Here is a 144,179-nt window from a genome sequence, read left to right as displayed (position 1 = left end):
AACTCAGATCCGACAGTATATTCTAACACAGAGGCGTTCCCATGGGGATGCTTCAAGTTAGAATATACTAAGAACTGTGTACATGACTGCCCCCTGCTGCCTGGCAGAATCCGATCTCTTACAGGGGGCTGTGATCCGCACAATTAACTCCTCAGGTGCCGCACCTGAGGGGTTAATTGAGCGTATCATAGCCCCCTGTAAGAGATCGGATTCTGCCAGGCAGCAGGGGGAAGACCCCCCTCCCTCCCCAGTTTTAAATTCATTGGTGGCCAGTGCGGCCCCCCCTCCCTCCCTCTACTGTATTAATTTCATTGGTGGCCAGTGCGGCCCCCCCCTCCCTCCCTCTACTGTATTAAATTCATTGGTGCCCAGTGCGGCCCCCCCGGCCACTCCTCCCTCCCTCTACTGTATTAATTTCATTGGTCCCCCCCCCCCCATCATTGGTGGCAGCGGAGAGTTCCGATCGGAGACCCAGTTTAATCGCTGGGGCTCCGATCGGTAACCATGGCAACCAGGGCGCTACTGCAGTCTTGGCTGCCATGGTTACTTAGCAATATTAGAAGCATTATACTTACCTGCTGCGCTGTCTGTGACCGGCCGGGGGCTTCTCCTACTGGTAAGTGAAAGGTCTGTGCGGCGCATTGCTTAAAGCACAGATCTGTCACTTACCAGTAGGAGGAGCGCCCGGCCGGTCACAGACAGCGCTGCAGGTAAGTATAATGTTTCTAATATTGCTAAGGCCGCACTGGCCACCAATGAAATTAATACAGTAGAGGGAGGGAGGGGGGCCGCACTGGCCACCAATGAAATTAATACAGTAGAGGGAGGGAGGGGGGGCCGTACTAGCCACCTATGAAATTAATACAGTAGAGGGAGGGGGGGGCCGCACTGGCCACCGATAAAATTAATACAGTAGAGGGAGGGAGGGAGGGAAGGCCGGGGGGGGGCCGCACTGGCCTCCAATGAAATTAATACAGTAGAGGGAGGGAGGGGGGGGGGGGGCACTGGCCACCACTGAATTTAAAACTGGGGAGGGAGGGGGGTCTGCCCTCTGCTGCCTGGCAGCCCTTGATCTCTTACAGGGGGCTATGATACGCACAATTAACCCCTCAGGTGCGGCACCTGAGGGGTTAATTGTGCGGATCACAGCCCCCTGTAAGAGATCGGGTGCTGCCAGGCAGCAGGGGGCAGTCATGTACACAGTTCGTAGTATATTCTAACTTGAAGCGTCCCCATCACTATGGGAACGCCTCTGTGTTAGAATATACTGTCGGATCTGAGTTTTCACGAAGTGAAAACAGCTCTGAAAAATCTTTTATGCAGACGGATCTTCGGATCCGTCTGTATGAAAGTAGCCTACGGACACGGATCACTGACGTGGATGACAATCTTGTGTGCATTCGTGTTTTTTCATGGACCCATTGACTTGAATGGGTCCGTGAACCGTTGTCCGTCAAAAAAATAGGACAGGTCCTATTTTTTTGACGGACAGGAAACACGGATCACGACGTGGATGAACAACGGTGCATTCTCCGAGTTTTCAACTGACCCATTGAAAGTCAATGGGTCCGCAGAAAATCACGGAAAACGGAACAACGAACACGAATGCACACAACGGTCGTGTGCATGAGGCCTTAAAGGAATATTATCACTTCAGCAAGTAGCATTTATTATGTAGAGAAAGATAATACAAGCCACTTACTAATGTATTGGTATTATCCATATTGTTTCCTTTGTTGGCTGGATTCATTTTTCCATCATATTATGCACTGCCCGTTTGCACGACCACCCTACAATCCATCAGCGGTGGTCGTGCTTGCACAATATAGAAAAAAGCACCAGCCTATGTGTACTCCCACGGTCCTGGCCACCAGAGAAGCCGATGCTTTTTCCCCTAGTGTGCAACCAAGACCACCACTGATGGATTGCAGGGTGACCGTAACCATGGAAACGAGCAGTGTACATTGCGATGGAAAAATGAATCAAACCAGCAAAGGAAACAATATGGACAATCACAATACATTAATAAGTGCCTTGTATTAACTTTCTCAACTTTCTCTACATGATAAATGACACTTGCTGAAGTGACACAACCTCTTTAAGAGCTCTCAATTGGAGTAAATGGGACAAGGGATCAAAAGATCCCAGGTTGTAGCCCCCTAAGGGGACTAAAAGTTAGTGTAAAAAAAGTAAAAAAAAATAAAAAATAGTTAAAAATAAAAAAATTAAAAATATTAAAAGTTTAAATCACCCCTCTTCCTAATTTTACATATATAAAAATATATAAACAATAAAAAAATAAACATATAAGGTATCACTGCCATGAAAAATGTCTGGACTTTTAAAATATTTTAAACATTTTCCTGCGCAGTGAATTCTGTAGCGGAAAAAACAAACAGCCTTCATACAGCTCTGTAGACCGAAATATAAAAAAAGGCACGGCTGTCAGAAAATGGTGATACAAAGAAAATGTAGATTTTTAAGGTAATGAAACTAATGTCAGTGGTGGTGAAGGTGACGATGATGACGTGTCGATGGACGTCACGTGGGTGCCCACAAGATTGGGAGAGGAGGGGAGTAGAGAGGGAGAGACGTAGCAGCAGATAGGGAGGAGAAGCAGGCAAAAAAAAAATCTTTTTTTCAGCAGCATTTTCGGCTGCATAAATACAGGTTTAGGCTAGTATCACACTAGCGGCAGGAAAGTCCGGCAGCAGCACGGCAAGAGGCAACCGGACTAAAAGTACTGCATGTCGTACTTTTTGTCCGGCTGCCTCTCGCTGTGCGATGCCATGCTGCCACCGTAACTCTGGCCCCGCCCCCATTATAGTCAATGGGGACAGAGCGGCAGTCCGGGGGCACACGTGAACTAGTGGCAGGACGGATCCGACAGGCTGTTCACCCGCCGGAACAGCCTGACGGACTCCCCTGCCACTAATGTGAAAGCACCCTAAATACATACGAAAAAGCAAACAAGCATATTTTGTTATGTACTTCAAAGGGAACCTGTCATCAACTTTATGCAGCACGTACTAATGGCAGTATAAAGTAGAGACACGTGAGTTGATTTCAACTTTTTTTTTCACTTTATTTTTTTGTCCCACTTTGGGACTTCAACTTTTGGGGTCTGATCCCCTTTACAATGCATTCCAATACTTCTGTATTGGAATGCATTGGCTGTATGAGTAATACAGTGTGTATTACTCATACAGCTTCCGGCCTGTGAGATCCAGGGGGCTGAATCTCACAGGCTCGTCACCGGAAGGCAGCGCCGATGCCTAAGGAAGGCATCGCGCTGCCTTCCATGCCATCGGGTCCCCCTTACAGCCGCACCGGGACCCGATGGCACCTCCGACCGCCGCCGCAAACTCCAGTAAAAGCCGCAAACCGCAGGTCTGAATTGGGACCCCCCCGCGCATTGACACAAGTTGCCTGCTCAATGATTTGAGCAGGCACCTTGTTCCGATCACCGCCCGCCGGGCGGCCGTGATCGGAAATACACAGGGCGTACCTGTACGCCCTGTGTCCTGAAGAGGTTAAAGGGAATGTGTCGTCAGAAAATTACCTATTGTTTAAAGGGCATCTGTCAGCAGATTTGTACCTATGACACTGGCTGACCTGTTACATGTGCGCTTGGCAGCTAAAGGCATCTGTGTTGGTCCCATGTTCATGTGGCCGCATTGCTGAGAAAAATGTTTGAATATATGCAAATTAGCCTCTAGGAGCAATGGGGGCGTTGCCATTACACCTTGATGCTCTGCCTGACCCTGTCAAAGTGCAGAGGTCACAGCAGTTGCAAAGAGAGCAGAGCCTCTAGGTGTAACTTCAATGCCCTGATGCTCCTTAGCATATATTAAAATATAATTTTATTGTAATGTAGACACATATAAACATGGGACCAACACAAATGCCTCCAGCTGTCAAGTGCCTATCTAAAAGGTATTTTACATTTTCCATATAATATCTATATAAAAAATAAAAATATAAAAAATCATGTAGTTTTCGCACTGGCCACTGAGCCTAATAATAGGCGCCACTTCTGGGTCTGTACAGATAGATCATTTTATTGCAGTTATCTGTTCATCTGTCATTCTAATCCTTCCTGTAATGATATCACCTCTGTGTATAGATAAGACAGGGTCCACCATTCACAATAGGTGATTGTCAAAGTTTATCTATTCTTTCCTTGTACAATGACCTCAGCACAGGTCACAGAGCATGCCTAGAAAACTCTCCCATAGAAGTCAATGAGGCCCCCTCCTGACCATCATGTCTATGCACCATGGGGCTGCCGTAAAACTATTTCCTTAATGCTTTCTGAATGTTGGTATAAACAGCTCAGGCAAGATGGCCGCCCCCATAATCATGTTCAGCAAATAAAATAAATCTGTAATAAAAAAATTAAAAAAAAACAGATTAGAGAAAAAAAGACGTTTGTTGCTAATTTAAATGGCAGATAGAATTTTTGGTGACACAATTTCTGTAAGGCCCTGTGCACCCTAGTGTTATTCCCTCTGTGCTACTCTTGCAGTGAAAATACCAGAACCAAAGTGAAACATCTAGTTTTCTCAGTTAAAAATAAAAGTGATGTTGTATATTAGGACAAAAGACGACCAAGTGGTTCACAGCAAAGCGAATGTTTTCCAACTTCTGGAAAGTGGTTACAGCACCATCTTGATCACTTTGCAGCCATGCAATGGTTTTTTGTAAGTACAGTATTACTTGGACCTAAACTGTAAATTGAGAAAAAAAAAAGTCCATCTTAGGCCTTTGGCACACGACCGTATGACTTTTTCAGTATTTTGCGGTCCGCAAAAAATACAGTTGACGTCCGTGTGCATTACGTTTTTTGTGGAACGGAACAGCTGGCCCCTTAAAGAACAGTCCTATCCTTGTCCGTTATGAGGACAATAATAGGACATGTTCTATCTTTGAACGGAACGGAAAAACAAAAATGGAATGCATACAGAGTACATTCCGTTTTTTTTTTGCGGATCCATAGAAATTAATGTTTCCGTATACGGACTGCAAAAAACGGAACATAAACGGGAAAAAAAACGTTTGTGTGAAAGAGGCCTTAACATGATGGAGTAAAGTCATGTTTTCACTTCCCAGCATATGAACTGGTCCTGAGGGTCAAATAGTTCAACTCCAACCCTTTGTAGGAAAATCCTACTTTACATGAACAAAGGCACAAAACCAGGCAAGGATCAAGAAATCACACACAATGGCTTCAGCTTGTCCCACCAGCACTTCTGCAAGAAAAGGGACTCTCCAAGTTTAGAAGAAAGCTCTTTGTTTGTCTGAACTTTGTAAGGCCTGAAAATAACCACAGAAGTTTAGGTGTGCTTATGGTCATTGGTGACCATGAAAGATAGAGACCCCACAAGTAGCATGCCTGGATGGCAACAAGTCTTTCTTTTTCAGTAGGTCAACTGGAAAGAAATATAAGGGGGTATTGTCAAACACACACACCACAAAGGGAAGTCCTGATTTATGTTCTACCACATGAGTGGTGAGTACACTAAACACCCCTTAAAAGATTAAAGTTGAATACCATCTTGCAAATAAATCATTCAATATTTGGGACTTTTCATTGGAAGATGTTCAAAGATACCACATGCATGGACACTATGAGTTACGGAGACACTTTACATGGCTTTTGTATTACTCTTAATATAGGGTGTATAGGGTGTGTTCTTTACATTTCCTTCACAGTAGAAAATAACACTTTGGGGGAAATATACTAAGACGGGTGTTACAAACACCAGTCTTAGTATAAAGTCAGTCGGCGCAGAATGGGCCAAATTTATTAATAAATGAATTTCTAGGCAGTCTGTGCGCCAGACTTTGGCCTGTTTCACACTTGCATTGTTGATTCTGGTATTGAGATCAGGACAGACCTGTTTTGATTTTACACATGAGGAGGCAGTTGTGTAAAATTGGAACAAACCAGAACAGTCACTAAATACATTAAAAGTCAGTGCGTGAGGGATCCGGGTGTTTTAGGATCTTAAAAAAAGGGATCCATCACTATTGACTTACATTGTTTTTAGTGGAGGATTCCAGTTTGTTCCATTTCTATGACTGGACACAAAACCGCAGATGGCAGTGGCCTTGTGTCTGGTCACAAAACAGAATGCTGACAGAACACATCCTGAACGGACTTCTTTCCATCCAGAATGCATTAGGACTCAATACTGGAAAATAGGGGTGGGCGGTATAGGCGATATAGGCGATATGCGATATGAATTTGGGCCACGATATGGATTTTCGCCATATCGCCTATATCGCCGGACCGCGATATGATCGCGCGCACCATGTTCTGAGCCGGCCGGCACAGCGGAGGGAGGAGGAGGGAGGAGGAGGGAGTCTCTCCCTCCCCACTGTGCGCGGCTGCCGCTGAACACCAATGAGGACAGAGTAGGAGGAGGAGGGGAGGGACTGTGGCCACTGCACTACCAATGAATGTGCCGGCCATATCCCTCAGGGTCCCCCTCCTTCCCCCCCATCATTGGTGGCAGTTTGCAGTTCCGATCGGAGCCCCAGCAGTGTAATGCTGGGGCTCCGATCGGTTACCATGGCAGCCAGGAGTCACGCTGCTGTAGTCCTAGCTGCCATGGTATGTTAGTGAGCAGAGAGCAGCGCATTATACTCACGTGCGCTGTGGCCGGCGGTCGCTCCTTCTTCTGTCTGTGCGGCGGATAGCTAATGCTTACAGCATTAGCAATGCGCCGCACAGACCTATGAGAAGAAGGAGCGACCGGCGGCCACAGCGCACGTGAGTATAATGCGCTGCTCTCTGCTCACTAACATACCATGGCAGCCTGGACTTCAGCAGCGTGACTCCTGGCTGCCATGGTAACCGATCGGTGCCCCAGCATTACACTGCTGGGGCTCCGATCGGAACTGCAAACTGCCACCAATGATGGGGGGGAGGAGGGGGACCCTGTGGCCACTGCCACCAATGATTAATACTGGGGAGGGGGGGTTTGCGTTACCAGAGGGGGCAGATCAGAGGCTGGGGAAGGGAGGCAGATCATAGGCTGGGGAAGGGAGGCAGATCATAGGCTGGGGAAGGGGGGCAGATCAGAGGCTGGGGAAGGGGGGCAGATCAGAGGCTGGGGAAGGGGGGCAGATCAGAGGCTGGGGAAGGGGGGCAGATCAGAGGCTGGGGAAGGGGGGCAGATCAGAGGCTGGGGAAGGGGGGCAGATCAGAGGCTGGGGAAAAGATCAGAGGCTGGGGAAAAGATCAGAGGCTGGGGAAAAGATCAGAGGCTGGGGAAGGGGGGCAGATCAGAGGCTGGGGAGAAGATCAGAGGCTGGGGAGAAGATCAGAGGCTGGGGAGAAGATCAGAGGCTGGGGGACAGATCAGAGGCTGGGGGGCAGATCAGAGGCTGGGGGGCAGATCAGAGGCTGGGGAAGGGGGGCAGATCAGAGGCTGGGGAAGGGGGGCAGATCAGAGGCTGGGGGGGGCAGATCAGAGGCTGGGGGGGGCAGATCAGAGGCTGGGGGGGGGGGCAGATCAGAGGCTGCCGCCATGGTCAGCTCCCTGCTGTTGTGTGCACTATGCACAGGGCAGCAGGGAGAGTGTAAAGTCCTATTCACCCTAATAGAGCTCTATTAGGGTGAATATGACAAGGGTTCTAGCCCTTAAGGAGGCCAATAGTTAATAAATAAAAAGTAAAAAATAAATAAAATTTAAACACCCCCCCCCAATATAGAAAACAATATATCGCAATATATATCGCATATCGCACATGCTTAAAATTATATCGCAATATAGATTTTAGGCCATATCGCCCACCCCTACTGGAAAACAACAATGCAAATGTGAAACAGGCCTTACAAATCAATGTCAGCTGTGGGCTGGTGTAGATTTGAACTATCATTTACGCCAGTTTCTGACATAAATGATAGTAAATCCAGCAGGCAGTAGGAGGCCAGACCTCCTGCTAAGCCCTGCCCACTTTTTATTGTGCATTTATAGTGTGCGCCATAATTTGCGTCTTTTTTAAGCACTTTAGTAAATGTCCGTCCTTAATTTTTATTTGCCCTGTAATCGTGCAGGCCAAGGATAATCTTGCCATAGACCCTACAGGGAAATTTCCTGGTGGGCCGATGCCCAAGGAGCCACCCAAGGTCTCCTCATGGGCGCCAGCCATGTACATAAAGATCTGGTGCTCTCAGCATTAATTAATGTAGGAGCACCAGTGACTTATGCACATTGTATTACCATCCTCAGGACGATGATACAGTTTCATACTGTGGTGCGAGCTGTAGTTTGCTGCGCTGTGGTATTTTGTTCTGCTGGGGTGGTATTTTGTTCTGCACTACAGGATTGAAGGCCCTGCTTAAAATGTGTTAACCCTTACTGTGTTGCCCCACCTTCTGTCAGTTTGGATCCACCTACCACAAGGGGCCACTGTAAGTTCCCAGTCCGCCTCTGGTGCAGGCTATAGTAAAAGTTACTTTCCAGTATAGTGTTCTGTGTGCTGTAACCTCATATTCACCTAGACCAATCTTGATGGTCCATTCTAGCTAATAGACAAGATAAAAATAATGCCTCTTGCACATGACCATATTTTTCTTCAGTGTGCTATTTCTTTACATGCCCCATTCATTTCTACGGGCCATGCAGATATCTGTTTTTTAATGGATCCATGTGCAGTCTACAGCTCCTATTCTTGTCTGTTTTGTGTAGATGAAAATACGGAAGCGTACATGAAGCAATTCATTTCATCATTGATTTTTCTCTTTCTGTGTATATACACTTGCATGGATTACTGCTCTCATCTGGTTCTTTAGGAGCCTACTACTACTCTATTTTGAGCCTACCACATACCCTTCTTTCCAAGGACAACAATTACGGATAACCCTCCAAGTGCTGCTGTTAAGATTAAGAAGACCGGTCAGACTTCGCTTTATTATATTCCTCTCACACCACAAAGACGCATAGAAAAGAACAGCCTATTGTGCTGGAGCTCTTGCCTGCAAAAAAGGACATTGGCCATCCAGGCAAAAGTGGGAGAATGAGAGCACTAATCGCTGATACAGCAGACAAATACGATTACGAGCTCGGAGCCCTGAGTCAGAAAGTCTCATAGACTTTAAGATGTTAATCCTCAGCATAATCCTTCCTTTGGCGTGTAGGAATAGTGGAGCCACAAGAGTTGTTTTGTTATTTATATTGGCGTTTAATAAAACTCAGCCAGTGGTGAATGGACTGCCCACTCACCAATGGTAATTAATTCCCCATTTCAGTGACCCAATTGTGCTGAGATAGAGCAGTGGGCCAGTGGCAGTGCTCCAATCCTTCTTTGTGCTCTTACACTGCTCTCGTGCTCCAACAGCTATGGAAACTCAATCTTTTCATGTCTTTCAGGGAGTTTTCCTTGGGTATCTTCTAAACTTCAAGGATGCCTTTCTTTTCAAGGCATCACAGAAAAGCTGTGCTAGCTTGACCACCTCTGTTGAATTTAATGATTTGGCTGAAAGCCTCTTGGGGGTTTACACTCTGAGTAGAACGGGAGGGAGGGGATTTGTAGGCAGCAATCCAAGTCAGGCTACTCCTTACAAATAAATACACGTTAGTTGTCATTTAAAGACATATCTACAAAGCACTGTACACTCCGCACTAAGGATTTGTGTTACTACTCTTACAGGGGCAAATCTCAGGACATAGACGGCTGAAAACAGGACATTTACAAAGAAGGACAATTTCATTTCACCATCACTATGTGCTAGCTCCGTCAAATGGCAAATTTTGCCCAAAACATTTAATAAAGTTGCACTCACGCAATTTGGTATCATTTTTCAATCTTTTCACCCTTTGTAAGAAAAAATAATAATAATAATGTTAGAGGTATGGCAGCTGCAATCGTAGAATTACAACTGGGGGTCATGATCACATTATAAACTGGTGCCCAGTGCACGATGGAAAAGGGGCATGGTCTTTTTGCAGCTGATTACATGTTCTTCCTCAAAGAGTGATAGTGAACAATGTAAGGGGAGGCCTGGCATTGTTCAGTATGTTGGGCTCTATACCACAAAAGTCATGCATCAGGGAATACAGCAGACATTACACCACTCGGCCACTACTCCACCCGTCATAAATCACCTCCCAATGTGTAAGCTTTGCAACTTTGGCTTTAACGCAGTTACATCCATGCAAAAGTGAAAAAAGAGTAACATGTCCGCCATTTTGTGTTTGTACCGGGGGTCTAAGTACGTTGCCACCCAGTACTGGTCCTTGCCCTTTATGCATTTTTTTTTTCTCATTCAGGTTTTTATTGACATTTTCAAGAAAGTATTTCCTTAACAATGACATACATTGATGTTCAAAGTGACAAACAATCTGAGAGGTTATCTGACAACTTGTAAAGAAGGTTACAATAGAATATGTACCAACATGGGTGCAGCCCCATAATAAACATGAACCTTGTAAGGTATCTACAGTGAATGCAATAAGAAAACAAGGGAAGATGGGGAGGAAAGGTGGGTAAGAGAAGGAGGTAGTTATCAGGTATGCTGATCACAAATGAGCGTTTAGAAACGCATCCAAAGTACGAAATGTTTCCCATGGACCCCAAGTTTTTACAAAGCGGGTGGAGTCTGAGGGAGTCACGCCAATGAGATCTTCCATTCTCTGGTGAAGAGCAATTTCTTCAAACCATTCCTCCAGTGTCAGGGAATGACCGTTTCTGCCGCCTGGACCATGTATTTTAGAAGTGATGTTTTATAGGCTGGGATATTCAAATCGAATACAAACAGTAGGAGGGATTCAGGAGAGTTTGGTGTAGGGATACCCATTAACCTACTGTATGGTTTTATGTCTAAAGTTCCAAAATGGGCGCAGGATAGCACAATGCCACCAAATGTGGATCATCGTACCCTCCTCTGTGTGACATCTCCAGCAGCGATCAGACACTGTGGGTAGCCATTTGTGCAGAAGTGTAGGCACCCTATACCATCTGGAGAGGATTTTATAGCTTGTTTCTTGCGTCTTGGTGGAGATCAGCGCTTTGTGGGAGAGAAGGAAACTCCTGTTCCATTGAGAGGGACTAAGCTGTACGCCCAGGTCTTGTTCCCAAGCTTGACAAAAGGGAGGGGAATGTGGGGAGCCTTGGAGGATAAGTTATTTATAAATGGTTGAGATATCCCTGAGTACCGCTGACGGGGCTATGCACATTTGTTCGAATGTGGTGAGGCGTCTAGTTAGGGTATGAGTCTTGCGTGTAGATAAATAGAAGTGCTGGAGTTGTAGGTATTCAAAGGAATGTCTAGATTAGGAATGCAGAAGTTCTACCAGTTGGGCTAGAGGCTTCAGGGATGATCCCGAAAGAACATTATGAAATCTGAGAGGGCGGATTTTGGTACCTTTAAGAAAGGGGCGAGATATAAAAAAAAAACGTTACAACTGTTCGGAAAATGGGAAAAAGATATACCAGGATTGAAGGAAGATCAATGGGAGAAAGTGCTAGCTGATTTTCCTGATATAGCGGTGAGTGAGGCTCATAGATTTTCACAATTGCTGCTGCCTCACAGGGTGTATAGGACGCCGAAAATGTTATATAGAATAGGATTTCGTACTGATGATACATGTCCAAGATGTGGGGCTTCGTCGGCTGACTTAATACACTTAATGTGGAACTGTCCGCGCTAGGGATTAACTGGTTCCCAGGGAATGCTCTAAACTATTGGGGGGAAGTAACAACCAGGAGTAAGCGAGCCAGCTACATTCCCTGACAAAGAAGAAAGGCGTTAGTGTTATTGCCAACTTCTGAGGGCAGGGCCGAGATGCAGCAAAACAAGTTGCCACTATGGCTGAAGATTAGTATTCCCAAACATGAGCAGCAGTCCACTCTTTAGGTAGTAGACGTGAATGGAGATCCACGTTGGCGGCCAGCAGGTCGTCGCTGTCTCCGTCCAGGAGGAGATGACACGGTTGTTCCAGGCGTTCCGGAGCTGGCGATCTGGGAGGATCGAGGGCGCCCCGGTTGGGTTGAAGCAGGTGTGAGAACAGACGGCCAGGGACCCAGGTTGACTGATGGCAGGTCCAGTAGGTGAAGGAATTCTGGTAGATCCGCAGGCTTGTGAAGAACTGCAACGTATCCCCTGGGGTCCACAATGAGAGCAAATGGGTAGCCCCACCGATAGGGAATTCCCCGATCCCTGAGGAGGTCCAATAGAGGATGTAAAGCAGCTCTCTGTACCAGAGTGTGGCGTGAAAGGTCCTGCAACAACTGGGGACCCTTCATGAGACAGAAGGGAAGATTGCCAAGCCTTATTCAAAATTTTCTCTTAGACGACGTAAAAGTGTATTCTGCAAATGACGTCTCTTGGTTTGAAGCCATCTGGATTAGGGGCTGTGTGGCGACCCAAGATTTTATTGAATATTCCTACAATTGTATGCAGTAGGTCAGGTGTTGTTATTGATTCTGGGAGGCTGCGATTTTCAATGTCATCAAGGTGCTGATGTAAGGTGTTCAGTTGAGCCTCGTGAGACTGGACCTTAACTTGAAGGGCCGAAACCGTAGCAGACAGGGATGTGTGGTAGTGGACGACAGAATCAATTCTGTCAGTTCAGAGCGGACCTGTGAGAATTTCCGCTTGATTCCTGCGGTATGTTGGTAGCAAAATTAGACAGGTCTGCCTTAGAGGGCAGTGAGCGGATAAGGGTGCGCAGGTCTGACATTATTGGTGGTCTGACATCCTCATCAAGTAGATCTGTGGAAGCCGGGAGTTCCCCGGAATGGGGTGAGATATGTTTAGAGGCCGGCGAGCATAGTAAACCGATCACAGCTCCAGGACCAGAAGGGGTCCCTCCCAGCAACTGTTGATGGGATCCGTCCCAAAAAGATCGGGTGGAACAATGTGGTGAGGCGGCTAGAGAGGGTCCAGGAGAGAGGCAAGGAGGGTGAAAGGGGTCTATTGTAGCAGGGGGGGGGGGGGCGCGATCTTGAGGAATATCTCTGTTGGGTGACTGTTGCTGCTGGGCTTGGCATTGTCCCTGGCAGGGGAGACCAGAATAGGTCAGAAGCTGGGCGCTTGTGTGCCCCTGGTGGTGAGTAGGGGCTCCTGGGGTTCCAGACATGGGCCCACTGGCCAAAAGGAGTGGGCCAAGGGCCTCAGAGTGGAGTTCTGTGGGATGGTGGGGCTGCTGACCTCCGGGGTTACATCGTCTGGGATTTGTGGAGAGCCCTTGTGACTGACCTGTGAGGCTGCTGGCAGAGCTGCAGCTGAGGTGAGCATCGGAGGTTCCAGTACGCACGTGAGAGCCAGGCTGGAGGGTGAGGGTGGAGAAAGCAGCTCCGGTGGATCCGGTCCCAACAGTTGTGCCGTTCAGTGCCTGGGGTTGAGGCTGGCAGTGGGGGCACAGATGCAGAGCAGTGCCGGTGAAGCTGTGTGGCAGGGCTCCCAGGGGTGTCAAGATGCGCATCCGTGGACCGCGCGTTCGGCGTGCCAGCTCCATCCTGGAGGCACGTAGAGCGATCCTTCAGAGTGGAGCCCGGGGATGAGGAATGCTGGGCGAAGAGGCAGATCGCCTTGCGATGAGGCCAGGGGAGCCGATGGACGGGCTCTACCCTTTTTTTGTGTTTTGCCCATCAGGAGAGGCTGGATGGAAGGTGATTTCGCCAGGGATGCAGAGGAGCTCTTACTGAGTGCGTCCTCACTCGCTCATGGCTGGCCGCGTCCCCCGCCCTTTATGCTTTTTATACGGGGGTCCCTCTTCAAACACTGGAGCATGAAGGCCCCCATTTGCACTAAATTGAAAGCGGTGGAGCACCCTGGCTCCTGCTCATCGCCCAGGAGAATGTCATCCTCAGTCTCCTCCCCCCAGCCACAGACAACACCAGGGATCCCCGGAAAGTTTAAAGTCTCCCTCAAAGCCTGCTCTTCTTGCTCCTCCTCCTCCCCCAGCCACCATCCTCCTCTTCAGACTCCTGCTGACTTGTCTCAGATGATGTAGCCCCCCTGGGAATTCATTCAGCATTGCGACTTCCAGGGCCGTCTTTACCAAGGGGCAAAAGGGGCAGCTGCCCTGGGCCCAGTTGCTCCTGGGGGGCCCAAGGCAGCTGCCTCTTGAGCCCTGCTAGCTGCTGCCCCGGGTGTCAGGCTGTCGGCTACACAGGCATCATGATCGTACTGTGTTAATGATCTTAATTCTAGGACCTTAATGAGTTTTGCTCTAGGACCTTAATGACATCATTACCATGTGACCAGTAACCTTGCAATTACTGGTCACATGGCTATGAGGTCATCACAGGTCCTACTGAGTGTTGCAGAAGTTAACTGTGGAGCTTTTTTGTGTAAAGATTACATCAGAAAAAGGTGACAGGGGCTGTTATGTTAATATACTGTAAACTACTGTATAGTGGGGTGCTGTATACTGTGTGGTGGGCTGTATACTGTGTGGTGGGCTGTATATTGTGTGGTGGGCTATATATTGTGTAATGGGCTGTATATTGTGGGGGAGGGGGGGTGGCCTGTATACTGTGTGGGGGCCTGTATACTGTGTGGTGGGCTGTATACTGTGGGGGGGCCTGTATAGTGTGGGGGGGCCTGTATAGTGGGGGGAGTGCTATACTGCTGTACTGTATAGTGTGGGGGGCTGTATCGTGTATAGTTTGGGGGTGCTGTATACAGTGAGGTGTTGTATACCGTGAGGTGCTGTATACTGTGGGCTGCTATACTGCTCTACTATATACTGTGGGGTACTGTATAGTGTGGGGTGCTAAACTGCATACTGTGTGGTGCTGTATACTATAGGGTGCTATACTGCATACTGTGGGGTGCTGGGGTGCACTGTAACACTAGGGTGAGCCGAGCCCTGGTCTCCTTCCTGCAGAGCGGTGCCCACTTCCAGCCTGAGCCCAGCTGCCCAGAGCACTGATCCTGAGCCGCAGGAGTCTTCAGAACTGGAAGTATTTACAGTCATTCACTGTACTCTACCAGATGTGTGGATTTTTTGTGTGTGTGTTGTGGTGGAGGGCGTTATTGCATGCTAAGGCGTGGGAAGGCGGGATCCAGGGGGCCCAAGTAAATTTTTGCCCAGGGTCCAATCAATATTAAAGACGGCCCTGGCGACTTCCTCATCTTCCTGCTCCTGCTCCTGCTCCTCGACAGCTTGATCAATGACACGACGCAATGCACGCTCCCGAAAGAAGGCGTAATGTACGATGTTGTATATAATGGCTGGCACTCATTATCTAGTGCTGCATGGGACATATAAAAAAATCATGTATATTAATATTAAAAATATTTATTAGTGCATATAAAACAATATCAGAACAATAATAGATAAAAATAAATAAAAATAATAAAAATCAATAAAACCTAATTATTTGAGATACTACCGTGTTTCGGACCAACACGGTTTAATGGTAGTTGAGTATCTGAAATAAACGTACATAGGAGACTATATATCATCACAGCGTCCTTAAGTGAAATATCAAAATTTTTGTGTCTTAGGCCTCATGCACACGACCGTTGTTGTGTTCCGTTCCGCAAAATGGGGTTCCGTTGTTCCGTGATCAGTTTTTGTTTCCGTGTGTCTTCCTTTATTTTTGGAGGATCACCAGACATGAAGGAAAGTAAAAAAAAGTCTAAGTCAAGTTTGCCATGCAAATGATAGGAAAAAACGGACGCGGATGACAATCTTGTGTGCCTCCGCATTTTTTCACGGACCCATTGACTTGAATGGGTCCGCAAACCGTTTTCCGTGAAAAAAATAGGACAGGTTATATTTTTTGGACGGACTGGAACCACGGATCACGGACGCGGATGACAAACGGTGCATTAGCCGAGTTTTCAACGGACCCATTGAAAGTCAATGGGTCCACAGAAAATCACAAAATACGGAACAACGGACACGGAATGAAACAACGGTCGTGTGCATGAGGCCTTATAGTAATGTTTAGTTCAGTTTTAAACATATATCAGTCATGAGTCACCCTTAATTTGCTTGTTAATGGCAGTTAGTATTTGTTAAGAAGGTATCAGAGTTTTTGCTTCATACCATATGGAACTCCCCACATGGCAGATAAGTATAGTAAGTGAGTCTTTTTCTGTTGATAGAAGGTTAAAGAGGTTGTCCAAGTTATTTTTATTGATGACCTATCCTCAGGATAGGTCATCAATATCAGATCGGCTGGGGTCCGACAACCTTCTCTTCAAACAGCTGATCGGCGGGGGTGCCGGTTGTCGGACCCCAGCCGATCTGATATTGATGACCTATCCTGAGGATAGGCCATCAATAAATATAACTTGGACAACCCCTTTAATATATAGGAGGATCTTGAGAGTGCCCTCTCCTGAGATAACGGGACCCCTCTCTTGCAGTTGTACTCTATATTAAACCACAAGGTCTATGGATCCAATAGAAGTCACTAGCGCAATATATGTGTGAGCGAAACAAACAATCTCATAAATGAAGAATTCAAAAATCAATGGGATAATTTCCTAAAAAGTCAATCTCGAATATTAATTCAGATGATAATAACAAGGCAAGAACAGATTTTAGAGGGAACCATGACTCAGATCACTAAGCTCAAAGAAACAATTGATACCCTTCCACAGGATAAATTATTTTTAGAGTGGCAGGATAAAATATGTAAAGGTCTAAATTCATTAGAAAAGGAAATTATCAATAAAAAAATTAAGATCAAACCAATCAAGCGAACAACAGTCACACACAAAGGGACACAAAAAGAAACAAACACTAGGCGGAACACAAACATTAGGATTTGATCACGAAAATGGACAGCACATCCAATACAACAACCCAACAGCTAATAGATTTGAAGTTTTGGACACACCACATTTTTTAGATCAGACTCCACCACACCACAGGATCACACTAAGACAGACATCTCCTTTGGAGAATAATTATTCACGAGGCACAGTTTCAAGCACACGAATACAACCTCAGACAACGTCACTACAACCAAATAGACAACAGGGAGAGAATAAAACCACAGATCAGCACGTACAATCAATACCAACAAGTAGACAATCACAACAGACGCCCACACAACACGGAAAAAAAAACACGTAGAGGAAAACACAAGAAGAAGCCCAGGATATGACCACAGACCAGAATATAGTTGTAAACCTTAGTCAAACATCACTATGAGAGGCACAAACTGCACTATTAAATAAAAGTTTAAAATTTTCCCTTTACTATCACCCTTGACAACTTTTCAACATATATTGGTATCGAGAAATTTATTAGAAAATTATGCTTGAAAAAATATGACATTAAGAACCCAATTGCATTTGTGGGCCCTGAGCAGGCTACTGGGGGAGCTTTTGGCCGGCATCAACATAATGTAAATCCTGCTGGGATGCTAATATTTTGCCTTCTGGTAACGCTCTATCTACGCCTCCCTTTTTTGAACATCTCTAGCTAAGTATCGCTCCATTTATACTATCGCCCTTGTATTATTTATCACATCTATATCATGGTTGGACTATGTCCAAATTTTTATCTACTTCCTGATGAGCCTGACTTTGTACAGTCGAAACGCATTGAGGTTTGTGTAATAAGATGTGTATACCAGAAAACGTGCGTATTGTTTATTTGAGAGGAGCGATGATTTTCCCAGAATCTGGATCACCTTCCATTATTCTCTTTTTTTGTATCTGTAATAATTGTATTTAATCTTCGGAGAGGGCAGGTGGCGACCCCATCCATTTGAACCACCTTCCACCTCCGGTGTATCTTCCTTTATCGAGAGTTTATATCTGATATTTTTTTAATTATTTTTTCCCAGGTTAGGGTCAATCTAGGGACTTCATAGCCTTAGGTTCGGGGACAGGGTACCCCCACCATCAGGGGGTCACCCTGGGCTGAGCAGTTATTAGGGCCTTTAGGGTAAGCATTGTGTCTGCCCTGTCCTTTCTTCAGACCCTGTCCTTGTTTGGTCTATTCCTCGAACCGTTTAGTCTATAGACAGTGTTGTGTCACTAGTAAATGTTTTGTGTAGTGGCCACTACTCCCCTGTCAAAAGAAATTTATATATAACCCTTTTGAATTGTAGTACACCTTGTCGGTATATACATACCTATACCCGCACTATCATTAATAAAGGTATTTTTAAAAGTCACTAATTCCAAAAGCTATACAGATGACATCTTATTTGTTTGGAAAAATTTAATTATTTTTTGCAGGATATCAATGATAATGAAAAGAACCTGAAGTTTACAACAGCTATAAGTAAGTCATGAGTGGAATTTTTAGACCTCACAATAAAAATAGATAATAATCAATTATCATGTCATACATATTACAAACCAGTAATGAGAAACAGTTTCATTCTGTTCTCCAGCTGCCACCTGCCTAGGTGGCTGTATAATATCCCGACAAGTCAGTTCAGGAGAATAAAACGTAACTGTACAGATAATATGCAATTTGAAATAGAGGCAAATACCCTCAAACAACAGTTTATTGAGAAAGATTACCCAGTAGAAATTGTGGAGGCCTCCCTCAATAAGGTTAAGGCCATGGATAGAAAAGAGATTTTTATGGAAAGAAGAGAGAAGGATTTATTACAGGAAGACATTAGAATCATATTACCATTTCAAGCACAATATAAAAAAAGTAGAAACATATGTTTAGTTTACCGGTAAACGGCTTTCCAGGAGTCCGGATTGACAGCACCCATGGAGGATGTCCTTATTGGCTTCTGTAGGGACAGGAAGAGAGACAGTTTAAAAGGCCCCTCCCCACCCCTTTCTCCAGTGTTTATAACTTACTACACCGGACAGGCTGCTATATCTTTATTTTGAGAACAATGTTAATTCACACTGTATACAGTAGCAGTATAATTCATACAAACCAATTAGTGTACCGGAAGGAACAAAATGGGGGGGGGGGTAGTATTGGGTGCTGTCATTCCGGACTCCTGGAAAGCCGTTTACCGGTAAACTAAACATATGTTTCCAGGACGTCCTCAATGACAGCACCCATGGAGAACTAACAACTTAGAACATAATCTTAGGGGGGGACCACTGCCTGTAGGACCTTACGGCCAAAAGCTAAGTCCTGATTGGCCATTGAGTCCAGTCTGTAGTATCTGACAAAGGTAGTGGAGGAAGACCAGGTTGCTGCCTTACAGATCTGATCGATGGAAGCTCAGGCTTTCTCCGTCCAGGTTGTAGCCATGGCTCTGGTAGAATGAGCCTTCAACGCTATGGGGCAAGACAAATTCTGCAGTCTATAACATTCCCTGATCGTTTCCTTGATCCAGCGGGCTAAAGAGGTTTTAGAGGCTTTGCATCCCTTGTTTCTACCACCGAATTGGATGAAGAGGTTTGTTGACTTTCTCCAAGGTTTCGTCCGCTTGATGTAGGCGAGGACTGCTCTTCTCACATCCAGACAGTTCCTCCTGTGTGTTTTTGGGGGTGGTACAAAATGAAGGGAGAATTATCTCCAGTTCTCTTTGAAACACTGAGACAACCTTGGGGAAAAAAGGAATGATCCAACTTAATCTCGCCTATCCTACGAGCAGTAGTGATGGCTAATAGAAACACCATCTTGAAGGATAGAAGTTTGTCGGATATATCCTCAATAGGTTCGAAGGGAGAATCACATATGCTGTTCAGTACTATATTTAAGTCCCACGTGGGAACCGTTTGTCTTAGGGTGGGTCGCATTCTGGAAACTGCTCTGACAAATCTCTTGACCCACCTGTGTTCTGCTAATGGAAAGCCTAAGCAGCTACTTAAGGCTGAGATCTGTACCTTGAGTGTGCTTGGTTTTAAACCCATATCAAACCCTCTCTGGAGGAAATCTAGTATGTTGCCTATGGACGGATTTCTAGACCCTGGATGATTTTGAACTAGCCAAGATGAGAATTTCTTCCATATTTTAAGATATATGGCCGAAGTCACTGGTTTACGGCCTTGTTGCAGCGTTGATATTACCTGATCAGAGAGACCCTTCTTCCTCAGGGTCTGCCTCTCAGGATCCAAGCAGTCAGTGTCAACTTGTTGAGATTGGGATGTTCCAGAGGCCCTTGCGTTAACAGGTCTTTCCTGTCTGGAAGGGGGTTCAGAGTGGTAGCGCTGGTCCTCATCTTCTTTAAGACTGCCGGGACTAGGGGAAAAGGAGGAAAGGCGTAAGCCAGCTTCATGTCCCAAACTCTGGGCTAAGGCGTCTACTGCCTCTGGGTTTCCACTGGGGTTTAGAGAGTAGAAACAGTCCAGCTGAGAATTTTCCCTGGACGCGAAGAGATCTATCTCTGGTTGGTCCCATAGCTGGCAGATCTGTTTGAAAACCTGTTTGTTCAGATTCCATTCTCCTGCGTCGATCCTGTGACGGCTTAGGAAGTGGGCTCTCAAGTTCTGAGACCCCTTTAAATGGGTCGCTGAAATGGACAGAACTTCCCTCTCTGCCCATGTGAAGATCTGATCTGCTAGATCCTGAAGGAGCGGGCATCTGGTTCCGCCCTGTCTTTTTAGATAACATACCGTTGTTATATTGTCGGATAGGATCCTGACGTGTTGACCTTTGAGAAGATGTTTGGCTGCTCTCAGAGTCTTCAGCACTGCCTTCAGTTCTCGGTAATTTGAGGACTTTATTCTGTCCTGAAGCGCCCAAGAACCCTGGAAGAGATGCTGGTCCACATGCCTCCCCCCAGCCATTCAGACTTGCGTCCGTGGTAACTGTTATGGCTGGAGTCATATTCCACGGAACCCCCTTCTCCAAATTCATTGGTTCTATCCACCAGGACAGGGATTTCAAAACTCTGTCTGATAATTTTATCCTGGAGTTCAGAGAGCGGTGGTCTCTGTTCCAGGCTGTCAATACTGTCTGCTGGAGGGTCCTGGAGTGGAATTGGGCCCAAGGTATAATTGAGATACAGGAGGTCATCAGTCCCAGGATCTGCATGGCTTCTCTGATTGAGTGGGTGCTCTTATTTTTGAACAACTCCATCTTTTCTCTTAAATTGATTTGTTTCCTCTCCGGTAGAAAGGAGTGTTGTATCCTCGTATCCAGGAGAGTGCCCAGGAATTCTTTCCTCGTGTCTGGTACCAGGTCCGATTTTGGATAGTTCACGATGCACCCAAAATCTTTGAATAGGGCTAAAGTCTGATGGATGTCCCCCTCCAGCTTTTGTACTGAATCTGCCATCAGTAAAAAAATCGTCCAGGTAGGGCACGATTGTAATCGAACTCTGGCGAAGGTAGGCCATCATTTCTGATACTATCTTTGTGAAGAGACGGGGGGCAGATGAAATCCCGAACGGCAGACACTGAAATTGGTAGTGAAGGATCTCCTCCTTGTACTTGACCGCAAACCTTAGATACTGTTGATGTTGAAGATGTATGGGGATGTGGTAGTACGCGTCCTTGAGGTTCAGTGTGCAAAGGTGAGCACCTGGTGGGATCAAAGGAGTAGAGGATCTTATTGATTCCATCTTGAACCTGTAGTAGGTCACCCACCTGTTTTAATTGATGATTGTCCTCACCGACCCGTCTGGCTTCTTCACAAAGAATAGTCTTGAATAGTGACCCGTGAACTGCTGGGGAGGAGGGACCTGGGTGATAGCTCCCAGAACCAGAAGCTTTTGTATATGTGACAGCAGTTGTTGCTGGAGGAGAAGAGATTCGAAGTAAGTCACCTGGAAGGTTTGTGGAGGAGGAGTTCTGAAATCTATCCTGAAGCCGTCCCTGATGGAGTCCAGGATCTATTGATTGTGAGTAACTCTCTTCCATCTTTCCCAAAAGTGACAAAGTCTCCCTCCTACCGGTCTGGCGTCATGGTTTCCCTGTGTTGGTATTGGGGTTGAAAAGGAAACCCCTTCCCCTACCCCCTTTGGGGTAGCTCCAACGGCCCGATTTACCTTTGCCTCTATAGGCCTTGGCCTGACTTTGGCTGGAGGGTCTACGAAAGGGCTGGGGCTTTTTAGGTTTCTCCTCAGGGAACCCTTTCTTGTTATCCGCCGCATTCTGGAGGATAGAGTCCAAGACTGGGCCGAACATGAAAGAGCCAGAGAACGGAATGGAGCAGAGTCTGTTCTTAGACGCTACATCCCCAGACAAGGACTTGAGCCAGAGGGCACGTCTAGCAGCGTTAGTCTGAGACTGAGACTTGGCTGCGAATCTAATAGTTTCCGCTGAGGCGTCCGCCAGGAAACTTGAGGCCATCTTTAGCAGAGGGAGAGACTCTAGGATTTCTTCCCTGGATGTCTTAGCCCTGAGGTGACTCTCCAGTTGATTAATCCACAAGACTAAGGCTCTGGAAACTGAAGTGGCTGCAATGTTAGTATTAATTGTAGCCGCCCCGGACTCCCAGGATTTTTTCAACAGACCATCCAACTTCCTATCCATGGGGTCCCTCAGCTGCGAAGAATCCTCAAACGGTATTGAGGTCTTTTTCACGACCTTGGCCACCTGGACATCTACTTTAGGGACTTTGTCCCAGAGATTAGTGTCCTTCGGATCAAATCGCAGTCGATTTTTAAAATCCCTGGGAATTAAGAGCTTCTTTTCTCCATCAGCCCATTCTTCTGTGATGAGATCTTTTAGATTTTTATTTACTGGGAAGACCTTCCTTTTCCTGACTTTAAGACCGCCGAACATCTCGTCTTCGACTGAACGAGTTTGTTCCTCCTCCTCAATAGCCATGGTCTGCCTAATGGCGGTGAGTAGGGGATCTAAATCCTCGGATGAAAAGAAAAATCTCTTTTGAGTCATCATTGTCTGAAGCACATAACCCCTCCTCCTCTGAATCAGAGCCTGACTGGATCCTGGCTCTTTTGGAGGGGGGGGGGAGGGGTGGAACTGGGTCTGGCTTCTGGTTGCCGCCTGCACCTCCTGTCTTACAATATCCCTCAAATCTGACAGTAGGGATGACCGTTCATCTTTCAGAATTTTGGAAATGCATTCTGGGCATAATTGTTTTTTTATACGACTCCAGAAATTTTGTTTGGCAGGTTGCACATTTCTTTCCCTTCTTTTTAGGGTCTCCATGAGGTCTGTGCCCTGACTCCTTAGAAGTCTAAGGGAAAAGGGAATAAGACTAATTAGGGGACTGCTAAAGAATGCCCCTGTTAAAGCACAAAATGCAGCTACTTACAGGGGCCTGGACGGGGGAGTCTGAACAAGTTTCTTGCTTGTTGGACGCCTGGACCTCCATGATGCAACCTCACCAGGCTGCCATCAGACATTTAAATAGGTTTCATTTGCTTACCGGTATGCCCGTCGCCGCCTGGCTCCGCCTCCTCCTGCTCTTCACGGGGGGACTCATTCCAGGGAAGAGTCAACCCCCTAGACATGCGAGACCTCCCGATTCGGAATGTCTCCAGCATGCCGATGCGCGCCGCCATGACACTTTCGGCGATGCGTGTTGGCTTCCGGTCATGTGGACGCACTCGGTGATCCTAGACCGAGCGTGCGCAGGAGCCGCAGCCGAGCCCAGAGCTCCGGAAGGGAGAAGCGACTACGGCGTCCCCGATTCCTGCGGCCAGCCAGAAAAGGGAATCGGGGACCTAACCAGGGGACCACTTCCCAGAGGGGTGCTGGTTCAGGGGCTGCAGGAGTCTGAAGAGGAGAGGTAAGCACCCCCTGACCAGACTCGCCCCATTCCCTACCTAACCTGCTAGGAGGGAGCTGTCTCACTCCTCCTATCCCAGTAGGGACAGGAAGAACACTGGAGAAAGGGGTGTGGAGGGGCCTTTAAACTGTCTCTCTTCCTGTCCCTACAGAAGCCAATAAGGACATCCTCCATGGGTGCTGTCATGGAGGACGTCCTGGAAAAGATAATCAACCCCTTAGTGACCACCCATACGTGTTTTTACTAACGTAAGCAAAGGGGGTTTTAGCTAAACGGCTGGCTTTAATCAATCATTACATGTACTTAAAATTGTGCATTAAAAACTACAGGGAGTGCAGAATTATTAGGCAAATTAGTATTTTGACCACATCATCCTCTTTATGCATGTTGTCTTACTCCAAGCTGTATAGGCTTGAAAGCCTACTACCAATTAAGCATATTAGGTGATGTGCATCTCTGTAATGAGAAGGGGTGTGGTCTAATGACATCAACACCCTATATCAGGTGTGCATAATTATTAGGCAACTTCCTTTCCTTTGGCAAAATGGGTCAAAAGAAGGACTTGACAGGCTCAGAAAAGTCAAAAATAGTGAGATATCTTGCAGAGGGATGCAGCACTCTTAAAATTGCAAAGCTTCTGAAGCGTGATCATTGAACAATCAAGCGTTTCATTCAAAATAGTCAACAGGGTCGCAAGAAGCGTGTGGAAAAACCAAGGCGCAAAATAACTGCCCATGAACTGAGAAAAGTCAAGCGTGCAGCTGCCAAGATGCCACTTGCCACCAGTTTGGTCATATTTCAGAGCTGCAACATCACTGGAGTGCCCAAAAGCACAAGGTGTGCAATACTCAGAGACATGGCCAAGGTAAGAAAGGCTGAAAGACGACCACCACTGAACAAGACACACAAGCTGAAACGTCAAGACTGGGCCAAGAAATATCTCAAGACTGATTTTTTGAAGGTTTTTGGACTGGTGAAATGAGAGTGAGTCTTGATGGGCCAGATGGATGGGCCCGTGGCTGGATTGGTAAAGGGCAGAGAGCTCCAGTCCGACTCAGACGCCAGCAAGGTGGAGGTGGAGTACTGGTTTGGGCTGGTATCATCAAAGATGAGCTTGTGGGGCTTTTTCGGGTTGAGGATGGAGTCAAGCTCAACTCCCAGTCCTACTGCCAGTTTCTGGAAGACACCTTCTTCAAGCAGTGGTACAGGAAGAAGTCTGCATCCTTCAAGAAAAACATGATTTTCATGCAGGACAATGCTCCATCACACGCGTCCAAGTACTCCACAGCGTGGCTGGCAAGAAAGGGTATAAAAGAAGAAAAACTAATGACATGGCCTCCTTGTTCACCTAATCTGAACCCCATTGAGAACCTGTGGTCCATCATCAAATGTGAGATTTACATGGAGGGAAAACAGTACACCTCTCTGAACAGTGTCTGGGAGGCTGTGGTTGCTGCTACACGCAATGTTGATGGTGAACAGATCAAAACACTGACAGAATCCATGGATGGCAGGCTTTTGAGTGTCCTTGCAAAGAAAGGTGGCTATATTGGTCACTGATTTGTTTTTGTTTTGTTTTTGAATGTCAGAAATGTATATTTGTGAATGTTGAGATGTTCTATTGGTTTCACTGGTAAAAATAAATAATTGAAATGGGTATATATTAGTTTTTTGTTAAGTTGCCTAATAATTATGCACAGTAATAGTCACCTGCACACACAGATATCCCCCTAAAATAGCTAAAACTAAAAACAAACTAAAAACTACTTCCAAAAATATTCAGCTTTGATATTAATGAGTTTTTTGGGTTCATTGAGAACATGGTTGTTGTTCAATAATAAAATTAATCCTCAAAAATACAACTTGCCTAATAATTCTGCACTCCCTGTATAACTTGTCCTGCAAAAAATAAGACCTCATACAAGTACATTTATGAAAAAACAAAAAAGTTCTAGCTCTTGGAATGCAATTTTTTAAAAATGTGCTTGGTCACTAAGGGGTTAAGAACCATTGGCATCATCTCTTAAAAGATAAATTAATTGGACCTTTGTTGAATAATAAACCTAAGATTACCTACACCAAAGCCCCAAGTTTAGGCCTAAAAATTGCCCCTACGGTTAAATGCAAGACTACTAAGATTAGGGAAAACTGGTTATCCCTGAAAGCTTTTTTTCGATGCGGCAAATGTATTAATTTTAAGACCACAAAGTTCCCAAGAAGAACTATGGAAATAAAGTCAACCCAAAACTCTCACCATTTTGAAATTAAAGAGCACCTATCACGTGAATCCTCAAGTGTAATATATTTGTTACAGTGTACGTGTGACAAGCAATATATAGGTAGGACCAAACGGGTTCTAAAAAAACGTATAGCAGAACATATTGCGAATATCAAGAAAGAATATGAGCAACATTCTGTATCTAAGTATTTCAGAGATTTTCATGACAGCGACCCAGGTCAATTATCTTTTGTAGCGTTGGAAAAAAATCAGGAGACAATGGCGAGGGGGAAATCATGTGGCTAAAATGTTGAGAGCAGAATCAAAAAGGATATAGGAGTTTGATACACTCATACCTTCAGGCTTGAATGCTGAAACAGAACTATTTGGATTTCTGTTATATGGGGTGGATGCCGGTCTGGGATGGTAACATCCATGTCTGTTTCTCAGAGCGTGGACGTTCCCTCCTTGGCCAGCCTCCACCCCTCCTCTGCATAGAAACACTTAATTTTATATATAAAATATAAATAAATAAAATATAAAGAACAAAACACAAAAAACTTAAATATTTCAAAATAAACAAAAAACGCTATATATAAAAGAACCTAAGAAAAAACTTCCTTATAGAAAACAGCCTCCATATATATATATATATATATATATACATACACTCACCTAAAGAATTATTAGGAACACCATACTAATACAGTGTTGGACCCCCTTTTGCCTTCAGAACTGCCTTAATTCTACGTGGCATTGATTCAACAAGGTGCTGATAGCATTCTTTAGAAATGTTGGCCCATATTGATAGGATAGCATCTTGCAGTTGATGGAGATTTGAGGGATGCACATCCAGGGCACGAAGCTCCCGTTCCACCACATCCCAAAGATGCTCTATTGGGTTCAGATCTGGTGACTGTGGGGGCCATTTTAGTACAGTGAACTCATTGTCATGTTCAAGAAACCAATTTGAAATGATTCGAGCTTTGTGACATGGTGCATTATCCTGCTGGAAGTAGCCATCAGAGGATGGGTACATGGTGGTCATGAAGGGATGGACATGGTCAGAAACAATGCTCAGGTAGCCCGTGGCATTTAAACGATGGCCAATTGGCACTAAGGGGCCTAAAGTGTGCCCAGAAAACATCCCCCACGCCATTACACCACCACCACCAGCCTGCACAGTGGTAACAAGGCATGATGGATACATGTTCTCATTCTGTTTACGCCAAATTCGGACTCTACCATTTGAATGTCTCAACAGAAATTGAGACTTATCAGACCAGGCAACATTTTTCCAGTCTTCAACAGTCCAATTTTGGTGAGCTCGTGCAAATTGTAGCCTCTTTTTCCTATTTGTAGTGGAGATAAGTGGTACCCGGTGGGGTCTTCTGCTGTTGTAGCCCACCTTTCTTTCCCATTCTGACATTCAGTATGGAGTTCAGGAGATTGTCTTGACCAGGACCACAACCCTACATGCATTGAAGCAACTGGCATGTGATTGGTTGACTAGATAATCGCATTAATGAGAAATAGAACAGGTGTTCCTAATAATTCTTTAGGTGAGTGTGTATATATATATATATATATATATATATATATATATATATATAAAAAAAATTCTTCCCAATAATTCCTCCCCTCCTTGTTTAACCCCCCCTCCCTAATGGGATTGGTGACACTTTAGGGGAAAGTATGTTTAAGCAATTGTTGAAGTATACCATATGTATATTGGCTTGATATTTTATACAATATGGGATCACAAAAGTTTTTTAATAGAACTACACATGCGTTTTGGGGATTTAAGCCTATATGTGATGATATATGTTGATACTGGATGTTTATTTATTGTAGTTTATTACTATTTGCATTTTGAAAGAACCGCGTTTTTGGGATGTAAACCTATTTGCGATTATATATGTTGACACTGGGTGTTTATTTATTGTAGTTTATTACTTTTTGGACACAAATATGCATTTTTGTATATATTACTGAAGGAATAATTGATTCATAAATTCCAGACCATGGTTTGAATATACGGTACCTATATAGCATCGGAACTCCTCCCCTCAGGTATCAATCACCCTATAAAAAGCAATTCATGTGCCATTGCTGTTCACCACTGAAAAAGGAGAATGTGTCTCCGAAACGCGTTTGGTGTTCCTATGCAGTAATTTGGCACTTACAAAAAGCTTTGAAATTGGACAATACTGTGGATCCTCAAAAATTGTAACACGTATGTTACTAAGTACTATAACCTCTATACTAACATTGCACAGAGGCCGACACTCTACCTGCTCTAGGATCCAGTGAGAAAATACAGAGAATGCTTTCCGATCACGTGGGACGCTATCTGACTAAGCCGGCAAAAGCAGTGGGGAACGGGTTCCACTACAGAACATACATCAGGAGCGGTAATGTAATCAGAACATTGTTTCGCTCACACATATATTGCGCTAGTGACTTCTTTTGGATCCATAGACCTTGTGGTTTAATATAGAGGACACCTGCAAGAGAGAGGTCCTGTGATATATTCACTTGCCGCTGAACGTGGCCATATAGCTCTGGGATGCCCTTCTGGGAGAAATATTTTCTTCCGGGGACCTTCCATTGTGATGTGCCAATGGCCACAAATTTTCTAAAGGCCTCCGAGTCCACCAGTTGATATGGCAGTAGTTGGCGGGCTAGCAGTTCCGACAAGCCAGCGGTCAGCTGTTGGGCAAAAGGGTTATCCAGCGTCATCAACTTTTTACGCTCGAACATTTGGGCCACGGAAGCCTGCCTTCTGCCAGATGAACGCGACGTCACAGTGGAAGGTGGAGTGGAGGACAAATGGGAAGAGAGGAGGCAGGACGTGGAGCGCCGGGAGTGTGGATTTGTGGGTTCTGAAGGCGTTGCTCCCACTGGGCTCGGTGATAGGAGGCCAGGTGCCTTCTTAAGACGGTCGTCCCTAGGTGAGTGTTAGGCTTCCAAGACTTATGTGTTGACAGCACAGGCTGCAGATGGCAGCACTATTGTCAGCAGCTGACACATTAAAAAAAGCCCACACTTCGGAGCCATGTGACGGCGTCCTGGGAGCGCAAGATGTGACCGTGCATGGTGGATGGCTCGCTCCAGATAAATTAGCAGTCTGCTTTTTGCCTCCTGTGCAATGTGAGTTTTGCCTGCTTCTCCACCCTATCTGCTGCTACGTCTCTCCCTCTCTACTCCCCTCCTCTCCCAATCTTGTGGGCACCCACGTGACGTCCATCGACACGTCATCATCGTCACCTTCACCACCACTGACATTAGAGATCTCGGAGTAGGCAGCAACAGCGGGGACCACCCTCCTTGGGCTGATCTGGGTACTGTCGTCAGACCGCTGGGTGGCGGCTGTTGCTACCTCCTCCTCTTCCTCATCCGATGCCAAGAATGGCTGCGCATCGGTAAGGTTGTGGAAACCGGTGTATCGCATGCCTCAATCCATATTTGGTGGAAGCAGGTATATAGAGCCCCTTAATCAGTATTTTGTAGAAGCAGGTATATCGCAACCCTCAATCAGTATTTTGTGGAAACCGGTATATAGAACCCCTGAATCAATATTTGGTGGAAGCAGGTATATGGCACCCCTCAATCAGTATTTTGTGGAAGCAGGTATAATAAAACCTTCAATCAGTTTTTTGGGGGGGCAACAGGTATATCACGCTCGTTGCAAATAGTTGTTCCAATAACGCTTGTCCCTCTATATACCTGCAGTATCGCAGCAGAACCGCACACAACTGCTGCACAATACAAATGCACTATAATATACTTTCTATGTTAGAAAGTATATTATAAGTATATCACACCCCTCAGTATATCACACCTATCGATAGCACACCTATACCAATCCTTAAAAGGACTTTTGTGGCCCTATTAGCTAGCGTTTTGTGTCCCTAACGGTCTGTCCCTGCTCCACAAAGCAACCTCTCCCTACACTGGCAAAACACAGAATGTAAAACATTTAGCAATTTACCATAGCAACCAACTCGCCTTAGACCCTACAGGGAAATTTCCCCGTGAGCCAAAGCCCACAGGGCCCTCGAGCCTTCACAATGGTCGCCGGCTTGGTACTTAATGGTCTTATGCTCTCAGCATTAATGTAGGCGAATCAGGTACCTATGAACCTCAACCAATGGCCACGGGTGCCTTTCTGAATTCACCTGTATCACCATCTTCAACACTTTCATACAGTTGAACACTGTGGAAACAGTGACAGTATTTTGTGGTGTACTGTGGTATTTGGTTCTTCTGAGGCAGAAGTCTGTGCTGCACTGTGGTATTTGGTTCTCCTGGGGTGGTGTTTTGTGCCTCACTATGGTCTTACTGGCCCACCTACGTATGCAAACCCTATTTGTGTTGACCCCACCTTCTGTCAAGTTAGACCCGCATAAAACATGGGGCCAGTTTTATTTTATTTTTTCCAGCGCCAGTTTAAATTCCCAGTCCACCCCGGAATTAGCAATCAATCCAACCTCTTATAATTATGGTTAACTGCTCCCTTCTAGTAATTTTCCCTTGTACTAATTTTGATCAATCTCCTTGACTATGAAAGTTCCCTACATACAGCTGTAGGCACATTTTTGTAGAAATCTGTGTGAATCTTGAATAGATGCGTTTAATTCTCCCTCAATGAACAACCTGCTAGTGCTAAAGTAACGAAGTAGAAATGCATAACGACATAAATAATAATAAAAAGCACATGCACGTTTGGCTACAGACTTTGTTTAAGGACAAAAAAAGAAGAGGAGGATACTGTGAATCTCTACACACTCCCTAGTCACAGAAAGCTTACTGAATCAGACTAACAAAATACAGAGTGGACCATATGGCCATGGAAGCTCGTACTGCCTGCATTTTCCCCGCAGACAAAGAAGGGATTGAGAGTTGAAGGCAAAGAGAGAAAAAAAACAACTTTCTGGCTGATGAAGCTGTTGTCTGGATGCAATGATCCCACATCTCAAGGCTTTATTCCAGGCTCCGACTGAGACGTGATATGTCATATGATTAGCATCTTTCATATTTACAAGGGTAATAGAAGCTGCTAGGCTTTAGAAAAAGGCGAGAGAAAGAAGGGGCATATGCTAAAATGGATTTAGCATTTGAAAGAGAGAAAAGAGATTGGATAAATACACTTAAACGAGGATTTAGTTTTACTCCTGTTGAGCTCTAATGGATTGTTGATTGAGATTTTAAGAAACTATACGGAGATGTCAGCAGTAATTTAAATTAGATAATTCAATGGCCCTAGATTTCATTTTTATTAATTTTCTAAGCCCGTTGCTTCAAGATAATTGAACAGCGCTAATACATTTAAGGAACTTTTCATGGAAAAATAACATACCCCTCCAATAAATAAAAACACAGGATTTGTGTGTAAAAGCACTGTTCTCAATTAATTTTCTTCCAATAAAAATAACTAAACTTGGAATATATTGTGTTTCACTCATAAATCATGATCTGTATTTCAAATTCTAGTCACAAACTGCTACCGTGTGACGAAGTAAAACATTAGCATTCATATAGTTATACAGACATTGAGGAAAATACACAAAAATAGTCACACAACTATAAGCAAGGAGTACTCTAGTGCCACCTAGTGTTAATGATATCATTTATTGATTACATTTTTCTTTAAGGGTCAAAACACATATAACACAATATACATATAAACAGAATTTAAATAGGATTAAATAAATATCAGAATTTTGAGACAACTCTCAGGCAGATGAGCTAGTTTCTGTGGTTTAAAAGATATCAGTAGATGTTTCTTTGAGGCAAGTGGTTGATATTATGGTGGTGTGAATCTTAAGGTCTTACTAACAATGAAATAGATAAGTATTAACAAAAATGTGCTGATCTCAAGTTTTCAGTTTTTAGCCCAGAACATGGGAAGACTCAGGGAAATTTGTGCAAATATGACAAAGATGAAATAACGCTGGATTATCTTCACTTTCACATAGATCCAGACCAGTAGTAGAAGGTTAAAGAGCCTTCTTCATTTAGATCTGGAAGAGAGATGTAAAAGAAAAAGTCATGCAAAGCACCTCTGAAGATTAGAACACAGAGATAGCTGGATTCTGATTTAAAGGGGTTGACAGACAGTATTATTTTAAATAATTCACAGCGCAACAATGATTTTGCTACTGAGAGAAAAACATGTGATTTATACTAAAATGAGCGCGTTGATTCCAAATATGAATTCGGAATTTGCCTGACACGGCTACATTTTAACCCCTTGGGATTTTCCATTTTTGCGTTTTCGTTTTTCACTCCCCGCCTTCCCATAGTCCTAACTTTTTTATTTCTCCATTCACATAGCCTTATGAGGGCTTTTTTTTTCAGGACAAGTTGTAATTTCTAATGGCACCATTTACAGTGGCATAACATGTAGTAGGAAGCGGGGAAAAAAATTCTAAATGAGGTAGAATTGGTAAAAAACGCAATTCTGAAAAAGGTTTTTATTTTATTTTCTTACACTGTACGCTATGAGGTAAAATTGACCTGTTCTCTTCATTCTCCAGGTCAGTACGGTTACAACGATACCACACTTATATAATTTTTCTTGTGTTTTAATACTGAAGAAAAAATTTAAACCTTTTTTTTTTTTTTATAACCATAGTCTAGAAACATAGAATGTGTCGGCAGATAAGAACCATTTGGCCCATCTAGTCTGCCCAATATACTGAATACTATGGATAGCCCCTGGCCCTATCTTATATGAAGAATGGCCTTATGCCTATCCCATGCATGCTTCAACTCCTTCATTGTATTTGCAGCTACCACTTCTGCAGGAAGGCTATTCCATGCATCCACTACTCTCTCAGTAAAGTAATACTTCCTGATATTACTTTTAAACCTTTGCACCTCTAATTTAAAACTATGTCCTCTTGTAGCAGTTATAGAAACATAGAACTCCTATAATTCTGACTCCTATAAGTTTTTTGTAGTTATGTGTACGGGGCTGTCTAACTTTTTGATCACTTTTTATAAAAATATTATTGGGTAGTTGAAGTGACAAAAAATGGCAAATTGGCTGGTTTTATTTTTTTGCCCGTTATGCCATTAATATTGTTAGATTTTAATAGTATGGGCATTTTTGCCACGGTGATGCCCATGATGTTTCTTTTTTTATTGTTTAAGTATTTTTATTTTAAGGAAAGGGGGGGTTGATTTGAACTTTTTTTTCCCCCTTTTTAAGTCACCTTGGGTGACATTAACTGGCAATCATTATATAGACACCATTGAACACTTCATTTGCACTATACTAATACAATGCTGCCACCTAGTGCCCTGTATTGGTATAGTCATCTAATAGGCACCGAAGCCTGCTTGAGGCTTCAGCCTATTAGATCAATGTAACAGGTTCCTACGATCTCAATCGGGGAACGCTGTTACCGGAGCGTAAGTCGCAACTTCCGCTTCTGGACTGCACAGATGCCGTGGTTACATTTCATCACGGCATCTGAAAGGGAAAATGTATGCAATCAGCCTTATGGCTGATCGCATACAATTGCCGCGGGTTTCTGCTATTTAAAATAGCAGAAACCCTGCGGCTCTGGCGCCCGCTGCATGTGCGAGTGGGCGCCATGTTTGGGGATCGGACTTCTGCCGTACATGTATGGGGAGGTCCTTAAAGGGTTAAGTTATACATGCAAAGCCTATTCAGTTATAATATTAATGCATTATATTGGACATATTCCAATGGGCATGTCCAGACCTGTCCGGACGCACTCAGGCTGATGTCAGCAGTAAGTATATAAGGCAAGCTGGACAGATTTCGATAAAGTGATCTGTTATAGTGCTATCAGTTTTGAAACTTAAGATGGATAAACGCAAATGTGTTAACGATCCAGACGATTTCTGCTACATATGTGGCAAATACACTACTTATGATCAGTGCAAGAATCTGACAAAGCGATTGCGTCTTGCAGCTTGGGATGCATTTGTGCTAGCAGTGCAGAACTTCCTTGGGAACAGACGAGCTGCAAACTGTGCTGAATTAGTAGACAACATGCTTACAGCATATGGCCAACTTGGCTGCCAAATGTCATTGAAAGTGTATTTCTTACATTCCCATCTTTTTCCCACCCAATTTGGGACACGTAAGTGACGAACATGGAGAGCGGTTCCATAAAGATATTTCTACAATGGTATCAAGGCCGCTGGAATCCCATCATGATGGGGGACTACTGTTGGTTTTTGCAACAGGAAAATATGACTGTTCGCAAAAGCAGATGCCTGAAGCACTTTTAACAGTACTGGTCCTTGCTCAAGTAAGCCTTTTAAACTGAAAAACTAGACTTTTAGAAATTTTGTTATTCCATTACATTTTCATACACTGTTTTCTATGCAAACTTTGATGTAGATCAGGTAATTGTTGGAGTAAAACTCGATTTGTTCAAAATTATTCAATGCTTTCAAAGCGCTTAATTCATTTAGGCATACTTATGCATAGCAAAATTGCGTGACGTGTTACAATTCTGACTTCGGATTTGTAATCCGCACACTCGATTTAGTATAGGACAAATGGTTTTTGCCCAGTAGCAGACGAAAAGTTTTTTTTTCTTGCGTGGTAATGGGTTAATAAAGAAAAAATAGTAATTTCATGCTTCCTGGGTCCATGGCCAGTCTTTACTTCCTGGTACCACTTGACACAGAAATGTGACTGCTCACCCAATCATTGCCTGTGGTGGGTCAGGAAGTAGAGATTGTCGGATAACTGCAATGCATCAGACTGGAGTGGTAAGTTATCACTGTTTCACTTGCTCACTCTGCTCATTTTTTTAAGAAAAAAAACAAAAAAACTAATTTGGTTTGAATAACAGTGATGAGTAATTGTGGACTTTCAAAATTGTTACAATAAAGCCTTACTAAAATTATATCCTACAAACACCTTAAATGGTGTCTGTCACCAGGAAATTCACCAGGCACAAAGTACTTTTAATCCATAAGCAGCAACTCAGTTCTGTCAATCCTTTTTTAAACGCTATGTACACCTAGCGTGTACATAGGAGGCAATTTTTTAACGATTGCTTTTTTAGCTAAAAATATTTTTTTCAATTGGCCTTTATTAAAAATATTGAGCTATTTTGTCACAAAGGGTTAACAGTTTTTCTAGCTGTGTGAATCATACCTTCACTTTCACTTTGTGCCATAAACCTTATCTCTAAATTTCTTATTGGACTAAAACACTTATTTAAGCCACATTCTTATCAGTAAGATAAGAACGGAGCTATAATGAGTGTTTGTAAGGGCAGAGAGCAGAGATAAGTAGTCCGTCTGCTCCTGGTCTGAAGGAAAAGACAGAAAATTGAAAGGGTGCTACTAGATCATCTCAGCACTGTACAGAAAAAAGGACACCATATTTTTAATAAAAAACAATTAAAAAAATATTTTTAGCTCAAAATGAGTACAATGCAATAATTAAGAAAACAAATTGCCCCCAAAGGTGTACATAGCCTTAAAGGACCAATTCAGTTATCAAGTCACTTTAAGGGTCTTACATAATCTAAACCACCCATAAATTTCTCCATTTTAGAAACTATACACCCTCAAATTATTTAAAGCTTTGTTACCCAATAGGTGTTCCACAGGAAGTAAAGCAAAATCGGGGTGAAATTTTAATTTTTTTTTGCATATTTTCCTTTTCCTATATTTGATTTTTTTTTGTAACACAGCAAGGGGGAAACAGCAAAACTTTAATATTTATTACCCTGATTCAGCAGTTTAAATAAACACCCCATGTGTGATCGTAAACTGCTATATGGGCACACCACAGGGCTCAAAAGGAAAGGAATACCATACGGTTTTTAGATAGAAGATTTGGCTGGAATGGTTTTTAAGCGCCATGTCGCATTTAAAGAGACCCTGAGATACCCTACAGTGGAAACCCCAAAAAGTTATCCCATTTTAGAGCCTACATCCCTCAAGGATTTTTTCAAGGGGTATAGTGAGCACTTTGATCCAACAGGGGTTTCACAGAATTTAGAAACACTTTTCAAAAAATGTTTTTACAATAAAATGTTAATTTAGCCCCAAATTTACACATGGTGTAACAGAAGAAAAAGCATGCCACAATGTGTTATCCACTTTCTCCTGAATATGGCAACAGCCCATATGTGGTTGTAAACTGCTGTAAAGGTACACCGCAGGGCTCATAAAGGAAGGAGTGCCAATTGGCTTTGGAGGGCAGATTTGGCTGAAATAGTCTTTTGGGCACCATGTTGTATTTGAAGAGACCCAGAGGTGCCCCTACAGTGGGGACCCCCAAAAAGTGACTCCATTTTGGAAACTACATTCCAAATAAAAAATTCCAAAGAGTGTAATGAGCATTTTGACCACATGTGTTTTCCCCCAAAAATAAGGCACAGCAGATGGTGCAAAGTGAAAATTGCAATTTTTCCACAGGTTTGCCATTTCAGTGCCCATTGTTTGCCAATGTGAAAAGTAAGCACTCTTATTATTATGCTGGTCTCGTGTGAGGGCTCACTTGATATTATGATTTTGGGGAGATGAGGTGACAAAAAAATGGCTGTCCTGGCAGTTTTTTTTTCTTTATTTTAACAGTGTTGACATCATATTTTTATACTCATGGTCTTATGTTAGGACTTGTTTTTTAAAGGCTAGGGTGATGTTTCCATTGGTACCATTCTGGGATACATACAAGTTTTTGAGGTGAGGTGACAAAAAATGTCTGTTCTGGCACTGTTTTTATTTGCTTTATAGGCTACTTTCACATCTGAGTTTTCTTTTCCGGTGTTGAGATCCGTCATAGGATCTCAAAACCAGATGAAAACGCTTCAGTTTTGTCCCCATTCATTGTCAATGGGGACAAAACTGAACGGAGTGCACCAGAATGCTTTCCGTTCTGTTTCATTGAGTTCCCATGACAGACACAAAAGCGTTGCAAGTAGTGTTTTTGAGTGCGTCATGGGATACAGAGCAAGACGGATCTATCATTACCCTGTAAGTCAATGGTGCCAGATCAGTTTTCTCAGCCACAAAAGAAAACTGATCCGGCACCTATTGACTTACAATGGTTTTAGTGCCGGATCCATCTTGGCCAATTTTGAGGTAATACAACCAGATCCGTTCATAACGGATGCAATCGGTTCTATTATCCTAACGGAAGCGTTTTTGCTGACCCATGACCGATCCAGCAAAAACGCAGGTGTGAAAGTAGCCTTTTTTTTTTACGGCATTCATCTGATGGGGTAGGTCATGCGATATTTTTTATAGAGCTTGTTTATATTATTTCTTCAAAACTAAATGGCTTGAAAGAGGCACTTTTTTTATTTTTATTTTTTTACTTGAATTTTATTTTCAGCTTTTGAGAGCCTGATCCCTTTTGCAGGGAAGTACAGTACTGCATTGGAACTGTCAGTTTTAGGCCTCATGCACACGACCGTATGTGTTTTGCGGTCCGCAAATTGACGGATGACGTTCCGTATGGCATCCGTTTTTTTGCAGATCCGTTTTTTTTGCGGATCCATTGTAATAATGCCTATCCTTGTCCGCAAACTAGAAAAAAATAGGACATGCACTATTTTTTTTGCGGAGCAACGGAACGGACGTACTGATGCGGACAGCAAATGAATGGGTCCGCATCCTATCCGCAAAAAAAACGGAACAGACACGGAAACAAAATACGGTCGTGTGCATGAGGCCTTACACTGACAATTCGGCTATGAGATCCAGTCTGGGGCCCTCCGTAGCAGACAGGCCTCGAGGCCTTTGTAAGGGCTAGGGCTGCCAGAGCAGCTGGCACCAGCTATCGCATCATGGGGAGCCGATGGGGTGAGAGAGGGAGCCCGCTCTCTCTATAAACCCCTAGATGCTGTGGTCGGCATTATCTGCGACATCTAAGGCTACTTTCACAATAGCGTTTTTTGCGGATCCATCATGGATCTGCAAAAACGCTTCAGTTAGAATAATACAACCGCATGCATCCGTCGTGAACGGATCCGGTTGTATTATGTCATCTATAGCCATGACGGATCAGTCTTGAACACCATTGAAAGTCAATGGAGGACGGATCTGTTTTCTATTGTGCCAGATTGTGTCAGAGAAAACGGATCCGTCCCCATTGACTTACATTGTGTGCCAGGACGGATCCGTTTAGCTCCACTTCGTCAGGCGGACACCAAAATGCTGCAAGCAGGGTTTCGGTGTCCGCCTCCAGAGCGGAATGGTGACTGAACGGAGGCAAACTGATGTATTCTAAGCGGATCCTTTTCTATTCAGGATGCATTAGGGCAAAACTGATCCGTTTTGGACCGCTTGTGAGAGCACTGAACGGATCTCACAAACTGAAAGCCAAAACGCTAGTGTGAAAGTAGCCTAAGAGGTTAATCAGTCGGCATCAGAGTTTATAGTGATGCCTGCTGATACATCAGCCGGGCCCCTGTCACTGATCAAGTGAGCGTAGTTCTTGTGCCCGCTCGATCAGCTTGGAACCCCCTGCCAGATGCGCCATACATGTATGGCGAAGGTCCAGAATGGGGTAATCTACTTACCGTGTCACCCATTTACTTTAGTAAGACTGCGACAACTGTTTGACTTTTTCAAAACTGAAGTGAGTGGTGTAAAAATGCAAAATGTCACAAAATTATTGTGCAAATAAACCCAAAACTTGCAAAGCCCCTATTTTAAAGCCAGAATCCTGGGGAGTAGCACTTGATAACAAAACATGGTACATTTGAAAAAATGTTAAATGCCTTAGATCTTATAATGAATAATAGCTTGTAACATGAGCCCTATTTCCCCCTAAGCTATGCTAGGATATGTAGTTTGTTATTCATCAGTTTTTATTCATGCATGTGAAAAACGCATCCAATCCTAAAGCAATCCGGACAGATAAAACACACACAATGAACACAATCGCAGACAAAACTGATTGAACCTACGTGCAAAACAATCAGTTTTTCCCTGAACAGATCTTGACACAATCCGTATCACTCGTGTGAAGGAGGCCTTACAACCACTGCTCAACGACACCTTTAGGGTAACTGCACACGTTCAGGATTTATGTGCGGACAATCCACAGGTGTTCGCAGGGAAATCCGTGCGGTCAATCTGCATCAATTGGTACGGACTTTACTCTCCACATTCAAGTGAATGGAGAAAATACGGTCAGGAAAAATAAAATAAATTGACATGCTGCGGATTTTAAAATCTGCACGGAAGGTCAAAATACGCGCAGAAAAAAATCTGCATCGTGTGCATGAGAATTTCAAATTCTCACAGAATACAATGTACATGACCCACGGTGCGGATTTTCCGCACGCAATCCTGATCGTGTGCATTTACTCTTAAGGAGTAATTATGACTTCCTTTTATGACAATAGGTACACTGTCTCTTGGCCTGATTGATATTCAGATGGATTAAAGGGATTATCCAATCCTATAAAAAGCCCCCCAATATGCCAGGCCCACCACACTGAATATACTTACCTGGGTCCGCCATCCCTGCGCCGCTCCTGGTCCCTGCACCGCTGCTGCTGATTCTCCCTGTGCCCGGATGAAAACATTTGGTGTCGAGCCTCCCTAGTAACGGGGACAAGGAGCAGAGCGGGGAGTGGGGTAAGTATATTCAGCGTGGGGGCCCAGCATATGGGGGGACCTTTTATAGGATTGGATAACCCCTTTAAATTGTCTGGTTAGTTTCACATCTGCGGCAGAGTTCTCCGGCAGGCTGTTCCGGTAGAGATCCAGAGTTCACAGGATCCAGCATTGCCGAATACTAACGCCTGCCCACCGGACCTCATTGACTATAATGGAGTCCAGCAGAAATCTGGCCGCTACCTTGGAAATATGCCAGAAATCGACCGGGAAAAACCACTCCACTTAACGTTTTTTGTCCGGCAGATTCCCGGCATTCTATGCCAGAGATGACAGCCGTGAGTGTGAAACTAGTCTTACAAAACTAATTTTCAATTACTCCATTAGGGAGGAATTTTCAGAGAATATGGGAAGCAGAGTGAACCTTCATGAATAAGCCAGAACGGAGAGCTAACACAAACAGCATCTCTGCACAACAAGGCGCATCCATGAAAAGCCAGGCCACTGATTTCAATAAGAACTGTGCAGTGATTACATTTTCCTGAGGTGGTGCTGTGAACAGATTTGCAGTGTGGTTTACTGCTGATTGCTGGAGGTCCCAGTGGTGGATCCTTCTAACAAGGTGCAAAAACGCTTTAACCAAAGGTATTTTCCAGGCTCCTGATATTGATGACCCATCAGGATAGGTGTCCGGACATGCTGCACCCCACCGCTGTTCTCGTCAGCCTCTGGAACTGAGACTAGCAATTTAGATGGAACCAGAAGTACAGCTCCGTTCAAAGTGTAGTGGCCACTCACGTCACTGGGAGCTAAGCTGCAGTAACCCAGCATGGCCACTACACTTCAAAGTTATAGTTTCAGCCCTGGAGGCTAAAGAAAACAGCTGATCGGTGGGGCCGAAGCATGTCGGACCATTACTGATCAGATATTAATGACATATTCTAAGGATAGGTAATTAATATCAGGAGCATGGAAACCTCTTTAAGACAGAACTAGGTACGAATCATACCCACTCAGTTACTGGGGGCGTTTTATTTGCTTACCTTCACAGGACTTTGATTTGTTTCTTCTGTGTATTTGATGCCTCCTTTTCTTTGTTTTCTTGATAAAGTACAAGTATAGCATTTAGTCTTTCATCCCACTGACTTACATGTTTCAATCCATCTTTATGCTCTGAAATAAAAAATAAAGCTACATTTAGATCTTTTTGTATTCACAGGTACTATGCAATATACAGGGTTTCTCAAAAGTAAGGAAACCCATAAAACCTATAAAATGAATATGGTTTGGCAGACAGTGATCCAATTTTAGACAGAAGCTGTGGGGGAAGGGGAAATCTGTTAGGCAATGTTGGTCAACTTGAATGGCACCATTTTGGATTCATCTTCAGTTTTTTCTAATGGGGAAGGTAGGAGTGTGGCATGTCAAACTGGTAAAAAATATCACTAGAACACAATGGTGTCCTTCATGTTATCTTTGTTCATTCTCATATTAAGGCTACATTCACACGTCAGTATTTTTCTATATCCCGAATTTCGGTCCGTTTTTGCGGATCCGTTGTTCCTGAAAATGTTTCCGTATGTCATCCGTTTTTTTGCGGATCCATTGACTTTGTATTGTACCAGGATCCGATTTTGCGGATAATAATAGGACAAGTTTTATATTTTTTCGGACATGCGGAACGGAACAACGGAAACGGACAGCACACATTGTGCTGTCCGATTTTTTTCAGGACCCATTGAAAATGAATGGGTACGCAACTGGTCCAGATCTGTTCCGCAAAAAACGGAACAGATCAGGAAAGAAACAACGGACGTGTGAATGGACCCTAAAACTGTGATTTTTTTTTCAGGTGATGCTAAATATGGCATTATTCCAAGCAGAACATGTTGAGACTGTTCTCCTTTCTGGTGAACAATGCACATGTGTCAACCAACATCATTCAAGCAGGCACCCCATTACCCTCAGTACAGTTGCACTAGATGTGCCAAGTCTTCTACTCCAGCCAGTTGTCTTACCCCCAGACACAGGGCAGTGAGGAGATGGAAACATGGCTGTGCTACCAGGACATCGAAACATTTATATATTTCTTAGTTTTAATAAGATAAAATAGGATCCAAAGAAAGGAGATTATGAGAGAAAAAGCTGGGATATCTTTTCACATTTTGATTTACTAGAATCAAGAATCTTAATATCCCCATATAAGTGCATGGTCTTGGACTCGCCAGCATTAAAGGGTTTGTTCAGGATATGCCATCAATATCAGATCAGCGATGGTCTGACACTCTGCACCCCCACCATTCAGGTGTTATCTTGTAGCTCTGTGCTAATGTCAGAACCACCACTGCATAGCTCCATCCAGTGTGCAGTGGAGAGAACTGGGAATTGCACTGCTGCTCCCATTTACTTCAAGGTAACAGCTGATCGTCAGGGGCTCGGGATGTCAGAACCCTGCCAATATGATACTGATGGCCTTACCTGAGGATAGATCATCAATATTAAAACCAACTATTGTCACATGCCTGGATTCGGCACCTCAATGCTGCAGATTATCGCTGCCCTCAGATGTAGACAACTGAGAACAGTAATTGGCTGCAGCGGTCATGTGTTGTATTAAGGCATGTTACCTTTGCTATTTGTAAACAAACAGCATCAGGAGTTTCGGACCAGCGCCACAGAAAACGGTGCTGGAGAAATGGGTGAGCATATGATAGTTTCGCTATTTTAAGACATTGTAGGGGATATCAATATTTTTTTAATTATCTCAATCACTTTAAGTGCTGTCTTTCCAAAATTAAAGAAGCTCATTTAGCCCTCAGCTTTGAGATCCTCAAACCAGTGTAGCTCTCATCAGCACAGTACGCTAAGTCTCAGAACACAAACCCCACCAATGCTAGTTTGAACACAGTTCTAGGTGACTAGACACAAAAGCATTCTTTAGGTGGCCATACATGTAAGGCTACTTTCACACTGGCGTTTTGGCTTTCCGATTGTGAGATCCGTCATGGGCTCTCACAAGCGGTCCAAAATGGATAATTTTTGCCCTAATGCATTCTGAATGGGAAAGGATCCGCTCAGAATGCATCAGTTTTCCTCCGTTTAGTCTCCATTCCGCTTTGGAGGCGGACACCAAACGCTGATGAAACTGAGCCAAACGGATCTGTCCTGGCACACAATGTAAGGCTAATTTAAACAGATCTGTTCTGAACGGATACAGATGGTTGTATTATCTGAACGGATCAGTCTGTGCAGATCCATGACGGATCCGCACCAAACGCGAGTGTGAAAGTAGCCTTAGATACAAATTGATCAAACCCACCAATTTTGTCAGGACCAGCCAACCATCAAACTTATCTCTCTTTTGTTCTTGGGGTGATAAGCCGAGGGGTCAGGAGAGCTAGCATGTTCGGCAGACAGCTCTCTAATGTGTATGAGCGCCCCTATAGTAGCAATTCAGTTTCAGAGCTGTAATTACACACTGGATTGCCCACATGGTGTTCCCTTACGTACTTTCACAGTGATGGATCACCTGCTCCCACAGATTGTTCTTCCTCAAGCAGGCGAGACTGCCAACAATTAATAAATGTCGCTTTCCCCTAGTCAGTGCAACGTTCATCCTTTTCTCTGAGTCTATGAAGCCAACCTGCCTCGTCCTGACACAAGACAGAATGATAATTTCCTTTTCAGCTCCTTGGAAGGCATCCACCGTGGACACCTGAACAGCTTTCATATCCAGTGGATCACATACCGCAGCAGAGCTAAGCATATAGCAGATCTGTATACGGGAGATATTAATGCTTTATTAGACAACATGTACAAATATACAGACAGAACTTTTTACCTGCCCAGTAAGAGCTAAGTCCACTCCAGGAAACAAAAAGTGTACTTCTGAGAAAATACTACTGAGTGATAATATCTATATCTCTATATATATATATATATATACTAGGAAAAATGAGCGGCACTCCAAGAGTAAAAGCAGTGAACCCTTGATTCACACCGGTGGTGCAACGTTTCGGCTCCAATCGCGAGCCTTCCTCAAGCAAAAGGAAGGCTTGAGGAAGGCTCGCGATTGGAGCCGAAATGTTGCACCACCGGTGTGAATAAAGGGTTCACTGCTTTTACTCTTGGAGTGCCGCTCATTTTTCCTAGAATATTCACCAGGGAAACCAGTCCATTCCCTTTGGGACGTGCACCCGCCTTCTCCCCTGGGAGCCAGTGCCGCCATTTTTCTTTCTATATATATATATATATATATATATATATATACACACACACACACACATATACAGCTATAAACCAATTAAGATGAAAACTGCAGTGCTTTTCTCATGACACGCTATAACATGTTAAAAGGATTCAGCACAACTGCTTTCATCCAGGAAATGCAAAAACATCTACCAGCTACAGTAGTTTGATGGTGAAAAACTTCCAACAACAGTTTTCTGTATTTCATTCTAAATTGAAGAGATCTGCCTAAGAGAAGAGATCTGCCTAAGAGAAGAGATCTGCCTGAGAGAGAAGAAGAGATCTGCCTAAGAGAAGAAGAGATCTGCCTATAGAGAAGAAGAGATCTGCCTAAGAGAAGAAGAGATCTGCCTAAGAGGAGAAGAGATCTGCCTAAGAGGAGAAGAGATCTGCCTAAGAGGAGAAGAGATCTGCCTAAGAGGAGAAGAGATCTGCCTAAGAGGAGAAGAGATCTGCCTAAGAGGAGAAGAGATCTGCCTAAGAGGAGAAGAGATCTGCCTAAGAGGAGAAGAGATCTGCCTAAGAGGAGAAGAGATCTGCCTAAGAGAGAAGAGATCTGCCTAAGAGAAGACGAGATCTGCCTAGAGAAGAGATCTGCCTAAGAGAAGAAGAGATCTGCCTAAGAGAAGAAGAGATCTGCCTAAGAGAAGAAGAGATCTGCCTAAGAGGAGAAGAGATCTGCCTAAGAGGAGAAGAGATCTGCCTAAGAGGAGAAGAGATCTGCCTAAGAGGAGAAGAGATCTGTCTAAGAGAAGAAGAGATCTGCCTAAGAGCTCATACATTTTGCAGGAACTAAACAACTGGGCCATAATAGAATAGTCCTATCCTTGTCCGTAATGCGGACAAGAATAGGACATGTTCTATATTTTTGCAGATGCCACGGAACAGACATGCAGATGCAGAAAGCACACGGCAGATTTTGCAGGCCCATTGAAGTGAATAGGTCCACATCTGACCTGCAATAAATGCTGATTGGGTGCAGACAAAAAATATATATTCGTGTGCATGAGCCCAAGGGCCCATTCACATAGCCCTATTTTTATGTCCGCATCTGTTCCGAACTTTTGTGGATCAGATGCGGAGCCCTACATATCAATGGGGCCGAAAAAGATGCGGACAGCACACAGTGTGCTGTCTGCATCCGCACTTCCTTTCCATGTCATCTGCAAAAAAGATAAAACAGGAAGTTTCGATCCGCAAAATGCAGGACGCACATGTCCGGTATCTGTGTTTTGTGGACCTGCAATTTTCGGTCCGCAAAAACGGATGCTGCTGTGTGAATGAGCCCTAAAAGAAACAAGGTTTCTGTTGTCCATAGCAACCAATCGCAGCAAAGCTTTCATTTCATATTCTGCTTTTGAAAAATGAAAGATGTCCTCTGATTGGTTCCTATGGGCAAGCAGTCAGTTCTTCTTTAATACGGTTGCATAACTCTTCCCAATGTGTTATGACAGTAAGAATCTCATACCAAAACTATCCAAGTCACGCAGAGGTCTTTCAGCAATACCACCATTTATACATAGAGGTTGAGAAATGGGTTAAAGAAACCTTATTCATCTGAGATCTGTAGAGAGTAATCACTCCAATAATGGATCCTTGTATGCCACTCGCTATAAGGGACTGAATGAGCTTCACTGTAAAGTTGGCTTCCTCCACATTATAGAAGCTGTTGTTTCCCTCCACCTACGAACAAAATAATTTTAGCTCCTGAAAACTAATAATCTATATTAATAATTAATAATTCTTATATTATAAATAGCAGCATACGTCTGGATGTGTTTTCCATCACAATACCTACCATTAAAAGGATCTGTCACCGAGAAATTCACTGTTAAACCAAACACAATGCCTTGTAGGACTAGCAAAGCTGCATGTAGTCATACATATTGCTTCATTCTGGAGAAAAAGCACTTCTAATTCATATGTAAATGAGCAGTTAAGTGCACCAAGGGCGGGCCCAAGCCACTCTACGCACCTCCGTTTGCCAGACCCTCCCTCTCTTTCATTAGTAGGAACAGGCAAGATGACTATGCAGAAACCTGATATGTCAATCAACAAGCAGAGGGCAGGGCTGGTAGAGGTATCTGGAGGAGCATGGGAGCACAGAGTGGCTTGTGCCTGCCCTTGGTTCACTTAAAGGGTTGTTCCTTCCCCTGTGCTATTAAGTAATGCGACTGTAGTGCGCAACCTAGTGACTAGTCAGTATGGGACTGTGCAGGGACAATAAACGTCTAACAGGAATAATAGGGGCAGGGGCGTAGCTATAGGGGGTGCAGAGGTAGCAGTCGCTACTGGGCCCAGGAGCCTGAGGGGGCCCAAAGACCCTTGTGCTGCATTAGAAGACACTGATATTATAGAAAGTGCATGCTGGTCAAGTTACACCTCTGGCTGGAGGAAAGGGGTTAGGTCAAAATGGAGGGGAGGGGGGATGCTGTTTCTATTTTTTCCTCAGGCAATATGAAGGCCACAAAGCACTGAGGGAACGGGGGCCCAAGCTGAGCTCTTGCACCAGGGCCCATGAGCCTTTAGCTACGCCCCTAAATAGGGGATATAGTACAGTACAGTCATAACAATAAATACTGCAGAATTGTAATTTGATGTTGAACACAATTACTTACTAAACCAGACATGTCATAAATGGTGTGTGCACTTTTGCTCATCTGCCTTCCTCCACCAGCCCCTTCTCCTTCTTAAAGGGGTTGTCTCACTTCAGTAAGTGGCATTTATCATGTAGAGAAAGTTAATACAAGGCACTTACTAATGTATTGTGATTGTCCATATTGCGTCCTTTGCTGGCTAGATTCATTTTTCCATCACATTATACACTGCTCATTTCCATGGTTACAGACCACCCTGCAATCCATCAGTGGTGGTGGTGCTTGCACAATATAGGAAATAGCGTCAGTCTCTCTGGTGGCCAGGACCATGGGAGTGCACAAAGACTGGTGCTTTTTCCTATATTGTGCAAGCACGACCACCACTGATGGATTTCAGGGTGGTCTGTAACCATGGAAACGAACAGTGTATAATGTGATGGGAAAATGAATCCAGCCAAGAAAGGAAGCAATATGGACAATCACAATACATTAGTAAGTGCCTTGTAATAACTTTCTCTACATGATAAATGCCACTTACTGAAGTGAGACAACCCCTTTAACTGATAGGCCAGGTTACTGTATGGTCTTGCCTAGCCCTCTAAATCCGGAAGAAAGGGGAGGGAACTAGCAGAAGAAGGTGGAGGAGCAAGGGTGCACAGAGTGACTTGAGTCTACCCCCGGTGCACTTAACTGCTCATTTGCAAACTAAATAAAAGCACTGTTCTTCAGAATTAAGCAACAAATTGCCAAGTGAAAGGTATCACTACATTCAGCTGAGCCTTGTCTGGTTTACCAGCAAATTTTCTGGTGACACATTCCTTTACCATGTTACTAAAGGCCCAATTTAGCAGATTTTCAGCTTTTTCCTACAGTGTGCAAGTACAGCCACCGCTGCTGGATTTCAGGGTGGTGATAACCATGGATACGAGCAGTGTATAATGTGATGGATAACCGAATCCAGCCAGCAAAGGAAGCAATATGAACAACCACAATACATTAGTAAGTGCCTTGTATTAACTGCACCATATTTATCATCAAGCCTGAGCCCCTGTGATTAATCTGGTACAGATCTAGGCAGTCTAAATCAGGGATCCCCAACCTGCGGCCCTCCAGCTGTTGCAAAACTACAACTCCCAGCATGTTGGAAGTTGTCGTTTTTCAACAGCTGGAGGGCCTCAGGTTGAGCTTCCCTGGTCTAAATTGTAGTAGTTTTTAGAATTATGCACCCATTAAATATGTTGCATACTAATATAATATTGCAGTAAATCTTTATTGCCACACAACTATCTCTGACAGAATAGATGGACAATCAGATAGAAAAAAATTATACCATGCACTAGTAAATAAGCCCCCATTTCCCTTTATGCAAACCTGCTCAGTGCCACTGGCATTATAAAAGCATAACGTGGGTAACCAGGCCAAGAGGGGTTTCCTGTCTTCATGGGACACTCCATTTGAAAGACTTCCTTCATAAAAGAGTTCATTGGCTATAGCACTAATAGTGGGATGACAGCGATACTGAGTCGTTAGCTTAACAGCCTGATGACCCTGGAGATCAAGAAAACAAACTGGTTCTGAAACATATACTACTTCAATACTCCATTTACCGGTAATTCTAAAATAAATATAAATAATAATAAAAAATATTTAAAAGATGATTAAACAAATAAATACAATATATCACAGCGGGATCAGTCACGTCAATGAGGGATCGGTCATGTCAAACTAATTTAATCAGTTTCTATGAGGAGGTAAGTTCTAGACTTGACAGCGGCGAATCAATGGATGTCGTATGTCTGGACTTCTCCAAAGCATTTGACACTGTACCACATAAAAGGTTAGTATATAAAATGAGAATGCTTGGACTGGGAGAAAATATCTGTATGTGGGTAAGTAACTGGCTCAGTGATAGAAAACAGAGGGTGGTTATTAATGGTACACACTCAGATTGGGTCACTGTCACTAGTCGGGTACCTCAGGGGTCAGCATTGGGCCCTATTCTCTTCAATATATTTATTAATTATCTTGTATAAGTCTTCCAGTAAAATATAATTTTTTTTGCAGATGACACTAAACTGTGTAAAGTAATTAACATGGAAGAGGACAGTATACTGCTACAGATGGATCTGGATAGATTGGAGGCTTGGGCAGATAAGTGGCAGATGAGGTTTAACACTGACAAATGTAAAGTTATGCACATGGGAAGGAATAATGCAAGTCACCAGTACATACTAAATGGTAAAACACTCGGTAACACTGACATGGAAAAGGACCTAGGAATCTTGGTGAACAGCAAACTAAGCAGTAAAAACCAGTGTCAGGCAGCTGCTGCCAAGGCCAATAAGATAATAGGTTGCATCAAAAGGGGCATAGATGCCCGTGATGAGAACATAATCCTACCACTTTACAAATCACTAGTCAGACCACATATGGAGTACTGTGTACAGTTCTGGGCTCCTGTGAACAAGGCAGACATAGCAGAGATGGAGAGGGTTCAGAGGAGGGCAACTAAAGTAATAACTGGAATGGGGGGACTACAGTATCCTGAAAGATTATCAAAATTAGGGTTATTCACTTTAGAAAAAAAGACGACTGAGAGGAGATCTAATTAATATGTATAAATATATCAGGGGACAGTACAGAGATCTCTCCCATCATCTATTTATCCCCAGGACTGTAACTGTGACGAGGGGACACCCTCTGTGTCTGGAGGAAAGAAGGTTTGTACACAAACATAGAAAAGGATTCTTTACGGTAAGAGCAGTGAGACTATGGAGCTCTCTGCCTGAGGAGGTGGTGATGGTGGTGAGTACAATAAAGGAATTCAAGAGGGGCCTGGATGTATTTCTGGAGTGTAATAATATTACAGGCTATAGTTACTAGAGAGGGGTCGTTGATCCAGGGAGTTATTCTGATTGCCTGATTGGAGTCGGGAAGGATTTTTTTTTCCCCTTAAATGGAACCATCAACTTTATGCTGTCCTCACTGAGGGCAGTATAAATTAGTGACATAAATGCTGATGTCAGCGGTGTCATTCATGAGCTAAAAGTAAGTGGTTGCCGAGAACCAGCATCATAATCATTGCAGCACAGACCTTGAAAAGAGTCAAATCTACCTGAGAAGAGTCCTGGTTATTCCTAATCTCCTGCTCTCTCACCCATCAGCTGATGATTGGCAGTTCTCTCCTAGAGAGAAAGGGAGAAAACTAGGTAGAAGACTGTCAGTCACCAGCAGGTGGGCAGGAGAGCAGGAATTCATGAATAACCATGACTCTTCTCAGGTGGCCGGGACTCTTTTCCAGGCCAACTCTGCAATGATTGTGATGTTGGTTCTCGGCAACCTCTTACTTTTAACGTATAAATGACCGACCGCTGAAATCGACTCACATGTCTATACTTTAGTATGGGCAGCACAAAGTTGATGACAGGTTCCCATTAAGTAGGAAAAATTGGCTTCTTTTTTTTGCCTTCTTCTGGAACAACTTGAAGGATAACAGTCCGAACTGGATGGACAGATGTCTTTTTTCAGCCTTATATACTATGTTACAGAAAATTATTACAGGAACAAATATCACCCCCAAATGAAACACAATGTAAAATACTAATGCTCTTTTTGATTATATGTTCCCCAAAGGTTTTTCCTTTAGATACAAAGCAAAGAAGGTATGACATACTATGGAAATATTATTAAATAAAATCAATTAAATGGTCAACCCAAGTAAATTTCTAGACAGGTAAGGAATTGGCACCACTTGGTAAAAATAATGGGGCAGATTTACAAATTTACAATAAAAAATGTGCCAGTTTCTTGATGCATTTTGCACAAAACCCCCCCAAAAAAACTAGCGTGCATTCTTTGCATCACATTCACTAACTGTTTTACACTCTTTTCTAGCATTTTAGCACCTCGTCTGACAAGGGACGTGGCTTTATGGGAAAGGGAAGCAGCCTAAGGGTACTTTTACGCTAGCGTTATTCTTTTGCGGTATTGAAATCCAGTAAAGGGTCTCAATACCAGGAAAAAACGCATCAGTTTTGTCCTAATGCATTCTGAATGGAAAGCAATCCGTTCAGTATGGATTAGGACATCTTCCATTCCGTTTCTTGTAAGGTATTTGACCGGACAAAATACTGCTGTATTTTTTGCAGCCAAAATCCCGGAACACTACCGCACTTGCAGGAACCGGCATTCATTTCCATTGAAAAGTATTAATGCCGGATCCGGTACCAAGTGTTCTGGAAATTATGGTAGATATGGTTTTCCGGTCTGCGCATGCAAAGTTCTTTCTAGCTTTGAAAAAATTAAATACTGGACCTGTTATTCCGGATGATACTGGAAAGACGGATCCGGTATTTCAATGAAGTCTAACAGATCCGTTTCAGGATCCTGAAAAAAAATATATCCGTTTGAATTCGGATTTCCGGATCCGGCAGGCAGTTCCGGCAACAGAACTGCCTGCCGGATTCTTCCAATATTAGAGTGAAAGTACCCTAATGCAGCCTGAGCGATAAAATGCGCCAAAAGAGTGAAATTATGGCAATTTATATGTGGCATAAGCTTAGACTAGACAGTTGGTGTAAACCTAGACTAGACAGTTTTTTTTGGACCATGGTAAATTTTTTGGTGCACAAACAGAATTCTTGTGTAGATTTGGCACAGGATTTATGATTTACAAAGATCCATACTCCAGAGTAGTAAATTTGTCTAATATTAAGACTGTGATTCTTATTCTTAGTGCAGAGTACGCAAAAAGCTCACAAGGACTACCACCCCTTCCAACAGCTAGTCGGTGGGGGTACCGGGAGTCAAAACTCCCCACCCTTTAGATATTGGTGACCTATCCCAAAGCGAGGTCATCAGTTTTTAAGTCCCAGAAAACCCTTTTAACAAAAACATTTCTGTGTTTTTCTATAAAAACAACCAAGCAGAATAACACGGACAAATGCAAGTGTGAACAGAGCAGACACAATAAGCACACCATTAGGCAAAGCCGATTCAGGAGAGTTTGTTCCAGTCCATATGCATGAGCAGCTTCAGAGCCTTGAATAGTAGGAGAAAGCTGCTTTGGATCTCCAACCAGGATTAACTTTTCACAGCAAAATCTAAAAGTGCCAAAAAAGAACACTTTAGTACAATAATAAGGTATAATAACCTATACATTCCGCCTACATCAGCTTTTATGACATTCCATTCTAAGTCCATAGGCATGTGTATGAAGTTTGACTCCCATTTGCAGATAAAACAGCTTCCCCGCTTCTGGGACAACTTTCTACAAGATTTTGGACTGTGTTTGTGGGAATTTTTGCACATTCAACCATAAGAATATTTGTGAGGCCAGATACTGATGTTGGACGAGAGCCCTGTCTCGCAATCTTCATTCAAGAAAACATTGTGGAATTATGGAAATCACAGGATCAATAGACATGCTAATGATGTACAAATATAAAAAATAGAAACAAAATATTTAAAGCGTCTCAATTTATTTACTATAGAGTATGAGACCCACGCACAGAAATACACTGTGAAACGTCTTGACATGCTATGGATGAGGTTATTAATGGTTTTCTGAGGAATGTTTTGCTACCCTGAATGTACTTGGGCATGTGAATCATCAAGATCTGCAGCTGGCAGCTCCCTTTGCAATTGCCGACCAATGTAGTCCCAGATGTGCTTGATGAGAGACACGTTCGGAGATGCTGAAGGCCATGGTAGCACATTTAGGTCATGCAGGCTGCTCACAGTACCAAGATCAACATGCGGCCTGGTGTAGCCTTTTTTGAAAAATGTAATAGATGTTATAGTTAAGAATACCTGCGCTGGTTAAGAGATTGGCTAGAGATATAGATAGAATATGCTGGCTTCATAGATTCAAGTTGCTAATATTACTACCTGCACAAGAAATGGAGAGTGGATGGTGTTATTATTCCGATCTTCTCCACTGGAGCAGTGAAATTCCTTCCGAAGCGGTTCAGGCTCTACTTGCTTTGCGCGCTCCGGCCGGTAGCTGACGCAAGCGCGAAGGAGCCGGCAGGCAAAAAAACTAAAATAAAAAAAGGTTTGGGAGCGTGTTCGTGTGACGTCTCAACAGTCCTACGTATGCTTCCAAGGGACAAAGTTTATTCAACGTGTTTCGGAACCACTGGGTTCCTTCGTCAGCGATGGCATGAGTTTCTTGTCCTGTGGATTAAATAGGCGCTCGGTTCCCATAGCAACACCTGCACATTTCACCAGAGTTTTTCTCAAACACTACTCCATTCTTTCGTGGCAGTCTTACACCAATCAGTATGTAAAGTGTCCACTAGTACAGAGTACATGGTGCAATTCCCTTATATGAATGTCTGCTACTGAAAAGCAAATAACTCAATTCTCTGATTCAGGCCTTTTGGTGCTAAACTACACTACGTGCAGAATTATTAGGCAAATGAGTATTTTGACCACATCATCCTCTTTATGCATGTTGTCTTACTCCAAGCTGTATAGGCTCGAAAGCCTACTACCAATTAAGCATATTAGGTGATGTGCATCTCTGTAATGAGAAGGGGTGTGGTCTAATGACATCAACACCCTATATCAGGTGTGCATAATTATTAGGCAACTTCCTTTCCTTTGGCAAAATGGGTCAAAAGAAGGACTTGACAGGCTCAGAAAAGTCAAAAATAGTGAGATATCTTGCAGAGGGATGCAGCACTCTTAAAATTGCAAAGCTTCTGAAGCGTGATCATCGAACAATCAAGCGTTTCATTCAAAATAGTCAACAGGGTCGCAAGAAGCGTGTGGAAAAACCAAGGCGCAAAATAACTGCCCATGAAGTGAGAAAAGTCAAGCGTGCAGCTGCCAAGATGCCACTTGCCACCAGTTTGGCCATATTTCAGAGCTGCAACATCACTGGAGTGCCCAAAAGCACAAGGTGTGCAATACTCAGAGACATGGCCAAGGTAAGAAAGGCTGAAAGACGACCACCACTGAACAAGACACACAAGCTGAAACGTCAAGACTGGGCCAAGAAATATCTCAAGACTGATTTTTCTATGGTTTTATGGACTGATGAAATGAGAGTGAGTCTTGATGGGCCAGATGGCTGGATTGGTAAAGGGCAGAGAGCTCCAGTCCGACTCAGACGCCAGCAAGGTGGAGGTGGAGTACTGGTTTGGGCTGGTATCATCAAAGATGAGCTTGTGGGGCCTTTTTGGGTTGAGGATGGAGTCAAGCTCAACTCCCAGTCCTACTGCCAGTTTCTGGAAGACACCTTCTTCAAGCAGTGGTACAGGAAGAAGTCTGCAAGGTAAGAAAAACATGATTTTCATGCAGGAAAATGCTCCATCACACGCGTCCAAGTACTCCACAACGTGGCTGGCAAGAAAGGGTATAAAAGAAGAAAATCTAATGACATGGCCTCCTTGTTCACCTGATCTGAACCCCATTGAGAACCTGTGGTCCATCATCAAATGTGAGATTTACAAGGAGGGAAAACAGTACACCTCTCTGAACAGTGTCTGGGAGGCTGTGGTTGCTGCTGCACGCAATGTTGATGGTGAACAGATCAAAACACTGACAGAATCCATGGATGGCAGGCTTTTGAGTGTCCTTGCAAAGAAAGGTGGCTATATTGGTCACTGATTTGTTTTTGTTTTGTTTTTGAATGTCAGAAATGTATATTTGTGAATGTTGAGATGTTATATTGGTTTCACTGGTAAAAATAAATAATTGAAATGGGTATATATTTGTTTTTTGTTAAGTTGCCTAATAATTATGTACAGTAATAGTCACCTGCACACACAGATATCCCCCTAAAATAGCTAAAACTAAAAACAAACTAAAAACTACTTCCAAAAATATTCAGCTTTGATATTAATGAGTTTTTTGGGTTTATTGAGAACATGGTTGTTGTTCAATAATAAAATTAATCCTCAAAAATACAACTTGCCTAATAATTCTGCACTCCCTGTATTAAGCCTAAATATCCACTTGCTCTCACAGTGTGACCCCTTATGTTCATTTTAACCTTTTCAATCAATACCACCAAATGATGAGCCAGTGAAGTTGCCTGCATGGTGTTCTGCGTAATGGCGTGATAGCGGATGTCCATCAAATTTCTTGTGTATATTTTTTATATGTTCCCCAATTCTAATTTACATTACCGTTTGGTCCTACCTACACATATTTTCTGACAGGGGCATTTAATATGATATATTACTCCTTTTGTATTACAAGTAATATAATGATCGATCTCATACACATGCGAGTCATCCCTTATTTCAAGAATAGGGTTTTCTGTCTGCTGTTCAGCAAGCCTGCAGAAGAAGCCCTGCTTAATTTTATTTATATTAGTGGGCTCTTTTTTCTGGATGGATTTTATCGAAGGGGCTACTAAGTTAGCTAGATTTTGTACTGTCCTAAATGTAAAAATTGGACGTATGGGGATTTTATCTCCTATCACTTTATCTTGTCTTAAAATGTCCCAGTGGCGTCTAATAATCCTTTTAAAGGCTCCCTCTCCTTCACTATATCTTGTTATTATCGGGGCCTTAAAACAGTATTCCTTTTTCATTTCCTCACCATTTGTTTCTATTGGTATTTCTTTTATTGGTTTATCCCATAATAATTCATTACGGTCCAGCTCTTTTTTATAATAGGTTCTAAATTATTTATTTTATACCCTTTTTCAGTAAACTTTCTATTTAGTTCATCAGTCTCTTTTTCAAAATGCACAATGCTGCTGCAATTCCTCCGGACTCTGATATACTGGCTGCGAGGGATATTTGTCAGCCAAGTTGATAAATGGCAGCTGCCAAGAGGTATAAAACTATTACTGTCAGTAGGCTTATGGTATGTATTGGTATTTGACAATTTTCAATAAAAATTGTTAAATTCAGGAAATTAATATGTTGCCGACTCCAATAAGGTGTAAAGTGCAAGTAAAAGTCATTTTTATTAATATCATTAAAAAATTGGTTCAGCAATGGTTCTCCTCCTTTCCAAATAAAAAACTATATCATCTATGAATCTTATCCAGAGGACCAGATTCACACCATTCACTCCCTGTGGGTAAACGGTGAGATCCTCCCATCTACCCAGGTACAGATTAGCGAAACTCGGTGCGAATCTGGTCCCCATCGTGGTCCCCCACGTCTGTAAATAAAACTTGTGCTTATATTTAAAATAATTATGAGTAAGAATAAAAGTAATGCATTCTCCTACGAAATCTATCTGTTCCCCAGGCATGTACCCATCTTTCTTTAAAAAGTATTCTGTTGCTTCTCTTCCTTTTGTATTTTCAATTATAGTATATAAAGAGGTGACGTCTAAGGTACCTAAAATAAAGCCATCTTGCCATTCTATCTCTTTCAATAATCGTACAATGTGTTTCATATCTTTTAGATAGGCTGGACGTTTCTGTACAGATTTTTGTAATAGGACATCAACATATTTGGATAAATTTGAAGTTAAAGGGATTCTGTTATCAGATTTTACCCCTATAACCTAAACATATGCTCATGTCCAGACTAATAAGAAGAATCCTAAGCTGGCCTTATTAAACCACACTGAGGCTCTATTTGCCCAAAAAACAGGTTTTTATACCCTGCCAATAACTTACTTAAGGTGACCAAGGGGAGGTCCGTTAATACAGGGTGCCCGCCCACACCCCTCGCCGTCCGGTGCCCAGCCCCGCATTCCCTGTCTTGAGCGCCGCCTTCCCTATCTTCAGCGCCACCTTCTACAGCTCAAAGCCGCCTCCGCAATCCACCCAGTCCCTCTTCCAGATCCCGCGCCTGCGCACTAGGCTCAGCCAATCTGCAGGTCATATCAGGGTTGAGCGAAGTGCGCATCAGGCCGGCGCATGTGCACTTCTCTCAACGAAGCCACTGCCAGGAGTCCGCACGGGCGCATCAGGCTGAGCCTAGTGCGCAGGCGCGGGATATGGCAAAGGGACTGGGAGAATTGTGGAGGCGGCGCTGAGCTGTAGAAGGCGGTGCTGAAGACAGGGAAGGCAGAGCTGAAGACAGGGAAGGCGGAGCTGGGCACCGGACGGTGAGGGGTGCGGGCGGGCACCCTGTATTAACGGACCTCCCCTTGGGCACCTTAAGTACGTGATTGACAGGTTATAAAAACCTGTTTTTTGGGCAAATAGAGCCACAGTGAGGTTTAATAAGGCCAGCTTAGGATTCTTCTTATTAGTCTGGACATGAGCATATGTATAGGTTATAGGGGTAAAATCTGATGACAGAATCCCTTTAACCCCTTAAGGACATAGGACGTACTGGTACGCCCTATTTCCCGAGTCCTTAAGGACCAAGGACGTACCGGTACGTCTTGACTTTAAAATCGGCATTCCGGCGCCGCAGGGGTTAATTTGAACAGGATGCCGGCTGAAATCATTCAGCCGGCATCCTGTTAAAACGCCAGGGGGGGTCATGTGACCCCCCCGTGTCGGCGATCGCAGCAAACCGCAGGTCAATTCAGACCTGCGGTTTGCTGCGCTTTCTGCAGTTTCTGATCCCCGCGGTCCCTGACCGCGGGGATCAGAAACTTTAGAGTGCCTAAAATCAATATAGTACACCCCCTCCTGCACCCCTGCACGATTTGATGGCGGCGGGTGGTGCAGGGGGGGGTGTCGCAGGCGGTGGGGGCGTTGCGGGAGGAGGGCGGTGCGGCAGGCGGGATCGCGATCCCCCGCCCGCCTCCTATTGCGTAATCGTTGGTGTACAGTGGGTATACCAGGGTGCCAGCACATTGCTGGCACCCTGGTATAAACGGCTGACATCGTTGATGCGATGTCAGCCGTTTAACCCTTTCCATACAGCGGTCCGTACGGACCGCTGTATGGAAAAGGTTAACAGTAAGAGGGAGCTCCCTCCCTCTCCGATCGGGGGGCTGCTGTGCCTTTGCAGCCCCCCGATGGGAGAGGGAGAGAGCCCCCAGACAGCCCCCCGAAGCCCCGTCCTCACCCTTCCCCGTCTGCGAAGTTGTGGCAGACGGGGAAGGTTCCCATGGCAACAGGACGCCTGCTCAGACGTCCTGCTGTCCATGGTGCTGAACAGATCTGTGCTGAAAGCATAGATCTGTTCAGTGTAAGTAAAATACAGTACAGAAACCTATAGGGGTTCTGTACTGTATTTTACAGACATCAGACCCACTGGATCTTCAAGAACCAAGTGGGTCTGGGTCAAAAAATAAAAAAAATAAGTGAAAAAAGTTAAGATAAAAAAAAAAAACATTTATCACTGAATAAAAATTAAAAAAATAAAATAAACTACACATATTAGGTATCGCCGCGTCCGTAACGACCTGATCTATAAAACGGTCATGTTAATTTCCCCGCACAGTGAACGCCATAAAAATAAAAAAATAAAAGCTATGAGAAAATTGAAATTTTGCCCACCTTACTTCCCAAAAAAGGTAATAAAAGTGATCAAAAAAGTCGCATGTACACCAAAATAGTACCAATCAAACCGTCATCTCATCCCGCAAAAAATGAGACCCTACTCAAGATAATCGCCCAAAAACTGAAAAAACATGGCTCTTAGACTATGGAAACACTAAAACATCATTTTTTTTGTTTCAAAAATAAAATCATTGTGTAAAACCTACATAAATAAAAATAAAGTATACATATTAGGTATTGCCGCGTCCGTATCGACAGGCTCTATATAAATATCACATGACCTAACCCCTCAGATGACCACCGTAAAAAAAAAAAAAAAAAACGTGTAAAAAAAGCAATTTTTTGCCATCTTGCGTCACAAAAAGTGTAATAGCAAGCGATTAAAAAGTCATATGCACCCCAAAATAGTGCCAATCAAACTGTCTTCTCATCCCGCAAAAAATTAGACCCTACTCAAGATAATCGCTCAAAAACTGAAAAAACTATGGCTCTTAGACTATGGAGACACTAAACAATTTTTTGGTTTTAAAAATGAAGTTATTGTATAAAACTTACATAAATAAAAAAAATTGTATACATATTAGGTATCGCCGCGTCCGTGACAACCTGCTCTATAAAATTACCACGTGATCTAACCTGTCAGATGAATGTTGTAAATAACAAAAAAAAAAAACTGCCAAAAAAGCTATTTCTCGTTACCTTGCCGCACAAAAAGTGTAATATAGAGCAACCAAAAATCATATCTACCCTGAACTAGTACCAACAATACTGCCACCCTATTCCGTACTTTCTAAAATGGGGTCACTTTTTTGGAGTTTCTACTCTAGGGGTGCATCAGGGGGGCTTCAAATGGGACATGGTGTCAAAAAACCAGTCCAGCAAAATCTGCCTTCCAAAAACCGTGTGGCATTCCTTTCCTTCTGCGCCCTGCCGTTTGCCCGTACAGCGGTCTACAACCACATATGGGGTGTTTCTGTAAACTACAGAATTAGGGCCATAAATAATGAGTTTTGTTTGGCTGTTAACCCTTGCTTTGTAACTAGAAAAAAAATATTAAAATGGAAAATCTGCCAAAAAAGTGAAATTTTGAAATTGTATTTCTATTTTCCATTAAATCTTGTGCAACACCTAAAGGGTTAACAAAGTTTGTAAAATCAGTTTTGAATACCTTGAGGGGTGTAGTTTCTTAGATGGGGTCACTTTTATGGAGTTTCTACTCTAGGGGTGCATCAGGGGGCTTCAAATGGGACATGGTGTCAAAAAAACTGTCCAGCAAAAGCTGGCTTCCAAAAACCATACGGCGCACCTTTCACTCTACTCCCCGCTGTTTGCCCGTACAGTAGTTTACGGCCACATATGGGGTGTTTCTGTAAACGGCAGAGTCAGGGCAATAAAGATACAGTCTTGTTTGGCTGTTAACCCTTGCTTTGTTAGTGGAAAAAATGGGTTAAAATGGAAAATTAGGCAAAAAAATTAAATTCTCAAATTTCATCCCCATTTGCCAATAACTCTTGTGCAACACCTAAAGGGTTAACGAAGTTTGTAAAATCAGTTTTGAATACCTTGAGGGGTGTAGTTTCTTAGATGGGGTCACTTTTATTGAGTTTCTACTCTAGGGGTGCATCAGGGGGCTTCAAATGGGACATGGTGTCAAAAAAACTGTCCAGCAAAATCTGGCTTCCAAAAACCATACGGCGTACCTTTCACTCTACGCCCCGCTGTGTGGCCGTACAGTAGTTTACGGCCACATATGGGGTGTTTCTGTAAACGGCAGAGTCAGGGCAATAAAGATACAGTCTTGTTTGGCTGTTAACCCTTGCTTTGTTAGGGTTAAAATGGGTTAAAATGGAAAATTAGGCAAAAAAATGAAATTCTCAAATTTCATCCCCATTTGCCAATAACTCTTGTGCAACACCTAAAGGGTTAACGGAGTTAGTAAAATCAGTTTTGAATACCTTGAGGGGTGTAGTTTATAGAATGGGGTCATTTTTGGGCGGTTTCTATTATGTAAGCCTCGCAAAGTGACTTCAGAGCTGTAGTGGTCCCTAAAAATTGGGTTTTTGTAAATTTCTGAAAAATTTCAAGATTTGCTTCTAAACTTCTAAGCCTTGTAACATCCCCAAAAAATAAAATATCATTCCCAAAATAATTCAAACATGAAGTAGACATATGGGGAATGTTAAGTCATCACAATTTTTGGGGGTATTACTATGTATTACAGAAGTAGAGAAACTGAAACTTTGAAATTTGCTAATTTTTCCAAATTTTTGGTAAATTAGGTATTTTATTATGCAAAAAAATTTATTTTTTTGACTTTATTTTACCAGTGTCATGAAGTACAATATGTGACGGAAAAACAATCTCAGAATGGCCTGTATAAGTGAAAGCGTTTTAAAGTTATCAGCACTTAAAGGGACACTGGTCAGATTTGCAAAAAATGGCCTGGTCCTTAAGGTGAAAATGAGCCTGGTCCTTAAGGGGTTAAGCCATCAATCCCTGAGTATATAGGTCTACCCGGAGGGTTAATTTGGCATTTATGAATTTTAGGCAAATAATAGAACATTGGTATCCTAGGATTTTGGTTATTTATATATGTTGCTTCATCAGTAGACAGGATCCCCTTGAGATTTCCCTTTTTTACTAATAGGTTTAGTTTCTTTTCATACAGGTCCGTGGGGTTAGTGCAAAGTTTTTTGTATGTTTTTTTCATCGATAAGTAATCTCATCACTTCTTTATCGGTAAGTAATCACATCACTATGTCTGCCGGTCTAATGACAATATCATTATTCATCTGCAAAGTTTTAATTGCTTTTTTCTCTCCATTTGATAAATTCTGTGGACCTTTTTTCTTGTTAGGGTTATTTTACGTAAATCCCGTAGTACTAGGGTTTGAAAAGTTTGAAAAGCATTTGAATATTCTCCTAGAGAGTTAAAATGGGATTTGGGTTTAAGTTCAGTGTTGGTAAAAATGCACACCTCTTTTTTTTATTATATTTGTGTCTTTACTTAGGTTTACTTTCTTGGTCTCAGCTGTCCTACTTTTTTTTTTTCTTTCTTTATAAAATATTTCTTAAGGGCTAGGTTCCGTAGAATTGTTTTTATACTTCTTAAGGCATCAAAGGGGCAGAATCTTACTTTTTCTAGTAATTCTAGTTTGTCCTTTTTTTAGTGCATATTTACTCAGATTAAAAATACCTTGCCCCTTTGCTGTTTTCCTGTTAATTTTCTTTGTTAGTCCTTTCCCTCTCCTTCCTCTCAGTTTTTTTCTTGAGGGTTTTGCTTGAAAAATGACTCCTTGGACACTTTGGGGAAATGGCCGTACCACTGATTCCACAACCAAATCAATGTACTACTGAGCTGTTGGTGTACCTGAAATGAAGACTAGAGGGGTTCAGCTACTGTACATTATTACACCCCACACCATAATCCCGGGAGTAGGACCATGTGACGTTCCCTTGTGAAGTTCTCATGGCATTGCACACGTGGTCTCCAGACCAATCCTTGGTTATCATTGCATCTGAGACAAAAGCTGAACTCGTCACTAAATAGGATAGACCTCCATTCTGGCTTCTGTGCATTGCTGTGTTGCTGTGCACCATGGTAACCATTGAGAGCGGTGCCCTGAGGTCAGTGGAACACCTGTAGCTGGATATCTGGCTTATAGCCCAATGTTGTGCAAACGCCTTCTGATGGTTTGTGTAGACACTGTTTTCCGCCTTAGGTTTGGGATGTGACATCCATTTTCACTTGCAGCACAGAATGGATTACTACGAGCCATTCTTCTAATCAGACGATGCGCCCATGCAGAGGTTCACCTCTGTCTGTCATTCTAGTTCATTGTCGTTCTCCAAACCACTAGGAAATGCAACGTTGAACAGTGCTGACATCTTGGACTAACTGTGTTCCGATCTGCTGGATTGATAAACCAAGGTCTCTAAGGATTCTGTCCCTCTCAGGTTCTGACAAGTGGCAATAACTGGCAGAAGAGGCATCTCACAATCATCCAACATGATTTCATCCATTTTTTTTGTTTCATATGGCTAAAACTTTGATTACAATCTGCCTTTTAAGCCCCTCCCACATGCCACAGATTGGTGCTAGGTGCTTGAAAACTTGATCATCTGTAGATCTTAGTGAAACCTGCTAATGCCTTGCATTGTATAGCCATGTGGCTTGTTTTTCTTGGTGCTGCAATTTCAATATTGAGGAGTGTAGTTCATTCCAAAGGTGCTCATAATACATTTCCATGGCTTCAGAGTCCACTGGCAGCATACTTTGCACCACTCCATCCGACAGTTGGCATTGTGGTTGCTCGGTCATGGAAAACCATGCCATGAAGCTCCTGGCGTACAGTTTTGTACTGAATGGCAGAGGAGGTTTGGAACTCTGCAGTTATTTAGTTAGCAGAGCACTGGCGACTTTTATGCACTATCCACCTCAACACTCAGCGAATCTGCTCTCTAACTTTACGTGGTCTGTCACTTCGTGGTTGAGTTGCTGTGATTCCTAAAAGCTTCCCTTTTACAATAATACCACTAACAGGTGATTGTGGAATATCTAGGTTGAAGAAATTTCACAAACTGACCTGTTGCAGCGGTGACATCCTATTCCAGTATCACGCTGGAATTCAGTGAGCTCTTTAGAATGACCCATTCTTTCCTAAATGTTTGTAAAGGCAGTCTGCATGGACTGGATTTTATACACCTGCGACAATGGGACTTAATGAAATACTTGAATTTATAAATTAAGAGGTGTGCCCCAATAATTTTGTCCATATAGTGTACAGTATGTTCTTCATACAATGTCTCTGTTCACCTTTTTTCACTATTACTTCAGAGTTCACAAAGACATTAATACCGTATTTATCGGCGTATAACACGCACAGGCGTATAACACGCACCTTCATTTTAACCCCTTAAGGACACAGGGCGTACAGGTACGCCCTTGTGCCCTGGTACTTAAGGACACAGGGCGTACATGTACGCCCTGTGCATTTTCGATCACTGCCGTGCGGCTGGCAGTGATCGGAACCCGGTGCCTGCTCAAATCATTGAGCAGGCACCTAGGCTAAATGCGCGGGGGGGTCCCGTGACCCCCCCATGTCGGCGATCGCGGCAAACCGCAGGTCAATTCAGACCTGCGGTTTGCTGCGATATCTGCAGTTTATGATCCCCGCGGTCCCTGACCGCGGGGATCAGAAACTTTAGGTTTCAAAACGTTGTCCAGTATTCCTCCCCCTGCACCCCTGAGTTATTTGGGCACGGTGGGAGGTGCAGGGGGAGGGTTGCGGGCGGTGCGGGAGGCGGGCGGTGCGGTAGGCGGGATCGCGATCCCCCGCCCGCCTCCCATTGCGTAATCGTTGGCGTCTAGTGGGTATACCAGGGTGCCAGCACATTGCTGGCACCCTGGTATAAACGGCTGACATCGGTGATGCGATGTCAGCCGTTTAACCCTTTCCATACAGCGGTCCGTACGGACCGCTGTATGGAAAAGGTTAACAGTAAGAGGGAGCTCCCTCCCTCTCCCATCGGGGGGCTGCTGTGCCTTTGCAGTCCCCCGAATGGAGAGGGAGAGAGCCCCCAGACAGCCCCCCCAGAGCCCCGTCCTTACCCTTCCCCGTCTGCGCAGCTCTGGCCACTACTGAGCAGACGGGGAAGGTTCCCATGACAACAGGACGCCTGCTCAGGCGTCCTGCTGTCCATGGTGCTGAACAGATCTATGCTGAAAGGCATAGATCTGTTCAGACAAAGTGTAAAATACAGTATAGTACTATATATTGTACTGTACTGTATTATGTAGACATCAGACCCACTGGATCTTCAAGAACCAAGTGGGTCTGGGTCAAAAAAAAAGTGAAAAAAGTGAAAAATAAAGTAAAAATCAAAAAACACATTTATCACTGATTAAAAATGAAAGAAATAAAATTCCCTACACATGTTTGGTATCGCCGCGTCCGTAACGACCTGATCTATAAAACGGTAATGTTACTTTACCCGAACGGTGAACGCCATAAAAATAAAAAATTAAAAACTATGATGAAATTGGAATTTTGCCCACCTTACTTCCCAAAAAAGGTAATAAAAGTGATCAAAAAAGTCGCATCTATGCCAAAATTGTAACAATCAAACCGTTATCTCATCCCGCAAAAATCATACCCTACCCAAGATAATCGCCCAAAAACTGAAAAAGTTATGGCTCTTACACTATGGAAACACTAAAACATGATTTCTTTTGTTTCAAAAATGAAATCATTGTGTAAAACTTACATAAATAAAAAAAAGTATACATATTAGGTATCGCCGCGTCCGTATTCACCGGCTCTATAAAAATATCACATGACCTAACCCCTCAGATGACCACCGTAAAAAAATAAAAATAAAAACGGTGTAAAAAAAGCCATTTTTGTCATCTTCCGTCACAAAAAGTGTAATAGCAAGCAATCAAAAAGTCATGTGCACCCCAAAATAGTGCCAATCAAACCGTCATCTCATCCCACAAAAAATGAGACCCTACTTAAGATAATCGCCCAAAAATTTAAAAAACTATGGCTCTTAGGCTATGGAGACACTAAAACATTTTTTTTGTTTTAAAAATGAAATTATTGTGTAAAACGTACATAAATAAAAAAAATTGTATACATATTGGGTATCACCGCGTCCGTGACAACCTGCTCTATAAAATTACCACATGATCTAACCTGTCAGATGAATGGTGTAAATAACAAAAAAAAAAAAAACGGTGCCAAAAAAGCAATTTCTTGTTACCTTGCCGCACAAAAAGTGTAATATAGAGCAACCAAAAATCATATGTACCCTAAACTTGTACCAACAAAACTGCCACCCTATCCCGTAGTTTCTAAAATGGGGTCACTTTTTTGGAGTTTCTACTCTAGGGGTCCATCAGGGGGGCTTCAAATGGGACATGGTGTCAAAAAAACCAGTCCAGCAAAATCTGCCTTCCAAAAACCGTATGGCATTCCTTTCCTTCTGCGCCCTGCCGTGTGCCCGTACAGCAGTTTACGACCACATATGAGGTGTTTCTGTAAACTACAGAATCAGGGCCAGAAATAATGAGTTTTGTTTGGCTGTTAACCCTTGCTTTGTAACTGGAAAAAAAATATTAAAATGGAAAATCTGCCAAAAAAGTGAAATTTTGAAATTGTATCTCTATTTTCTATTAAATCTTGTGCAACACCTAAAGGGTTAACAAAGTTTGTAAAATCAGTTTTGAATACCTTGAGGGGTGTAGTTTCTTAGATGGGGTCACTTTTATGGAGTTTCTACTCTAGGGGTGCATCAGGGGGGCTTCAAATGGGACATGGTGTCAAAAAAACCAGTCCAGCAAAATCTGCCTTCCAAAAACCGTATGGCATTCCTTTCCTTCTGCGCCCTGCCGTGTGCCCGTACAGCAGTTTACAACCACATATGAGGTGTTTCTGTAAACTACAGAATCAGGGCCAGAAATAATGAGTTTTGTTTGGCTGTTAACCCTTGCTTTGTAACTGGAAAAAAAATATTAAAATGGAAAATCTGCCAAAAAAGTGAAATTTTGAAATTGTATCTCTATTTTCTATTAAATCTTGTGCAACACCTAAAGGGTTAACAAAGTTTGTAAAATCAGTTTTGAATACCTTGAGGGGTGTAGTTTCTTAGATGGGGTCACTTTTATGGAGTTTCTACTCTAGGGGTGCATCAGGGGGGCTTCAAATGGGACATGGTGTCAAAAAAACCAGTCCAGCAAAATCTGCCTTCCAAAAACCGTATGGCATTCCTTTCCTTCTGCGCCCTGCCGTGTGCCCGTACAGCAGTTTACAACCACATATGAGGTGTTTCTGTAAACTACAGAATCAGGGCCAGAAATAATGAGTTTTGTTTGGCTGTTAACCCTTGCTTTGTAACTGGAAAAAAAATATTAAAATGGAAAATCTGCCAAAAAAGTGAAATTTTGAAATTGTATCTCTATTTTCTATTAAATCTTGTGCAACACCTAAAGGGTTAACAAAGTTTGTAAAATCAGTTTTGAATACCTTGAGGGGTGTAGTTTCTTAGATGGGGTCACTTTTATGGAGTTTCTACTCTAGGGGTGCATCAGGGGGCTTCAAATGGGACATGGTGTCAAAAAAACTGTCCAGCAAAACATGCCTTCCAAAAACCAAACGGCGCACCTTTCACTCTACGCCCCGCTGTGTGGCCGTACAGTAGTTTACGGCCACATATGGCGTGTTTCTGTAAACGGCAGAGTCAGGGCAATAAAGATACAGTCTTGTTTGGCTGTTAACCCTTGCTTTGTTAGTGGAAAAAATGGGTTAAAATGGAAAATTAGGCAAAAAAATGAAATTCTCAAATTTCATCCCCATTTGCCAATAACTCTTGTGCAACACCTAAAGGGTTAACAAAGTTTGTAAAATCAGTTTTGAATACCTTGAGGGGTGTAGTTTCTTAGATGGGGTCACTTTTATGGAGTTTCTACTCTAGGGGTGCATCAGGGGGCTTCAAATGGGACATGGTGTCAAAAAACCAGTCCAGCAAAATCTGGCTTCCAAAAACCATACGGCGCACCTTTCACTCTACGCCCCGCTGTGTGGCCGTACAGTAGTTTACGGCCACATATGGGGTGTTTCTGTAAACGGCAGAGTCAGGGCAATAAAGATACAGTCTTGTTTGACTGTTAACCCTTGCTTTGTTAGTGGAAAAAATGGGTTAAAATGGAAAATTAGGCAATAAAAGGAAATTCTCAAATTTCATCCCCATTTGCCAATAACTCTTGTGCAACACCTAAAGGGTTAACAAAGTTTGTAAAATCAGTTTTGAATACCTTGAGGGGTGTAGTTTATAGAATGGGGTCATTTTTGGGTGGTTTCTATTATGTAAGCCTCGCAAAGTGACTTCAGACCTGAACTCGTCCCTAAAAATTGGGTTTTTGTAAATTTCTGAAAAATTTCAAGATTTGCTTCTAAACTTCTAAGCCTTGTAACATCCCCAAAAAATAAAATATCATTCCCAAAATAATTCAAACATGAAGTAGACATATGGGGAATGTTAAGTCATCACAATTTTTGGGGGTATTACTATGTATTACAGAAGTAGAGAAACTGAAACTTTGAAATTTGCAAATTTTTCCCAATTTTTGGTAAATTTGACTTTTTTTTATGCAAAAAAAAATATTTTTTTAACTTTATTTTACCAGTGTCATGAAGTACAATATGTGACGAAAAAACAATCTCAGAATGGCCTGGATAAGTCAAAGCGTTTTAAAGTTATCAGCACTTAAAGTGACACTGGTCAGATTTTCAAAAAATGGCCTGGTCCTAAGGTGTAAAAAGGCTGTGTCCCTAAGGGGTTAAGAGGGAAATTTCAGGAAAAAAATTTAAATTTCAAATAAAGAACTTTGAAGCAAAATAAGGGTAGCTCAGAACTTTTTTTTATTAATATTATTACCACTTATAAGGTAAATAATGTAAAAGGATGACACTTATGGGGCTCTGTGGATGACACTTATGTCATCCACAGATCCCCATAAGTGTCATCTACAGATCCCCCATCAGATAGATCAGTGTGGAGAGAGGAGGCGGGGACACTCATGGCGGGGCCCGGTGCAGTGACTCTACTGTAATACACCGGGCCCCGCAACTGTTAAACATTCAATCTGATCTCTAGATCTAATTGTAGACGCGCTGTACGGTACTTACTGTAGTACCGGAGGTATAACATTAAGACGGCGCAGACCGGCATCTCCCTCGGTCATGCGCCCCCTGTCACAGCTCCATCCTGATGCGCCGCCTGCCCCAGCTCCCTCCTCATGCGCCGCCTGCCCCAGCTCCCTCCTCATGCGCCGCCTGCCTGCTTATCTCACTTTATGAATGAACAGGCAGGCGGCACATGACAGAGTGAGCTGGGGCAGGCGCCGCATGACAGAGGGAGCTGGGACAGGCGGCGCATGAGGAGGGAGCTGCGGCAGGCGCTGCGCCGTCTTAATGTTATACCTCCGGTATGTAAAAACATGGCTTCTTAACATTATATCGGCGTATAACACGCATACATCATTTGCCCCCTATTTTCAGGGGGAAAAAGTGCGTGTTATACGCCGATAAATACGGTAAGTTATATGTTCTGAGAACATACCTGATACAGTGTCTTAAATATCAAATAGTTTGGTCATGTTTACACTACCTGGCAATTGGAAGTAAAGATGCTGGTTCTGTCATCTGACTGCATTCATCAAGAATTACAACTGGGAACGTCAGATTACTCAAGCAAGGGAAGGGACAAGCTGCACAGGTGGCACCAACCACACGAACCTGGCAATATGCAAAAGAATGATAAAGAATGTAAAAAATGCTGTAATATAAACGAGTAGGCCAAGAGTAAATCCAATCTGTAATGGATACCTAATATTCTCAATACATACTTGTCCCAGCAATGTCTTATTGGTGCCCAGTTTATGTAGCTCAATACTTTTTCGAACATATGCCTTTTCTCCAGGGGTTAAGTCTTCCTTTAATAGGGCTTGAAGTTCTTTAAGTTGTTCACTTTCATTCTCAGATCCAGCATGCAAGCTTCAAATATCACATAATTGCAGTGGTCAATGAGGAAAATGCATATTGACAGTGACATTCAAACAAAGATATCATCAAAATACACAACAGTGATTTTATGAAGGCTACTGGTGAAGGGGGGCTAAATGGCCTTTTACAAGGGCCGATAATCAGGGCAATGAGCGGAAGCAAACCGCTGGTTCACTATCACTGCCAACTCTTTCAGCTGCATTTACATGCAGCAATCATCCCTTCTTATAGGGATGAACGATCACTACAGTGATTGTTTGTCCCCATACAGATTCAGTATTTGTCAGCAGCACATCCATATGTATACAGGGAGATGTGTTGCACACGAACAATGATTTTAGGTGATGCATGAAAGATGGGATCACCCACTGAACAAGCATTTGCTTGTTTGTTGAGTAATCGGTGGCACCTTTAGAGAAGGCAATTATCAGGAACAAATTATCATAACTGACATTTGTCCTGATCCTTGGCCCATGTAAAAGTGACAAAACTGATAATACTAAGTCAGCAGTACTTCATGATATTTAGCCCACTGCTGTACATGCAGAAATTAAGGCTTTAAACATTGCTTGAGCAGGCGCCATAGCTAGAGAGTGACTGCTATGTTACGGATCAGACACCTACTGGCAGCGCCTGTGATTGGAGGCAACTCCGATCACGGGCATTTAAGCCCTCAAATGCCTTAGTCAATAGCGACCATGGCATCTGAGCAGTTAGACAGAGGGAAGGGGCTCTCTCTGTCCTCTGATCAGACACCCTTCAGTGAAACTGTGGTGTTTCACTTGGTTGTTATGACAGCTTGGGGCTTTGTGAAGTCTCCCAAGCGTGCCATACTAACGCCTGCAGCAGCGTAAAAGAGTTGTTTGGGCTACAGATATTAATGACTTAGCCTTAGGACAGCCAATACAAAAAGTAGTACACATGAAAATGGAGCACACGAAAATATACAAGTTAGGCCTCATTCACATGAATGTCTACTGCCCGTTGCCGTATTGTGGACCGCATTTGCGGATCCGCAATACACGGGCATCATTCCGTGTGCATTCCGCATCACGGGTGCGGAACAGAAGCACGGAACGGAACACTAAGGAGTGCTTCCTGGGGTTCCGTGCCTCCGAACCGCAAAAAGATAGAACATGCTATATCTTTTTGCGGAACGGACGGATCGCGGAACCATTCAAGTGAATGGGTCCGCGAACCCCATGCAGCTCGGCCACAGTCGGTGCCCATGCATTGCGGACCGCAATATGCGGTCCACAGCATGGGCACGGGCTTCACGCGGTTGTGTGAAGAAGCCCTTATACAAATTAGCTTATCAGATGCAAAAAACTCTAAAAGACAAACCATAGACAATTAAAGGGAACATGTCACCAGGATTGACATATTAAGCTGATGTAATATTCTTTTTGTGCATCCTCCAATCATTCCTACACTGTTTTCGTCTACGCTCAAAAGTATTGTATTCATGTAAAAAAAAAAAGAAAATGTCTCTGACATCATGACCAGGTACCTCATGAAGTCACCGGAGCGTTATTCTGCCTGAGGGGAGTCGCGAGTTCCCTGCTCTCATGCCCATCATGTTCTCCAAGACCTCCCCTCTGCCTCTCCCACAGCCATGCGCTGTGAGCGGAGGTGTATACTGGACTCAAGTGAATCCAAAAGTCCAGGACTGGGTGAAACGTGCACGCATGCCATTATCATTGTGACTGCTATTTAATTCTCTCATCAAGGACACAGTGGTGGATCAAGAGACTTACAGCAGTTATTGACCAGCACACACCAATGTATACTATCTGGCTGACACGTTGATACGTGAATTCTTTTATATCACAGTGAGACTCTAATCAATCTAGGAGTTAGTACAAACTGTTATATTGCAATATTGGTATTCAATCACTCCATAGCTCCACATACAGCCCTATCTCCATACAATTTATCAGTTATTTTAATATGTGAACATATAGGCCGGGGCTCCACTTCGGCTGCTGCTGGACCAGGATTATAGATTTATATTGAGGACAATGAGATCAGATTTTGGTATTTTCTAATGAGTTTTTATTCACTTTTATTTGTAATATTTATATTTTTAATTGCCTGTGTGAATATCTATGAATATTTCTACCACCTTCTTTACTGTTAGCTATCACTTTTTATTGCATGATATCAGTGTTATTTATACATTTCACTAACTCGGAGCAAGCGCTACCGCTCCCTGAACTGGATCTCCAGAGACCTATGGTTCTACACGTCTGGAGGTGCTCAGTGCAGAAAAAGCTGTGGTCCAGTCCATCCAATTATAGAAGAGACAGCACTGCACCTGCCTTTGGACAAATTCATCATCCTTTATTAGATCCATAGTGGGTTCCTTACACAGGTATAGCTAGATGGACACAAAGTGGTCTACGGCCACAGACTCATTTGTGAATGCAGTCAGGACAGTGCAGCGCAGCCCCAGGGAGGGTAAGTACCGGCAGCGCCTCACTCCCCACACCCACTGCATACTAGTGACCACTTTTGCGGGAAAAATATGCACCTTATAAAGCGAAAAATATGGTACTTCTTACATCTGATATTCAGCTTGCAGAGTCAGTCCCACTTTTTGATTTGTATCCTTTTTTAGGCTGTTTGGGTATACAGCTGACTTGGCACTCGTAAACCATGATCCGACTGAGTATTTCATTTCTAATTGGTGTACATTTCAGTCATAATTTATGCCAGAAAACTGGTGTAAATGATGATAAATGATGATGGTAAATAATGATAAATGTGCCAGAGCCAATGGTCCCACCACGCCACATTTTTGAAAAGTGGTGAGGGCAGCGTAGAAACACTTGCACCTAGATTTAGGCACACTGACATTTAAAAAGTCACAAACCCACGGATTATGACTTTTTAAAGCAAGAAAACTAGTGTAGGGGGATGATAAATTCCCCCTTCTTGTTTTTGCTTTTGCCAGAAAATATTGAAGGGAAACTTTTAGGAATTTAAATCTTCCAAACTATAGTATAAGGTCAACATTGAACATACAGTAGCACAGCTCAGAAGGCCAAAGCTCACCTGTGGGGTAGGATGGGCTTTGCAATTTTTCTTATGCTTCCAACTCTAATAAACTGGTCAAACCCGAGGTCGAGCAATCTGTAACAAACAAAAGACAACAACTTATATAAAAGAACTGTACTTACTCATTTCAGTTTAACACAAGCTACTCATAGAAAGCTGTAGTATATGTTAGCAAAATAAACTTTTAACCACAACTAATTGTCTTTTAAAATATTGCTTATTCATTCCTTATAAGACATATCACAGGAGAAGTTCTACGCTTTGAAAAGGCAACCCCTGTCTATAAGCCCTATCAGGACATACACATCTCATAAAGGGTGGTCCCACATTCGCTCCCTTCATGAGCTAAAGCATTGAGCATCTGACATACATGGGGACTAACTCTGGTGAACTCAAGCCATCCATTACATGGTCAATCATTCATCTGCTTGTGTGTAATACTACATGTACAGTTGCAAGAAAAAGTATGTAAACTCTTTGGAATGATATGGATTTCTGCACAAATTGGTCATAAAATGTGATCTGATCTTCATCTAAGTCACAACAATAGACAATCACAGTCTGCTTAAACTAATAACACACAAATAATTAAATGTTACCATGTTTTTATTGAACACACCATGTAAACATTCACAGTGCAGGTGGAAAAAGTATGTGAACCCCTAGACTAATGACATCTCCAAGAGCTAATTGGAGTGAGGTGTCAGCCAACTGGAGTCCAATCAATGAGATAGATTGGAGGTGTTTGTTACAGCTGCCCTGCCCTATAAAAAACACACACCAGTTCTGGGTTTGCTTTTCACAAGAAGCATTGCCTGATGTGAATGATGCCTCACATAAAAAAGCTCTCAGAAGACCTACGATTAAGAATTGTTGACTTGCATAAAGCTGGAAAGGGTTATAAAAGTATCTCCAAAAGCCTTGCTGTTCATCAGTCCACGGTAAGACAAATTGTCTATAAATGGAGAAAGTTCAGCACTGCTGCTACTCTCCCTAGGACCGTCCTGTAAAGATGACTGCAAGAGCACAGCGCAGACTGCTCAATGAGGTGAAGAAGAATCCTAGAGTGTCAGCTAAAGACTTACAAAAATCTCTGGCATATGCCAACAACCCTGTTAGCAAATCTACAATACGTAAAACACTAAACAAGAATGGATTTCATGGGAGGATACCACAGAGGAAGCCACTGCTGTCCAAAAAAAACATCGCTGCACGTTTACAGTTTGCACAAGAGCACCTGGATGTTCCACAGCAGTACTGGCAAAATATTCTGTGGACAGATGAAACCAAAGTTGAGTTGTTTGGAAGAAACACACAACATTATGTGTGGAGAAAAAGAGGCACAGCACACCAACATCAAAACCTCATCCCAACTGTGAAGTATGGTGGTGGGGGCATCATGGTTTGGGGCTGCTTTGCTGCGTCAGGGCCTGGACGGATTGCTATCATCGAAGGAAAAATGAATTCCCAAGTTTATCAAAACATTTTGCAGGAGAACTTAAGGCATCTGTCCACCAGCTGAAGCTCAACAGAAGATGGTTGTTGCAACAGGACAACGACCCAAAGCATAGAAGTAAATCAACAACAGAATGGCTTAAACAGAAGAAAATATGCCTTCTGGAGTGGCCCAGTCAGAGTCCTGACCTCAACCTGATTGAGATGCTGTGGCATGACCTCAAGAAAGTGATTCACACCAGACATTCCAAGAATATTGCTGAACTGAAACAGTTCTGTAAAACGGAATGGTCAAGAATTACTCGTGACCGCTGTGCACATCTGATCTGCAACTACAGGAAACGTTTGGTTGAAGTTATTGCTGCCAAAGGAGGTTCAACCAGTTATCAAATCCAAGGGTTCACATACTTTTTCCACCTGCACTGTGAATGTTTACATGGTGTGTTCAATAAAAACATGGTAGCGTTTAATTCTTTGTGTGTTATTAGTTTAAGCAGACTGTGATTGTCTATTGTTGTGACTTAGATGAAGATCAGATCACATTTTATGACTAATTTGTGCAGAAATCCATATCATTCCAAAGGGTTCACATACCTTTTCTTGCAACTGTATAACAACATAATTTACAAGATATATTCAGCATAGAAAGCCTGAGTCCACACAGGCCCTCCCCATTCCTTTTTATATTTTCAACGCCTGAATAATTTCTGCCTATATTTGAAGACAAGCATTATATTATCATGGTCTAGAATTGGTGACATGTTAAACCATCCCAACTACTTGTGTTAATGCTTTTGTTGATATAGAAGGCACACTTCTGCCTGGAGTCATCTCATACGGTGGTGATGGTGGGGGGTTATGGTGTATTGCTGTAATTTACCCAAATTAGCCAGTATTTATGGTTGCTTAAAACAATCTCCTCAGGAAGGTTCCTGAATGAGGAGACAGATGTGTGGGATCCTGCGTGAAGCCTGCAGGCCATGAACACGTACAAAATACACACAAAGGAGAATAGCCATGACAAGAACAAGGTTATAAATTACGGTTATTGCAAAAAAAAACATGGTAGCATATGCTTCTCCCATTAGGGCTTGTTCTAGAGTGTCAAATGCTTAGTTGTACCGTTTCCATACTGTCATCTATTAGCCCTCAGCAATCTGAAACAGCCTCCAGCGTTAAAGGGATAATCTTCATGTTTTGGTATCAGAGGCTCAATATATAGTTCTACGGGATTGAATACAAGAATGGTAATTGGTTTATCTCATCCACTTAACCACACTGTTTCCAAAACATATTCATCTTTTTAATGTAAATCCCGAAAATCTTTTGTCTGCTGTAAAATAACCCCAGCCTCCCCAATTAAAAAAGCAAACACACAGCGGGGAGCGTAAGCTGATAGAAACATTGCTCAAAGGGAGAGTGTGCTTAAGTGTGGCAATAAACACTATATAGTTGTACACAAATTCTGTCCATTTTAACAGGATTTCTGATTATCTAGAATTTTAATGGGAAAGACATCCTTGTGTGCCCTGGAGATAAGCCGTATTATATGAAATAACCTACTATACACACGTGACAAGCTCAACATTTATGTTTTCCTATAAGTACAAACACAGCCTCACTTCTTCACCTTCCACCTCTTGTACCATTGGCACCGATTTCTGACCTGGAAAGTGCCCCTGCTCCAGCTGTTTCTCCATTTCGTCATTGAACAATTGACTCTGATATTTTACTCATCCAAATAGTTACATACCCCAGAAGAACGCGGTCAACCGCTACATTGGTGGATGACGAAATGAGTAATTTCCAGTGGAATAAAACACGTTCTTCAGGAGGATTATGGACTTCAAAAAGCTGAACTAAGAATAAAACAACCACTGCCAGCAAGTAACTTTTTCCAGCACCAAAAACTCCTGAAATATCAAGTTTAACACTTTGCATTAGATAAATATATACCGATTTTTACTGTTCCATATCACAAGTAAATGCTCCAAAGTAACTTGGTGGAATTTTTTTCTTGAAAAAAAAAACAAAAAAAAAAAAAAAAACACTTTATGATACAAGACTATATATAAAGGACAGTGAGAAATTGTACCTAAAAGAACAGTTCTTCAACATATTTTTAAAACTTTTACTTAGGAAGGGGCTGGATGTAAAATCTGTGCTTTGGTTTTTGACACCACTTGGTTCGGTGCTGGAATTGAGCTAAAAGAATATCATACACCAGGGATGCCCAACCTGCGGCCCTCCAGCTGTTGCAAAACTATAACTCCTAGCATGCTTGGACAGCCTACAGTTATCAGCCTACATGACATGGTGGGAGTTGTAGTTTTACAACAGCTGGAGAGCCGCAGGTTGAGCATCCCTGTCATACACCAATCAGCCATAACATTAAAGCCAGTAAGGTGAATAACACTGATTATCTCATTGTAATGGCATAAGTCATGCGGTGGGATATATTGGGTAGCAAGTGACCAGTTCTTGAAGTTGATGTGTTGGATGCAGGTAAAATGGACAAGCGTAAGGATCTGGCTTTGACAGGAGCCTAATTTTAGATGACTGGCTTAGAGCATCAGCAAAATGGCAGTTCTTGTGGGGGAGCTCCTGGTATTCAGTGGTTAGCACCTGCCAAAAGTGGGCCAAGAAAGGACAACAGGTAAGCCGGCAATGCATGCAGACCCCACCTTGTGAATTACAGGACTTACAGGATCTGCTGATAACATTCATAGGTCTTGTACACGTGTCAGAGGTGTTTTGGCGAAACAAAGAGGCCTACACAATTATAATAATATGGCTGGTAGGTGTGACTATAGGTGCAATCTATTGGTGCACACATTAGATAAAAGTCAATCAGGCAGCTGACAAAAATCTTGACAGCCTGTAAAATTACATTGTTTTTTTAACATGGACTATGGACACCAACTCCGCCAATGCATTCCCGTTGCACGAATATCACCAGCTTAAGGAAGGTTTAAGTATCTCTCATAAAGTAAAGTGTGACTAGCTTGAATAGTTTAAATGTTTTTTTTTTTCATTTTACCATGAATGATTGTGATGGGGGCAGACTGACGTCCCTGGACAGCTTCCGAGCTAGACATCATATGTGCTATTTGCAGCAAAGCTGTGGCTTGGTCTTCATTCAAACAAAACTGCGAGATCATCTCCCTTGCTGAATTCAACACAAATGTATGATCTGCAATATTACATTTGCCGGAGGCTTTAGCAGTGATTGCAGGTGGTCTGAACCTCCCTCTAGGAATTTGTATTGGCTTCTCAAAGGTAGACCTGGAACCAGGGTAAGAGACAAAGAAACTAATAACTTGGTGGTTTCTTTTCACATATTAAATTTAAAATGAGATCTGGTAAATGCAGTTCTGCTCCAGACCAAGAAGCCCAGAAGTATACAGAATTACAGAAAGTGTACTACTTATATGTAGTAAAGTGAAAATTTCCCAACATGGACCAAGAAGTCTAGAAGTATACAGAATTACAGAAAATGTACTACTTATATGTAGTACATTGAAAATTTCCCAACATGGACCAAGAAGTCCAGAAGTATACAGAATTACAGAAAGTGTACTACTTATATGTAGTAAAGTGAAAATTTCCCATTCCCAACATGGACCAAGAAGCCCAGAAGTATACAGAATTACAGAAAGTGTACTACTTATATGTAGTAAAGTGAAAATTTCCCATTCCCAACATGGACCAAGAAGTCCAGAAGTATACAGAATTACAGAAAGTGTACTACTTATATGTAGTAAAGTGAAAATTTCCCATTCCCAACATGGACCAAGAAGCCCAGAAGTATACAGAATTACAGAAAGTGTACTACTTATATGTAGTAAAGTGAAAATTTCCCATTCCCAACATGGACCAAGAAGCCCAGAAGTATACAGAATTACAGAAAGTGTACTACTTATATGTAGTAAAGTGAAAATTTCCCATTCCCAACATGGACCAAGAAGTCTAGAAGTATACAGAATTACAGAAAGTGTACTACTTATATGTAGTAAAGTGAAAATTTCCCATTCCCAACATGGACCAAGAAGTCTAGAAGTATACAGAATTACAGAAAATATACTACTTATATGTAGTAAAGTGAAAATGTCCTAACATGGCTGTATCTTCTTATCAAGTGGACCTGGGGGCTAATAACTTGGGCAGCGCTGTGTCCTCATTATGATGGGTTTACTTACATTGTGAGAAGGTGAGGCATTATAGGCAGAGAAATCGGGTTAAAGTGCTCCTGTATATTTCTCAAAGACGTCAGTTCTGTACTTGCGTTACAGACCAGTAATGCATGGACAATCACTGGAAAAGAAACAGTAGGTTACTCCATGTATGAAAGGAAGGCTCTGATTATAAAATTACAGACAATACAGAAGACCTTTTAATGCTACTTTAATTCCTGCTTTTAAATATTTGGTCCATTATTCAGATGTTATGTCAGAAAGGAGTACTTGAGAGGAGCATGCATATGGAAATATAAAATGTGCACCAAAATAGCCTTAAAATAATTTTCTCACATTATTTCACTAGCATGTGCCATCACTTTGTGATTTTGGGGGTCCTGCTACTGAGACCCCCAGGATCCTTAGAATAAATGGGCTGCAGTGCTACTGAGACACCCTGGCTCCTTCATAATGTCTCCCTGCACAGGTATGCTCTTGGCCAGTGGGTGCGCTGGGAACTGTACAACAGTCCCATCCACTTAAATGGAGCTGTGCTGCAATTCCAGGCACATGCATGGCTGGGAGCACCACTGGGCAGGAGAAAAGCCAAAGGGACCTCAGCGATTCAGTTTTCCAGAAGGGCATTATTAACAGAGGTTGGACCGTCACTGACCAGAATGTCATTAAGCATGTCGCTTATATTCTGCTGTGCTGTAATGGGACTGTCATCACTCACATCGGTCCCTGTCTCCAATTACAGACCTGATCTAACTTTCCTATCTCAGACACACCCATCGAATGTGGGAGAATCATGGGGCTACTTGGAGGAAACCCCATGCAAATACGATGAGAATATAGAAACTCCATGCAGATGTTGTCTTTGGATTCGAATCAGAAAAGTCCAGCACTTCAAGGCACCAGTAGTAACCAGTGAACTTCCATACTGCCCGTCTATGATGATAATAACCCTTTCAAGTGGAAGAAGAACCTCAAATACAACAGCAAATGCCCAAGGCAAACAACTTGTCATTGACATTTCTTGAACTTCCTTTAGGAAATAAAAAAACGATATCCGATTGTCTGGTAAGGTCCTCACTATGTGCACTAGTATTGTCAATGGCATAGTCCTTGCCTATCTAGTCTGCAGCAGTACAACAGACATGGTCACTCACTAGGTCATGGGCTGACCTCTCTGATAACATTCATGTTGTCATTTATCAATGGTGTAAAGTAGAACTGGCTTAGTTGGCCATAGCAACCAATCAGATTCCACCGTTCATTTTTGACAGCGCCTTTGGAAAATAAAAGGTGGAATCTGATTGGTTGCTATGAGCAACTAAGCCAGTTCTACTTTACACCAGTTTAATAAATCTCCCCCTTAGTCTCCACAAGGATATGTGTAAAAAAAACACAAAATGGTATAAAACTATTAAAATCATGTGTGTGTGTGTGTGTGTGTATATATATATATATATATATATATATATATATATATATATATATAGTCATAGCAAAGCTTATTTGAATGATTTCCATCTTTCTGTGTGCAGTTTTACCAGTCACGTACTATTTGATGGCCAGTTGGACGGACTGTATCCTTTCAAAGGTGAGATCTCTATATCATTGTTGGAAGAGGGCCCATAGAAAACACTGCAAGCAATGAATGTATCCATCGGATCAAAGTTCAGGGTCTTTGAAACAACCCACAGATCATCTGAAAAAGTGATAAAGTAGGTGACTAGAAATAGTCCACTTATATATAACCGGTCAGGCTCCAGATGACAAGGATTTACACATAATTAATGGGCAGGCTGTTGGTTAGGGCAGATCCCTGAACTTTTAGGGTTACCGCCAAGGATGTGAGAACAGCCCTTCTCAAAGAGAACGTGTCATCAGAAAATTACCTATTGTTTAAATCACATTTTTATTTTGAACATTTGTTTTAGAATTTGTGGCGTATTTTTTTTTGTCGCTATATAAAAAAAAAGGTATATAATCCTGCAATTTTCACACAGGACATTAGGTCTAATGATAGGTCATGATTTCCTATTCTGTAGCTATTATTATCACCACAGGCAGGATTGAAATGACAAGTAACACCTCTACATAGATAACACAGGAATCACCATTCACAATAGGTGATATCACAGCTTATCTACTCCCTCCTGACCTCTGCACAGGTCACAGAACTTGGCTTGTCTAGAAAATTCTTCCAAGAATTCAGGGAGTCCCCTCCTGTCCATTGTGTCTATGGCCCATGTAGCTGCTCTCAAAGAACAGGAAGTCTTAAGGGGAACTAAATGGAATGTGTCATCAGAAAATGACCTATTGTTTAAATCGCATTTTAAGTTAAACATATTTTTTTGTTGTTGTTTCTGGTAAGTTTTTGTTAATTTTTCTATGTCACTATCTATATAATCCCATAGTTTTCACACTGGCCATTAAGCCTAAAATATGTTAAAGGGAACCAGTCACCTCCAAACGTGATATAAAACTGCCAGCATTACCTTACAGCAGCCCCCAGTCTGTTATTGATCAGGGTGTGTGAGCCAGAAATTCCATAATCCATACTTGAGAAAAACGCTTTTTTAATCTCCGTGAGCGCTCTGTTTCCTGTGAGCTTGAAGTCAAGGGGCAGCGGCCTCCTTGCATCAAATCAAGCAAAGCCCGCCTCTTACCCGTCCCCTCTTGACTGTGATTTACATATTTTCTATTCCTTGGGATCACACAAGTTTGGTGCCGCGCGGTGCGCCCCTTGTGACTGCACGATCCCGTCTCAGGCTCCAGCTGGCCATAATTTTCTCACTGCGCATGTGCCAGCTAGATTCGGCGTGTGCACGTGTGCGCCGGAAAGAATCAGCGTGCGCGCTCGCGTCGGCGAGGTATATTCACAGTGCGAGCGTGATAACTGGCCGCAGGAGCAGAAGAACTCAAGCCAGTGGTCACGCTTCGCCCCTGACCCCCACCAGAAACTCAGGTAGTAATTTATAAATGTTAGTCTGGGTCAGACACGTTATATAAGCCCAAGATGGGCTAAATGGACTACACTTATCCCTAAAACCATTATACAATTATAAATACATAGGACACTTTTTTATTTTTTTCCACACAAGTAAAAGAAAAAATATAAAAATAAAAAACACACTGTGCCAGCCCTGACAACATCAATAAAGAGCTACCCTCATCATCTTCCTAAGGGTACATGTACACAGCCGTCGTGCGTCCGTTCCGTGCATTGGGGACCGCAATTTGAGGTCCCCAATGCACGGGCAACATCCGTGCAGCGGCCCGGATCCATTCAACTTGAATGGGTCTGTGGTCTGTCAGCACCGCAAAAAAGTAGTGCTTCCGGTGTTCTGTTCCGTGCCTCTGTTCCGCATCTCCGGAATTGCAGACCCATTAGGTCCCCATCCGTGATGCGGAGTGCACATGGCCGTGTGCATATAGCCTTATAATGTATATAACAGGAGTTAGGCCTCATTCACATGACGGCCCATTATAGAAATGCCTATTCTTGTCCTCAAAACGGACAAAAATAGGACATGCTTTATCACTTTTGCCGGGCCACGGAATGAAGCAAAGGATGCGGACAGCACACGGAGTTCTGTCCGCAACTTTTGTGGCCCTATTGAAGTGAATGGATCACCATCCTAGCCGCAAACAGATGCGGGGGGGAAAAAAAACACTGTCGTGTGAATGAACCCTTATCCTCATCATCCCCACTATACTGTATATGGAGTGACGCCATGTACTCTCCCTACACTAGGTGTATTCCTCATCATCCTCATCATAATGTCTATGGAGTCACGCCATATACTCTTACCACAGTCGGTGTATTCCTCATCATCCCCGCTATACTGTATATGGAGTCATGCCATATACTCTAACTACACTGGGTGTATTCCTCATCATCCTCACTATACTGTATATGGTGTCACTCCATAAACTTTATAGTGAGGATGATGGGGAATACACCCAGTGTGGTGAGAGTATATGGCATGACTCCATATACAGTATAGCGGGGATGATGAGGCATACACCTAGTGAAGTGAGAGTATATGGCGTCACTTAATTAACCTTTATAGTGAGGATTATGAGGAATACAGAGACTGTGGCGAGAGTATATGGCGTGACTCCATAGACATTATGGTGAGGATGATGAGGAATACACCTAGTGTAGTAAGAGTATATGGCGTCACTCCATATACAGTATAGTGGGGATGATGAGGATAAGGGCTCATTCACACGACAGTGTTTTTTTCCCACCCGCATTGTTCAATGGGGCCGCAAGAGATGCGGACAGCACTCCGTGTGCTGTCCACATCCTTTGCTTCATTCCGTGGCCCGGCAAAAGTGATAAAGCATGTCCTATTTTCGTCCGTTTTGAGGACAAGAATAGGCATTTCTATAATGGGCCGTCCGTTCCGTTCCGGTCGTGTGAATGAGGCCTAACTCCTGTTATGTACATTATAAGGCTATATGCACACGGCCGTGTGCACTCCGCATCACGGATGGGGACCTAATGGGTCTGCAATTCCGGAGATTCGGAATGGAGGCACGGAACAGAACACCGGAAGCACTACAATTTTTGGGGACCGCAATTTGCCGTGTACATGTACCCTTAGGAAGATGATGAGGGTAGATCTTTATTGATGTTGTCAGGGCTGGCACAGTGTGTTTTTTCTTTATTTATTTTTTTCTTACTTGTGTGGAAAAAAAAAAATAAGTGTCCTCTGTATTTATAATTGTATAATGGTTTTAGGGATTAGTCCAGACTAACATTTATAAATTACTACCTAAATTTCTGCTGGGGGTCAGCTTCAGTTCTTCTGCTCCTGCAGCCAGTGATCACGCTCGCTCTGTGAATATACCTGGCCAGAGTGAGCGCGCACACGCTGCATGCGCAGTGAGAAAATTATGCCCGGCTGACAGGATCGTGCAGGCGCCAGATTTGCGTGATCCCAAGGAATAGAAAATATGTAAATCACAGTCAAGAGGGGACGGGTAAGAGGCGGGCTTTGCTTGATTTGATGCAAGGAGGCCGCTGCCCCTTGACTTCAAGCTCACAGGAAACAGAGCGCTCACGGAGATTAAAAAAGCGTTTTTCTCAAGTATGGATTATGGAATTTCTGGCTCACACACCCTGATTAATAACAGACTGGGGGCTGCTGTAAGGTAATGCTGGCAGTTTTATATCACGTTTGGAGGTGACAGGTTCCCTTTAACATATTTTAGGCTTAATGGCCAGTGTGAAAACTACGGGATTATATACATTATATAGATAGTGACATAGAAAAATTAACAAAAACTTACCAGAAACAACAACAAAAAAATATGTTTAACTTAAAATGCGATTTAAACAATAGGTCATTTTCTGATGACACATTCCATTTAGAAGAACAACCCCCATCTCCATCTACTAAAGTCACATCATCTACAGTACTGAGGAAAGCTATGCTGCACATTACAATCAATTCTTTTGTTTTACGGTGTAAACATCACCATGAAATAATAGATGGAATAGTAATCACTCCAGCAGAGGGCAGTTACCTTTGTTGTAAGCAGAAGAACTATCCTTTCTACTTAACTTAAGATACAATTTTGTTTTTGCTTCACCACCAAATTCTGAATCGCCACTGGCAAATTTTCTAAATTTGCCATATTCTCTTTTTGGGAAGGTTGACATTTTTCTGTAAAACATAATATGCAGAGAAGTATGAGATACCTATGACTAAATCTTTTTTATTTATTTTTTAACTACATTTTTTTTTCCGCCATATAAAAGACATCCCCCCCCCCCCCAAAGTGGGGGAAAATGTCAGTGCAGCTTATAGGGCGAATACTAATGAGCACTTCCGTTATGGAAGCGCTCATTAGTAGACGAGGACTGGGAAGCGGTAAATGCAGTGCTCCCCGGGCTCTGTACTCACTGCTTCCTGTCTGTCGGCGTTCTCTGTGACCACACGCTGGGCGCAGCGTGGTAGGAAGACCAGTAACAGCGCTGGATCTCAGGAATGCCGGTGTCCAGAGCAGGAGAGGTAAGTTTTATTGTGTCTTATTCACATTGGGGCTCTGATCTAAGGCTTGATTAGGGGTCATCCAGCTTGGGGTTCTGATCTGACGTCTTATTCGCATTGGGGCTCTGATCTGAGTTCTGATTGGGGTCATACACATTGGGGGTCTGATCTGAGGAATGAATGGGGATCTTTTTCACCTTGGGGGTCTGATATACTATTAATATTTCTCAATATTAATAGTATATCGCTAGGGTATGCCATCAATGTCAGACAGGTGGTCTTACCTCTAGAACCAGCTCCTATTTCTAGAATGAGGCCCCCAAAGTGAAGGATAGCACACTGCACTTGTCTGTCAATTTTGGCATATCCTAGTGATATGCCATAAATACTGAGATTGGACATAAACTTTATTACATAACCCTGTGTTATGTTTTTCTTGTATTTTACTCTTATTTTTGCTCCTGTTGTGAATGTGATTGCTGCTGTTATGTCAAAATTTCCCTACTGAGGGACAATAAAGGGATTTTCTTCTTCTTCTGACAAATGTGTAGAAAATAAACTGATCATTGTAAGGCTACATGCACACAACTGTTGTGTGTTTTGCGGTCCGCAAATCGCGGATGCGTCCGTGTGCGTACCGCAATTTGCGGAACAGCACAGACAGCCTTTAATATAACTCCCTATTCTTGTCCGCAAAGTGCAGACAAGAATAGGACAGGTAATATTTTTTTTGCGCACCACGGATCGGAGCAACTGATGCAGTTCGCATCTTTTGCGGCCCCATTGAAGTGAATGGGTCCGCATCTGAGCCGCCAAAACTGCGGTTCTGATGCGGACTAAAACAACGACCGTGTGCATGAGGCCTAAGTCTTATAAAAGGTACAACTTAGGCCTGATGCACACAACCGTTCCATTTTATTGCGGTCCACAAACCACGAATCCGCAAACAACGGAAGCCATCCATGTGCCTTCCGTAATTTGCGGAACGGCCAGCTCATTGTAGAAATGCCTATTCCTGTCCGCAAAACGGCCAAGAATAGGACATGCTATATTTTTTTTTGCCCGGGCCACGGAACGGAGTGACGGATGCGGACAGCACAGGGAGTGCTGTCCACATCTTTCGCGGCCCCATTGAAGTAAATGGGTCCGCACCCGAGCCGCAAAAACTGCGGCTCGGATGCAGACCACAACAACGGTCGTGTGCATGAGGTCTTAATCTGTCACCATAGTGGACCCTTTTTTTACTCTTTGCATAGCTCTATGTTCTCTAACCCCCAAAACATGCTTTAATAGACATGCTAATTAGGTTGCAAATAGCCCAAGAGGTTGTACCTATCTGTTGTGGCGCCCAGTCTCGCCCCGGAAGCAGCAGTGAGCCCCGCTCCTCTCCACTCTTCTTCTTTCCTCCTCCTAGCAGTGGCAACATCATCATGCTGCCGGAGAAAATCTCGTGCAGGCTGCTGGCGCATGCGCAGTTCAGCTTCACTACAGACTGCATGGGCCCACACAGAAAGGGGAACCTGCACTGATTTTAGTCGGCAGCATGATGACGTCACCACCGCTAGGAGGAGGAAAGAGTAAGAGTAGGGAGGAGCGGGGCTCAATGCTGATGGGTGCGGCTGAGCTCCACAACGAATATTTGCACAGCCCCCTCCCAATCTAATTAGTACATCGATTAAAATGTGTTTTGGGGGTTATAGAACATAGATTTGGATATAAAGGTATATTTACACATGCTTATGACAGAGCTATAGGGTAATGCAAACAGTAAAAAAGGGTCTGCGGTAATGACAGGTTCCCTTTAATGGACAACAAGTCGATGCGCCTTCATACACAGCACGGGTCATGTGCCAACACAGGAAAATATCTCCTATGACGAATACAAGCGGAAGTGGAGCTGTTGGCTCAGGATAAAAGCATGAGACTAGGGCACCTTGGTTTACTCAAGCTTATTAGTTGTATATCTGTATCTTTTTGACATATAGATTTTTTTCAGCTGGACAACCCTTTAAATAAAGTACAGATTTCATAACCCATTTTCCAATGTGATTTATTTATTTTTTTGTCCATGGAGTTAAAGGGGTTGTCCCATTACAAACACGTACCCCCTATACACAGGATAGGCAAAAAGTGTCTGATCAACGGGGGTCCGACCACTAGACTATTTAGATTACAATTCCAACTCCTTTCAGAAAGCAATGCATTAAAAACAGAAATAAGCATTAGTACATACCTAATAAGGAGCTGGCTCTCCTCATAGAGTTTTATATTCTGACATCTGACATAGCTGGACAGACTTTTCATATCTGCTATGACCACCTTGGATTCATGTTTGTCTCTCTGTGCATGCGTCCCCTTAACTTCATCTAGCCATTTAAAGAACTTACATTGACTGGCTTTGGGTGCATCACAAGCATAAAAGAAGCGGCCCTAATATAGACAGAAAAGTGCAAGTAGCTCAAACTTTATATATTTGGTTTTAAAGAGTCGCTGTACTTTCACACAATTCAATTTAATAAAAGGATGGTGTAATTAGCACATTTATAAATCACTTCATTTAAAAAATCTGCCTGAGTCCACCTGAATAAAAGCTGGGAAGTCATGGCCACTAGGGGTCTCAAGTCCACCTAATTTGCAGTCCACTGCCTGTTAGGGTAAATTCATTGCTAGTAACAGAGACGGTTCACAGGAAATGTCAGTGCTGGCTGAGTTCCTGAACCTGATAGATGCACTGACACAACATAGCTTTTGAAGAGCAGCGAAGCTCCTGTGTGTCTGTAAGTCTGATCTCCTCCTCCTCCTTTAGAGATTTCTGAACTCCCTAGAAGAAAACAAATATAGTGGGACGTAGGGAATTGAGGTCACTGCAGTACAGTAACAGCAGATTCCAAAGACACCCACTGCTTATGAGAGAAATGCATCTAGCTTTGCAACAGGGAATAACATGGCTGAGGAAGACATTAGAACAGCTCAAAAAGCCACTGGCACTCGGAACTAACCATGGGCCATGTCACATCTCCATTGCAAGCGGTGAGCTCCAGCAACAACATTGAGTGGCATCCTGCCAATGGGTAATCTGGCTACTGAACCTTGCCTGAGTATAATTTACATTTCACCTGAGCTACTTGACCCTACTCTTGAAACTGGTTCAAGCTCTTATCTACCACTTTGACTTGTTTCTGTAAGTGATATACATGGGATAGGCCTACTAAAACTACGTCACCCAGGACTATAAATAAAGTTCAAAAGAAAAGTTTAAAAAAATATAAAATAATTTAAAAAGGCCTCTGTCAGAAGATCTGTACCCATGAAACTGGCTGACCTGTTACATATGCGCTTGGCAGCTGAAGGCATCTGTGTTCGTCCCATGTTCGCATGTGCCCAAATTGCTAACAAAAATTAAGTGAATAAGCAAATTAGCCTCTAGGAGCAACAGGGCATTGCCATTACACCTAGTGGCTCTGCTCTCTTTGCAACTGCTGCCCCCTTTTCACTTTGATTGACAGAGCCAGGCAGTGATGATGTTTTCCCTGCCTGGCACTGTCAATCAAAGTTCAGAGGGCGCCACAGTTGCAGAGAGAACTGAGCCTCTAAGAGTAACAGCAACACCCCCATTGCTCCTAGAGGCTTATTTGCATATATTAAAATATTTTTTCAGCAATGTGGGCACATATGAACATGGGACCAACACAGATGCCTTCAGCTGCCAAGTGCACATGTAACAGGTCAGCCAGTTTCATAGGTACAAATCTACTAACAGATGCCCTTTAAAATTCAATTCACCCCTTTCCTTAATTCTACAAAACATGTATAAACATAATTGGTATTGCTGTATTAAAAAAATGGCAAGATTATCAAAATATAAATGTATATTTTTATTGTACAATGAATGGTATAACAGGAAAAAATCTAAATGGTGGAACTTTTTTGGTTGCTTACCTTCCCCAAAAATTGAATAAAAAGTTATATATTCTAGATGGTATTAAAAACTATAGCTTGCCCCCCAAAAATGAGCCCTTACACATATCTGTAGACAAAAATATAAAAAATTTATGAGTTTCAGGATATGGCGATGCAAAGACAATGGGGTTCTTTTTCAAAGTTTTTTTTTTTTTTTAAAGGAGTTGTTCACATTTGTGGACCTTTTCTACAGACCCCCATAGTGTGGCCAGACCTGCAGTGGTAATCACACTTACCTGATCCCTGCCGCCGAGTTCCGGATCCATTGCTGCTCCGCTGGCTCTTCAGGTCCCTTTCTATCAACAACAGTTTTGATGCTGCATCACCAATGACTGGCTGCAGCGGTCATGTGTCACCCATGCATGATGTCACTGGGTCACATAACGCATGGATGACTCACGACTGCTGCGGGCTGTAACCCGACATCAAACTGGAAGTTGACATAGGGAGACCACGGGCCTACAGAGCTGGTGGGGCAGCGAATGAGCAGGAACCCAGAGGCAGGGATCAAGTAAGTATGATTACTACCACAGGTAGTAAAACCTTTTTTTTTTTTTTTCAAATCTTATAAAAAAAAATATATATATTTGAACGCCCTGAAACATAACAAAACTATATACATTTATGATCCATGTGTCCTTTTTACCGTAAATAGAAAACCAGTATAACAATTGTGGAATTTTTTCCCCCTTAAATCTACCTATTATCTATTAATACTTTTTCCAGGAATACAAGCTATACGAGCGGAAAAGCAAAAAGTTATGGCTCCCAAAAAATGAACACTGGCTGCCTCCTTAGAGCGTTACTGTAAATTCATACCTGAATCCAATCGACATTACACGTACATGAACACTTTACCTTATTGGGGCCTTCCTTTCTGACCATTACCAGCTTAGCTTGCTGCTGGTGCTGACAAAAAGGAGCAGCATTATCTTTACTACGTGTCTCGTCTGCACTTGATGTATAGAAGGACATGTCAACTTTAGAGAAAGCTTTGTGAAGTCTTTGTGACAGATCATGCATTAGGATATTTAAATGCTCTGCGCAGAAAAAAAAAAAGAAATGTAATAGAGTTCAACAGAGAACTCTAAATAAATTAGTTGTATATACATCCAATACACATGAACTGATATATCTGTCAGAAAATATATGGAATATTACATACAGAAAAACATAATATTTTTTGTTTGTGGAACCATTTATGCTTATATTTGCAACACTCAAACGCTTTAAATGTAACAGTGGCACCTGCAGGTCATAGTAAGGTACTACACATGTTAATGTAGGGAAAAAAAACTTATTGGGCAAGAATTATCAAAACTGGTGTAAAGGAAAACTGGCTTAGTTGACCATAGCAACCAATCCTAATACAGCTTTTAATTTTCCAAAGGAGCGCAATTTTTTTTTAAGGTGATTGGTTGCTATAGGCAACTAAGCCAGTTTTCCTTTAGACCAGTTTTGATAAATCTACCCCAATATGTTGCATTTAAACAACAGACCAGCAGCAGTCCCCTTGCCTGAAAACAGTGAGCACCAGGGCCTTCTCATTCTTTAAACGGATGGGGGTCACACCGAACAGACCTCAGAAATCTCAGTTCATGCCATTTCTAACTGGCATAAAAGTTAAAGGGTTTTATGTTGAGACCTATCATCAGGATAGGTCATCAATATCAGATCAATGGCGCTCAGACACCTGGCCCCCCCGCTGATCAGTTGTCTAAAGAGGAGGTAGAGCTCCTTCGAGCGCGGCTTCCTCTACGAGATTGCAGTGTAATAACAAGTGCTCGTCCTCTTCAAACAGCTGATCGCAGGGGTGCTGGGGGTCCGACACCCTCCGGTCTGATATTGATGACCTATCCTGAGGATAGGTCTCAATATAAACCTACTACACAACCCTTTAATCCATATGTTGGCTTACTTATGATACTCACTGCCGTTCTAGTCCTAGTTCAATGATACAGATGGACAGCCATGTGGAGCTGACAGCACATAAAATGTACTTCATGTATGAATTGCTTAAAGTTTTCACAACTTTTGTTTGTAATCCATTCAATGACAATCTTCACTGGTTTGTGTCCAGTGGATGAAAATCTGTCCCGAACATGTGACGCTTACACAGATGCACAACTCTGACTATAACAGGAGCGCCTATGTGATCACCACATGACCAGGACAGAGTCTGATTCCCTGGGCGGAGAGGAGTTGAAAAATGGTAGAAATTGATCTAGAAAATGTATAACTTTTTCCTATTACCATGAATAAGCTTTATGTGCTGTAACCAAAATACGGTTTTAACATACAACTAAATGAATATATATGTGTACAGGCTAATATATATATATATATATTATATACATATACACTGTATATACAAAATCTTCTCCCACCTGAAAGACATGCACTGAAGACTTGCTTATAATGTACTGGGGACATGAAGAAAGGTGGAATATTCACTTCTCTTTTAGGAACTGATGAAGATAAAACCGTCTGTCTACATGGAAATCCAAGTTCACAGGACAGCAAAACCTTGGGTAATAATGTGAGATATATATTTAGGATAAAAATAACATTAAATAGAATATGAACAAACATAAACAAAATAATACATACAAATCCTCTTCTTAAAATGATTGTTATGTGTTAGAAGCGGCTATTAGCCTGTTCACATCAGGTTCAGGTTCTGTCACATTTGCAGGAAAAACTAGTGCAGCATCCAACACTACTTTCGGAACCTGAGAGAACCCATTTACATCAGTGGGGTTTATTGCATGTCGGCGGTGTCGTGACGGATCCAGCACACTGATGTGAACCAAGCTTTCAGGACAAATGTCTTCTGATGCCTGAATCTCCACAGCAAAATTTCACATTTTGGAATGAGACATATTAAAGGGGATTTGTTTTTTTCTTCTTCATAATTTAGCTATTTTTCCTTTTTTTTGCATTACAGGGGGAGATTTAACATGGTGCCAAGGCAAAAAAAAAACTTTTTTATGTTAGATATGGGAAAATGCACAGGTCACAGAGCATGCCTATTAAACTCTCCCAGCTCCTGCACATCGGGCCGGATTTATAACCAGTAGTGATGCCAGATGCTGCATACGCCAGTCAGTGCCCTTATACTGATTATCTACACCAGCCCCTGGCTGACAAACATTTCAGTGTGCTTTAAAGCCAGAAAAATGTTGTAAAGGATGATAAATGTAGTAGGGCCGCTGGCTGCGCTTTCCCTATGCCCCCTTTTTGGAAAGTGTTGAAGGCGGCGAAGAAACACCACTTGCGCAAAAAATATTGTGCATGTGGTCTTGAAAAAGTTGCAAACACGCAGTTTGCAACTTTTCCACACCAGAAAACTGATATAAACCGTATTTTTCGTCCTATAAGAATCACCTGCCCATAAGACGCACCTAGGTTTTTGAGAAGGAAAATAAGAAAAAAAAAATTTGAACAAAAAGATGTGCTTTTGGTGGGTTTTGAACTAATGGTGGTCTGTGGATGACACTATTATGGGGAATCTGTGGATGGCACAGTTATGGGGAATCTGTGGATGGCACAGTTATGGGGAATCTGTGGATGGCACAGTTATGGGGAATCTGTGGATGGCACAGTTATGGGGAATCTGTGGATGGCACAGTTATGGGGAATCTGTGGATGGCACAGTTATGGGGAATCTGTGGATGGCACAGTTATGGGGAATCTGTGGATGGCACAGTTATGGGGAATCTGTGGATGGCACAGTTATGGACTGAGGTACCGCAGAGGATTTCTATACTTTACATGTGGATTGCCTACACTTTACATATGGATTGCCTACACCTTACATATGAATACTGCTGTGTGCGTTGCCCGGTGTAAAAGAGTACAGTGACTGCATCGGGCCCCGCTGTGATTCAAACAGCAGTTGTCGGCCTCCAGCCCCTCCTCCCTCCCCGCTGATACATCGCAGGCCGGCAATGTATCAGTGTTAGCAGAGTAAAAATGGCAGCATTCGTCCCATAAAACACACTGCCATTTTCCCCCCACTTTTGGTCTATGGCGCATGTGGCTGCTGTCAAAGAACGTGACATATTTTAGGCCTAGTGGCCAGGGTGAAATCTACGGATCTCAATAACGGAAAGGGAAAGCGCAGATGTGAAAGTAGCCTTACATGTATATACCGTAGGTCACATGTCACTGTTCCTCTGCTGCTACTTTAGGCATACCCACCTGCTCATCTCCGGTGTCTCGTGAATGCAGACCCTTTTTCCCTACAAGAGGCAGAAAACGATCAGATAGAGTAATAGTTTTAGTAAGGATCTGACTCCTGGATCCCTTACTGTTACCATTATGGTAGCCAAAAATGTTCTTCAAAGAGTCAAGGTGAGATAAAGCAGCTGGTTCTGTATCATTATTCAGTATTTTATCTTCTCCGTTCCAACTTCTAAATACACTCTCTGGACAAAACTCACTGTCCTCTTTGTTAACATTTTGGGAACTTTCAGTAGAAATGCTCTGATACGCTGTCCATTTGCTTGACTGCATTTCTGGAGATGCAACACTTCGGCCAGGCTTCACAGATTGAGGGATGTTGCATGCAGCACCCTCCAACTCATAACTAGGTACTGGTACTGCTGTCAGCTTCTTTATAAGCCTGGTCTGTACTTTGGATATTTTAGATGAGTTCAAAAAACCTAAAGAAATAAAAATACATTATGAATTATGTGTTTCAGGAATTGAAATTTCAATATATATATATATATATATAGTCATAAGTAAAACAGAGTAGACTCTCTTTGAATTCTTTCGTTTTACACATCAGGTTATAATGGGAAAAAAAATAACATCTGGTCCTTATAATTAGGTAAATACAACCTCAGATGAGCGATGACGCACAACATATTCCACCGTGTCATTAATTAACAAAAACTAGGCCAAAATGAAGAAGCTGTGTGTGAAAAATTAAGCATTCCCTTACTGCTTCCATAGGGATGAAGAGCGAAGCGCTGTTAATCACATCCTTACAGGGGTCTTCCGAGTGTTTTATGCTGATGACTGATCCTCAGGATAGGTCAACAGTATCTATTCGGTAGGGGTCTCACACCTGGGACCCCCTTAGATCAGATGTTTGAGGAGTCAGCGGCGCTCACAGCTTACCATGCATGGTGCCAGCCATTGCCTTGCAGCTGTGGATAGTATCACAGCTCAGTCCTGTTCCTAGGCCACGTGACTGATGAACGTGATACTGAGGGGCTAGCGTAAGCCTCTTCAAGTAGCTGATCAGTGAAGGTGCCGGAAGTCCTGAGGATAGGTCATCAGTATAAAATACTTGAAAAACCCCTATAATTAAGGAGGACCTTTCATGGTTTTGTATTAATTAAGATAAATACCTTTACTTGCGGGGTACCCCCTGCTAATGCTGCCACCCTACCTGATTTTTTAAAATATCGCTCCAGTGCCCCGCTGTGCGCCCGCCTGGTATGGTAATACTGAGCATCGGTACAGGGAGGAGGAGACGCCAGGGTTTCTCAAGGGGTGTCTCCGTGGCTGCAATTTATCTCAATTAATACAAAACCATGAAAGGTCCTCTTTAATCAATCATTAGCAAGTGGGATCACCTCTATAAAAGCAGAAGTGTTGGCAGTTTGCTGGTCTGGAGCATTCAGGTGTGTGCTAACACAATGACCAAGAGGAAAGACATCAGCAATGATCTTAGAGTCCATCATGCTACAGTGAGAAAGATTATTCACACGTGGACGGTTGACAATATTACCAGAAGTGGATGTCCCAAAGACAGACAATGCAATGCTCGCAGAAATAAAAGCAGGAGCTACATCTATGACTGTAAATGTTCAAGCTCATGACAGTAAAATTTGAAAAAGACTGAGCAAGTATTGCTTGGTTGGAAGGGTCTCCAAGATACAGCCTCTAATTTCTAGAAGAAGATGGCAGCATGGCTTGAGTTTGCAAATGAGCATTTTAACAACACACAAGACTTCTGGAACTATGTTCTCTTGACAGATGAGGCCAAAGTGGAGATGTTTGGCTATAATACACAGCACCATGCTTGTTGACAGCCAAACACAACACAAACTCTTAATACGAACTGTCAAGCGCAGGGGTGGAGGGGTAATGATGACCTCCTCTGTATACCAACGTATACCAAATATCGGACACTTCTATACTAGAAGGGTCTGCGGGACAAACTATTAAAAGCTGTGACCCCTCCTGCCATACAGGTGAACGGGTATATTGGAGGACTTTACCCCACATATAAAGACTGTTGATATCATTGGGACGGCATGGGCCAGGGGTCCTAAAATATATATACTGTTATATGTCCCAGGATAGGGGACCATCTACTCAATAAGATCATACTATATAATGCCACCAGCATAGATTGTGATATAACACCACCTATAGATAGTATTATACAGATATCACTACTACAGGGGGTATATTGATTAAGATCGTGTTTATATTGTTTTTATATCTTACAGGGTTTTATTTTTATTTTTTTATCCATGATTTAATTGCAATTGGTTTGTGTCTTTATGATGTGAAACTATAAAATAAATGGTATTTAGATTACTGCGTTAGTCCATATATTGCCAGTTATAGAGTGCCCCCAGTCTTTACTTTTTTTTATCTTTACTGCGGTATTTGGGGACCTAGGGGTGTGCACCTGTCCGATTTTGGTATCTTGGTCGAGCTGCTATAACACTATCCACTAATTTACTAACATCATCTCCTAGCAACCAATGCGTGAAAATCGCATTGCAAGCAAGTGCGGATGCTATTTGATTTTCACGCAGCCCTATTCATTTCTATGGGGCCTGCGTTGCGTGAATAACGCAGAATATATAACATGCTGCGATTTTCACGCAACGCACAAGTGATGCGTGAAAATCACCGCTCATCTGCACAGCCCTATTGAAGTGAATGGGTCCGGATTCAGTGCGGGTGAAATGCGTACGCCTCATACATCGCACCAGCGCGGAATTCTCGCCCGTGTGAAAGGGGCCTAAAAGTTTTCCATTTCAAACGTTCTTTTTGGCAGTGATAGGATATTAGCGGTGAACATAAACCCCCATATTGTATTTTACAGTGAAATTAAATCATACTACCTTTCACCTGTCCCCACTTCTTACTAATGTACATTCGATAGGTTAACAAGAAGTAGGGAACAGATGGGATGTGATGAGACAGCATAATCAGACTACACAAGGTTAGTTGCAGTCTGTTACCATGGAAACATATATGGCTTCACAGAGGCTGTAGACACAAACCAATAGTTTTTTTGTTAAGACTATCTCTAAAATTGCTTCAATATTCATTTCAGGATACATTCACACTAGAAATTGCCGAAACTGCCTGCCGGATACAGAAATTCGTATGCAAACAGATATCATATGTTTCCGGACCTGGATGCGGATCTGTATGACAAATGCATCCGTTTTTCCGGAACACTTTGTACCGGATTCGGCATTAATACATTTCAATGGAAATTAATGCCGGATTCGGCAAGTGTTCCGGAATATTGGCCGGAGAAAATAACGCAGCAGACTGCAGTATTTTCTCTGGCCAAATACCGTAAAAGAGACTGAACTGAAGACATCTTGATGCATCCTGAACGGATTGCTTTCCGTTCAGAATGCATTTGGACAAAACTGAAGCGTTTTTTTCTGCTATTGACGGACGGGCGAACTCAATACCGGAAAACTTTAACGCTAGTGTGAAAGTAGTCTAAGATGGTTTGGAACAATACAAACTCATTGGAAACAAAGGTGGAACTTCCCTTTAAAAACTAAAAGTTAAATTGTACAGCTGAAAGGAATTTCATCAAGATCTTACGGTTTTGTTCAAGTAAAGTTGTAGATTCGTGTAACTGTACAGCAGAGTTCACATCTACATTGTCTTGTCTTGGTCTGAGAAAAAAAGGACGGACTTTTTCAGATGGACTCTGTGTCGGTGTCTTCACCTAAATAGTCACCAGAACAGAAAAGCAAATGTAAAGCAGTCATCTGGAACTTTTCTACCATCACTAATACAAAATCTCTCAGATTTTGTTGAAAAACAAATAAAAAATCCCAAACTTAGATGCTGTCATTCTGTATTTTTGGTACATTACACCACATAGAGGATGCTTCAATTGATAGTGTTAATAGTATTAGTTTTACACTTTTCCAGGAGCAACAAAGAATAGGAAATAACCCAAAATGCTAAAACATGTGAATACAGGCAACAGCTACAAGGCTTGTGTGGTTTGTCCAAATGCAAATTATTATATTAATTACATAAATGTAATCGAAAATAAGGACAATTTAACAAAATCAGAAGCCGAAATAGTATAATAAAGTATAGTATAATAAAAATACTCAAAATAAATAGTATTTTTTAGAAAATTTCAGGAAGTAATTTCGCAAAGCAGACTGACCTCATCAGATTTGTGTGGTGTCCATTGAGAAATCTCCCAATCACAGTCTGAACCTGAAGTTCCCACAGTCCATTTGGGTGGGCAGTTCTGCATGGCTGTAACTGTGAATAAGACAAATAACCAGAAAAAATGTTCGGCTAAAATTATGCCTTTAAGGGGTTTGTCCAGTGAGCTATACTCTATTCTTCAGTTTTTGCCCTCGCTCTCCCTTCTGTCCGACATTATCAATATGTTTAAATATTAACAGAAAAAAACGAGTCCAAGAGAATAATTCCGCAACACCAACATCCTATGTGCTGAACCGGACTTAAAGGGGTATTCCAGCCTGAAGCACTTATCACCGATAAATGCTAGATCAGGGCGCGTGTGACCACTGAACAAGGGACCCTGTTCCCACGTTCCAACTAGCTGCAAGACCGCATCAACGACGGCTTGGTCTTCTTTGTCCTTGACCTAGGCTTTGACTAAAGCAGCAGAGGACATGATCAACCACTACTCCATTTAAATGCCCCGTCTTGGCAATCGGTGAGGGTCCCAGGGGGCCTCCACCGATCTAGCATTTACCACTTATTCAATGGATAGATGTATAAATGCTACAGGCTGGAATATCCCTTCAAAGGGGCTATCCTGGAAAAGATAATGATGACTTATCCTCAGGATCAGTTGTTTCAGAGAGCCATTGTGCCCACTGAAGCTCTGGTGAGTGATGCAGGCTCCTGGTCCAGTTTTCCAAAAACAGCGCCGTACATCATATAGTGGCAGTGCTTAGTATTGCAGCTCAGTCCCATTGATTTGAATTGGGCTGAGCTGCAACTAGGCCATGTGATCGATGTAGTGATGTCACTGGCCTAGAAAGAGGCTGTGGTGCTCAAGGCCTCTTCTAACATCTGATCAGTGGGGGTCCCAGGCAGTGGCGTCGCCAGGGGGGGGCCAGAGGGGGCCACGGCCCCCCCAACATCATGCTGGGCCCCCCCATGTGCCCCCCCAACTAAAATGCGCCCCCCCCTGCTGCCAGCAGCATTCACTTGACTGATCCGAGTTCAGCTCAGCTCAGTCACAGTCTCTCTCTCACCTCACGCTGCTGGCAGCAGGGACGCAGGGAGCCGAAGCCTGAGGGAGGGACGGGGAGGAGCGTAATGTGATCTCAGAGTGGAGGCTGCTTCTGCCAGCCCCACCCCTCCCCGCCCACCAACCAATCACCGACCAGAGCTGAGGGGGCAAGGCAAGCACAGCACACCAGCAGCTCTCTGAATCGTGTCGTCTGAGTCACACAAGTAAGTGCAGGGGAGTCTAATAGAAAGGAATCGAATGAGTCACAAGTTAAAAGAATCTAAAGATCCGACTTAGTTTGTGACTCATTCGATTCATTGAGTTAAAAGAGCAGTGAGTCAGAGGGTAGAACAGGTAAGGCTACTTTCACACTTGCGCTTGATCGGATCCGTTCTGAACGGATCCGATCATATAATGCAGACGGAGGCTCCGTTCAGTACGGATCCGTCTGCATTAATAACTTAGAAAAATTTCTAAGTCTGAAAGTAGCCTGAGCAGATCCGTTCAGACTTTCAATGTAAAGTCAATGGGGGACGGATCCGCTTGAAGATTGAGCCATATGGTGTCATCTTCAAGCGGATCCGTTCCCATTGACTTACATTGTAAGTCTGAACGGATCCGCTCGCCTCCGCACGGCCAGGCAGACAGCTGAAAGCTGCAAGCAGCGTTCAGCTGTCCGCCTGGCCGTGCAGAGGCGAGCGGAGCGGAGGCTGAACGCCGCCAGACTGATGCAGTCTGAGCGGATCCGCTCCATTGAGACTGCATCAGGGCTGGACGGAAGCGTTCGGGTCCGCTCGTGAGCTCCTTCAAACGGAGCTCACGAGCGGACAGCAGAACGCTAGTGTGAAAGTAGCCTTAGGCCTCGTTCACACTTCAGTGTTTAGTCAGTGATTTCCATCAGTGATTTGTGAGCCAAAACCAGGTGCAACTCTAAACATAGAACAGGAGCAGATCTTTCCCTTCTACCTCATGTCTGTGGAGGCTCCACTTGTGGTTTTGGCTCACAAATCACTGATGGAAATCACTGACCAAACACTGCAGTGTGAAAGAGGCCTTACACTGAGGCTGAGGCTGCTTTTGTTGCAGCAGTGATAAGATTAAGGGACAGGAGAAGTGACAGATGACACAAGAGTTTAGATTACAGGTTGAATTAAATTAACCCTTTAGAATCAAATTGGCTTCTCAGGAGATATATATGTTAAAGGCATCTCATTCAGTAGCTATATAACTAAGGGCCCTTTCACACTTGCATTGTCCGGATCCGGCGTGTACTCCACTTGCCGGAGGTACACGCCGGATCCGGAAAAACGCAAGTGTACTGAAAGCATTTGAAGACGGATCCGTCTTCAAAATGCGTTCAGTGTTACTATGGCAGCCAGGACGCTATTAAAGTCCCGGTTGCCATAGTAGTAGTGAGGAGCGGGGGAGCGGTATACTTACAGTCCGTGCGGCTCCCGGGGCGCTCCAGAATGACATCAGAGCGCCCCATGCGCATGGATGATGTGTACATGCGATCACGTCATCCATGCGCCTGGGGCGCCCTGACGTCACTCTGGAGCGCCCCGGGAGCCGCACGGACGGTAAGTATGCTGCTCCCCACTACACTTTACCATGGCTGCCAGGACTTTAGCGTCCCGGCATCCATGGTAACCATTGAGAAAAAGCTAAACGTCGTATCTGGCAATGCGCCGAAACGACGTTTAGCTTAAGGCCGGATCCGGATCAATGCCTTTCAATGGGCATTAATTCCGGATCCGGCCTTGCGGCAAGTCTTCAGGATTTTTGGCCGGAGCAAAAAGTACTGCATGCTGCAGTATTTTCTCCTGCCAAAAAACGTTCCGTTCCGGAACTGAAGACATCCTGATGCATCCTGAACGGATTTCTATCCATTCGGAATGCATTAGGATAAAACTGATCAGGATTCTTCCGGCATAGAGCCCCGACGACGGAACTCTATGCCGGATCCGGACAACGCAAGTGTGAAAGGGGCCTAAGGGTGGGTTCACATCACCTTTATGGATTGTACTGTCAGTGTCAGACTGTTGTCACTGTGGGTAACATTGCACACCACAGTGACAGCTTCTGACTCCTGTCTGACTCCTGACTCCTCCTGTCCGGCGTCAGCCTCAGCTTCCCTTTACTATAATAAATCACTCAATACTAGTAATCAGAGTTCAGAGAGAGCTGAAGAAGACGAGCCGACTGCACTGAGTCAGCAGCGCAGCAAGTAGTGAGTGAATCGAATGTATCAAGCATCTGCGCATGCGCACCGGCACCTAGAGTCTTCGGTTCACTTGCGAGTCAGCTCAGCAGTCTGACTCACCAAGTGAACCGAAGATCCGATTCATGAATTGGTTCATTTGAATGAGCTGATTCAAATGAACCGATTCACCTAAAAGATCCGAACTTCCCATCACTAAGCGGCGGTGCAGGGGAGGGAGAGGCGTGTCCCTTCCCCTTGCTCTGATAGGCTGCAGGCACTAGACCGGCAGCCTATCAGAGGCCGGCGCAGGCGCGCGATGACGTCATCGCGCCGCCTGAGCCATACAGCGTGGGACACAGGCCAGAAGAGGCCTGCATCGCATCGCTAACACTGAGGTAAGTATAATTTTTTTTTTTTTTTTTACAATAGTGATACTTGGGGGGGGGGGGGGGGGACTTACCTAATAATGGCACATGATGGGGGGGGCTTACTTAATAATGGCACATTGGGGGGGACTTACTTAATGATGGCTGGACTTTTCTTCCCTGTTGCGGTTTTAGGTATTGGGTAAAGTATCGCAGCATTTCTAAGTGTACTTGTGTAAATGTATCGTTGTTATAGCTGCCCCCCCTACTTTTGTCCTGGCCCCCAGTGTGCCCCCCCAAAATTTAAAAGCTAGAGACGCCACTGGTCCCAGGTGTCGCACCCCTGCAAATCTGATACTGATAGCCTATCCTGAGGATAAGTCATAAATATCTTTTCCTGGATAACCCCTTTAAATCACCACACAACCATATGTCCACCAGATCTGAGTTTTTATCAGATTCTTCTTTGTTCTGTAGTTTATGCCTTATTATAAAAGTGGATGAGGACTTCAACTCGGAGCGGGCCATGATGAACAGTTATCGAAACAAAGTTCTGTGTCTCAACATTTGCCTTCTGTAATATGGGCTTGTATTTAGTCGCCATCTTAAATGGTAATAGTACTAAAAAATATCTATTTCTATACTTCAGTGTGGTAAGTCACCTAACTGTACTTCAGAATTAAAATATTACGGGAAAACTATTATAGGGAAGATATTTATAACATCACTTTAGCAAAAACATGGTCACCACAACATGTGTTTGGTGGTTCTAAATATTATTCTGCAAATTACCGTAACTGTGCTCAGATCCAGACTCGGAAAAATTATTTGCCTCAAAGAATGCCTCCTTCCAGGTAGAGTTGTGGGAATCCTATGAAAATAGTTTTTTTTATTATTAGCAATAATATTTTATATAAATAAATATATATATTAAATATACATAAATATTATACCTAAGAAAGTGGCTGACCTGTTCCATGTGCACTAAAGGCCTCTGTGTTTGTGCCATGTACATATGTGCCCGCATTGCTGAAAAAAATGATGTTTAAATATATGTGCAAATGAGCCTCTAGGAGCAACGGGGTGTTGCCGATACACCTAGAGGCTCAGCTCTCTCTGCAACTGCTGCACTTTCATTGACAAGACCGGGTGTGATCATGTCTGCACATTTGTCTGGTCCAGTCAATCAAAGTGCAGGGGATGCTGCAGTTGCAGAGAGAGCTGAGCCTCTAGGTGTAACAACACCCCCGTTGCTCCTAGAGGCTCATTTGCATATATTAAAACTTCATTTTTGTTTTCAGCAACACTGGCCCATATGAACGTCGGACCAACACAGAGGCCTTCAGCTGTCAAGCTCACATGTAACAGGTGAGGCAGTTTCATAGGTACAAATCTGCTTGTTTTTCTGTCACCCCAATTTTCGCTATTAAACAGGCTGACATTATAGATGTGAAATTTAACTCTGCATTTCTTTTATTTAAGTATGCCCCCGTTATCTTGATTGACAGGGCCAGGCCAGCGTTGGTTCTCCTGCTGGCCCCGTCTGCCATGTAAATTTCGCGCCTGCGCCGTCCCATTCAGTATTCGGCAGAGAGATGCATATAATAAAAGTTAAAATTACACGACAATGGGGGCATACTTAATTACAAGAAATGCAGAGTTAAATTCAGGTGACATTTTCACATCTATAATGTCAGCCTGTTTAATAGCGAAAATTGGGGTGACAGAAACCCATTAAAGGGCTTGTTATCCAGGGTTTTAAAGTTGATGGTCTATCCTTCGTAGTGTTGTCTGAATTCAAGCAAACGAGACAAGACTGCGATGCCAAGCACTGGAGCTATAAAAAGTATAGTATGTGCATTATGCAGTAAACAATGAAAAGCCTGCAGCGCTTGCTAAAGAACTACCCACCAAAGATGGATGCAATGAGCAGACCATGGTCATGGCATCAAAATGAAACGGCATCCATGCATTCATTGTCATTTTTCACTCTGGCCCTGAAACTGGCGCAAAAAAACCTCTTTCACTGGGGAAAACGGCAATGCATGTCCTTATAACACAGCACTGACCTACTATTCCATGTAGTGTAGCTCCTGTTCCTTCAGGGGCTCATGGCAGATTCAGTTTAGCAGGTCACGTTGCCTACCAACACCACGTGCTCAATGACAATATACTGCAGTCTGTATACATCACGCTGTATTCCCCAACTTCAGCGCAGCAACACTGGAGAGAAATAGGTCTGATATACATCCGCTAAAACATGATGGCATACAACCCTCCAAAGGAATACGGTACCGCCATATTTGGAATCCATATGACGCAGATCCATAAACCCTTCAGGGCACAGAGTAGTTTTATTTATTTTTTCCTCTCCACCTTCCAAGAAAGTAAACTTTTCCATTGAGGGCTTGTTTTAGCAGGAAAACGAGATTTTTGTATAACTTACCAGTAAAATCTCTTTCTCGCTCTTTCCTTGGGGGACACAGAAGACCTTGGGTATAGCTCATCTCCCTAGGAGGCGTGACACTAAGTAAGAACTGTTAAGCCCCTCCTCCACAGCTATACCCTCAGCCTGGAGAGAGAGACTGCCAGTTGCGTGTCCAAGTAGTGAGAAAAGGCAAAGTCCAAAAGTGGAGCCAACAAGCCAACTACCCAACGGGTAAAACAAACTCGGAAACAAAGAATGGGTGGGTGCTGTGTCCCCCAAGGAAAGAGCGAGAAAGAGATTTTACTGGTAAGTTATACAAAAATCTCGTTTTCTCGCCCAATTTCCTTGGGGGACACAGAAGACCTTGGGACGTTCAATAGCAGTCCAAGAGGGGAGGGACCACAGCACCAGGGCAAAGCACCCGAAGGCATCAAGAAACCGCCGCCTGCAGACCAGGCGGCCCAAGGCAGCAGACGCCGAAGCCCCAGTGCGCACCCTGTAGAACCCAGTAAGGTGTGCAAGGAAGACCAGCGACCGCCTTGCACAAAAGCATGGCCGAAGCCTTATGCCTCCGGCCCAGGAGGCACCGACCGCTCCGGCTGAAATGAACGGTGACACCAAAGCAGAACCCTGCCCTTGGTGCGGTAACCACAGCAATAGACACAGAGAGCGAAGGAAAGCCACCCTGGAGGCCGTCAACTCTTTGCGCGGACATCCTGGAAACACAAGAGACCGAACGCAGACAAGAGCCGGAGATCTCCAAGTAACAACTGCAAAACCAAACAATCTCCAAGCGGTGAAGCGCCCGTTCCCGGAGACGGGAAGGGGATGACCAAAGCCTCGTAGATAAGAAGGCAGATACCACCCTCAGAAGGAAGGGACGGGATGGAGAAACAGCCCCGTCCTGGAAAAGGACAGAGGGCACAGAACACGAAGGGCCACCCATCAGACATGATGGCAACAGAAAACACAACTGTACAGGACAGCAGGAGTAGGGAGAACTTCTACAACGGCACCAAGGGAAAGAGTGGAGCGCCAAGAGCTCAGTGTGTAGTTCCCAGGGCGGTACCAGGGAACGGTACAGAGGAACCAAGAGCCACTCTGTGGAAGAAGGTCATGACAGGCCCAGGAGGGCCAGAAAACGCTGCAAGGGAAAGGACAGCGCCGACACTTGACACTTCAGTAACAGAGTCCCAGTCCCAGGGTCAGGCCGGACTAGAGAAAGACAGAACCAAGGGAGAGAAAGCAGAGTGGGGGAATGCCCCACTTACCACAAAACCTAGTCAAGAACCCTAAGTCCGACAACCGAACCCGGACGAAGCACAGTCGGGAGCGAACACCAGCGCGCTCGCAGGAATCGCCTGGCAAGCGGGAAAAAAAAAAAAAAACCAATGTGATCAGGCGCAGACCAGTAACACGGCCCAAGGGTCGGAAGAAAACTCCCGTCGGCCCCCGAACAACATAGTCCCGTATCCAACCGGAGTGGGTGAGCAGAAGGACAGACGGAAGAAACCGGAAGGGTCCGCCCAGCAGCCGACAGATGCCAGGACAAGACAGGCCAAAGTCCAAGTCGACGTAGCCACCACAGGAAGGAGTTCTACAGTCCTGGTGAGGGAAAGTCAAGGACAACCGTGACCGAAGGGTAGTCCTCCCAAGTTACCGAAAAGGTAAGTCCAGCAGGACCATATGCCCAGAATGGAAAGGCAATCTGCACCCAGCGGGAGGACAGAACGCAATAGGCCTGGCAAACAGGCACACAGCTAGTACTGCCAGCGAAAACGAGGGAGACGGTACGAGACCACAAGTAACCCCCGGAACCATCCAAATGAACAACCATGCTCACCCCCGAAGGGGAGGGGGCAATGACGAAAACAGCCTCTGAGGCCTGGCCGGTGCAGAAGCCACCTCGGAGTGACAAACTCAGAGAGGAAGCCAAAACAACCGAGCCAGCGAGGAAAAGCAGTCGAGACAGAGGCCGGCATAACACCCTCCAAACCGAAAGGAGGAATGGCAAACAGGGAAGCCACAGGACAGTTCAAAAGCCGAATACCTGCTACTCTGTGAGACGACCTGCAGATCGCCTCGCAGAAGGCGAAAACCCTGAAGAACCCAAAAGTGGAGGTCCCTCAGACCTGGATAGACGAGCACCCAAGAGAAGTTGGGTGACCCTACCCGAGAGGAGCGGTCTGTTCCTGGTAGCAGATCAGACTGAAGTGCAGAAGGCGCCAAGACAACGCTCTTGACCCGACGGCTTGCGCGGGGAAGCAATGTCACGGGAGGACGAACGGGTACGCATCAAGGTACCCCGAACACCCCCCAGGTGGAAGGGCCAATGAACATGGCTGGTGCAGTCACAACGGGACCACACCAGAGAATGAGTGCCACCCAGCTCGGTGCAGTAGCGAGCCAGCAGAGCCCGTCTACATATATACAAGTTATACAGCGGTGAATACATTGGGCATTCATTTGTTGTGTGTTGGACAACACCTTAGGCTCATACAGGTGGACAGAATGACCTCTTCAGAAAAGAGTGCAAAGCTAGCGACAAGCAGCCTCACCCCAAGAGAAAAAAGTATGTCGCAGGAGGAAGGGAGGCATACGTACTAGCAAACCGCAGGCAGCGAGAAGGCCAACCCACCCACGGGAGGAGAAGGCAAACACGGCCCAAACAACGCACAGAGCGCACAGCCAAGCATCCCACAGTATCCATGGAAGTACAAGTGCAACCCGAAAGGGAGTTATGCACAAGGCTAGTACAGGGGGCATGCTATGGAACGCAAGCAGTCCGCCCAGAAAAGGGGGGAGAAAAGCACCTGGCAAACTCTGCAGACGGCAAGAGTGCAAAGGCCCGCACCAAAGGACCTAGTGAAGGGGGAAGGGCATGCACAGGATTATCCGGGCATTAAATTATTGTGCAATAATCCACCCAACACCGAATTTTGTGAGAGTGCAACGAGTAGTTCGCCAATGAAAGGGGAACGTCCAGTACAGCATATAGAAGGACAGCCGTGAATCTCATGAGCGCGCAAATTACCGCCCACGGAACGAGAAGTGGTCATGCACAAGGCCAGCACCGTTTCTAAAGGGAGTGCAAGCAGCGCACCCATGTTTAGAGGGCCATGCTCCTGGCCAGCAACGTATTCGGTGAGGGTGCAATGAACCGCACACGGCAGCATCGCATCCCAGGAGAGCGCGAGCACCCCGCCACGGACGGGGCCATGCACATGGCCAGCAACGTACTGGCGCAAGAACAAACACCGTCAGTGAAGGTGCATGTATGTCGCCTGAGGAGAGGAGGCATGCCCATGCCGGCAGCAAAGCCAGCGAGAGTGCGGTACACCGCCCAAGGAAGGGGGGGGGGGGCCATGCCTATGACTGGCAGCGGATCCGGTGAGAGTGCAAGCACCCCGCCATGGAAGGGGGTCAAGCACGTGGCCAGCAACCTACCGCGAGAGAACAACCCCAGCCAGGAAGAGTATGTATGCCGCCCGAGAGAAGGAGGCATGCTCAAGGCTGGCAGCGAAACCAATGAGAGTGCAGCCTACCGCTTATGGAAGGGAGTCATGCACAAGGCCGGCAGCGAATCCATTGAGAGTGCAGCGTTCCGCTTATGGAAGGGGACGTGCACATGGCCGGCAGTGAACCCAATGAGTGCAGTGTTCCGCATATGGAAGGGGGACGTGCACATGTTTTATACCCATGGCCGACAGCGAACCCAGTGAGAGTGCAGCGTACCGCCATAGAAGGGGGATACACACATGGCCGGCAGGAATCCAGTGAGAGTGCCGTGCTCCTTGAGGGGTCATGTACATGGCCAGCACCGTATCTGGTGAGAGTGCAATTCTTCTGCCCCAGAAGGGGGTCATGCACCTGTCCGGCATTAAATCCAGTGAGAGTGATGCACATGGCCAACCTGTAACTGGAGAGGCGACGTTCTGCCTATAGACGGGGCGCCTGCCTTTGGTCAGCGCCGCATCCCGGGAGATGGCAAGGGTCCGCCTAGAAGGGGAACATGTAGCTGGCCAGAACCGCAGCAGAGGAGCGCAACATGCCGCCTACGGAAGGGGGGCATAGCGTGCGGCCAGCACTACTGCATCAGGCTGCAGCGTCCTGCGCAACCATTCCGTTATTTATTAACTTTTTTTTTTTTTTTTTAAAAACACAGCCACTCTGAGGCAAAAAAGGGGCCACCATACAGGGGCACAATCTCACACAGGCCCACCAGGAAGCCCAGAACATAGAGGGTGTCCTCTAGATGGGAGCCGGCCCCTGGTGGCCGGTACCCAACAGGTTAACAAAACATCCGGCCTAGGGGGCGGCGCTGCGATCCCCTGGGGGCGGGGGACCTCCAGGCGGGAAGAATTCGCGCCGCGAGAAGTTCCCGCCCCCTCCAACTGAGGCTGGAAGTTTGTGGCCTAGTAGGCCGAGAAGCCGGGGCCTAGATTTTCGCGGCGCCCGGCCGACCGGGAGTACCGGCGGTCGGCCGGGACCGGGAGGGAGCCGGCTGACGCATGCACTAACGGCCCGCGGGTGCCCACCCCGCGGGCCGGCAGAGACAAAGGGCCGGATTGCGGCCGTGCAGGCCGAAGCCTGGGTCAAAGGTTTGCGGCACCCGGCCGGGAGCCGGCAGACGCATGCACTAACGGCCGCGGGTGCCCACCCCGCGGGCCGGCCGAGACAAAGGGCCGGATTGCGGCCGAGCAGGCCGAAGCCTGGGTCAAAAGTTTGCGGCTCCTGGCCGACCAAAAGCCTCAACAGTCAGCCGGGGCCTGCTGGAGCATCGCGCTCAGTACATGCAGGCAGTGAGGGCCTTGCGTCCGGCAGCTTCTGGAGCCGGCAGCTTCTGGAGCGGGCCCTTGGCCCTAGACACCGGTAAGGAGGGCGGGGGGGGGGGGGGACCCTGAAGTCCAGCACTGCACCCCCTGCCCTAACGGCGCCCGTGGAGGAGGGACAGGGCAGTCAGCGAGGGCCCCCTGTACTGAATCTGCGACCGGTAAGGGGGAGGGCCGCCATAACCCCTGTGTCAGAGGCAGCTAGGAGCGGGTCTCCGGTCCTAAAGCAGAATTCCTCCACAGCCATCCATTGCTCACCCCTGTGCAATGCCCTATGAAGGGGCAGTGTATAGTCGCCCCGCGGTCACCAGTATGGTGGTGGTGTGGGGCTATATGATTATTGGGCAACAGCTGGATATGAGAGACAGCCCTGGAGCCAGAAAATGGCTGTTCCCAACGACACCTCAGGGTCCAGCAGGGACCAGTATGGGGGTCCAGCACGCAGGAGACCGGGGAGGGAATGAGGGGAACGTAGGGCTGGAGAAGCCTCTCTCTTACCACAGCCGTCTTCACCCTCGGTCCGTTCCAGCAGGGTCGCCCCTTCAGCTACTGGCACCGTAGTGGCAGGACGCTGGAAGAGGGACTTGGCGTGCGGGCGACCCTTGCGCTGGCGGGATGCAGGGGAGCTGGGCTGCCCTGGTCCACCTTGCCTTCTGTGGGGGAGGCAGCAGTGCGGATGACCGGCACTGGCGCAGCTCGACCCCGGGAGAAACAGAGAGGTCTAGTGCGACTCTGTTGTCCCTGATGATCTGAAGAAAAAGACAAAAGCAAAAAGCAAAAATCAAAACTAAAAACCAAACAGGAGAAAAACAGCCCTGCAGTAGCAGGGAGTGTCTTGCCTCCTTGGACACTAAGCAAAAACTGGCAGTCTCTCTCTCCAGGCTGAGGGTATAGCTGTGGAGGAGGGGCTTAACAGTTCTTACTTAGTGTCACGCCTCCTAGGGAGATGAGCTATACCCAAGGTCTTCTGTGTCCCCCAAGGAAATTGGGCGAGAAAAGTTGATTTTTTTATTTTTTTTTTATTTACCAGATATTCTATTGGAAAACAGGGGGAAAAAATAATATTTGTGGGGTGAAATTGGAAAAAATGCAATTCTGCTCTATTGTTTTTTTTTTTTTTTTTTTTTTTTTTTTTTTTACCAGAGTTACTGCTAATAATTACATGCCGATCTTATTCTGTGCAATCACAGCAACATAAAATTTATATAATTTTTTTATTATGTTTTACCACTTTAACCCCTTAGTGACCAAGCACATTTTTCTTTAAATTGCATTCCAAGAGCAAGAACTTTTTTGTTTTTTCATAAATGAGGTCTTATTTTTTGTAGGACAAGTTATAGTTTTTAATGCACAATTTTAAGTACATGTAATGATTGATTAAAGCCAGCCGTTTAGCTAAAACCACCTTTGTTTACGTCAGTAAACACACGTATGGGTGGTCACTTAGGGGTTAAAGAATAAAATGTTTTGAAAAAACATATATTTTTGGTATCGTCAAATTCTGACAACCAGAACTTGCTATATTTCCATCTATAAAGAGGTGTAAGAACAACTTTTACAGGCAAGTTGTCATTTTTATTGGTACTATTTTGGGGTACATACGACTTTTTTGGGGGGTGAGGTGACCAAAAAAAGTCAGATCAGTAATTTTTTGTTTTGTTATGTCCCAGTGTTCTCCACGTATGATATTTTTATATTTTAATAGTTTGGACTAGAGTTGAACGAGCCTTTTGGCAGGTCCGAGTTCAGGGTTTAAGTCAATTACATAATAGATTATGTTCTCACGGAATCCATCACGTAATTCAATGCCGGCATGCCGCATAATACAAGTGTATGGCCAGCTCCGAGGGTTCAGTTCTGCTGGACATACACTTGTATTATGACGGCATGATAAGGCATTCCGTTTGGCATGCTGGCATTGAATTACGTGATGGATTTCGTGAGAATAGAATCCATTACGTAATTGACTTAAACCCTGAACTCAAACCTGCCAAAAGGCAGGCTCGTTCAACTCTAGTTTGGACGTTTTCAGACTTTTTTCTTTAAAAACGTCTTTTGTAAAAAAAAAAAAAAAAAATCAAACAAAAAAAATTCATTTGTGTAGTCCAAGTATGTAAACAAAACAGCCAATATCCTGTATTTGTGATACTAGTCCATTATAAAGGTGCTCTAGATATTTAAAAACCCTTAAATAAATTTACCGGTAAGATGCCACCCAATGTGCAAGTGGTTGATGAAATAAATCTACTGGTTGATTGAGTACATTGACTTCTGCTTGGAGACTTGGCACAGCTCTCTGGGTTGTGATGCCTAATTACCACCGCACTAGATGCTGATCCTTTCACTTTGTAACCCTGGAACTCAACTGGCTGGGATGTCTAATAAAATGACATTATACTACAATTATTTACAACTGCAGTTTTAATGGGAATCTGTCACCAGAGACCTCTCTATCCAACTGTTTGCATAGACACATAGCTTGGAATCACCGGATTAAAACACTGGTTTTCTTTAGTCAGTCTGAGGCTCCGTTCCAGGGTTATGATCATTTTTCTTAATATGTAAATTAGGCCTTAGGTGCAGTGAAGGCGTCACCATTGCTCTTGTTGCACCCAGGCTGCACTCCTTTCTATGCCCAGCCCTTCCCTCACTGCTTTGATTGACAGGGCAAAGCAGGATCAAAGCAGCAAGGAAGGGGCTGGCCACAGAAAGTAGTGCTCGGGTGCAACAAGAGCAATGGTTGAAACAAATAAATAAAAATGTAGAACTCGGGAACAGAGCTCCGGATCAACAAAAGAAAAACAGCATTTCAATCAGGTAAACTACAGCCACGTGTCTATGCGAACTGTTTGATAGGGAGATACCTAGTGAGATTCCATTTAAAAAATTTAAAGGGAATAACAAAACACTTGATTCATAACTGGTGAAAAAAATACAGATTTGCAAAAATGCTTGTGGTATATAAAACTTTCAAAATAAAGGCCAACCAAAAAGTGCCACAATTTGGAGTATTTAGGTGTGGATAAAAATTTGGTGCACAGTTTCTACACCTAGTCTGCTTCAGAATACAAAAAAGGGGAAAATACAAAATGTATTTTGGGGAAAATGGTCAGTGTATGCATCAGGAAAACTGAACATAGCAATAGGACCCCATTCACCTGGCAAAGACCACTTTTTAAAGGGAGTCTGTCAACAGTTTTGACCATGCTAAACTGGTAAGGGTCGGGAAGAGCAGTACAAACATACATTTTGTAGACCTTTTTTATCAGGAGTAGACAGAATATGAATTTTTATTCTGCTAGATTCGGTTTTTGCACATTCCCAAGAGGCAGAGCTTCACTGTGACGTGCTCCCTGCACTGACATGCTTCACAGCCCCTCCTGCTTAGTGACAGATGTACAGGACTCCTGGATGGATGTTATTGGTCCTATCAAACGTATCAGTTTCTAAGAGGAGGAAAGTTCTAGACTGAGTTGCTGGATATCATATGCTGATTTTATCTGAGGATTTACTACAGTGCCATATAAAGATTGATACATAAAAGGGGAATGCCTGGACTGGTGGAAAATGTGTGTAAGTGGATAAGTAACTGGCTCAGTGACGGAAAACAGTAAATAAGTAATTAACACAAAAGATGGCAGCATACTACAGATGGATCTGGATAGAATGGAGGCTTGGGCAGAGAAGTGGCAGATGAAGTTTAATACTGACAAATGTAAGGTTATGCACATGGGAAAGAATAATACAAGTCACCAGGACATACTAAACTAAATGTGGTAACTGGGTAACACCGACATGGTACAGGACTTTTAGTTTACAATAAGCTTATTGGGGTTTTCTGGGATTTTAATATTGATGACCTATCTTCAGGACAGGTCATCAATATCAGATCAACGGTGGTCCGACACCCGGCCCCACCGCCATTTAGCTGGTTGAAGAGAAAGCCGCGGGCTGTGCGAGCACAGCCTTCCCTTCATTGTTTACCTGCTCGCTGTTGACATCGTAGTGGCGACCAGGTGTAAATACAACTTCAATGGAGTGGCTTGTTCCTATAAACTTGAATAGTTGAGAGCCGTCCAATAGATGTAATTACACCTGCTCAACGCTACGGTGGATAGGTCATCAATATTCAAATACCGGAAAATCCCTTTAACTTAAGATCATGAGGTCCATCAAAAGACGTATAGATGCCAGAATTTGTCCTCTGGAAGGAATTTTCCCCCCTAAAAATGGCTTCTACTTCATAGGGGGGTTGCCTTCTTCTGGATCAACTTTGCTCGACAAAACAATTAACTGGATGTATGTATGTTGTTTGTTTTTTTTGCAGCTTTGCAAACTACAGTTGCTTTGTAGTTAACTACACCTTTCTATGACAACAGCTATTAAAGGCGTATGTGACAAGAAAGGCGCACGGCTGCTATTTATCTCCTTTTTAAGAATTCACATTTACGGGGCATCAGCTATAGAGCTTCTATGCATAGTCAGCTTTCTTCTATTCATTATGGTGGCTTTATTAGGGTACGTTCTCACAATAGAAGTATTTCGGCTGACCCTTGGATGTATGTTGTCACTCAATGAGGCTAGTTTCCCACTTGAAATAGATGACATGCCTCTTATTTCAGCAGTGGAAAATGCATTTCACATGCATATCTCATTTACATGCATGGGATGTGCATTACATGTGGATTTCAACACGGAACACACACCCAAATCCATGTGAAATTCCTTTGTGTGAAGATAGCCCTGATAAACATGAATTATTCTACTTCACTTCCAGTGGATCTAGCCTTTTCTGTCTGGATTCATGTGAAAAACAAAACAGCTCATACTGATCTCTTATGGCACTTTACATATAGTCCTTATAGTACCATTCTAGAAGTAGCACAGTAATATTTACCAGAGGCGGTGAGACAGGCGGAGGGTCGTATGAGCTAGTAAATACTGGTGAAAAGGGGAATTCAGTAATAAATAAAGGTGTTTTCTGGTGATCTTCACTATCTGCCAGGGGCATCTTCTTTAACCTGTGAGGAGCTTAAGGTATGCAATACATTCTGTTTTAGCTTCAGACGAACCTAGACATGGGCATGCAGTGCTATAATCTATTCATTTTACAGCAGCTCATACAATTATTGAATTTTTTCAAACGCTGTGTTCACATCTTCAATTCGGAGAGGTCCGGCAGCCTGATCCAATGCAAATGCCAGCTATTGGCCGGACATAAAAACGTTGCATGCATGGATTACCGCCAGACCCTATTGCAGATCCGCCAGGCTGCGCTTTGCTGGAATAGCCTGCTGGATCTCCAAACGGACATGTGAGCAAGGCCTTAGCAAGTTGGTCTGTTGCCAAAATGCAGGGCTTAAAGGGGTTCTTCGAGAGATAAAATATGGTCTGACAGCAGGAAATAAAATAACCGATACTGACTTGTAATGCCTGATTCACACGTCAGTGTTCGGCCAGTGATTTCCATCAGTGCTTTTGAGCAAAAAACAGGATCGGTTCTAAACACAGAACAGGTGCAGATCTTTCCCTTATACCTTATGTCTGTGGAGGCTCCAATCCTAGTTTTGGCTCACAATCACTGATGGAAATCACTGACCGAACACTGAAGTGTGAATGGGGTTTTTCAAGAGAACCTGTCCCCACAAAATGCAGTGAAATCTGCAGGCAGCCTGTTATAGAGCAGGAGGAGCTGAGCAGATTGATACATGGTTTTGCAGGAAAAGATCAAAACTTATCATTTACATCTCTGCTTTGTCTGATCTTAGTTGTACACGGGGAGGTGCTATCAATGATTGATAGCATTCTCTGTGTAAGGGCTCATGCACACAAATGTATTGTTTCCGTGCCCGTTCACGGAACCATTAATTTCAATCGGTCTGCCCCCCCCACCCCAAAAAAAACCCAGAAGTTACTACGTGTGCATTCTGTTTCTGTATGTCCGTATTTCCGTTCCGTAAAAAAATAGAACATGTCCTGTTATTGTCCTCATTACGGACAAGGATAGTACAGTTCTATTAGGGGCCAGCTGTTCCGTTCTGCAAAATACAGAATGCACACGGACTTCATCCGTATTTTTTGCGGACCACAAAATACATATGGTTGTGTGCATGAGCCCTAAGTGTGTAAAGAGAGATAGCTGTCAGTCACTGATAACTTGAGGGTGGTCTTTAATGGGTTGTCTCACTTAAAAAAAAAAATATAATAATTGCATTTATCACGTACAGTAGATAAAGTTAATACAAGGCTGGCTTGATTCATTTCTCCATCACATTTTACAGAGCTTCTATCCAAGAGTTACGACCACCCTGCCATCCAGCAGAGGTGGTTGACCTTGAACACTATAGGAAAGGTAGCCAACCGCTCTGGTGGCTGGGACTGCGGGAGTGGGCCTAGGCTAGTACTTTTTCCTATAGCGTGCAAGCACGGCCACCACTGCTGGATTTGCAGGGTGGTCATAACCCCTGGAAACGAGCCAGTGTATAATGTGATGGGAAAAATGAATCAAGCCAGCAAAGGAGTCAATATGGACAATCAGAACACATTAACTTTCTCTACATGATAAATGGCATTTGCTGAAGGGAGACAACCCCTTTAAGTTCATAAAAAGCAGATATATAAATGTATAGATTATAGGTTTTAATGAATCTTTTCACATAAACTGTATATCTACCTTCTCAGCTTCTCCTGCTCTTTAACAAGCTCTTTGTGGATTTAATTGCATTTCGTGGTGACAGGTTCTCCTCAGAAAACGGAAAATATTAAATAAAAAACTGACTCCACTGATCCCTGCCACATTATTCCATTGCCTTGGTTCAGTTCAGTGGTCATCTGGTCCCCAGTCTGTTTACTTCCGGACAGGGTCATATGAGCTGTGTGGAAATAAACAGGCTGGGGCGACGTGTCCCCAAGTGGCATGTGACCCAGCAGTGATGTGTCTCTTGGGAACATGTTACTGATGACACCACTCATTGGCTGCAGTAGCACATGTAACCCCATCCGCCAGCAAACAGACAGGGGACAGGAATATGGTTGAACGGTGCCAGGTCACCAGAATAGAGTGGAGGAGAACAGGTGACAATGAGTTTTGCTTCACCAGACATCATTTTGGAAACACCCTTTAGGCTACCTGCATACGTTGTGAAGGACATGCGTTTTTTTTGAGTGGATTTTTGTGCAGAAAAACCCTAGAGTTGTACAGTACCAGCAAAGTGTATTTGACAAATCCCATGTACACTTTGTGTCTTTTTTCTGTTTGGAAATGGACCTGTTGTGCGGATTTTAAAATCCACAGCATGTCAATTGTTTGTGCGATTCTCGAACTTCTGTAGAGTGTTTTTTCCCATAGACTTGAATGGGGTTCACATATACAGAAAATCTGCAGCATAAAAGCGCATAAAAACTGCAATAAATAGTGCAGATTTATGTGCGATCTTGGTGCGGAGTTTCTGCATACAAATCTGTACTGAGACCAGGTACCCTTAAAGAGGACCTTTCACTCGTATACAAACTAAAAACTAACTCTATCTGTGGGCAGAGCGGCACCCAGGGGTCCCCCTGCACTTACTAGTATGCCTGGGCGCTGCTCCGTTCGCCCGGTATAGGCTCCGGTGTCTCAGCTCCGTCTGTTGTACTGGACTGATTTTTTGTAGGAGGCGTGTCCCTTGCTGCAGTGCTGGCCAATCGCAGCGCACAGCTCATAGCCAGTCTATGAGCTGTGTGCTGCGATTGGCCAGCACTGCAGCAAGGGACACGCCTCCTACAAAAAATCAGTCCAATACAACAGACGGAGCTGAGACACCGGAGCCTATACCGGGCGAACGGAGCAGCGCCCAGGCATACTAGTAAGTGCAGGGGGACCCCTGGGTGCCGCTCTGCCCACAGATAGAGTTAGTTTTTAGTTTGTATATGAGTGAAAGGTCCTCTTTAAAGGGTAAGCTCAACTGTCACAGATTTGTGGCAGAAATTTCTGTGACGGAAAATCTGTGCCAGTTACCTGCATGGGGTTGCTTTGTGTGATTTCACCCTAAAATTGTATTTACACCTTGCCGTTATACCTCCGATTTGTGAAAACAGAAATGAATGAAGGCTGGATCTCTGTTGCCAATTCCATCCAAAACGCAGGACAACGGTAACGCAGCATGCAGCACCTTTTTCCATTGTAAAATGCCCTAACAGAAACCTGAAAGACCTTATTATGGTCAAAGGCATGCGTCAGGAGATGTTTGCTTCTGTCATTTGACAGATCAGAAACACAGAAAGAAATAATGGTGATATGAACGGAGGCTGAGGGTGCTATTACACGTTCATAAGCAGTCATGGGTAACACGTGCTTACAGGGGTTGTGCAGTGTCATAATATTAATTCATCAATATCAGATCGACAGGGCTCCCGGCACCTCTGCCAAACAGCTGCTTGAAGGGTTTGCAACACTTTGTAGCGGTGGTGCACTGTACTTACAATTGCTTGTCCTATTCAAATGAAAGCACAACCCCTTTAACTGTAAGTGCTGGGCTGCAACTGAACTTGCCATCGTTCCAAGTCCCAAGACCAGCTGCAGCCCAATAATTAGAGGTAAAGAGCAAGTGTTACCCACAGTCGCTTACAGAAGTGTAATGGACCCCTGAAAGGGGTAATTCCAAGTATGAAAGTTATCCCCTATCCTAAACTGATAACAGAGTGCAGCAGTCCCATAGAGAATGAATGGCGCAGCAGGATGCAAGCTGGGCCTGCCGTGCCATGAAGGCTGGGAGCAGGTGAATCTTCCCCTCTTCTTTCAAATATTCTGTCATAACCCCATTATAAAAAAAAGCCTTCTCTTGACCGGTCTTGCGCAACTAGCCAAAGACCTATCTCTAATCTCCTCTTCGTCTTTAAACTCCTGGAGCATCTGGTCTACTCTCGCCTCATCCGCTATCTCTCTCCTTGGTCCACTACAATCTGGTTTTCCCACCCTACATTCTACACAAACTGCCCTTACCAAAGTGACCAATGACCTCCTGACAACTAACTGCAAAGGTGACTACTCTTTACTAATTCTCCTCAATCACTCTGCAGCATTTGACACTGTAGACCACCATCTACTCCTCACCATGATCCAATCTATCGGCCTCAAAGACACCGTTCTCTCTTAGTCTTCTTCATATCTCTCTGACCACTCTTTCAGTGTATTATTCGCTGCCTCTACCTCCTCTCCCTCTTGATGTTGGGGTTCCTCACGGTTCAGTCCTAGGCCCTCTCCTCTTTTCTCTCTACACAGCCCCTGTTGGACAGAGTATAAGCATACTTGGTTTCCATTACCATCTCTTTGCTGATGACACCCAACTATATACCTCTTAAACATCACTCCTGCTGTGCTACAGAATACCCATGACTGTCTGTCTGCTGTCTCTATAATGTCCTCTCTCTATCTGAAACTAAATCTTCAAAAACTGAACTACTGATGTTCTCTTCATCTTACTAACCTACCCAAACCTGATATCTCCATCTGTGTGGCACTATCATCACCCCTAGGCAGCACATCATTTTAGGTTAGCCTATTGCAACCCCTGATCAAATACTTCTCTACTCCACACTCCCCCCCCCCCCCCCTCCTTCAGAATCATCCTTCTGAACCATCAGTATCCACCACACCCTATGCACTCAGAAGCACTACAGATATCGGCTGGTGACTGGCTTATGCAGCTTTATATCTACTCCCTATTGTGTTAAGATGGCCGGAGCATTATACAAAACAAGCACTTCTACCTTTTGTCTCACCCCATCTCTTCATAGATTGTAATCTCTTGCGATCAGGGCCCTCATTGCTCTTGTTCTGTTAACTTAATGGTTGCTGTGTTATTTATGACAATGTTTGTACTTGAACCCCCTGATTGTAAAGCGCTGTGGAATATGTTGGCGCTATATAAATAAAGATTATTATTATAAGATTATTATTATTATTCTCAGGATCGTCGGGATCCCAGAATTCACTGATCAGTATCTTATGCCCTATCCTGTGGATAAGAGATAACTTCTATACTTGACACCCCCCCCCCCCTTTTAAATTTGTCACTAAGTGACAGATCGAGGTGCGCAATATCAGGTGCAAATGATCAGAAGAAAAGGATCTTAGAGGAACACACTTGGTTTGCTCTTTGTTACTGAAATGTGTGGAATCCTCATGCTCACATACAAAGCACATAAAAAGGGATTTAAAACGATCACCAAATAGTTAGACATCAATTAATTTAACGCCTGGAGGATATTCTACAAAAGGAGAAATTGTAATTTTCCAAGGCAGCCCAAAGAGTGGAATGCCAAATGATGAAAGAAGTCTCTAAAACCCCAACATTTCTTTCTATACATGTAGATCTCCCCTCCCTGATGTCATGTCAACACCTAATGATGAAGGCAGACGAAAAAGGACCCACCATTAACAGCTAACCTCCTCCCTGCAAAATGACCTCTGCATAGTCACGTCAGACCATGTAGATCTGGTCTCTTGCATTTAATACAAATGCCACCAAGTCTCCTGATAAAGAAATAATTAGACACTGTCTTCGAAAGTAACATCTATAAGTTTAGTTTTATTTCTGCCGAATTAAAAATCTGTAATCCTGACCTTGCTTCTCTGAACTCTCCAAGTATGTCTGTGAATCCTTATCTATATTCTCGGTATTGGTTGGGGTCATTGAGCTGAACACATTCAAACTCTCTAAAGCATTGCTTGGCGTGGTTAAAGATCTCAGTAGCGAAATGCAGTTCCCTGAAGGCCAAAGTTCAGATGAGCTACCATCTTCATTAGACCCTTGAACCGAATGCTGCATGTTGGCACTTGGCAATACAGAAGGTGATCCTAACGGCTCTTGTGGATTTTTAGCTAATGCTTTCTGCTTGGCTATATCATCTAATTGAAACATAACATGCCTGGAAGGAATCTGGCCTTCAGGAAATTTGCTTGGACATAAAAATCCACCCTTTCCCACTGTCTGTAGAACATTGGTTTCAGTCATTACCTCTGCTTTGCTGTCATTGTCACCAGTTTCATGCATTTCAGATTGGCTGTTCTGTAGTGTTTGTATAGTGGATTCCCTTTCAGCTTTGTCTTGTGATAATTCAGATACAGTGGTGGTCTCACAATTTTTATAAAGTGGAGTGTTTTCCGTAAGTTCATTATCTCCATGTTTTTCTTGACTTTTCTTCTGTAGAAACTCTTGTTTTTCAGTTAAGTGTGTACTTTCTTTAGCAGAGTGTGATACAGTTTCTGGGGGACTCTCAGTTGAATCAGCATCATCTAGTTCCGTAAAATCAAAACTGTCCATTAGGTTAAATGTGATCTCTGAGAAAGCTCCATCGTTATTCTCATCATCTGGGATAAAATCATCAGTGGCGACAGCCAATGATTTGGGTGTCGGTGACTGACTATTAGTTAGGCCAGGTCTAGAGATGTGGGTATAAGGCAGTTGATTGTTTTCTTCCATATCTATTTTTCTGTGCAGCTCTCTGTCCTCTTCTGGTCTTGCTTTATCATCCATTAGCATTTTACCTGGGCTAGGTGACAATACAAGATCATCATGGTCAATCTGAGTAGAGCTGGGATCTACAGGGTTATCCAAGTAAACCTCCCATCGACTCTTGACAGGCTTAGCTCTTACTGGTGATAGCTCACTGGGACTCGTACAAGATTTTGCATCTTCAAGGTCATTCCTCATAGATGTAGTTTTCTGAATCTCATTACTGCACAAAGTAGATACTCCGGCAGGTAAGTGATCACTAACTGGTTCCTTCTGACCTGGGAGAGCGTTCAGCAGAGCCAAAATTTGTGCGGTGCTTCGTGTTTTTTTTTTTTCTACTTCTGTGACTCTATCACCACTTGCTTGTGTAACTGGTTGATTTGGAGAAGCTAAAAATGTACTGGAAAAAGTATTTTCTCTACCAACTGGATTTGTCATAGTCACTATTTTCTGTTTTGAAGAACAGTATACTTGCTTATCTTTGTCTGTCTGTTTTCCATAAGAAGAAGCAAAGAGGGGAGATGTAGCATACAGCTGTGGAGATTGTGAAGAGCATCCATGTGCCAGCTGAAGAGAGGACAGAGTTGCAGTCTCCTCCACCTCTGGAGATGGCTTCTTTGCAATTTCACGGGGACCTTGAAAGCCCTGGAAAACATACACAATACATGATATGGATGTCAGCACGTCGAGGTGTTAGTTTTAAGAAATAATTGTATTTCCATGAATTAACAATTTTGAAGCATCTTACTCACGTTATTCTATCTATAACTTAAGACTTCTCCGAGACCAGATACCAACAATGAGAGGGCCAGGCATAGAGCAAAAGTATAAAAAAAATATATATATATTGTTACTTATTGTAAGTTCCTTGTCTCCTTCAGTTCATCTTGAGGACACAGGCAGACCATGGGTATACCTGCTGACACTGGGGGGAGGACACTAAGCACAAAAGTGTTCATGCCTAACTCCAGCTATATCCTTCTCACGGGCCCGGGGCTATGTTAAAGGGGTTATCCAGTATCTACAACAGCCCCCCCATGTGCCAGGACCCTCCGTGGGAATATACTTACCCCGCTCCCTGCGCTGCTCCTGGTCCCCTGTACACAGATGAAAACATCCGGTGTTGGTGGGGAGCAGCCAATGGAAGGCGGGGACGTGCCATTGGCTGCTCCCCCCCCCAACACCGGATGTTTTCATCTGTGTACAGGGAGAAGCAGCAGCAGCGGTGCGGGGACTAGCAGCAGCGCAGGGAGCGGGGTAAGTATATTCCCATCGAGGGGCCTGGCACATAGGGGAGGGGGGGGGGCTGTTGTAGATACTGGATAACCCCTTTAAAGGGAACCTGGAGAAGAATTTCGATGGCTTAAAAAAAAAAAATCACAGGCCAAAAAAGTTGGTGGAGCAGAAGAGAACTTGATCTTGTAACCATCCGAAATAACCTCTTGCACCTAAGCATCTGTGATGTGAGCAGACAGCCTTATACAGAGTGATCTCAGGTGGGAGCGCAATTTATGCGGAGGTGGGCTTAGATGAGGATGGTTTGGAGGAACTGTGGATGGGAGCAAGGATGGCCAGGGCTTAAGGCCTCTTTCACACGGGCGCCGCGGGTGATGGCCGGAGGCGTTCAGGGTGCATTGCAGGAAACCCGCGTGAGTAGGCACGCAATTGCAGCCAGTTTTGTCTGCGATTGCGTTCCGATATTCAGTTTTTTCTGCCCCAAGTGCAATGCGTTTTGCAGGCACGTGAGAAAAAACGGAATGTGGTACCCAGACCCGAACCCAGACTTCTTTACTGAAGTTCGGGTTTGGTGTTCTGTAGATTTTATTATTTTCCATTATAACATGGTTGTAATGGTAAATAATAGCATTCTTTAAAGGGGTTCTACAGTTTGTTTTAACTAATGATCTATGCTCTGGATAGATCATCAACATCTGATCGGCGGGGGTCCGACACCCGGGACCCCCGCCGATCAGCTGTTTGAGAAGAGAGTGGTGCTCCAGTAGCGCCGCGGCCTTCTCACTGTTTACCGCTGGCCCAGTGACGTCACGACTAGTATCAACTGGCCTGGGCGAGGCTAAGCTCTATTCAAGTGAACGGAGCTTAGCCCCGCCCAGGCCAGTTCGTACTAGTCGCGACGTCACTGGGCCAGCGGTAAACAGTGAGAAGGCCGCGGCCGCTGCCTTCTCAAACAGCTGATCGGCAGGGGTCCCATGTGTCGGACCCCCGCCGATCATCAGTTAAAACAAACTGTAGAACCCCTTTAAAGAATGCTATTATTTACCATTATAACCATGTTATAATGGAAAATAATAAAGTAAATGGGGACCCGGGTCGCTCATCCCTCGTCTCCTTAGCAACCATACGTGATTTTTCACGCAGCCCTATTCATTTCTATGGGGCCTGCGTTGCATGAAAAACACAGAATATAGAACATGCTGCGATTTTCACGCAACGCACAAGTGATTAGGGATCGACCGATTATCGGATTTACCGATATTATCGGCCGATATTCAGGATTTTGAACGCTATCGGTATTTATTTTGCCGATATTCCGATAGCGTATGGGGAACATAGATCGCGCTGCTGTCAGCGCTCTCTGTGTTCCCTCAGCAGCAGCACAGGGGAGAAGGAGCAGTGTCTCCTCCCCCTGTGCTGCTGCTGCCGCTCCAGCCAATGGGAGGACAGGGGACAAGAGGAGGGGAGGAGCTATGGCCACTGCTTCCAATGAAGCTTAATCTCTCATTTATTCATATACAGGAGGCGGGAGCTGCAGGATCACATAGCCGGCTCCCGACCTCTATGAGCTGTAGCTGCGATCTGCGGTAGTTAACTCCTCAGGTGCCGCGGATCGCAGCTACTGCTCATAGAGGTCGGGAGCCGGCTATGCGATCCTGCAGCCAGCTCCCGCGTCCTGTATATGAATAAATTAGAGATTAAGCATTGGTGGCGCAGTGCGCCTCCCCCCCAAGCCCCCCCAGTATTAACCAGTGGTGGCGCATAGGGCCCCCCCACCCCAGTCGCAGTTGACCCCCCCCCCCCCCCCCCACAGGATCCCCTCTCCCCTGCTCCTCCGATCGGAGCCCCAGCAGTGTAATGCTGGGGCTCCGATCGGTTACCATGGCAGCCAGGACGCTATTGAAGCCCTGGCTGCCATGATAAGCTCCATGCTGCTGTGTGCACAAAGCACACAGCAGCAGGGACAGTGTGAGCTCCTATTCACCCTGATAGATCTCTATCAGGGTGAATAGGACAAGGGTTCTAGTCCCTAAGGGGGCTAAAAGTTAGTTAAAAAAAAAAAAAGTTACAAAAATAAAAACACCAAAATATAAAATATAAATGAAAAAGAAAGATTTACAAAAAAAAAATACACATTAACAATAAACATTAATTTTCAGCAGATTTGTGGGAATTTTTTTTTAGTTTTTTTTCAAAAATGAAAATTCCCAGAATATCGGTATAAATTATCGGCTATCGGCCTGAAAGTTCACAAATTATCGGTATCGGCCCTAAAAAATCAATATCGGTCGATCCCTACAAGTGATACGTGAAAAACATCGCTCATGTGCACAGCCCTATTAAAATGAATGGGTCAGGATTCAGTGCGGGTGCAATGCGTTCACCTCACGCATTGCACCCGCACGGAAAACTCGCCCGTGTGAAAGGGGGCCTAAAGGTTTTTCTATCAGACAGCTTAGGACCAGAGAAGTGCAGTAAGACACGAAAATAAGGTCTGACTTCTTAGCAGAGGAGGCGTGTGCTAGTCCTGCAGAAGAAAAGTACGTGGCATCACAGATGATCTAGTCTAAAGTAAACTGATTGGACAGTGTTAGAGCGTGTAGGGACATCCCCCCCCCCAATTGGGATTACCCAGTTGTCAAATTAATCATACATTTCTAAGAGGACTAGAAGATGAACAGTACAACACAATTATGAGAAAAGATGATCCAGAATAGTTATTTCATAACAAATACAATAATTTACTTTAAAAAAAATATATATAAAAAACATTAAGGCTACTTTCACACTTGCGTTCGGAGCGGATCCGTCTGGTGTCTGTACAGACGGATCCGCTCCTATAATGCAAACGATGGTATCCGTTCAGAACGGATCCGTCTGCATTATACAGGTCCTTCTAAAAAAATTAGCATATTGTGATAAAGTTCATTATTTTCTGTAATGTACTGATAAACATTAGACTTTCATATATTTTAGATTCATTACACACCAACTGAAGTAGTTCAAGCCTTTTATTGTTTTAATATTGATGATTTTGGCATACAGCTCCTGAAAACCCAAAATTCCTATCTAAAAAAATTAGCATATCATGAAAAGGTTCTCTAAACGAGCTATTAACCTAATCATCTGAATCAACTAATTAACTCTAAACACCTGCAAAAGATTCCTGAGGCTTTTAAAAACTCCCAGCCTGGTTCATTACTCAAAACCGCAATCATGGGTAAGACTGCCGACCTGACTGCTGTCCAGAAGGCCATCATTGACACCCTCAAGCAAGAGGGTAAGACACGGAAAGAAATTTCTGAACGAATAGGCTGTTCCCAGAGTGCTGTATCAAGGCACCTCAGTGGGAAGTCTGTGGGAAGGAAAAAGTGTGGCAGAAAACGCTGCACAGCGAGAAGAGGAGACCGGACCCTGAGGAAGATTGTGGAGAAGGACCGATTCCAGACCTTGGGGGACCTGCGGAAGCAGTGGACTGAGTCTGGAGTAGAAACATCCAGAGCCACCGTGTACAGGCGTGTGCAGGAAATGGGCTACAGGTGCCGCATTCCCCAGGTCAAGCCACTTTTGAACCAGAAACAGCGGCAGAAGCGCCTGACCTGGGCTACAGAGAAGCAGCACTGGACTGTTGCTCAGTGGTCCAAAGTACTTTTTTCGGATGAAAGCAAATTTTGCATGTCATTCGGAAATCAAGGTGCCAGAGTCTGGAGGAAGACTGGGGAGAGGGAAATGCCAAAAGTCCAGTGTCAAGTCCCCACAGTCAGTGATGGTCTGGGGTGACATGTCAGCTGCTGGTGTTGGTCCACTGTGTTTTATCAAGGGCAGGGTCAATGCAGCTAGCTATCAGGAGATTTTGGAGCACTTCATGCTTCCATCTGCTGAAAAGCTTTATGGAGATGAAGATTTCATTTTTCAGCACGACCTGGCACCTGCTCACAGTGCCAAAACCACTGGTAAATGGTTTACTGACCATGGTATTACTGTGCTCAATTGGCCTGCCAACTCTCCTGACCTGAACCCCATAAAAAATCTGTGGGATATTGGGAAGAGAAAGTTGAGAGATGCAAGACCCAACACTCTGGATGAGCTTAAAGGGACACTGACAGCCCAATTAGCATATTTAGGTATATATATGTCAGTACAGGTCTTATAAAGTCTATTAAAATCATCTAAGTAGCCCCCCTGTCCACCTTATGAATACCGAAATATAAAGTTTTATAACCTGCTTGTCTCGTCTCCAATCTGCCCAAGGGGCGGCGTTTCATCACAAAATGCGCCCAGCCAGCCGCTCCCAACTGCCGCTCTGAAGCCCCGCCCAGCTCATCAATATTCACTTCGCTGGGCGGCGGCTACAACTCTCCCGACTAAAGTGCCCGGCGCATGCGCATAAAGCAGGGGCTGCAGCGCTCTGTACGCAGGCGCGATGTGACCCCGGCCGGGCGCATGCGCTGAAGATTGGACGGAGGACGTGCCCAGAGGATTGAATGGGCCATGCGCAGGATCTTGAGTCGGGAGAGTTGTAGCCGCCGCCCAGCGAAGTGAATATTGATGAGCTGGGCGGGGCTTCAGAACGGCAGTTGGGAGCGGCTGGCTGGGCGCATTTTGTGATGAAACGCCGCCCCTTGGGCAGATTGGTGACCGGACAAGCAGGTTATAAAACTTTATATTTCGGTATTTATAAGGTGGGCAGGGGGGATACTTAGATGATTTTAATAGACTTTATAAGACCTGTACTGACATATATATAACTAAATATGCTAATTGGGCCTGTCAGTGTCCCTTTAAGGCCGCTATCGAAGCATCCTGGGCCTCCATAACACCTCAGCAGTGCCACAGGCTGATTGCCTCCATGCCACGCCGCATTGAAGCAGTCATTTCTGCAAAAGGATTCCCGACCAAGTATTGAGTGCATAACTGAACATAATTATTTCAAGGTTGACTTTTTTTTGTATTAAAAACACTTTTCTTTTATTGGTCGGATGAAAAATGCTAATTTTTTTAGATAGGAAATTTGGGTTTTCATGAGCTGTATGCCAAAATCATCAATATTAAAACAATAAAAGGCTTGAACTACTTCAGTTGTGTGTAATGAATCTAAAATATATGAAAGTCTAATGTTTATCAGTACATTACACAAAATAATGAACTTTATCACAATATGCTAATTTCTTGAGAAGGACCTGTACTTCAGAAAAAAATTTAAGTCTAAAAGTTAGTCAGACGGATCCGTCCTGACTTTGCATTGAAAGTCAATAGGGGACGGATCCGTTTGAAATTGCACTATATTGTGTCAACGGAGGCCAAACGGTGCCATACTGATGCATTGTGAGCGGATCCGCATCCACTCAGAATGCATTGGGGCAGTACGGATCCGTTCAGAAGAGCCTTCAAACGGAACTCACAAGCGGAACCCCGAACGCAAGTGTGAAAGTAGCCTAACACAAGAAATTATTTTCTCTTTCTTCCCCTCATCAAGCTGAGAGTCAGTAGCGAGATCCTCATTTTTGGGGGACTCTGGTTTGGATTTGTTATGCATTTCGTTCATTGCTTTGCAAAGGGTAAAACCCCAGTCAAAAATATGTGGCACATCTGCAACATAACAGACATGATGCAGATTTAGGCTACATGCACACAAACGTTGTTTGTTTCCGTGTCCGTTCCGTTTTAGATTTTTTTTGCGGATAGGTTGCGGACCCATTCATTTTAATGGGTCCTCAAAAAATGCAAACCGTGTGCTGTCCGCATCAGTATGTCCGTTCCATAGACCCGCAAAAAAAATAGAACATGTCCTATTCTTGTCCGTTTTAGGCAATGTTACAATGGATCCACAAAATAAAAAAAGGATGTCGTCCGTTTTTTTTGCGGATCTGTAATTTGCGGACCGCAAAACACATACAGTCGTGTGCATGTAGCCTTAGAAAAAGGCACAGAGGTTTTCCTGCTATGTGTGAATAGGGACTAGCACTGTACACTAATCTATTGCAAATTTCAGGCTGGCACCCAAAATCTAAATCCAACCCATCTAAATGTACAGGAAATATTGTTTCTCATAATACTTTGGTAAATACTTCAAACCTAAATCTACCCTTATACCCCCCTAGTCACCCTTTTCCAGAGTATAAAGGAGTGGGGCACAGAACCCCGGTTCTCCCCTAAGGGGCAATATTTAATAGAAATGGAACAGCTCTCACCATAAACTTTCTCTTTACACCAGCTGGGGGCCGCAGACCAATAGGTTTCTGGGAAAGTCTCACGCAGTTCTGGGCATCTTTACTGTCTGTCGAGCTCTTTGTGCTGCTGTTGGCATTACCCACTGCTTCCACTGTGATCAGATAGCGGTCACTTTCCAGTTCATCTCCAGGGCTCACCTATAACAGAAAACGTGATATAAAGCGCTCATTACCTACCGTTAACCCTTTAAAGACCGGGCCTATTATTATTTTTCATTTTCCCTCCCCACGTTCACATAGCCATATGTGGACTTATTTTTCGAGCGACAAGATGTACTTTTCAATGCCACCAGTTAATTTACCATGTCTTGTAATCGAAAATGGGTAAAATTATTTGGAGGGTAAAATAAAAAAACACAATTCCGCCAAGGTTTTTGGGGTTTTGACATCAAAGCATTTACTGTCCACTAAAAATGACTCTTTATTCTGCGGCTCAATGCGATTACGGCAATACCAAACTTCTATTTTGTTTAATTACTTTTAGAAAAATTCAAAAAAATTTATTTGCATCGCAATATTCTGACAGCCATAACTTTTTTATATTTCGGTCTACAGAGCTGTATGAGGGCTTGTTTTTTTTTTGCATAACAAACTGTAGTTTTTATTGGTACCATTTTGTGGTATATTATTCAATCTTTTGGGGGCTGGGGGGCAAGATGACCAAAAAAATTGTGAATTGTGTTTTTCATTTTTTTTCCGTTACCGTGTCCACCGCACAGGAATTTTTTTTATATTTTAATTGTTTAGACATTTTCAGTTGTGACGATACCCAATATGTTTATTTTCTTTATTGTTCATATATTTTCATATGTAAAATTGGGAAAGGGGGGTGATTTTAATATTTTGGTGGGTTTTTTTTCTACTTTTTATTCAATAACTATTATCCCCCTTGGGGGGCTAGAACCTGGGATCTATTTATCTATGATACTAGAGACAACAAGCACAGTAATGACCTTTTTTCTTCACTTCCGATAAGAGGCAGAGATAGTTGCCCATAACACTAAGTTTCCCACACCAGGACATGTGCCACAACTAAAGCTAATGAAAATAGTAGATAAAACATCAACTAATATATATAAAAAATAATGATCTGGATAACTGTAGTCCTATTACTCTTCTCCAGCGGTGTTATAAATTATGTAATATATTTGTTCCAATGATTAACATTGAAGGCATGTGAATAATTTCTCTTTGTGGTTTATGCTTCAATAAGTGACAAGTGGAAAATTCTGCAAATGTAATTGACAATGCTGATTTTCCATTGAAAACAATGTAAGGTGGATTTCATGCAGATTTTAGAAAGGAATATACATCAAAATCTGCATGGAATTTCTGTATTGTGGACATGCCAAAACCAGGTGTAGGTCCTAAACCTTTATAATCTGTCCTGTGTGTAGGTTTCATTCCTGGTTATGCGTTACAAATACTAATACAAAATACTTACCAGAATACACAAGTGTGAAAAGCGGGCTAAGGCCTCATGCTCACAACCGTATGTTTGGTCCGCAAAAAGGAACATGTGGTATACTTGTCCGTTTTGCAGACAAGGACACCACATTACAAGAGAAAAGGCAGCATATACTTGACCGGTTTCCTTTTGAACGGATAAGGTTGTGTGCATAAAGCGCTAGCCTGACGCTGTGTAGAGGAGCTGAAGAGGCTGTTGTGCTTGATCTAATTTTGCAGCCCTTTTTTTCTACCAGGCATGGCCGAGGTCTTAAAGGAGTTGGTCGGTCTACAGATACTGATGACCTATCCTAAAGACAGGTTATTGATATCAGATCAGAGGGGGGTCTAACACCCCCCACAACCCCCAATCAGCTGTTTTGGACAGCTGTGGCAGAAGTAGATGGCTCCATACACTGTGCAGTTTCCAGATGCCAGTGTACTGCATTTCAGATCCCATTCAACCGAATAGGAGATGAGGTGCAGTAACCTGACACAGCCACAGCACAGTGTACATAACTTTCCGCTTCCAGGTCTGTACACTGCCCTAAAAAGTTAATTGCTGTGGATGCCAGAAGTCGGACCCCTAAGATCTTATACTGACGACCTATCCTGAGGACAAGTCATCAATGCCTGTAGACAAACTCCGCACACTTTGCTATCTTGTCAGTATGCTTTAAATGCTCGCTTTTAGAAATAAATCAGTCATATATAAAGCTAGTTGGCAGGTAATGCTAGTGTTCCCCAGCAATAATTACTCACCATTCCAGTTTTTACATAGACACAGTCCAGCCTTTGTCCCTTGTCACCATATAATGCTGCCTATTGACAGAAAAACATGATGAGATAGAAAGACTTATGTGAAAGTCAGCAATTGTTATTTACTATAGCATCACACTACAATGTAACACATAGTCATTGTGTATACAGTACAGAGCCTTCAGGCTGGTGTCATGACTGATATGATGGATCTGTCACACACCATTTAGAAGGAAATACATCACTTTTTCCAAATGTTGGCCCTTGCCACAATATGGCAGCCATTTGATTGTGTCCGTGTGATTACAGTGCTGTACATGTGGACATCCCTCACATACACTATGGTTGTACAGCAGGAGAGTATTAATTGCTCCTTTTTCTGTGCTGCATCAGGAAAACAAAAACATAGGGGCTCCGTGCAATTGTGGGAAAACCCATTTACCCAATTCGGATACATTCTGCAAAAGTGCTCTCTTGTTGGCCAAAGTCAGTAAGTGTTAGTATGACCCCACATACCTATGCCGAGAGCGCTTCGAGATATACGGCAGGGGCATATATTAATATATATATATACTTTTATATACAGTCCTTGCATATCCTCATATCAAACAGCATGCTTAAACCTTTCAAGACTGGGTGATTTTTTTTTACCCCCAGCCCTAGCACTTAGCTTGTTTTTTGCAGTACTAGATGCACTTTCTAATGGCAACATTTACGGTTGTATACAATGTGGTGGGAAGCGAGAAATAAATTGCAAATGGGGTGGAATTATAAAAAAAAAAAAAATACCATTCCGTCACAGCTTTATGGGGGTTTTATTCTCCAGGTCAGTACGATTACAACGATACCATATATGTATAGTTTTTCTTCTGTTTTAATACTGGTCTTTAACCTTTAATCTCCCAGATGCCATGGTCACATTTGACCACAGCATCTGAGGGGTTAAATGTATGCGATCGACTTTATCGTCGATCACATACATTAGCCCCAGGTGCCTGGTGTTTAAAACAGCAGGCCCCACCACTATTAATTCTTAAAAAACATCTGTATTTCTAATATTAATATTAAAATCACAATACATAATACAATTACTAGATAAAAAAGGATACCAATGTGACAGTAGGCGGCGGAACAGCAGCAATTCGGTCACATAATTAATTAAATACAGAGGAGATAAAGAAATAGTCTCCTATATGTGCAAATATGCAATAAATACCATATCTCCCTAAGACCCCCCCCCCCCCCCCCCCCCACTCCACTATATAAATAGATCGCAGATACAGATGACAGTGGGATAACAAAATAACACAGGGAGGCAAAAAATGAAAAATATATGCGCATGTATCAATACGCAATGCACAAATTACCTCCCTACATCCTCTCCCATATCAATTACCTACCCACTGTGTGAGCACTCAGAATCGCCAAACAAGTGTAGTGCGAGGTATTAAAGAGTAATCCCTCTCACTTGTATCTGATTAGCAGTAAATAATAAGTCCCTGCAATGCAGAGCTCCACAGTGTAGTAAGCCAATGGTTAATACAAACAGATCATATGCAAGTCATAATAGAGGAGCAAACAGAGGTCCAAGAGGTTAAAAATACAGACCGCAGCACTGATCTGTCACCACCACTGGGCGATTGTCTTAGGTAGGGGCTCATTTTTTGCGAGATGAGATGACATGACGGTTTTATTGGTACTGTTTTGGGGTACATAAGACTCTTTTGATCACTTTTTATACCTTTTTTTGGGAAGTGCAATAGGCAAACTTTTTATGGCGTTCACCATGCGGTAAAAGTACGTGATCCTTTTAAAGATCAGGTCCTTACGGACGCGGCGATACCAAACATGTTTAGTGTTTTTTATTTTTTACATTTCTAACCAATTATATGTGCGGATATAGGAAGAAGTTAGATTTTTGAAGATCCAGTGGGTCTGATGCCTCTACAATACATTGCAGTACACTGTATAGGGGCTTGTTGCAGTGTTGGCCATACAGCGGTCCCTAAAGAGCATGGCATGGAATGGGTTATGTCTGCAGTTTAAAGCAGAGGTCGCACTAAATTTTTTCCAGAAGAGTAAACATACTCCTCTAGCCGAGAAGTACGAACTTTGTGGTAATTCATATAATGCATACACAGCGCCCTCCTGACACTGCCATACACTGTTCCCACCTGACGCTGCCATACACTGCGCCCACCTGAAGTTGCCATACACAGCGCCCACTTGACGTTGCCATACACAGCGCCCACCTGACGTTGCCATACACAGCGCCCACTTGACGTTGCCATACACAGCGCCCACCTGACGTTGCCATACACAGCGCCCACCTGACGTTGCCATACACAGCGCCCACCTGACGTTGCCATACACAGCGCCCACCTGACATTGCCATACACAGAGCCAACCTGACACTACTATATACATATTACAAACACAGCTCTGCCACATGCCCATTACACATATAGTTTACTATATACACATTCCACAAAGAGCTCTGCTACATTTCCATTAGACAGATAAAACCACAGTGTGCACATTACACACAGAAAACTGTACAATAGACTGGTTACACCTCCATAGCCCTACTTTATACACACCTTCCATACACAAAGTACCTCTGCATTCTCCACCAGCACAGTCCTACACGGAGCCTGTGTTCCTCTAACTCCTCCCACACACATGGGACAAAAGCGGTAAATTATTGATAAATAGAACCAATTGGAGAAATGATTTTCTCCACAAAATAAATTTGTGTTTTAGATTTTTTTTTTACAAAGGTCTCCGTATGCTTTAAAGTGTGGTATCTACAGGGTTAAGGCTCGTTCACACGAATGTTTTTTTGCGTTCCGTATACGGGCCGTTTCTTGCATTCCGTATACGGAACCATTCATTTCAATGGTTCCGCAAAAAAAATAAAAATTTACTCCGTATGCATTCCGTTTCCGTTTTTCCGTCCCGTTGAAAGATAGAACATGTCCTATTATTGCCCGCAAATCACGTTCCGTGGCTCCATTCAAGTCAATGAGTCAGCAAAAAAAAACGGAACACATACGGAATGTACTCCGTATGTATTCCGTTTTTGCGGAACCATCTTTTGAAAATTTTATGCCCAGCCCAATTTTTTCTATGTAATTACTGTATACTGTATATGCCATACGGAAAAACGGAACGGAACCGGAAACACTACTGAAAAAAAAAACACGCAAAAACGGCCCGCGAAATACTGAAAAAGACATACGGTCGTGTGAACGAGCCCTTTTAGTGAGCTTAAATACAAACTTTTCTTTATTTGGTTGACAACGCGTTTTGGAGCAAACAGTGCTCCTTTTTCAAGTCTAAAAGGACACAGATGTGCGCAAACGAACATTTGAAAAAATAAAATTAAATGTGGATACGGGACATTAAAAGTAGCTGACATGGAACAGGTGGGATTTGTGTCTAGCAGGGAGGGAAGGGACAACACTATGAGGGTCCCGTTTCTGATACAAATTGCGTCATGTAGCAAACTTCTGTTAGTGTTGCTGGGGACAGACGCAGAAAAGGCCTTCGACAGGGTAGATTGGACCTACATGAAACAGGTGTTACTAAACTTTGGCTTCCCACAACCATTTATAGATGCCATTTTTATCATGTACTCACGTCCCACGGCCAGACTACGTATAAACCAATCTCTAACTGCCCCATTTCAGATAAAGAATGGTACCCGTCAGGGATGCCCCCTTTCACCGATCTTATTTGTTCTCTCATTAGTTACGATCACACACAAAGTTCCAATCTATATGGAAAGATTGGGTTACTTTCCGATCTACTTCAATTAACTAAGGAACCTCAAGATACAACAGACTAACTAGCTTTAGATATCTGTCTACTTTGAGCCCCCTTTCCTCCTTTCCTCCTCCCTCCTAAGCTATCCTTATCCCACCTTTCCATCCATAATATCTTCTTAACCTATAACATTTTGGTACAACATGCCGATTAGAGATATGTGCATTGTCAATACACCTGGATACATGGTTTCTTTATTATTCATGCCAATTGTTTTTTTTTTATCAATAATGTACCACTTGTCCAATAAAAAGAGAATTGAAAAAAGAAAAGTAGCTGACATGATTAATATAAAATATAAAACCAGTTCACCCGATAAATAATCGTGACATGATGCTTGGTCATGGTTACAATAAAACAATTCATAATAGTTGATCATTGCTTATAGTTGGTAATGGAGGGAAAGCCTGAAGATATACAGATATTAATATGGATTAAGATGTATAGATAATGAATAGAGAGATTAATTAAATAAATACATAAATATATATATATACATACCCATCAATCTATGACTAAAAATTAATTATTTAAAGGCAATTGGATAACAAATCGGCTATTATACCTAAATAAACAGATATAAATATAAATGCACACACATATATACAAACATGCTCAGGCATTATGTGCATTTGTGTCGGTGTGAGGGCTACCCATGGGAAACAGTGGCCTGCTGTTAAAACCAAGAATAAACAAATAAAATAGAAAAAAAAAATAATCATAAATACATTTTTTTTTATGTTTTAGTTCCAAAATAAAAGTATTTGATATCTAATACATATCAGCTGTTTATTCTTGGAGTGATTGTTGTGGACAAGAATGGACATTATGTAATGTGTGGGAACTTGGAAGGGCAGGTTCCAGGTTGTCATGATACCAAAATTTTGACTCTATTTCGATACCATAAAAAAGTATTGCGATACTCGATACCAGGTGAAAAAAATAAAACACCAAAAAAGCCGCGTGCATTCCACATTTTATGGAACGTCTGGACTATAATAGAACAGTCCGATCCTAATTTTTGTTGGGAGAGGGTGACAAAAAAATGGGAAATTGCAAGTTTTTAATTTTTTTTCTGTATTGGCTTTCACCGCATAGGAGATATTTTAAAATATTTTAATAGTTCACACTTTGCGATATGTAATATTTATTTATTGTTTATATATTTTATATGTGAAATTGGGAAAGGGGGTGATTTAAACTTTATATAATTTTTTTTTTACTTTTTATTTAATAACTATTTCCTCCCTTAGGCGCCAGAACCTGGGATCTTTCATCCCTTGCCCTATTCACCCTGATAGATCTCTATCAGGGTGAATAGGATCTCACACTCTCCCCATAGTACACACAGCAGCAGGGAGCTGACTATGGCAGCCAGGGCTTCAGTAGCGTCCTGCCTGCCATGGTAACCGATCGGAGCCCCAGGATTACACTGCCACCAATGAGGAGGGGACCCTGTGGCCACTGCCACCAATTATAATTATAATAGTTATAATACTGGGGGGGGGGGGTTGGGGGTGCACTGCAACACCAATGATTCTACTTTATAATACTGGGGTTAAGGGGGGGGAAGGGGGCGCACTGCGCCACCAATTAATATAGTTTATGCCTAAATAAAAACGCAGGCTGCAGGGTCTGGCCATATCCCATACCCGGCACCCAGCCTCTATGACTGCGCGCTGCGATCTGCCGCAATTAACCCCTCAGGTGCCGCACCTGACGGGTTAATAGCGGCGGATCGCAGCGTGCAGTCATAGAGGCTGGGTGTCAGGTATGGGATGTGGCCGGCACCCGCAGCCTGCGTTTTTATTCAGGCATAAACTATATTCATTGGTGGCACAGTGGCCACAGCCCCTCCCCTCGTCCTCCCTACTATCAGTCCATTGGTGGCAGCGGCAGCAGCGGGACAGGGGGAGGGACTGCTTCCTTCTCCCCTGTGCTGCTTAGGAGTTTAAGGCTCCATTCACACAGCCGCAATTCCATTCCGCACTTTGTGGAATGGAATTGCGGACCCATACATTTCTATGGGGCCGCACGACGTGCGGCCCCGATCCGGAATTGCGGACTCGCACTTCCGGGTCCGCAATTCCGATCCTGAAAAAAATTGAACATGTCCTATTCTTGTCCGCAATAGCAGACAAGAATAGGCATATTCTCTTAGTGCCGGCAATGTGCGGTCCGCAAAATGCGGAACGCACATTGCCGCTGTCCGTGTTTTGCAGATCCGCAAAACACACACGGATGTGTGAATGGACCCTAACTAGTGTGTGAAAGCGGCAGAGCAGCGGAGGGTCTAGGCGCAAATGGCGACAAGACTACAAAGTCTTGTCGCCACTTTGCAATTCTAAGTCGCATTGGCGACCATTTTGGTAGCCATCTGGAGCCCTTATAATACCAGCTTTTATCATTTTAATAAAAAAGTTATTTTACTCTTACTTTTATCCCCCCTTCCCATCCATCTGTCTAATGGCATTGAAAGCTGATGGCCCTGAACTAGCCCGTTTTGGTTTCCGTTTCTGAGATCTGTTCAGGGCTCCTACAAGCGGTCCAAAACAGATTAGTTTTGCCCTAATGCATTCTAAATGGAAAAGGATCCGCTCAGAATGCATCAGTTTGCCTCCATTCTGTCTCCATTCCACTTTGGAGGCGGACACCAAAACTCTGCTTGCAGCTTTTTGGTGTCCGTCTGACGAAACTGAGCCAAACGTTTTCTATGACACAATCTCGCACAATAGAAAACTGATCCGTCCTCCATTGACTTTCAATGGTGTTCAAGCCAGATCCGTCCTGGCTATGTTAAAGATAATACAAACAGATCCGTTCTTAATGGATGCAGACGTTTGTATTATCTGATCGGATCCGTCTGTGCAGATCCATGACAGATCCGCACCAAACACGAGTGTGAAAGTAGCCTTAGCTGACAATGCGCAGGCCAGCCAGCCCCAGTGTGGAACTTCACCTTGAAGTGTTAAACTCCCTCAGGCAGCCTAGGGGAGCAGCGGCAGTGATGTGACAGATCTTGAGCGGCCTAGCCCCATCCATAGTAAAAGTCCAGACTGTCCAGTCAGTGGAGCGCAGCAGGGATGTCAGGCAGGCAATGACTGAGTCACTCACAGTAAGGCTACTTTCACACTAGCGTTCGAGCGGATCCGTTCTGAACGGATCCGCACATATTAATGCAGACGGTGGCTCCGTTCAGAACGGATCCGTCTGCATTATAACTTAGAAAAATTTTCTAAGTGTGAAAGTAGCCTGAGCGGATCAGTTCAGACTTTACATTGAAAGTCAATGGGGGACGGATCCGCTTGAAGATTGAGCCATATGGTGTCATCTTCAAGCGGATCCGTCCCCATTGACTTCCATTATAAGTCGGAACGGATCCGCTCGCCTCCGCACGGCCAGGCGGACACCCGAACGCTGCTTGCAGCGTTCAGGTGTCTGCTCACTGAGCGGAGGCTGAGCGCTGGCAGGCGGATGCATTCTCAGTGGATCCGCCTCCACTGAGAATGCATTAGGGCCAGACGGCTGCGTTCAGGGCCACTTGTGAGCCCCTTCAAACGGAGCTCACGAGCGGACACCTGAACGCAGGTGTGAAAGTAGCCCAAGTCCCTGACACTGCGCACAACACATGGCCTCAAGCACACTCCTCCTCCCACCTCAGCAGCGCAGCAGGCGGGATCTTTGTCAGCCTGCGCAGCAAGTGGTATGTGTATTGGCGCTGGCTGCAACTGTTTAAACAATAGCTGGGCTCCCCTGGCCCACTGCACATGAAAAGACACGCAGCCCACCGGGAAGTTTCCCGGTACAATATATTGCTAATCCACCCCCGGCAAGGCAGATGTGAACATAGGGTTGTTGCGGGTATCGAAATTTCGATACCCAATCGATACGATACCGGGATTTCCATTTTTTTTATACTGGGCTGCGCTGCTGAGCAGTCTAGGATCTCTGAACGTGAGCGCGCTGCTCTCGGCGCGCTCATGTTACCTCAGCAGCACAGGGGAGAAGGAAGCAGTCGAGGGAACTGATAATGCTGCTGCAGCCACCAATGGGGAGAGAGGGGCGGAGGAGGGGCAGGTGCACTGCGCCACCAATGATAGGACTTTTCCTACACAGAGCGGCACCCAGTTATGTCCCAGCACTTATCATTATTGCGGGGGCGCCGCTCCGTTTGCCTGCTGTGCCCCATTACTGTCTCCTCTCCTGCTCCATATGCCAATTACTATCGGAGCAATGGGGAGGAGACATCAGCTTCTCTAGTGGGCGTTCCTTCTCCCTGCGCTGCGATTAGACAGAGCTATAGCCAGGGAGAAGGAACGCCCACTAGAGAAGCTGATGTCTCCTCCCCATTGCTCCGATAGTAATTGGCATATGGAGCAGGAAACAGTAATGGGGGCACTGCGGGCGAACGGACCGGCGACCAGGAATAATAGTAAGTGCTGTGACATCGCTGGGCGCCGCTCTGTGTAGCCTAATACTTAGTCTGGACTCATATAAAGAAGTATTTAACACATAATACAGGAGGCGGGTGCCGGCAGCAGAATCGCATTGCTGGCACCTGAGGGGTTAACTGCTGCTGATCTGCCAGTACCCGCCTCTTGCATTAAAGGGTAATTATCATTGGTGGCGCAGTGCGCCCTCCCCCCCCCCCCTCAACCCCCCACCCCATTGAAATCATTGGCACAGTGCCCCCTCCCCCCACTATTAAAATCATTGGTGGCAGTGGCCACAGGGTCCTCTCCCCTCCCCCTCATTGGTGGCAGTGGCAGTGGCAGCTTCTGATCGGAGCCCCAGCAGTGTAAGCCTGGGACTCCGATCGGTTACTATGGCAGCCAGGACGCTCCTGAAGCCCTGGCTGCCATGGTAACATCCCTGATGCTGTGTGTACTATGCACAGGGCAGCAGGGACAGTGTGAGGTCCTATTCACCCTGATCTATCAGGGTGAATAGGACAAGGGATGAAAAAAATCCCAGGTTCTGGCCCCTAAGGGGGGGGGGGGGGAAACGGTAGTTATTAAATAAAAAGTGTAAAAAAAAAACACCAAAATAAAGTATAAATCACCCCCTTTCCCAATTTCACATATAAAATGTATAAACAATAAATAAACATATTACATATCGCCACGTCAGAAAAGTCCAAACTATTCAAGTATAAAAAAAATCTATGCGGTGAACGATGGAACAGAAAAATAAATAAAAACTGTGCGATTCGCCATTTTTTAAAATGCGGAATGCACGTGGCTTTTTTGGTTTATTTTTTTGCGTGGTATCGAATGGTATCGAGTATCGCAATACTTTTTTATGGTATCAAAACCGAATTAAAAATTTGGTATTGCAACAACTCTATGTGAACATACTCTTATTTCTAATCTCATTACAATCCAGTCATGAAGTGACATGCAGCGGACACATTACTAGCAATACCACATCAGAAACACTACCTGTTGTCCTCCTGATGTTTTCAAAATACCATCTTGCCACACCTTAGCCTTTTTCGTCTTCTGGTGTGTGTACAGGACCTTAAGAAAGAGGAATCATTATTGTATTTTACTATTATTATTCCAGTAAATTAGGTTTTCTTTTGTTAAAGGCTATGGGCACCTATCAGGCATTTGTTTTATTTTATTATTATTATTATTCCATTCTATTCGTTTTTTCAATTAGTCTTTATAAAGAAAAAAATGTCAAAGGTCTTTCCTCTACAGATTCCTCTTTCAGTTGATCTGCAGACTATCGCTTCCTCCATCTCAGTGAATCGGTCCTAACATCTCATTATAGCCAAATTCTAAGTTACAGAAGAATTTTACTACAACCTGTTTATGAGCTGTTAGGAGTTCAGAGAGAAGGGCTGCAGATCCAGCCGTCCGAGCAGCGCCCTGACAGACTTGCTATATATTGTCTGTATGTCCATTGGACACATAGGCTGTACAGGAAAAAAAAATGATGACATTTTTTAATAGAGACCAAATGAAAAATGATTTTCTAGTCCAAAACGAGTAGAAAGCAGAGGCAAAAGAAACTGTCCCCAAAGGAGTCCATATCCTTCAAACAAAATGAGGAAACAATTACACTTACAGTGAACTCTTGATCAGCCATGGCTTCACTTGAGGGCCATCTAATCACAAACAAAATTCACATCACCTATTAAAAAATAAAAAATGTATTAAATCCATCATCAAAAACACAATCTCTTCTTGGTATTGAAATAATTACAAATGGGGCAGATTTATGAAGCGGTCTATAATCATAACTGTTTTAGTTTCCGATAGAAACCAATCACAGCTTTCATTTTTCAAGCGCTGACAACAAAATAAAAGCCGCGTTGTAACTGGTTGCTAGGGGCTACAGATGTTCTTTCAGCATCCAGATATTGGAAAACTAAATGACTGCCACATGTATTACAACGTTCTTTTTGTAGCATTTAAAGGGGTTTTCCGAGATTATGATACTGATGACCCATCCTCTGGGTAGGTCACCAGTAACTGATCAGTGAAGGTCCGACACCCGGGACCCCTGCCAATCAGCTGTTTGAGAAGGCTCCGGCGCTCCTGTGAGTGCCACGACACTCCCCGTGCTCACCAAGCACAGCGCCGTACATTTTATAGTGGCTGTGTTTGGTATTGCAGCTCAGCCCTATTCACTTGAATGGGACTGAGCTCTGCCTAGGCCACATGACAGATGAACATGAGGTCACAGGACATGCATGCCTCCCTAGGGTTGGACCATACCAAAAATATTCCCACGATAACGATATTAAGAAATTTATCATGGTAACGATATATCGCGATCAATACCCATTAAGAAGAAAAAACACTCAAAATATGTACTCGTGTTTCATTGTCGCCCCATACATTAGAATGTCTCCTTGTCGTCCCCATACATTAGAATGTCTCCTTGTCGCCCCCATACATTAGAATGTCTCCTTGTCGCCCCCATACATTAGAATGTCTCCTTGTCGCCCCCATACAGTATAATGTCTCCTTGTCGCCTCCACACAGTATGTCTCCTTGTTTCCCCCACACAGTATGTCTCCTTGTTTCCCCCACACAGTATAATGTCTCCTTGTCGCCCCATACAGTATAATGTCTCCTTGTCGCCCCATACAGTATAATGTCTCCTTGTCGCCCCCATACAGTATAATGTCTCCTTGTCGCCCCCATACAGTATAATGTCTCCTTGTAGCCCCCATACCACAGTAATTAAGAAACCACAATATCGCCATATCATGAATACCGGTATAATGCCCAACCCTAGTTGGACCCCCCACCCTGAACAGATATTAATGGCCTATTCTGAGGATAGAGTAGCAGTCGCAGCATGTCACATTGCGACTCCATTGACTATCATTACAAAAAATGTAGCGGTACTTTCCAGTGACAAGAAGAACGCGTCACTATGGCCTTATATATATATATATATATATATATATATATATATTTATTTCTTTTTTAAGTAAGATTATCCGCCATGTTTATTGGCCGCATGAAAATATAAAGTGCAGGGGGTACACCTAACGCTGGGTTCACACCTGAGCGTTTTACAGCGCGTTCAAACGCGCTGTAAAACGCTCAACACATGAAAACCAATGCTTCCCTATGGCCCTGGTTCACACTTGAGCGTTTTACAGCGCGTTTCAACGCGCTGAAAAACGCCCTACACTCAAAAAAGTTAATGAGCTTCTTTGGGGCGTTTTGTCGCGCGTTCCCGTACATAGACTTTCGGGAACGCGCGACAATGGGCGTTCGCTTGTCTCTGTATGCGCGATTGTAAACGCCGGTACAATCGCGCATACAGAGCGCTCCTTTCAGAACGCTCAGGTGTGAACCCAGGGTAAAACAGCGTCCTATTCCAGGAGTCAAAAAGATGTCATGCATTACACAACGTATGCGCTAGCCAATATTTACAAGCGCTTGCACAGGAAAATTAGGGGGTTAATTCTTGGGGTAATTTATGGAGACAAACTACCAGAGATCAAAATATTAGCATAATAAAACTTTATTTCTGCTTCTGGTCTTCAATGTATTATTATTATTATTTTTTTATGATATGGCCTTCATATGTGTCCTACAAAAAACAAAAATACGCCCACTAGGCACAAAGACGTTGTCTGCATGCATGCAAGGGTCAAAGTGGCATTTATCATGTAGAGAACGTTAAAGGGATTCTGTCACCAGGTTAGGGGCTATAGAGATATGGACATGCACGGCTAGATCGCCGCTAGCCTGTCCGCAATATATGTGTCCTATAGGTCTGTGTGGTTTTCATTTCTTTAAAAAAAGGATTTTATAGATATGTAAATGAGTGTTTAATGTGTCCAAGGGGCTGTATGAACCTTACTTGTGCCCAGCCACGCCCGCCTGTGAAGGAGCCTAGCACCGCCTATGTCTCCTCCTTTCATCAACGATAGATAGACGTAATCTCGCGATGCCAAGTGCCGGTATAGTGTTCCTTCGGACATAGCGGACATGCTAGCAGCGATCTAGCCGTGCATGTCTGTATCTCTATAGCCCCAAACCTGGTGACAGAATCCCTTTAATACAATGCACTTACTAATGTATTGTGATTGTACATATTGCTTCCTGGATTTTTCTATCACATTATACACTGCTCATTTCCATGGTAACAGACCACCCTGCAATCCAGCAACGGTGGTCTTGCTTGCACAATATAGGAAAAAGCACCAGCCTATGCCCATGGTCCCGGACACCAGAGAGGCTGATGCTTTTACCTATATTGTGCAAGCACGACCACCACTGATAGATTGCAGGGTGGTCTGTAACCATGGAAACGAGCAGTGTATAATGTGATGAAAAAATGAATCCAGCCAGCAAAGGAAGCAATAACAGTACATTAGTAAGTGGCACGTATTAACTTTCTCTACAAGATAAATGCTCCTTACTGAAGTGATACAGAGCACAACCTGTAACACACAGCGCCTCATACTCACCTCTGACGTCTTTATTTCGAACACTTCGCGCCTCCGTGACGTCATAGCCATGCGCCTCACAGAAAGCGCCGCTGTTCTAAAACCTTCCGAGCTGTTCCTGATACACGGTCTAGTTTTCGTGGTAAAATGAAACGACTAAAAATTATTGTTTTTCCTATAGAGAAACGTGTGCAAGTATGCGTCATTCAGAGCGGGCGTTACTATGGTAACACAGGCACCGGAGGGGCCAACCCCTCGCGCAGGGCAGATGGGAGCGTCGGGTCCTAGCCTGCCGTGGGTCGCGCTGTAATGACGTCAGGCTCCAGCGGTTTGTTTCCTGAGCCGTGAGTGACATGTGAGAGTCGCAGGTGAGCCGCTGCGTTTTGTGCTTGCGGTACAGAGGAGGCTGAATACAAGGTAGTAGTTGTGAGCTCTGAGCTCTGCTCACTGTGCAGATACTTTATGGTTTGGCTTCCTAATCCAGTTTATGCGCATTTGCCTGAAAGCGCTTGTCTGGGATTCATTTGTGGAAGGTGTTTGGTCACGTGCCATAAAAGTAATATGATCTTGCAAGCGTTTTTGTCACACTTTTTTTTCTTGCATATATTTATTCTTAGAACCCCCCCCCCCCCCCCCCATACTTAGAACATGCTAAATTTTTAGAAAAATGCCATGAAGAAAAAAACGCACACAAAAAGTTACAAAAGAACAAAACCCCAGTGCATTTAATACATAGTAGTGTGTGCATCTGGAGGGCTCCTGGCACACGTGCCAAATGGGCCTGTAGGCACCGATGAGAAGAACATAAAAAAAAAACTGGGGGAGCTTTATCAGAACAGGAGTAAGGGCTCATGCACGCAAATGTGTTTTCTTCACATGTCCGTTCCATTTTTCTCTCGGACCATATGCAGAACCATTCATTTCAATGGGTCCGGAAAAAAACCAGAAGTTACTCAGTGTGCATTCCGTTTCTGTATTTAGAACATCATGTCCTATTATTGTCTGCATGAACAATGAACAACTTTGGTTGTTTCGTCCATGCAGATTTTGACAGCACGCTAAATACACGGTTTTCTAAGCATACCCTAAGGGCTCATGCACACGACTGTATGCCCTCCGAGACATACAGACCGTGAGCGGGCCACGTGTCCCGGAGTGGCATACATGGTGCGCAAGGGAGCGCACAGCATCATAGGTTACTATGATACTGTGCGCATTGGGCCTCTCACAGGGCTGTTGTCCTGCACTAATAAGATTTTATGAGTGTGGGACAATAGCCCCGCGGGCGGCCAGATGCACACTGTATCATAGTAAGCTATGATGCTGTGTACTCCCGTGTGCACCATGTATGACGCTTCGGGACATATGGCCCGCTCACGGACTGTATGTCTCGGAGGTCGTGTGCATGAGCCCTAAGACTTATGAAGGAGATCATCCATGCGATTTTTGGCCAGGAAGTGTTCCACCCTGGCAATTGCTTGCTCGTCAGTGGGGTAGACTGCTGCCATCACATGTAGTGATCTGCTCCTCAGTATAGAGGGGAGCGATCACTAATGCCATCACTTCTCCTCTTACAGAATCATTATTTACTGGTAGCAGACTGATTACACAGCACCATCTGCTGCCACAAGCCATGATTTTTAATCCTGCTGAAAGATTCTAGTTACCCAATGAACGATTGTTTGTGAGTATTACACTGACAAACTCATGCGAACTCTTGTTAGCGACTAATATAGTCACTTAGATGCCCCCGTTGTTATTGAGTCATGCAGGGTGACATAGGTGCCTGTTCAGGCCATTGTACTGCCTAAAAAAGGTCTATTGTGTACCAATACCCAGGGTGGCACCTGGCAGGGTAAGCAGCTGTTTGGGCAATGGGCTTTAGTTTTTGAAACTTTTGATATGTCATAAAGGTTATTTACATGGGAATGTATTTTGGAAAAACTGATGGGAGGGGGTGGTTGTTTACATAGGACTGTATGTTGCAAAAGCGGACAGGAGGGAGTGGTTGTTTGCATAGGACTGTATGTTAGAGAAGTTGACGGAAGGGTACGTTCACACCACCTCTCTTTATTTCTGTTGTTCTGCTCTGTTAGATGAGCAGAATAACAAAAATAATGGAGGTGCTGGATCGGGCACATCACTGACGAAGAGAGCTGAACAGACTTAATCATAGTCAGATGCTGTCAGGATCCTGTCTTTTTACCAGACAAAAACCTCTTGCATGCAAGGCTCTTTTGTCCAGTCTTTTTGACGGAATCTGTGACAAAAGTCTCTAACGTAGATGTGAACAAAACCTTAACATTATGTAGGCCTGTGTATTTGAATTACTGCAGCTTTTGTACTCTTCAGCTAAAAATACCCCTCAAAGAGGAGTATTTTTTACTCTTCCCCAAAAAAATGTAGTGCGTCCTCTGGGCTGCAGCAGTGTCAAACCGGAAGTTGACACCACTGGAGCCCAGCAGAGCATCGCAGGCTGGGAGAAGAACGAGTGGGGAGCCGGAGCTGGGAAGCAGGTAAGTCATTTTTCCTTTGCAGGTTCGGCAGAATGGGGAGGCTTTGCCAAACCTCCTCCCAACTCTGCTCCACCCCCATTCTTCCACCTGTGGATTTCATACATTATATTTTTTGTTTTTACTTTAAAGGGTTTATGTCACCAGAATTAACCCTATTAAACTGGCTGACATGTCAGCTGAACCTAACTAGCCTATTCCGACTTTTATCCATGTCCCCGTTAGTCCATATACCGTATGTAACTTACTTTTATAATATGCTAATTAGCCTCCAGGTGCGGGGGGGGGGGGGGGGGGGGCTTTGCCCCTGCTCCTAGAGCATGGGTGCACAACCTGCGGCCCAGGGGCCACATGCGGCCCTCGGTACCATTCTGTGTGGCCCCAACCTTCTGGTAATAGACATATATGTCTATGTCTTGTGGCTTCTCACATGTAACTTTTATGTATTCTCACATTAGATGGTATGCGTACTAGAAGTGTAACTAGACATTTATGATATAGGGTCCATTCACACGTCCGTTGTTTCTTTCCTGATCTGTTCGCTTTTTTGCGGAACAGATCTGGACCCATTCATTTTCAATGGGTCCTGAAAAAAAATCGGACAGCACAATGTCTGATTTTTTTTCAGGACCCATTGAAAATGAATGGGTACAGATCTGTTCCGCAAAAAACGGAACAGATCAGGAAAGAAACAACGGACGTGTGAATAGACCCATATACTGTATGTTCAATATTCCATAAATATAGTATTTCAGTTGGTAATAACCCTTTAAGTTTTATTTTCGGCCATTGGAATTGGTTCAGGCTGACAATGTGGCCCCCAACCAGAAGAGGTTGTGCTCCCCTGTCCTAGAGGCTCTGTTCTCCCATCTCTGGCTTCGCCCTACTACACTAGATTAACAGGGCCAGGCAGCCTTCACCTTTTACTGCCGGCCCTGTCTGCCGTGTAAATCTCGCGCCTGCGCCGTCCCGTTCAGTATTCGGCGCAGCGAGTGAAGGGCGACCGCCGGCTGCCGGCTTCCCCACTGCGCCTGAACGGTGCGAGATTTCCCCAGGAGCTGCTTGCTACCTAGGCCACGCCTAAAAGGGTTCTCCAGGAATGTATCAAGATGGCCCTAAACAGCTGATCGGTGGGAGTGCGAGGTTTCAGACCCCTCAAATCTGTTATTGTTGACCTATCCGAAGAATAAGGCTACTTTCACACTAGCGTTCGGGGCTCCGCTTGTGAGTTCCATTTGAAGGCTCTCACAAGCGGCCCCGAACGGATCCGTACTGCCCTAATGCATTCTGAGTGGATGCGGATCCGCTCAGAATGCATCAGTCTGGCACCGTTTGTCCTCCGCTCCACTCAGCAGGCGGACACCCGAACGCCGTGCACCACCTGGCCGTGCAGAGGCAAACTAATCCGTCCAGACTTACAATGTAAGTTGATAGAGTAAAGAAAAGGACGGCTCACCCCTGACTCAGGATGACAAGGTGCACCAGTCAGATGTCGTACCCCGACCACCAGAAAAACAATAGTAGTATAAAAAGAATGGGCACTCTTATATCTGGACCACGCAGTTAGTAAAGTCACACTAATTTATTAATAACAATAATCAACATACATAGAGGTTAATAGCAGTACATATGTTCTAT

General features: G+C 43.8%; 1 protein-coding gene across 1 annotated transcript; it reads right to left on the bottom strand.

Annotated features, from left to right (window-relative positions):
- Positions 1–31,450: 31,450 nt before the first annotated feature.
- ZGRF1 (zinc finger GRF-type containing 1) lies at positions 31,451–137,245 on the bottom strand. The gene is made up of 27 exons (XM_044301756.1): positions 137,178–137,245; positions 136,544–136,621; positions 127,278–127,337; positions 125,031–125,207; positions 117,106–118,248; positions 99,641–99,719; positions 95,231–95,331; positions 94,648–94,774; positions 91,140–91,487; positions 91,024–91,064; positions 89,208–89,346; positions 87,679–87,860; positions 85,094–85,290; positions 82,394–82,533; positions 78,411–78,557; positions 76,868–76,982; positions 75,709–75,953; positions 74,422–74,581; positions 71,211–71,288; positions 67,997–68,144; positions 67,759–67,886; positions 51,184–51,307; positions 47,577–47,753; positions 45,157–45,291; positions 42,871–43,135; positions 40,404–40,533; positions 31,451–31,805 (listed from the first exon to the last, which is right to left on the bottom strand). Exons 1-26 carry the CDS (start codon positions 137,196–137,198, stop codon positions 40,406–40,408), a joined length of 4,683 nt encoding a protein of 1,560 aa, XP_044157691.1. The 5' UTR covers positions 137,199–137,245; the 3' UTR covers positions 31,451–31,805; positions 40,404–40,405.
- Positions 137,246–144,179: the final 6,934 nt, after the last annotated feature.

Source organism: Bufo gargarizans, chromosome 1, assembly GCF_014858855.1.
Source record: "Bufo gargarizans isolate SCDJY-AF-19 chromosome 1, ASM1485885v1, whole genome shotgun sequence".
NCBI classification, from domain to species: Eukaryota; Metazoa; Chordata; class Amphibia; order Anura; family Bufonidae; genus Bufo; species Bufo gargarizans.
This window is presented reverse-complemented; position numbering and strand designations above follow the sequence as displayed.

Coding starts and splice junctions, on each gene's coding strand:
- ZGRF1 (XM_044301756.1), bottom strand. CDS start 137,198: ATGGCTGATCAAGAGTTCACT. Junction 95,332..99,640: donor TGGATCTGAGCACAGTTACG/GTAATTTGCAGA, acceptor TCTTATTCACAG/TTACAGCCATGCAGAACTGC. Junction 51,308..67,758: donor TCTTTACTTCCAATTGCCAG/GTAGTGTAAACA, acceptor TGGCACTTTTAG/ATTTTGCTGTGAAAAGTTAA.